A 115,421-nucleotide genomic window follows, 5' to 3' on the forward strand; every position below is an offset into this window, starting at 1 on the left:
GGACTGATGCTGAAGCTGAAAGTCCAATACTTTGGCCACCTGATGCAAAGAACTGACTCACTGGAAAACATCCTGATGCTGGGAAAGATTGAAGGCAGGAGGAGAAGGGGACAACAGAGGATGAGACGGTTGGATGGCATCACTGACTCAACGGACATGAGTTTGAGTGAACTCCGGGAGTTGGGTGATGGGCAGGGAGGCCTGGTGTGCTGCAGTCCATGGGTTTAAAAAGAGTCAGACACGACTGAACGTTGAACTGAAGCGATGACTAAAAACGATTTATTCTGAATACAGAAGAATAGTTCCAACATTTGAAAATCAATTTATCTATCAACATCAACAGACTAAAGATGGAAATATCATATATCAATCAAACAGAGGACTAGAGAACTTCCTCAACTTAACAAAGAACATCTATTAAAAAAAAAAACTATACCTAACATCACATGTAATAGTGAGAAACTGGATGCTTTCTCTCAAAGATTAGAAACAAGACAAGGATGTGCCCACTCACTGTTACTATTCAATGTCATACTGGAAGTGCTAGCTAATGCAGTAAGATTAGATAAGGAAGTAATAGATATACAGATTGGAAGGAAGAAATAAAACTGTTTTGTTTGCAGATGACACGGTTGTCTAAGTAGAAAATCTCAAAGAAACTACAAAAAACCTCCTGGAATTAATAGCAATTAGAGAAAGATCATAGGATGTAAGGTTAATATACAAAAGTTAATTGTCTTCCTAAATACCAGCAATAAACACTTGGAATTTGAAATTAAAAATACAAGACCATAGACTTCCCTGGTGGTCCAGTGGTTATGAATCCACCTGCCCAGGCAGGGGACATGGGTTCAATCCCTGGTCCAAGAAGATCCCACAAGCCACAGAGCAACTATGCCAGTGTGCCACAACTACTGAAGCCTGAGTGCCTGGAGCCTATGCTTTGCAACAAGAGAAGCCACTGCAGTGAGAAGCCCAAGCATCACAACTGGTGAGTAGCCCCCACTTGCTGCAACTAGAGAACCTGTGTGAAGCAATGAAGATCCAGCAGAGCCAAATAATGAATAAAAATTTTTTAAAAGTTTATATAAAAAGGCAAAAGACGATAACTAACCACCATACTGAGGAAGAACTAAGTCAGGGGACTGATACCAACCAAATGTAAGCCTTACTATACAGTAATCAAGGTAGATCAGTCCTGGGTGTTCTTTGGAAGAAATGATGCTGAAGCTGAAACTCCAGTACTTTGGCCACCTCATGTGAAGACTTGACTCATCGGAAAAGACTCTGTTGCTGGGAGGGATTGGGGGCAGGAGGAGAAGGGGACAACACAGGATGAGATGGCTGGATGGCATCACCGACTTGATGGACATGAGTTTGAGTGAACTCCGGGAGTTGGTGATGGACAGTGAGGCCTGGTGTGCTGCAATTCATGGGGTCGCAAAGAGTCGGACACAACTGAGCGACTGAACTGAACTGAACCATACTGAGGAAAGATTACATGAATAAATAGGGAACCCAGACATAGACCCACACAAATGTAGTCAACTGACCTTTGGCAAAGGAGCAAGGGCAATTCAATGGAGGAAGGACAGTCTTTTCAACAAATGGTGCTGGAACCATCCATAGGCAAAAGAAAAAAAATCTAAACATACAACTTACATTTTTCACAAAAACTAATTCATCTTAGACTAAATGTAAATCATGAAACTAAATAACTTCTTAAATACAACAGGAGCAAACTACATGACTTTGGGCTTGGTGATGAGTTTGTAGATATAACATAAAAAGCATGATCTACGGAAAAATATTGGTAAACTATACTTTTATTTATTTTTGGCTACACTGGGTCTTCCTGTTGCCCAGGCTTTTCTCTAGCTGGGGCGAGCGGGGGCTGCTCTCCAGTTGCAGTGTGTAGGCTTCTCGTTGCAGTGGCCTCTCCTGTTGCTGAACGTGGGCTCCAGGGCACACAGGCTTCCGTAGGTGCAGCGTAAGGGCTCGGCAGTTGCGGGTCCCTGGGCTCTAGAGCACAGGCTCAATAGTTGGGGTGCGTGGGCTTAGTTGCTCCACAGCATGTAGGATCTTCCCAGACCAGGGACTGAACCAATGAATCCCCAGGGGGATTCTTTACCAGTGAGCTACCAGGGAAGCCCAAAATTGGTAAACTGGATTTTATTAAAATTAAAAACTTCTGCTCAGTAAAAGTCATTGTGAGAAGAAGAGACAAACCACAAAATTGGAGAAACACATATCTGATAAGAATCTGTATCTAAAATATACAAAGAACTCTTGGAACTCAACAATGTGAATGAAAAATTCAATAAAAACAAGGAGAAAGATTTAAATGATAGATACACAGATGACAAATAAACACATGAAATAATGCAGAGACCAGATGTCATTAGGGGATTTAAAATTAAAACAATAATGAACTATCACTAATACCTAATAGAATAGCCAAAATAAAAAAAAACTTAAAATACCAAAAGCTGGTGAAGACGAGGAACAACAAGAAACATCCATTGCGGTGGAAATGTAAAATGGTAAACCCATTTGGGACACAGTTTGGAAATTTCTTACAAAACTAGACATTATCTTCCCATACAACCCAGCAATCACGCTCCTAGGCATTTACGAATTGATTTGAAAACTCATGTCCATACAAACACCTGTACACAAAGATTTATAGCAATTTTATTCATAATCATCAAAAACGTGAAGCAATCAAGATGTCCTTTATACACCCATGATATGGAATATTAGTCAGCAATAAAAAATGATCTATCAAAGCCATACAGTGACATGGAGGAATCTTAAATGAATATTGGTAAGTGAGAGAAGCCAGTCTGGAAAGTCTACACACTGCATGGCCCTAAGTTTAATCTACTTTGGGAAAGGCAGAACTGTAGAGACAGGAACAAGACTGGTGGTTGGCAAGGGCTGTGGGGTAAGAGAGAGAGAAGAGTAGATAAAACAGAGGGCATTTTAAGGGTGGTGGAACTGTTCTGTGTGAAACTGTAGGGGTGGACACATGTCAGTATATACTTGTCAAAACCCACAGGACTATACAACACGCAGAATGAACCTTAATATAAACTACTAACTATAGTTGATAATAATGTATTGACATTGGTTCATTAATCATAACAAATGTATCATGCTAATGCGAGATGCTACTAATAGGGGAAACTGGGAGGGGTGAGGGTGTGGGCCGAAGCGGGCATATGGAACTCTGTGTAATATCTGCTCAATTTTTCTGTAACCCTAACTCTATACTAAAAAATAAAATCTATTATTCTAAAGTAAATAGACTAAAAGCAAAGAGAGTAGAAGAAATAACTTTTTTGGTTCTAATTATAAAGGTAATACATATGCCTTTATATCATATGAGTGATATCAAACAAAATAATATATGGAAAGTACAAAATTTTATTATATTATACTCGCCTACTCTTCTTGACCTTAACATAGTTTTAGGTACAAAGAAACAAGATTGTTTGTAAGCAACAAAACATATTTCATTAAAAATCATCCACTGAGATTAAATGCCTTCTTAGAAATACCATGTTGACTATCTTTTTACGGTTTTTACAATGTACGTTTTCCAATGTTTTGGTCTTACTGCTCTTCCTTAATGAAAATATCTATGACACTTTGGGATGTGAACAAATCATCTTATGTCTTCCACCTCCACAAGCAAGTAATGATGCTTTCACCCCTAGTCTTCATGTTGAAATTTACTGGCATGATTTAGCTCCGTAGATTTGGACGGAAATGCAGGTCTGACATGTAACATCAACATCAGGACTAAAAGTCCCAGGACTACAAACCACTGCAGAGGAAAATACAATGGAACAGATATTATAATTTCAGTTAAGGGTATTTTATACCAATAATACAAATTGCCATCAATGTCACACCACTGACATTCTATATCTATGTTCTACTACCAGTAATGTTCAACCAATTAAACTGTGGAAGATTATTTATGAGTTGTTTTTTTTTCTTGGCTCTGCTGAGCAGGTTGTAGGATCTTAGTTCCCCAACCACGGATTAAACTCGGAGCCATGGCAGTGAAAGTGGAGTCCTAACCACTGGACTGTCAGGGAACTCCCTGTTTATGAGTTTTAAATATTGTTATCTGGTGATCTTAGGTAACACTGTAAAAGAAAGTTAGAATCTTAGCTACTTTTTCCTTTAGTAGCATCTTCCAATAACTTGTGCATTGCTCCATTTATGAGTTCCTATTTCTTGTTTTCTAGTTCCTATTTCTAATTTCCCAGCAGGGCCATTTTGTTTCCTTTCATAGTACAGTACCTCAAGTCAGAATGCTATAGAGATATTTTGTAATACAAAAGATTATACTAGGCAGAATTAATATCCATGAAGATAACTATGTTTAGAAATTTGGGCTTCGAATTTTTACTTCCCTTTAACTAAATACCTTTCTTTGGTAAGAAAATCACTATAAATATTCAATTCAATTATGCTAAGAGAATTCTGACTATATAACTTAAATAACTAGATATGTATATTTTATAATTACCACAACAGGTAGCGCAATTGCTGTGTAGACCTTCATTTTTTCCAAAGCCTGGACGACAGCTATCCATACGTACTATCTGAAAACTGTGATCCACAAAATGCATGGCTGGTAGAGTTTTATTTAGATCATGGTTGAAAATATATGCTTGGCTCCGGAAAAATTCTTCTATTCGATTTCTTGCCTAAGATTAACACCAGAGAGAAGTACAATTACTAAACTGTGAACCAAATTTCTTCTCCTATATCAGAGGCAATGAAACGTAATACAAGCATGGCACTGCTTTACACAACAGATGAATTCCTGAAAAGTTGCATGTTAATACCAAAATTAGTTTAGCCTGAACTTATCAATTATTGTCAGTTTTTATGTACAACAGTTAAGAAGAATTAAAATGAGGTTAAAAAGCACTTGTTTTGAATTATTTGCAGCATGTCTATCCCATATGTAGATAACTGGGAGTTGATTGTTTCTGACTCCAAAGAGCCACACAAGATGGAAACCAAAACTTTAATTAGCATTACAGACTAATGGTGTAAATTTTATTTTTTGAGCACAGGGCTTAAATAGTAACTAATAATAACCCATAAACCATGCACAATGTTAAGGGTATGGGCTTAAGGACTAGAGGAGGAGAATGAAGGTATTTTTTTAGACTATGTCCTGAGCCTGAAATAAGGCAGAGGAGAGAGCAACTATCATGATCAATAAAGACACAGTTTTGGAAAAACCAATTGTTTTAACCTAGAATGACATGATTATAAGGCTGTTCATTATTTATTTATTTTTATAAGGCTGTTCATTTTTTTGAAATTATTTATTTTTGGCTGTGCTGGGTCCTCATTGCTGGGCAGTCTTTTCTCCAGCTGCAGAGAGTGGGGGCCACTCTCTAGTTGCAGTGCATGGGTTTCTCATTGTGGTGGCTTGTCTTGTTGCGGTGCTTGGGCTCAAGGGCGCAGGGCCTTCAGTAGTGGCAGCACGTGAGCTAAATAGTTGCGGCTCCTAAGCTCTAGAGCACAGGCTCAGTAATTGTGGTGCAGAGGCCTCAGTTCAGTTCAGTTCAGTTTGTCACTCAGTCATGTCCGACTCTTTGCGACCCCATGAATCGCAGCACGCCAGGCCTCCCTGTCCATCACCAACTCCCGGAGTTCACTCAAACTCACGTCCATCGAGTTGCTGATGCCATTCAGCCATCTCATCCTCTGTCGTCCCCTTCTCCTCCTGCCCTCAATCCCTCCTAGCATCAGAGTCTTTTCCAATGAGTTAACTCTTCGCATGAGGTGGCCAAAGTACTGGAGTTTCAGCTTTAGCATCATTCCTTCCAAAGAACACCCAGGACTGATCTCCTTTAGAATGGACTGGTTGGATCTCCTTGAAGTCCATGGGACTCTCAAGAGTCTTCTCCAACACCACAGTTCAAAAGCATCAATTCTCCAGCGCTCAGCTTTCTTCACAGTCCAACTCTCACATCCATACATGACCACAGGAAAAACCATAGCCTTGACTAGATGAACCTTTGTTGGCAAAGTAATGTCTCTGCTTTTCAATATGCTATTTAGGTTGGTCACAACTTTCCTTCCAAGGAGTAAGCGTCTTTTAATTTCATGGCTGCAGTCACTATCTGCAGTGATTTTGGAGCCCCAAAAAATAAAGTCTCTGTTTCAATTGTTTGCCATTTACTTGCTGTGAAGTGATGGGACCAGATGCCATGATCTTAGTTTTCTGAATGTTGAGTTTTAAGCCAACTTTTTCACTCTTCTCTTTCACTTTCATTAAGAGGCTCTTTAGTTCTTCTTTGCTTTCTGCCGTAAGGCTGGTGTCATCTGCATATCTGAGGTTATTGATATTTTTCCTGCAATCTTGATTCCAGCTTGAGCTTCTTCCAGCCCAGCGTTTCTCATGATGTACTCTGCATATAAGTTAAATAAGCAGGGTGACAATACACAGCCTTGACGTACTCCTTTTCCTATTTGGAACCAGTCTGTTGTTCCATGTCCAGTTCTAACTGTTGCTTCCTGACCTGCATACAGGTTTCTCAAGAGACAGGTCAGGTAGTCTGGTATGCCCATCTCTTTCAGAATCCATAGCATGTGGAGTCTTCCTGGATCAGGGATCAAACCTGTGTCTCCTGTATTGGCAGGTGAATTCTTTACCATTGAGCCACCAAGGAAGCCCTGTAAAGCTGTTTTTCAAGCTGCTGCTTGGTTACATTTGGAGAACAAAGACCAGTGATCCATCCTTCTTCTATCATAAGAAAAATACATAATATTAACCTGGGGAGTTATATAATATTCCAAACATACTATTCCAAGACAAAACATTTTAAAATAGCTAAGACTCTCACAATCTCAGTTTATAAAACTGAAACTAATATCAGTAATATTTCATGCTTAAGTTTTTAAACAGCTTTGTTTACTATTCAGATACTTTCCCCCTACACTGAAATTCTCACCTGGAGGATATTATGATTAGTGGTATCTTCACAGTCAGTAGACTCATTGCATGTACCTTTCCACCCTGGTGCAAAAGGATTAACTGGAGGGGGGAAAAATGACATCTTCACAAAACAATTCCAAAAAGTTCCAAACATTCCAAGAACGTTCCAAATGCTGAATTCAGTATACATGTGTGCATGTGTTTAATCTATGTAATCCTAGAAAGGTGCACAATTTGAATACTTTATACATTATGATTTCACTCCATCTGGGGGCTAATGGAGGTAACTACAAGGCTTTAAAATGAATAGAAATAAATTTGGTTTGGTTTCCCCCTTTTGTCAAGTTCTCAATTTAAAATTCTATAAGAAGTTATAACTTAAATATTAGCTGCATAGTTAAAGGCCATATTTATAAAATGCTATTGACTTCTCAAAAATAGGCAACAATATATATCATGCTGCTAAGTCACTGCAGTCGTGTCCGACTCTGCGAGACCCCATAGACGGCAGCCCACCAGGCTCCCCGTCCCTGGGATTCTCCAGGCAAGAACACTGGAGTGGTCGCTATTTCCTTCTCCAATGCAGGAAAGTGAAAAGTGAAAGTGAAGTCACTCAGTTGTGTCCGACTCTTAGCGACTCAATGGACTACAGCCTACCAGGCTCCTCTGTCCATGGGATTTTTCCAGGCAAGAGTACTGGAGTGGGGTGCCATTGGCTTTTCCTGATATATCATAGTTGAAGGCAAATAATTAATGTGTTAATTTTTAAAACCACAATCAGGCTAAGGACAACAGTAGATTTTAGTGCTTAACAAGCATTTAAAGCCTACTACTTATTTCTCATACTAATATGGTAATTAATTCTGTAATAAGATTAAACTCATGAATTTAAAGAAATATTAAAATTTTTTACCTTGAAAGGCTATAAATAGCTCATGAATGAGGCCATGTTTTGGAACTTTAACAAAATGGCATTTATATGATGGTTCTATGATATGGCATGACAAATCAAAGATTAAATTATCCAAGATTTTCTTCAGGACTCGAAAAAGCAGATCATTATATTTTCCTACACAAGATTTTGTGGTAAAACGTACAGCCATCTGATATGAATAGTCAGGTTCCCGATAGGCTTTAAAAAAAAAAAAGATGAGAATAAAACAATTGTGCCTAGCATCAATTTCCAAATAACATGTAATATTAAATACCATCAATCTTACAAACCACCAAAGAAGCTTAATTTATCTAATCAAATGTTTTAAGGGCTTCTCAGGTGGCACAGCGCAGGAGTGGCCAATGTGGGAGACGCAAGTAGATGCAGGTTCGATCCCTGGGTAAGGAAGATTCCCCTGAAGAAGGAAATGGCAACCCACTCCAGTATTCTTGCCTGGAGAATCCCATGGACAGAGGAGCCTGGCAGGCTACAGTCGATGGGATCTCCAAGAGTCAGACATGACTGAGCAACTGAGCACAAAATGTTTTAACAATTTGTCCTCATGAAGAGATGTAAAACTAATGACTTTAACGAAAAAAGTTATTTTGTCTGATACATTATATACTCAGTACAAGAGAAGATATAGCTTCTGTGGGTGCCCTATATATGTAAGTTAAAAGTATCAAGAAAAAAATAAGATTTTGGTGGGGAGAGTCTTAGTTTACAGAAGTATCATTGGTGTCAGCAGTATCCAGGGAAAAGGATCATTAATTTGCTTTTATGGAATTAAACATCAATTTTTAAATTACCTAGCAAAACTGTGATAATGCTGATTGTGCCTGCATACCTAGACAGTGAGAAGTGGGAGGCTGAAAGAGGATTATTTAGGACACACTATTTTGATGTCAATTTGAGGTTCCTTGGTCAGACACATTTCAGTTCAGTTCAGTCACTCAGTTGTGTCCGACTCTTTGTGACCCTATGAATCGCAGCACACCAGGCCTCTTTGTCCATCACCAACTCCTGGAGTCTACCCAAACCCATGTCCATTGAGTCGGTGATACCATCCAAACATCTCATCCTCTGTTGTCCCCTTCTCCTTCTGCCCTCAATCTTTCCCAGCATCAGGGTCTTTTCAAATGAGTCAGCTCTTCACATCAGGTGGCCAAAGTATTGGAGTTTCAGCTTCAACATCAGTCCTTCCAATGAACACCCAGGACTGATCTGCTTTAGGATGGACTGGTTGGATCTCCTTGCAGTCCAAGGGACTCTCAAGAGTCTTCTCCAACACCACAGTTCAAGAGCATCAATTCTTCAGTGCTTAGCCTTCTTTATAGTGCAACTTTCATATCCATACATGACCAATGGGAAAACCATAGCCTTGACTAGACGGACCTTTGTTGACAAAGTAATGTCTCTGCTTTATAATATGTTGTCTAAGTTGGTCATAAGTTTCCTTCCAAGAAGTAAGTGTCTTTTAATTTCATGGCTGCAATCACCAACTGCAGTGACTTTGGAGCCCTCAAAAATAAAGTCAGCCACTGTTTCCCCATCTATTTGCCATGAAGTGATGGGACTGGATGCCATGATCTTAGTTTTCTGAATGTTGGGCTTTAGCCAACTTTTTCACTCTCCTCTTTCATCAAGAGGCTCTTCAGTTCTTCTTCACTTTTTGCCATAAGGGTGGTGTCATCTGCATATCTGAGGTTATTGATATTTCTCCCGGCAACCTTGATTCCATCTTGTGCTTCCTCCAGCCCAGCGTTTCTCATGATGTACTCTGCATATAAGTTAAATAAGCAGGGTGACAATACACAGCCTTAACATACTCCTTTTCCTATTTGGAACCAGCCACATTTAAAATACTCTATAAGCCATACCGATTATATATAACAGACTCATTTACACTAAATGAAGAAACCATATACTTAATTCTGATCCAAACTAAATGTATAAGTTAAAATGTGCTTATATTCTTACCAAAGATCATAAAGTCATATCTCTGCTTTACTATCTTTTCTTCTTGAGTTTCTGCTTTGATAGTCTTATAAGAAAAACTGCATGTATAAAGTCCAGACAAAGGCTCCAGAAAGTCTTTCACCGTCAGCTTTCCTGTATTAGTTATATTTATTCTATTACTTCCTAAACAGAAAGAGTAAATGAGTTTGTTATCTAACATGTAACAATTCAAACACTATTTAGTAAACTTGGGGTTACTAATACATATGAAGACTTATAAATTAACGGACAATTTTAACTTCAAGAATTCAACAAAGTCTTAATTCTGCTGTATTACTCCATGGAAAACCACATGATAAGTACACTTTTGAAATATATTTTGGTTTTCTTTAATTCAATTCTTGGCATCTAATTTCAATTGATTTATACCAGTAATTCAGTAAATGAGATTATAGTACCTTATAGTATGATGCAATTTCACATAAGATAGAAATTAATAATCCTTACATTCTAAGACACCCTTCTAACATCATGAAAAATTACAAATTAGTTACCTCATTTCCTATCACAGATGCTGCAAAGATAAATTTTAGGTTCTATAAAAACTTCTGAACTAATAAGGCTTTGGGAGGAAAGGTACAAAAATTATTGCTTCAGTTTTATGAATAAGGAGAAAATAAGGCACAGACCAGGTTATGACTGTCTAAATACTGAGTAAGTGAAATGTCAGTATTTTAAGTTACAACTTTTTCATTCTCATAAATAATAGTGCTTTTCTAAAAAAAGGTTTGCATCATTAAAAAAAGAAGATATTAAAATCAAATAACTTACCTGATAATTGCTTTTCATTAGGCCCAACCCATAAATATGTGGGGTCCACTGTTTCTTTTTCGGCACGTTTAAAGTCCATACAGACAAGGACTGGGCTGTTGTGATGTAATTTTACATATACTTTCACTATGACAAATAAAACAGTATATAACTACATTATATAGCAAAATTTAAATTAATAAACACACTTCCTACCATTTTGTCCCAAAGTTACTTTGATTAGTTCTCTTTGGATTTCACGGTTTTAAAAATCAGCATATCATTATAACATGTGGAAAACTAAAGTCCTTTTTACTTCTCATAGACTTTTAAAACTCTAGACTGCCAGAAAGTCATTATTTTTTTTTCTGTGATAATATAGTGTTTATAAAAGTGTACATAATACATTTTAATGTACAGATTCAGAAGAACGAGAATCAAAAAATTTTGAAGCGTTGGTAGAATCAACTTAAAGATGAGAAAAGAATCTTTTTGCTTGTAAAACTATTTTAAAGATGATCATTATCATCCCCAAGGCAAATGTGATATTTAGCTCCTAACAAGGAACAATAATTCAGTCTATGTGGGACACATAAGGAAGATTTTCTGCAATTCCTACTCTATCTCGGATTTGATGGAAGCAGCAACAATGTGCTTTGAACAATACTGCCCCACAAGATACTAATTATAAAGCCTGCTGAACACCGGGCTCTGAACCTATAAAGAAGATACTGTACCACAATTCGGCGGTGGCACGGAGCGGGAGGGGCTCCAAAAACGGAGCAATTCCAAATCTAACCAATGCTACGAACCGGCCCAAAGTCATCTAAAGTTAGCTGTGTGACTAATTTTCCTTGGGGAGAGTGTGAAAGTTTTATCACAGTGACAAATGACATTTAAGCTGAGCCGGAAATGATGTGTAGGAGTTCTAGTTAATGAAGGGATAAGGACATTCCAAACAGAGGGACTTCCAGCCCTGGAAATCACTCCTCTGAGCTGGTCTCGCAGGTTGCAAAGCAGCAGGGACATTCTGAAGAGAGGTGGTATCAGAGAAAGAGCTATAAATTGAATCTTAGCTCCTCACGAGCCGTGCTTCTTTAGGCGAGATTCTTCTTTACGCAACTGAGGCGCAGTGGCGTTGCTGTAAGGATGAAACAACCTCCAGGAAGTGCAGAGCACACAGTAGACGTTCTATACATTTTTGCTCCATTTCCTTGCTCGGGAAAAACCTCAGCAGAGCCACGGGGCCCCCGGCTCTTCGGATGGACTCTGCGAGTGAAGAGGTCCTCATTACCTGGGTGTCCCGGCTTGCCATAAATGAAGCCTTTCTCAGTGCGTTCGGAATTACGCTGCCATCCAACTGCGGAGGAAAAAAAAAAAAAACGAGAACCCACTGACCAAGTGGAAGCGGAGCCGGAGCTCAGACTGGGGCGGGGCGGGGCGAAGCTGGGAGGCTGGACCGGGAAGCTGCGGGAAGCCTGGGGGCCGGGCGGGAGGAGCCCCACCTCCTGTGAGGTACCAGAGCACCGCGGAGAGTAGGACCCACGCTCGCATCACGACTCAGGGGCTAGCGTCGCGGGAGGGTTAGGCGTCGAGGGGCGGGCTCCTTCCTACCTCAGCCCCAGCGCCACGCCTCCCCATCTCTCCTCCACCGAGCGGAGCAAACCGCCAGGGTCCGCTCCCTCTACCGTGCGTAGCTACAAAGGGAGCGGACGCGGAGGAGAGCGCGAGAGTGCTCCGCGGCCTGTCGCGCGCGGATGGGGCTGGGGGCGGGGCGTGTGTAGAGGGCAGGGCCTTGGCAGGTGCACAGGAGACGAGCGCCCCGCCCCTCGCGCGCACGCGGTCGCTGTCATGCGGATGCTTCCGGTGCTTCGCGCCTCCAACCTGGCGCCATTTTCCCGCGCTCTTGTTCGCTTCGTTCTCTGGGCAATCGGTGAGAGAAGAAAAGCCTTGGCGTTTTAGTCATTTCCTTAGTCTAGAAGCTGAAGAAATCGATGAGAGGAACACGGTGGGCGCCATGGGATAGGGCGGATAGGGGATGAGATTACATTAGGATCTGAGGAAGGAGAAGCTTCCACTTCACAGGAAGCAGAGAGCCCCGCGTGCGAATTCCCTATGCCTTTCTTATGAATTGTCTGGAACTGTGTGCATAATCCTTTTCAAATTCCTAACTCCCAGTTTTCACCCACCTGTGTTCTAACCCACAGAATGAAGAACCTGAAGAAGTAGTGCACCAACAAGGCGTCTCCAGGGCTTTGCACTCTAGAGGAACGTTTAACCTTCATTGTCAACTTCCAGCATCATACGATGTTGAGAGACTCCACTTGCAAATGTATCCGGGGTTGTGAAGTAAGCCTGCTTTAACAAAAACAAAAACACAAGCCCAGTTGAAAGGCAAGATCTCCAGATGCTTTTTTTGCAGGGTGGATGCTCAGTCAAGATCAGCGAGCTCCAAAAGAGACCAGGCCAGTGTCTTTCATGGTTCCTTCTTGGCTACTCATTTAGTGGCCTGGAAAGCCCTGTGTATTGTCTGTTTCTTAGCAGCGGGACACCCTCAGTCGTGGTTTTGAGTAGGCTGGTGGGTAGAGAGCCCAAGGTTCAGACAGGGTGCAGAATGATTATTTGGGGTGAGATCAAGAGTTTTCAGTTTTATTTCCTTTGAGCCGAGTCAGTACTTGGACTATCTCAGATGGTCCAGGAGCAGCCTTTGTCAGTGATTTCAGTTTTAGTCACTGTTAATTTTACTACATAGCATAAGCCATGAAATGTGATTCGGTGAGTCAGATCCACCCTTGTCAGTTACCGTGTCTAGATTCATGGTTTAGTTTCAACTGTTCCCTTATTAAAGTAATGATAATGAAGACAAATTTAGGCATTATCTCTGATTCCCTGGAAGTTTATCATTAAACCCACAGCATTTTATTAGCTTCCCAATTATAAGTAATTGATCCTTGTAAACCCTTGGGTGATCAACTTTGAATACTGTAAGAAGAGACTTAACCAAATGAGTATTGATTTGTTCAAAGAATCCATCTACTGTTTTAAAACAAACTTTTAATTTTAGAATAGTTTTACATTTACAGAAAAATCGCGAAGATAGTACCGAGTTCTCATGTATGCCCACCTATTTCCTTATAATTAACATCTTACATTTGTTATGATACTTTTCTCACAAGTAATGACCAATATTGATACCTTATTAAATAGAGTCCATACTTGATTCAGATTTCCTTGGTTTTTACCTAATGGCCTTTTTCTGCTCCAGGATCCCAGTCAGGATCCCTTGTTACATTTAGTCATCAAGTCTCTTTAGCGGTGACAGTTTCTCAGACATTTCTTGGTTTTGATGACCTTGACAGTTAATGGGTTTTGAGATGACATTGACTTGATCTGAACTGGTCAGGCTCTTTGCAGAATGCCTCTAGGTTAGACTGGAGCTTAACCAGTCTAGGTTAACCCTCTAGGTTAGGGTTAATGGATGGAAGGCTATGGAGGTGAAGTACCATATTCAAATATATATCGAGGGCACATACTGTCACATGCCTTATATCACTGTTGTTGTTAACTTGATCACCTGCCTGAGGTAGTGTTTGTCTGGTTTCTGTCATATAAAGTTACTCTCTTTCCTGTACCTTTTCATACTGTAATCTTTGGAAGGATGTCACTATGTGAATACCATTCTTTAAAAAAAAAAAACACCTTTTTTGGGGGGTGGGGTGCTTTGTGTGGCTTGTGGGATCTCAGTTCCCTGACCAGGGATCGAACCCAGGCCATGGCAGTGAAAGCTTGGAATCCTAATCACTAGGCCACTAGAAACACCCATAAGTGAATCGCACACTTAAGGAGTGGGGATTTATGCTCTACCTTCTTGAGGGTGAAATAACTGCATGAATTATTTTACCCACTTACTTTTTATCTATCCCCTTAAGTATCACGTTTTTGAGTCTGAAATACTCAATACTGAGCTAATTATTCACAGAGTAGTAACACATTCCATTGATAAGTATAAAGAACATTGTAATGGAAGCTAAACACCTTCTAAAACTTTTAATAACCAAATAACTATTCATCCTTACACCATCCCTGTGAAATTTTACAGTTCCTCTTCTGCTACTTTTGATGTGCTATTTTTGCCTTTAGAAACTAACAAACAACAAATTTCCCCTTTCGATACTAAAATTAGACCTAGTGTTTAGAGTATTTCTCTGAAATTGTTATTATCCTGTAGAACTCCATCCCATACAAGTTATAGAGATGCTGTCATGGTGCCATAATCGTAAAACAAAGCCATTACAAGTTATTAACTCATTTAAAAATTATATACTATATCTATATATATGTCTCCTATACCAAGGCGTATTTAAAATAAACTAAAATTCATAAAATTACAATATGTATTCTTTAACTGGATAAGAATGGGTTTACTCTGGTATGGCCTTCTGATGCATGAACGCCCAACCTTAAGTCTCAAATATACTTGTATATACCAACCACATACATTTCTAACAAAGGCAAAATGGTCTTTTTGAGAATCATTTACATGTTTAACATACTGGGTAACTTTAAGAGGACTCACCTGAACAATGTCCCTTCAACCTTAGTGTGAAGAAAAATTCTGTTTTTTAAAAATTATGTGTTCACCTCCCCTTCCCTCTCCCTATAGTCAAATGTGTGCTTGATCTCTATAATGTGGGAAGGATGTTGGGAAAAGATGTTCACTCTGTGTACAACTAACATCTTTGAGTCAATTTTACTGTCTTTAGTGTATCTTCCCCTTACCACCCTAATCTCTTAGCACTGATACATTATATATGTATTTTTGTAAGCTGTCTCAGATCCTATTTGGAAGAAGGTAAGGTAGTAGAAAATAAATACACATAAATACAATGTGTAGTGTTTTGTGAGTGGTGGGAAATAAACCAAGCAGTTTCCAAAAGGGAAAATAAAGTGAGAATATTGCTTCCAAAATTGAAAAAGTTGAGTTGATGAAAGTGCCAACACTCTTTGGAACTGTCTTAGCACTTCCTGAAAACTTGAACCAAGAACTTTTATTATGTGAGATGAAAAGTTGAGGAAGAAAAACGTATTACATTTAATAGAGTGCTCATTGATGGCATTCATGGCTATCATCCCTGAATCTAGACCAAAAGTTCCAGATTTTGCTCAAGACAAACCTCTTTGAACTTAGATTTGCAAGAAAGCAATCCAGATCCTCCCTCCCTCCATGTGATATTACTCTCTTATCCATTATCCTTCTAAAATAGACATTTGGAGACAATTTACTGCCTTGCCATTTCCTTCCTATTGGGGTTCTCGGCTTTGACATTCAAAAGGCGGCTGGAGGCGCGGTAGATACCTCGGCGGGGAACGTCCTTTAAAGCCGCCGCCAGCCAGCGCCGCTATAACCCCGCGCACAGTCCGATCGCCGGCTCCTGCCCCTTTCAATCTGCGCCGACTCAGCGGCCGGATCCCGGGGACTCCCCGCGCTGGGAATCTCCCGCCAGCTGCGCGCTGAGTCCCGGCGACGGCAGGAGCACGTGGAGCGGCTGGGTAGCCAGAGCGGCAGCTCCAGCCCAGCCCGGCGGCGAGATGGAAGGTGAGCCTCCAGCCTGCTTCTTTTCTAAGGGGTCTTTGAAATGCTCAACCGGTGCACGCAGCAGAGAGAGTTCCTTCTGAATCTCGGTTTTGCTTCTATTTATTTCTTTTGTCAAAAGTAAATTTGAAAAAAGTAAATTTCAGAGGGCAAAGCGTGTCGGTTTTCATACATCTCTCATTTGCTACCTGCCCCCCCCACCCCCCACCTAACTTTGGACAGTGATAATTTCTCCGCAGTTTTACCTCTTAGGGTTTGTCAGGGGTCAACTCTGATTCTGCAGAGGAGGAGTACTTATGGGGTGTCCCTGAAATGGCAGCAAACCTAAGGTGGAATAACTAATCCTTTTGAATGATTTTTTCGTCCATGGCTTCAATGTCCATTGGAATTGGGCTAACCTGAGTGACTTCTTTAGGATGAAAAGTGACTTTTTTTTACCCTCTAAGGGTAAATGCTGTCATATGGGAAGGTAAATTTTTAAGTAATGGCATTTGTGCTTCCCTTGGTACTCAATCTTCTAATAACTTATTTACTCAAAGCAAAAAATCAAGCTCACATGAAAAGTTTCATTTGAATTAGTTTTTAAAGTCATTAACCTATCCTCACTTCCCCTCAAATTTTCAGTATTATTGGGATATATATACTTCCTTGGGATAACTAAAGTTTCACAGTATTATTTTAAACTTTTCAACAGTCTTCTCAACAAGTGTTTCTAAAACCTTGAAAATGGCAGGTGCATCTCAAGTTGGAGAAAATCAGAAAATAGAAAATCAGAATTTGTGAGAAATGTATTCATTCTATTAGTAAATGAGATACTGACACCTAATTAAAATGTTAACTTGATAAATAATTATCAATAGCCTGGATATTTTCTTCATAATGATTGAAGGCTCTCTTATTACCAGTATACCTTGATCTTTGGCCGCTTTAGGTCTAGGGTCTATGAAGTTATTAAAACTTGATTGAATATGTCAGGACACAAAATAAATTTTGTTTCATGTATAATTGAGCACAGTACTGTGATTGTAAATCTTTAATTTACACATGGGTATGTTTATAATTTTAAACTTGGGACTTGGCACTTATACGTGTTTTTTTCCCTCTAAGTAGAGCGCCAAATGATGCACAGTACATATTTAGTATTCTGTAAAAAAAAATTTAATGATCATTATTGAAAAATATTTTAAGGGTTTTCTCTTATGAAAAACTTTTTGCTTTAAATCAAGGTTTAAAAGTAAATCTAAAAATTTACACTTTGAATATTTTTAAAATGGTTTATGATGTGTAATTTTTATCATGTAAAGATTTCATTGGCCAACAACAGAAAAAAATTAGGTTGTTGTACACTAGAAAAAATAATTTAAAAAACACTCAGGCTTTAATTATTTCATATGAATTCCTGAGTTTATTTTTGTGAAGTGATAGATCAATACTCCAACACTGTTTTTTCCTAGTCTTAATCATTATCATTTCATTCTCAAGAATAACATATGAATGAGTGTAAGACAGTGGAAACTGGGATGTTTCTCTATAAATGTTAATACTCCTGAATTCATTTATTTAATGTGAAATAAAGAAATTATTAACTAAATAGCATAATTCAGGATATTAAAGCCCTAACAGTGACTTTTTGATAAGCTGAATAAAAAGGGAATGAAAACTTGTGTAGAATTTTATTTGGAATGTACAGGCTATAAATGGAAAGAGAATACAGAATTGAATCACTAGGTGAGTTTAGATGAGTAGATTATATTCATAATCCGTGCAGATGGATGTTATATGGTATGCTTGATGCAAATATTTCACACTTAAATAAAAAACTAAGATTAACAGAAAGCTTAGTGATGTGAATTTGGCTATTCTAACATCACATCCTTGAGGATCAGAGTATTTGGTGTAATAAAATATCTGGTTTATTATAGCCACTCAAGATTGGCTAATCTGGCCCATGTGTTTGATATTTAAATAAAATACTTTTATACTATTTTGATATTTTGGTCCCAGTTTAGAATTTGACCTATAGTGTATACCTGTCATGTCTTGGCACTGTAAGCATACTTGATGAAGTACTTTTATTTTCTGCCTAATTTGGGGGCCAGATTAATATGCTACGGTTTATTGTGAAATGTGAAACTATATAGTCGATATTTCTTCAAAATATAAAATCTTTTTAAAAAGTTATTCATTTTTCATTCATCACCAGACATTTATTGAGAATTTCTGTGTGTGAAGATGTCAGATGAAATAAGCTTTTGAAATAGAAAGTTTGTCATATAAAGATGAAGAGTTAATGCATGTAATAAATTGAGAACTAGAATTGTTTTCTTTTCTCCCAATTTGTGATCCTGAATATTTTCTACACAGAGATTCTTTATGTTACTGAATTTTGTTATTTGTGCTGTAATAATATCCCTTCTGTCTGATGGTTGAGAAATGGGTAGTTCACAAATTTTACAGGTATTGGCATATTTCTTATTTAATATAAAACCTTTGGGATTTCCCTGGTGGTCTGATGGTTAAGAATCCCACTTCCAATGCAGGTGATGCAGGTTCGATCCCAGGTCTGGGAATGAAGATCCCACATGCCATGAGAAAAGCTCATGTGCCACAACTGAGACCCAGTACAGCTAAATAAATAAATATTTTTAAAAACCTTTTTTATTTCAACATTATTGGGAAGAAATCTTTCTAAGAGTATTTGTTACACAGACCCCTTATAAGTGAGGTCCACAAGAGAAAACTTTATCTTAGGGACCCAGATTCAGTATTCAGACTATCAGGTACTATATTGTTCTGTAGTATATTCTCATGGGGTTTTTGAACTGTGCAAAGCTGAATGCCCCTACACTAAATATTCCCAGGTTATTGTGTAGTTTTTGTCTCCTTCTTGATGTCAGCTTCCCACCACATGGCTTTTGTGGTAGCCATTTTTTTTCATTTCTAGCTTCCTTTCTCTGTTCTGGATGGATGATATTTACATAGATACAGCCTCCAGATGGTGGTTTACTAGCCCTCCGTTATGAACATGTGAAGGTTGAACTGATAAAATTCAAAGGAACAAAAGCCACAGAAAGGTCACGGGGTCCTGGTAGAACATAATTTTAGAAAATTTCTGGTTGTGTTTCCTGCAATCTAATATGCTGTTTCATATTTCCATGTCTTTGCTAAAATTTTCATCCCATTCTTTACCTTGTTATGCCTACTCATCTTTTCATGCATTATCACCATGAAGGACCTCCTTCTCATGACTTTTCCTGGTGCTTTCTGGTGGTCATTCTATTCAGTCCCTCACCTCCATCCACCTGGGCTAAGGGCCTTTCCTTACTATGCATACTTCTCCCAATTATATTGAAATTATTTACCGATTTAAGTGTTTATTCCCCCACTGGTCTTTAAGCTTCTGAAGGCAGAAACTATGTCTTATTTTTGTATACTCAGTGCAAAGAGCAGTTCCTGGTTCATAAAAGATCCTCAGAGTTTGTTGCATTAAAGTTTCAAAATGGTGCCCAAAAAGGACTTCCCTGGTGATGGTCCAGTGGTTAAGACTTTGCCTTTCAGTACAGGGGTGCAGGTTCGATCCCTGGTCAGGGAGCTAACATCCCATATGCCTCACAGTCAAAAAACCAAAACATGAATCAGAAGCATTATTGTAACAAATCTAATAAAGAATTTAAGAAAAGGGTCCACATAAAAAAACTTGGAAAAAATGGTGCTAAAAGTCATTTTCAATATCTTTATTATGATACCTTTTATTATTCTTTGTGAATAAGGGATTGGTGCTAGCAATTCCTTGTTAGAACTCAGAAAAATTTTTAAATATTTAAAATGGTATAACAGAAAGGAAAACTTAGAAAACAAAAATGTTATTGATTTTTTGACTAGCATATTACTTAATGCTAAACCTTACCTTTTTAACTTTACATGAGCAGATTTCAGGATGACATATTAGTCCATTAAAACATGGATCAAATATGAGGGGAAATTTACTTTCTCAGTCAGTAAGATGCATGAATGGTATCATAAAATTATCATACATTTTCCTGGTGATACCTTTTTAATACGTTGTTAAAAGTTTGTCATCAGTGTATGTATTTACACTTATGACTAAAAGATTATCGGTAGGTCTTTTATCAGATAACCAGTATGAATTGGCTCCTAACTCAAGCTGTGGTTCTGGACCATGTGTGAAAAAGGAGTGATTAACACAGAAGCTGCCTGTAGTAAATACCCAATAAATGCTTTTTGAATGTGTTAAACATACATTAGTTATTGCAGAAAAAGATTCTAAACATCACAAGAACATGGAGTAGGCTGCTATTAAGCCTTTTGAAAATACAACTCTCCCATTAACTGGCACATTCATAATAATTAGAAATCATAAGGATGACTCTAAGGCCTTTGAATCACTTTTTTAAAAAAGACGAAATGAAACAATGATTATATTTCTATTATAGGGGTATTATTTGAAAAGTGGTATATATATATATATATATATATATAAAACTATTAATTATTATTGCTGTAAAATCTGTCAAAATAATCCCTAATGATCCTGAATGAGATAATTTTTTCAGCCTTAATTGAAATCTACTTTTGCATCCAGAATTAAAGTTCTTAGAGTACAAAGTGATGTAGAGTAAATCAATATAATTTGGAGTCAATACCATATTATATTGGACATGTAGCCCATCTAGAAGACAGAAAAAACTAAATGTTTAATAATAGATATGAAACAGAATAAAAGCATTTATTAAGCAGTGCTTTTTATGCATCAAAAATTCAAAAGCGGCTTACCTCCTGACTTATTATATCAATGGAATTGGCAACATATCACAAATTGTATTTATTAGCAACTGTTCTTAGAGATAACATTTTTGGCACATCAGGTTATTTGTGGGTTTATAAAGAAAACTTTTTAAAATAAGAGAAATGGAAAACATTTCAATAGCATCACTGATTAAGCAGTGCAAAACTGTATTTTTTACTCTTAACTCTTAATTATTTAAAGATTATTTAACTAGATTTCTTGCATATTTTGGTCACTAGTACACCTGTTGCCCCGTCTAAACTGTCAGATTCCAAAGTGTAGGGATCTTTTTATCACCAGTGATAACGAGTACCCAGCCTAGTCCCTAGCACATAGTAGGACTGCAGTCATTTATTGAATAAATCAACTAATAAATTGCCTGTGTTTGGTCATTTGACTATTTGTTCAACTTTTATGGTAAAGATAGTAAAGAAAATAGTGACATGAAAGCTAGTTAATTTTGCTGTTTAATTTGTCAGAGGTGCTATTAAAAGTTTGATAGAAGAGCTTTGAATGTTGGCTGAATTCAACGGGATGAATACTGTTATTTTTTTCTGATCCAATACTGGCTTAACTTTGGGCAAAATAACATAGTGAAATCTAATCCTTGGCTTTGCTACATTTTTTTGCACTGTTTCAGCAAGCCACAATAAACTATTTCTTCACAACAAATGTTTTGCTTTTTAAAGTTGAGAATACCATATTTTACTTCATTTGATTTCTCTATCACACCACAATCAATTTTTTGCAAAGTATTATCTGTTTTAGAGACTGTTAACATAGCAGAATATTTAGAACATCAGAGCAATTTTATATGAGCAAATATGCACAGGAAAAAAATTCCAGTGTACAACCACGATCTTATGTCACATTTATAAATTTTTAATATTTTCAAAGAGCTGGTTAAAAAGTTTTATTTTGAGGTCCAAATATAAATTTTATAGGGATAATCTTCAATGCATTAATATTTGGTAAATGATACACATGAAAGTCAAATCGAGCCTCTGATATACATTTGTGCTACTGTCTACACTATGCACAAGTGTATAACAAATGATCTTCAATTGCAGAGATAAAGGCAGATGATGGCAAAAATGATTAGTTGTTAAATATTACAAAAACCGTTTTTTCAGAGTGGAGCTTTTATATTTTACATCAGCTATGATATAACTCCACATTCATAAAAAGTTGATTATTGAGCATGCTCATTTTTTATCCACAGAATATTTTTTTTCTATGCATATGTGCTCATGTAAAGTTATTTAGGTAAGGATATCACTATAGGGACCACTGCTAGATCTACTTAGCTATTGACCCTTTGCCTCTACCACAGATCAGCAACTGGCAGTCTTTTAGGAAGCTGTTTCCTATTCTAGGTTGGAATCTCTTGCTTTTCTGAAACTTAGTAATATTTTATGTCCTCTAATGACTACTAGAACCTAACTGTATTTTATGCATAAAGTATTCTTGCATGGTTTTAATGCAATCTAAATTGTTTAAGAATAAAACTGCTGTCTACTGGATTGGCCAAAAAGTTTGTCTGGGTTCCTTTTGACCAACCCAATAAATCAAAGGAAGATGATTTTTTCTTTAGTTTGGAGCCAAGACTTTTGCCATTATTGATGCAAGTTATATCTTGCGTATTTTGTCTCTTGCATTCATGATGATCCTATAAACACATCTGACTACCTTCTTATTATAATTTACTAGTATATTTACATATTAAAACATTTTTTTAATTTATTTCACATTTATGTTACAGTTAGGTTTTTATTTTTAGAAAACTTCAATGTGTGGATAGGTTATATTTAATTTATGATGGTGTGTGTGTATGTTAGTCATTCAGTTGCGTCCGACTCTTTGTTACCCCATGGACTGTAGCCTGCCAGGCTGCTGTGTCCATGGAATTCTCTAGGCAAGAATACTGGAGTGGGTTGTCGTTCCCTTCTCCAGGGGATCTTCTCAACCCAGGGGTCAACCTGGGGTAAAGAGGTATTATAAAATACTTTTTCTAAAAGAGGGGGGCACTTAGTCTTGATAAGGTTGAGAACTCCTCTAAGTTTATAATACTGCAAGAGACCAGCAAATCTGAATAAGATGGTGTGTACAAAAATCACCTTGCATTCTACTAGAAGTAAAGTTAGGATCCAGCACATGTTCAGTTTAATTCATAATTCATTTACAAAGATCCTTTAGACACCTGTTAATCTAAGTATGGTGTGTGGACCAGTACCACTAGCAACATCTGGGACATGTTACAGATGCAGAATCTCAGGCCAGACATGCTGAATCAAAATCTGCATTTTAATGAGATTTCTAGGGCATTCTTGTGCACACTAAAATGTGATAAACATGGCCCACAGTTTGAAAAGTATTAGTGAAACATCACTTTCGTAGCATATACTGGGTTAGTGGTAGATCATCTTTATATCTTTCAGTTCAGTTCAGTTCAGTCGCTCAGTCGTGTCCGACTCTGCAACCCCATGAACCGCAGCACCCCAGGCCTCCCTATCCATCGCCAACTCCCGGAGTTTACCCGAACTCATGTCCATTGAGTCGGTGATACCATCTCATCCTGAGCGACTGAACCGTCTCATCCTCTGTCATCCACTTTTCCTCCTGCCCTCAATCTTTCCCAACATCAGGGCCTTTTCAAATGAGTCAGCTCTTCACATCCGGTGGCCAAAGTATTGGAGTTTCAGCTTCAACATCAGTCCTTCGAATGAATACCCAGGACTGATCTGCTTTAGGATGGACTGGTTGGATCTCCTTGCAGTCCAAGGGACTCTCAGGAATCTTCTCCAACAGCACAGTTCAAAAGCATCAATTCCTTCAGCTTTCTTTATAGTCCAACTCTCATATCCATACATGACCACTGGAAAAACCATAGCCTTGACTAGACAGACCTTTGTTGACAAAGTAATGTCTCTGCTTTTTAATATGCTGTCTAGGTTGGTCATAATTTTTGTTCCAAGGAGTAAGTGTCTTAATTTCATGACTGCAGACACCATCTTCAGTGACTTTGGAGCCCCCCTAAATAAAGTCAGCCACTGTTTCCCCATCTATTTCCCATGAAGTGATGGGACCAGATGCCATGTTCTTAGTTTTCTGAATGTTGAGCTTTAAGCCAACTTTTTCACTCTCCTCTTTCACTCTCATCAAGAGACTCTTTAGTTTTTCTTCACTTTCTGCCATAAGGGTGGTGTCATCTGCATATCTGAGGTCATTGATATTTCTCCTGGCAATCTTGATTCCAGCTTGTGCTTCCTCCAGCCCAGTGTTTCTCATGATGTACTCTGCATATAAGTTAAATAAGCAGGGTAACAATATATAGCCCTGACGTACTCCTTTTCCTATTTGGAACCAGTCTGTTGTTCCATGTCCAGTTCTAACTGTTGCTTCCTGACCTGCATATAGGTTTCTCAAGAGGCAGGTCAGGTGGTCTGGTATTCCCATTGTTTTAGAATATATTTTTATTGTTTATATGCTGGTTTTAAAAGAGAGCTGAGCAATGAAAGTTTTTATAACATTTGATTTTGACTTACCTTGTAATATAACATTTATATTAATAGCAATGTAATTCAAAAGTCAGAAATCTTGATTCATTCATTCTTCATTCAAAAACTGTTCACTGACTGTTATGTGTCTTGTATGCAAAATATTGGCAATACAATGGTGAAGAAGACAACAGTGCTTTTGCCCGCTTGGAATTTACAGTCCTGGGTGTTCTTTGGAAGGACTGATGCTAAAGCTGAAACGCGAATACTTTGGCCACCTCACGCATTGACTCATTGGAAAAGACTCTGATGCTGGGAGGGATTGGGGGCAGGAGGAGAAAGGGACGACAGAGGATGAGATGGCTGGATGGCATCACCGACTCGATGGACGTGAGTTTGAGTGAACTCCAGGAGTTGGTGATGGACAGGGAGGCCTGGCGTGCTGCGATTTATGGGGCCGCAAAGAGTCAGACACGACTGAGCGACTGAACTGATCTGAGGAAGGTAGGCTCCCAAACAATAAATCCCCATTGAAAAGATTTGAGTTATTTGAAGGGTTATAAAAGAACAGTGCTAAAAGGAAGAATAATGGTCAGGGCAGGGTTGGTGCACCTCTCCTCTGAATAAAAAGTCTGGCTAGAGATAGAAATTTGGTCATCCTCAGCACATAGATGATCTTTAGCGCCATGAGAATGATTGGGGCCACCTATTGTGAGAAGAGGGCTCGGGATCAAGCCCTGAGAAGCATCCTACTTAGGTGGTCATGTAGAGGGGGAGGGGCTCACATAAGAGAAACAGCATGGCGAGACAAGTAAAAAAACCAACAGAGTGTGGTGTAACGGAATTCAGGGGAGAGAGTGAACAGCTATGTTCACTGTTGCTGGAAAGTCAAGTAAAGTGAGGACAAATAGTGTGGGCTGGTTTTGGGCAACGTAAAACTTGCTAGTGACCTTAACAAAAGTGGTTTTTGTAGAGTGGGGATGGAAACCAGACCGAAATGATTAAAGCAGGAACGGGAATAGAAGTAGAATCACTGGGTACAGGTCATATTCTCTAGAAGTTTAGCTAGCAGAGAAATAAGTGGAGCTATTGCTGGAGAGAAGCATAGATGTGGATCAAGAGATTTTGTTTGTTTGTTTTTGTTTTCCAAAGATGAATGACACAAATTATCTGTAGCCTAAGCTTAGTGAAAAAAGAAAAAAAATCAAAGATCAAAATTGAAACAAATCTTGAAATCTCAATCCTCAGGAAAATTTGATTGGAGAATTAGCTATCACTGAAAATATCTCCATATTTAGGTGGTACATAACATGTAAATAAATTTCCTCACCATAAGAATTTTTACATGGTGCCCATTCAGAGGATGCTTGGCATGGATATAGTCCATAAAGACTATAGAAAACTTATGAAAATCCCCCAAAATTCAAATTTTTTTTAAAAGAGAGAAGATACTGCTATAATTGCATTTTTAAGGTTTGGGCTTTTTTTTTTTTTGGCTGAACTGTGTGGCTTGCAAGATCTTAGTTCTCTGACCAGGGATTGAACCCAGAACCTCAACAGTGACAGTGCCAAGCCCTAACCACTGGACCTCCAGGAACTCCTTTGGTGTTTTAGATATTAATGGCACCCCACTCCAGTATTCTTGCCTGGAAAATCCCATGGACGGAGGAGCCTGGTAGGCTGCAGTCCATGGGGCCGCTAAGAATCGGGCATGACTGAGCGACTTCACTTTCACTTTTCACTTTCATGCATTGGAGAAGGAAATGGCAACCCACTCCAGTATTCTTGCCTGGAAAATCCCTTGGACGGAGGCGCCTGGTGGGCTGCCATCTATGGGGTCGCGCAGAGTCAGACACGACTGAAGCGACTTAGCAGCAGCAGCAGCAGCAGTGTTCAATAGATTTATTTTTAATTAAGGAATAGTTTATACAATGAGGTATATGTTTCTTACATATACAGGTTGATTAATTTTTATCTATATGCATTCCTTCAGAGTCAAGATAGGAAACATTTTATACCAGAAACGTAGCATTTAAATCAATTATACTTCAGTAAAATAAAATTTAGAAAAAGATACGGGACATTTGCATCACTCCAGAAGATTCCCTTTGTGCCCATTTACAAAACCTCCCTTTACACCAGGTAAAAAGGTGGCACTAGTGGTAAAGAACCCTCCTGCCAATGCAGGAGACATAAGTGAGATGGGTTTAATCTCTGGGTCAGAAAGATCCCCGGAAGGAGGGCATGGCAACCCAGTTCAGTATTCTTGCCTGGAGAATCCCCATGGATAGAGGAGCCTCATGGGCTACAGTCCGTAGGATTGCAAAAAATCAGACATGACTGAAGTGATGGAGCATGCACACCAAGTAAAGCACTATTCAGACTTCTGTAACCATAGGTCAGTTTTCTTGTTCTTGAATTCTGCATAAATCATACAGTAGGTACTTTTTAGGCATCTGGTTTCTTTTACTCAACATACCTTTGAGATTCATCCACATTGTTATATTTATTAATAGTTCATTCTTTTTTATTACTGAGTAGTATGAATATACAACTTGTTTATTCATTGTACTGTTGATGGACATTTGATTTGTTTCCATTGTTTATCTATATGATGAATATTCTTGTACATGTCTTTTGATGGACATATACATTAATTTCTCTTGGATATATATCCAGGACTAGTGTTTCTAGGTCATAGTGTGGGTGTGTTCTTAGGTCTGATGCATACTGCCAAACAGTTTCTGAAGTGGTTGGACTTTCACCCTCTCACTGGTGATCCCCAGTTGTTCCACATCTTGTCAACACTTACTGTTGTCAGTCTTTTAAATTTTAGCTATTCTGGTGGGTGTGTAGTGGTATTTCATTGTGGTTTTAATTTGTATTTTCCTGATGAATAATGATGTTGAGTACCTTTTTGTATGTTTATTGGCTATTTACATATTCTTCTTCTTGAAGTGCCATAAGTCTTCTGTACATTTTTAAAAAATTGGATTGTTTATATGTTTCTTATTGATTTTATAGGCATTTAATATTTAGAAGCATGAACTTCATCAGATGTGTATTGCAAATATTTTCTCTGGATCTGTAACTTGCTTATTTATTTTCTTAATCTATTTGATAAACAGAATTCTTAATTTTAATGAAGACAAAGTTATCTTTTTTTTTTTCCTTTTGGGATTAAGTCTTTGCCTATCCAAGGCCATGAAAATACTCTCCTATAATTTCTTCTAGAAATTTGGTTGTTTTAGCTTCACATTTAAGTCTGTCACCCATCTTCAATTGATATTTTGTGTTTAACTTCAGTTATTTTATAACCAACTAGGCATTTTACAGGTACAAAATGAAAATCTTACTTGTAATATGTTGGATTCAGTCATTTTAGCACAGACAATTTTTAAAAGTATCAGTGGCATGAAATGCTCATTCTTCCTTTTCTCTCTGCATGTTTGTTGGCACGTGATACCCATGGTAAAATATAAGTATATTTTTCTACAACTTTATAGTAACTGACCTTTCAGGGAAAAAAACACTAGATATTGAATTTGCTGTTTAAGATCTGTGCCCTGCAGTCTATAATTTCTTCACATTTAATCCAGGGAAAATGGAATATTTTGTTTAAAAAAAAAGAGGGTAACATGGGCTGTATTGATCTGATGTTCTTAGAGAAGTATTCTTGATGTCTCTTAACCTTTACTTTGGTCCAAAGAGGAAGGAAAGGAAGGATTTCATGGTTGGAGAGACTATTCTCATTTTAAGGCATGCCCCTTCCTTTTTAATATCTTCCTTTCCTCTCACTTGAGGTATTTGAAATTAATTGGGTCTAAAATGTCTTCTAGTTCTGACCTTCTTCCAAGATTTATAATCTATGTAGGAAAACACCTTAAAACATTATTTAAATTCTTTGAGACAAAGGTTGAAACTCAAGAGAGGAATCCTGCTTCTCTTCATAATGTGCCACTGACATTGTACCTTTGAACAATTACATGACTTTATATTTTTTGTCATTCTTTTGTCTTAAATTTTTTTGTAAAATGAGAAGAATAATAAATGCCATTGTACCTGTTTATTTTCCAGAGATGCTATGAGATAATATGAAGTCTCATTTGCACTCATGGGCTAAGTGCTTGATGCCACATTTTTGGAGGACCATAGGCAAACAAAACCAGGTTCAGAAGAAAGCTCTCACCATGGTTAGGGAACTGAGTGGTAGCATTTGTGTAATAATTTATTCTGGATGTTCCCAGAAGGCTGAACTAGGACCTGAAATGGACAGTTCAGGAAATTTTGAGTTCCACTGTATTTAAGGAGGAACTTTTTAAACCATTAGAATTTTTCTGAAAAGGAAAAGTATAACTTCTGTATTCTTGGAAGTGTCTAAGCAGAGACTTCATAATCCAAATAGTTGGATATTGGAGAAAATTCAAATATCAAGTGGCAGGGAAAGAAGAGATAAGGTAGGTAAGATATCTACTTCAATTCCAACGTTTCTAATTTCATTGATTATAAGGATCGTTTTGTAGTCAGTGACTCAGTTTCCAAAGCTTTTTGTTAAAAAAGTAAAAATGGACATTTTAAATTTAAGAAAGAGGTATGGGGATAGAGAAATCAGTTTATTGTTATGAAGGTAAAGGGAAATGCTGACGTTCAAAGACAACTTTCTGGCTGCTGTCAGGCACCAGTGCTGAGGACAGCTGCAAAGTCAGTGCAGGGCTCTTCTGAGATTGACATTTTGCTCTCCTTTAGCTTGTACGCTATGCTGGAAAGACAGACCAGCAAGTGGAAATCTCATCTCTGAAATGAAGAACAGAATTATATTAGCTGGTATTCTTTTTTTTTTAACTTCTGTTTTGTATTGGAGCATAGCCAATTAACAGTGTTGTGATAGTTTCAAGTGAACATTGGAGGGACTCAGCCATACATATACTTGTATCCATTCTCCCGCAAAGTCCCACCCCACCAGGTTGCCATGTAACATTGAGCAGAGTTCCATGTTTATTAGCGGATATCCTTTACTGAATGATAATTACTTAAAGTAACAAAATGAAAACGAGTTTGTAATCATTCGAATTAAAAATATGGTTGCATGTTTTGTTGCTAATGTAAATATTTGATTTTGTTCATAGATAGTATATTATTCACGTGTGATTTTTTATGAAATCTCAATTAACCAGATCCTTAACATTTTCAGCTTTAAATTTTATTTGTAATCTACCCCTTTTCATTTTGTAGCACATAAAATGCTAGAATCTCAGAGAAAAATCTTGGTATATTTAACAAAAATTCTAACTCATGAAATTTTTTAAACAGCATCTTTGTCAAAGAGAGAATCTGAAGGAGTAAAAACAAATTTGAAATTGTCATCTCTCAGCAAGCATATGATGAGACTTGTTTTCACTTCTGGTAGCAACCCACGCCAGTGTTCTTGCCTGGAGGATCCCAGGGATGGCGGAGCCTGGTGGGCTGCTATCTATGGGGTCGCACAGAGTCGGACACGACTGAAGCGACTTAGCAGCAGCAGCAGCAGCAGAAAACAATTTGAGATTGCTAATAAAGCTTTGAATATGTAGAGTGCTTGGAAAACTACAAAAGAAATAACCTTTAACTTTAACAGTCCAATATATTTGTGAACTGTATCAGTTACAGAAGCTATGTATTTTTTATAAGATTTATTGTTTATGTTGTCTTTGTCTGGTTTTGGTATCAGGGTGATGGTGGCCTTGTACAATGAGTTTGGAAGTGTTCCTTTCTCTGCAATTTTTTAAAAGAGTTTTAGAAGGATAGGCATTAGCTCTTCTCTAAATGTTTGATAGAATTCTGCTATGAAGCCATCTGGTCCTGGGCTTTTGCTTTTGGGGAGATTTTTTATCACAGCTTCAATTTCAGTACTTGCAATTGGGTTGTTCATAATTTCTATTTATTCTTCACCCAGTCTTGGAAGATTGAACTTTTCTAAGACTCTGTCCATAAGATTTATTGTTTAAGAGGTAAAATGTCATTGGAAAACATAGTACAACACCAGTGTCAATGGAAAACAGTAATTATTTAATTTAAAAATATATCAGGAGATTATTTAGTTATGGCAAGAGCAGGAGGGAAATTGATATACATATGAGTGTTAAGTAAGGATTGTAATTTTGGCTTTTAAACGAGGTAAGAAAAATGATTTTATCTAATGATACAAAAATTCTAATGTACATGCTGAGTTTATTTTGTATACACATATATAAGTATTTTAATTTTGGTTGCACTGGGTCTCCATTGCTTTTGCTCAGCTATCTCTGCTATGGTGAGTGGGGGACTACTCTTGGTTGTGGTGCGTGGGCTTCTCATTGTGGTGGCTTCTCTTGTTGCGGAGCACAAGCTCAGTAGTTGTGGCTCATGGGCCCTAGAGTGTGGGTTCAGTAGTTGTGCCACATGGACTTAGTTGCTCCACACGACGTGGAATCTTCCCAGACCAGGGATTTAACCCATGTCCTCTGAATTGACAGGCAGATTGTTTTTCCAGTGTGCCACCCGGGAAGCCCCATATAGGTACATTTAGAAATATTTTATCTGGATGTTTGGCATCATGTGGGTTTTCTTTTTTAACCCTTCAAAGAGTCACGTTTATTTTTTAATCAGTGAAATTTATAAAGTTCTTTATATGAAGATGCTGTCTATATCCTTTACCTTTTTGATGACTGCATTAATAGAAAGTGCTTTCCCCTGAAATTCCAGTTGCAGGAGTTTAGAAAACACTGATAGAAGATGATCATTGTTAAGCTGTTTCCTAGTATAATTTCCTTAGAATTTTCATTGATTTAACTTTTATACGTGGTTTCTTTCCTGACCCAAAGTTTTAATGTTTGCTTTAAATAACTTTGCAGTTAGCAGTATCCCAAGCGGCAACAAGACATTCTAAAATCTAGAGCTGTGCTCTTCAGTAGAACTTTCTATGGGAATGGAAATATTCTTTATCTATGTTCTCCAATATGAAAGACCCTTAGCTACATGTTCTGTTGAATACTGGAAATGTGGTTGGGTAACTGAGAAACTAAATTTTTAACTTTAATTAAATTTAAACTCAAATTGGCACATGTGGCTAGTGGCTATTGTATTGGACAGTGCAGTATTAGTGTTAGTATTAATAATAGATTTGACCAGGTCTTGACAAACTTTTTCTAAAAGGTCACCAGATAGTGAATGTTTTTTGGCTTTGCAAGTCATATAGTCTCTTGCAAGTACTCTACTCTGCTCTTGGAATACAGAAGCAGCTGTAGACAACATGGATTTAGCTGTGCTCCATTAAAACTTTGTTTATGAACACTGATGTTAGAATTCCACACAATTTTCAAGTTGCATGAAATGAATCTTTCTGATTTTTTTCAACCATTAAAAAATGTAAACTCATTCTTAGTTCACAAGTCATACAAGAACAGGTGAAAGCTGTAGTTTGTAGAACCTTGACTTAGAGTATTTATAAGTAGCAAAGATAGAGATGTAAAAGTTCATGTATTAATTCAACAAATACTTATTGAGTGGCTGTCACAATGGGTACTATTTTGAGAGCTGAAAATATAGCAAAAAGCAATAAAAATTACAGCCAACATCCATGTTTTCATTAAGTTTACATTCTGGTGGGGTGGGGAGGAGACATTTTAAAAGTGAACAAATAGGGACTTCCCTGGTGGTCCAGTGGCTAAGACTCTGTGCTCCCAATGCAAGGGGCCTGGGTTCCATCCCTGGTCAGGGAACGAGATCCCACCTGCCACAACTGTGAGTTCACATGTCATAACTAAAGAGCCTGCGTGCTGCAATGAAGATCAAAGGTTCTGCATGTCACAGCTAAGAGCTGGCACAGCCAAATCAATAAATACTTTTTAAAAAATGAATAAATATACATCAGGTGGTGAAAATGAAGAAATTGTATGAAGAAAATTTTATAAAGTAAGAGAAAAAAGTGACGATGAAGGATGATATCTTATTATAGAGTAGTTAGGTAAAGCTGGTTTTATAAGGTTACTTTTGAGCACACACCTGAATGAAGAAAGGAGGTAGGGCAGGTGGCTATCTGAGGGAAGAGCATTTTGGTCAGAGGGACGAGTAAAACCAAAAGTCCTGAGGCAGGAACATGCTTTACCCAGTTCAAGTAATAGGAGAGGTAGAAAACTGACAGGAATGCTATCTCAACAGAATTAATCCACTTTGGAATTTTCCATCATTTGCACCATATGTATTAATATCAGTAAAGGGAATTAATATTTTTGTCAAAAGAAGCATAGGGACCTTTCCTTCTTAGCTTTCTTTTTTTTTTTTTGGAAAATAGTTTAAAACTATGTTGACTGCCAACACATTAAAAATACCCAAATGGACCCCACCATGGAAATTTTTGAGTCTTTTTTGAACTGAAGTATGAAGGAATGACAAAATTATCCATTAAAAACTGTAAAACTTTTGCTGCACTTATAAATATTTAATAGGTTTCTGGTCTTCAGGTGGGAATTCCTTTATCATCTATTCACTACTAGACTTCACATTTTTATAAAGATGTTTACATTCAAGAGGGGAAAATACACTTCAGTCTCCTTTGTTCCTGTATTTTAAGTATTTTTTAGCACCTAAGAAGAGCATCCATATAGCCTGATTATAGATGGTTTTCTTTTCTTTTTGGCTGTGCCACAGCAGATGGGATCTTAGTTCCCTGACCAGGGATTGAACCTGTGTCCCCTGCAGTGGAAACGTGAGTCTTAACCACTGGACTTCCAGGGAAGTCATAGATGGTTTAAATGTCTCCTTCAAACTTTGAATACTCGGATAGTCAGATCTCCTTTTTTTCTTGGAAACTATACTCAGTTCCTTCTGGTGTTATACGCCGCACAAAGGCTGCTTGAAAAAATATTGAGAGCTATTTAAATGTCATTGTCAGAGAGTTTAAGAGGCTCAGGGGACTAGGACCTTTTTTCTTTAGGTCACCAAATCAAAAGCCATCTTGCTCTGTAATAACTAAAATGTGTTTTCACATGAAGATTGTTCGTGTGAAACTTTTGAGCTACTTTTCTTTCTTTTTGTTTTTTGTTCAGAATCCCTTTAGTGTGCAGTTAAAAGTTTCACAGTTAGCTGAAAAAAAAAAAAAAAGCTTTTAAAAAACTCCCACTATCAAACTTACAGAAAAGTTGCAATACAGTACAAAAAAACTTTTTTTTTTCCGGAAATTTTGAGAGTAAGTTGCTGACATAAAGCCCTATCCACCCTTGACTACTTTAGTGTGTGTTCTACCTTCTCCTACATAACCAGGAAACAACTATCAAAACCAGGAAATTAACACTGGGACATTACTACAATTTAATCCTCAGACCCCACTCAGATTTCTCCAGTAGCTTCTTTAATGCCCTTTACCTCAGGAGAATTCAGCTCAGAATCACGTATGCATTTAGTTGTCACGTCTCTTCCCTGTCCTTCAGTCTGGAATAGTTCTTCAGTTGGTCATGACTGTGACACTTTTGAGAATTACAAGCCAGTTATTTTGTAAATTATCCCTCAATTAGAGTTAGTTTTCTCATGGTTAGATTTAGATTGTGCATGTCTGGCAGGTATATTACAGAAGTGAAGCTGTGTTCTTTTCATTATCAGTGGACACATAATTTTCATTTGTCCCATTACTGATAATGATCACTTTACTCAGTACAGTGGTGTCTACAAGGTTCTTCACTATGTAGTTTCTCTTTTTATCTTTGTAATAATATTTTGAGAAGAAGCATTTTGCAACTATGTAAATTTTCCATTTGTTACTGGACTTTACATTTATCAACTACTTATTAATGTCAATATGGACTCATGAATTTATGCTTTTTAATAGGTTGTAATCCAATACTATCATTATAACTTTTATGCTCCCTTGTCTCAGATTTGGCCAGTGGGAACCCCTTCAAAATAATTTCCATATCCTTTTAATATATGCTCTTGTTTCTGTGAGCACTTCCTTGCTTTCTGGCACAACAAAATGTTCCAGACTCATCTGTACTTTCCCTCCCCCAGTGCTGGAGTCAGCCATTTCTCCAAGGAATATGGTTTCTATAAGTTGAGAATGATACTTAGAAGTTAATATCCGTATCCTGAAAGCTGTTGTGATGTCACTGCTCCCAGGGGCTCTCAGTGGACAGAGCTAGAGACCAGGTGTGTTATACCATACATATACACACATTTCCATCTATATTTTGTATCAGTTTATGTATAGTCAAAGCCATGTGTTCCTGCCAGTACTTCCATTTCCAATATAGGACCACAGGTTTCCATATTTATAACTCCCTTCTCTGACAGAGAAAAACCTGGGTCTCATTATCCTTATTATGTTTTTCTTACTTAATCAATCCTCCTTTGTATAAACAGTCATCCACTGCCACTGCCATTTCCTCTTCAGTGAAGATTCTTACCTTGCCTCATTTGGTTTCTGACATCCTGTACTGCAGGCACTCACCTACGTGGATACCCTTTTCTATTAGGGTCTGATGGGCTTCCCAGATAGCTCAACTGGTAAAAATATCTACCTGCAATGCAGGAAACCTGGTTCAAATCCTGGGTCGGGAAGATCCCCTGACGAAGGGATAGGCTAACCGTTCCAGTATTCTTGGGCTTCTCTGGTGGCTCAGACGGTAAAGAATCCACCTACAATGCAGGAGACCTGGGTTGGAAAGATCCACTAGAGGAGGGCATGGCAGTCCACTCCAGTATTCTTGCCTGGAGAATCCCCATGGACAGAAGAGCCTGGTGGGCTACAGTCCATGGGGTCGCAAAGAGTCAATTGAGCAACTAAGCACAGCACAGATCCCAGTGCAAAGCTGCCCTTAATATGTGGATGCCCTCTTCAACCCAATCAAGTTCTGACACTTTGCCTTGGATACTCCCAAACATAGAAACTCTCCTCACTCCATTTGGGCTCTTTGGTGCCCCCACTGTCCCTATGTGGGTGCTTTGCTAACCCTGTCTACTCCCTGAAATGAGAGCACCCCCAGGCATAAATGGCCTCTTCTCTATGCTCAGGCTCTGACTCCTCATGCTAGGCCATCTCTTACTTGGGTACGTTCTTCATCACTCCAGCCCAGGTGATTCTCCTGCCCTTCTCGTCCTGCTTAGGCTCTGACTTGCCAATCTGTCTGCCCTTCATGTAGAATCCCTCCTCATCTCATGCTAAATGTGCATCCCACACAGGCACACTTTTCATATTGGTTGGTCTCCAACAGCCTACCCTGGCCTGTCCCTATTCCTTGTATGGACGTTTCTTTCACCCATCTTGGGTTTTAACACTGCATATTAGGCTGCCCCTTTGCTTATTTTACAAAAGGCTTCCCTGGTGGCTCAGATGGTAAAGAATCTGTCTTCAGTGCAAGAAACCTGGGTTCAGTCCCTGGCTAGAAAGATCCCCTGGAGTAGGAAATGGCAACCCAGTCCAGTATTCTTGCTTGAAGAATCCCATAGACACAGGAGCCTAGTGAGCTATAGTCCATGGGGTCGTAAAGAGTCGGCCATGACTGACTGACTGACTAATGCTTGTTTATTTTAAAAATATTTGTATTTTTCCTGCACTTAAGCTTTGTTGCTAACATCTAATGGGTGGTGTGTTAAACTTTTAATATTAGGATAGAATGTAAATGCAGTGACTGTATTTTTCAAAACAAAAATTAAAATATGTCTGAAATACAGATTATTTGAAATTAGTGGTATCTAGAGCAGTTATGGGTATATGATCACCATTGAAATAAAGAACAAATGGAGAGTTTCAATTTCTAGTAGTAGAGGAGGTTGGTCCCATTGAACCAACCTTCCAGCAGATAATAATTATAATTCTGGACAAAATATGAAAAATCTTTTACCTGCAGGCATTGGAAAATAACCAAAACCAACCTGTTTTTAAGGCTGTTTTGCTCAAAGGCAGGTCCCAGTTTTAGCATCTGGGTGACCAAAACTTGAATAGATAATCCACAGTTTTACTGGCTTAAAAAACCATAGCAATCACAAGCAATCATAGGAAGCAAAGGGGGAAATCCTAGAGTGGAGAGGGTAGAGAGGGCCTTTTGTGTATAAATGCTCTAGCTGGACCAAATCTTTAGCTACTCCTTGAACTATACTTGTATGAGTCACACCCTGAGCAGTCCATCTGAGGTGAAAGTAACTGAACAGAGATTTATGCTTCTGCAAGAGTACCAGTTTGTGCCAGTTTTCCTAAGGCTGTGAAAGTGCTGTAGTCTTGGAAAACCTTCAATCCCAGGTATACTGGGACAATTGATTACCCTAGATGCTTCCCACCACAAATGAAACAGAATATGAGTTTAACTACATGCTTTAAAAAGTAAAGTAAACAAAGAAAATCTCCTATATCCTTCAAAGGAACATAACAAACTCCAGAAATTCTGTAACGTATCTTTATAATTTTCAGGGTACAATCCAGAATTATTAGGTTATTTGAATAAGCAGGAAAATGTGACCCATACTCAAGAGAAAAGGAAATCATAGGTGACTAACCCCAAAATGATATAGATATTAGAATTGGAGGACAAGCCTCTTAAACAAGTATAATAATTATACTCAGATGCAAAGGAAAATGTGCTTGTAATGAATTAACAAATAGGAAATCTAGCAGAGAGACTGTGTAGTGCGCTCAGTCACGCAATCATGTCCGACTTTTTGTGACCCCATGGACTGTAGCCCACCAGGCTTCTCTGTCCATGGGATTCTCCAGGCAAGAATACTGGAGTGGGTTGCCATTTCCTACCCCAGAGAGAGACTATAGAAAAGATGAAAATAGAATTCTAGAACTAAAAATTACAGTATCTGAAATAGAAAACTCACTGAATAGGCTTGATAGTACATTAAGATGACAGAAGAAAGGATAATGAACTTGAAGATTGATTAATGAAAGTATTCAATCTGAGCAACAGAGAAAAGAACTTTAAGGGGAAAAGAACAGGACCTCAGGAAAATGTAGGAATATGAAAAAATCTAATGTAGATGACGTCCTTGAAGAAAAAGGGCAAAAGAATGGAGGAGAAAAAGAATTTGAAGAAATAATAGCTGAAAAATTACCAGGTTTAGTGAAAAACACAATTTTACAGGTAAGGAGTTTGGTGGACCCATGTGAGATAAATGCAGATAAAATCACACCTAGGCATATAGTAGTTAAACTGCTAAAAACTAAGGAGAAAATCTTGAAAGCATTCAGAGAAAAAGAATATATAAAGGAAAACAGTGATAGAAAATATTCTTCTCATCAGAAACAATAGAGGATAAGGAGATAGTGGAATGCCATCTTTAAAGTGACAGAAGAAAACTGTCAGCCCATAATTCTATGTCAAGTAAAAATATCCTTTAAATTTTAAGGCAAAATAAAGATATTTCCAAATAAATGGAAAGTTGAGAAAAGCTGTCATTCATACAGTTGCACTAGTAGATATGCTGAAGAAAGATCTGTAGACTGAAACAAGACAATACCAGATAGGAACTCGGGTCTTTATAAAAAAATAAAAATACCAGAATAAATGCAGAATAGTAATTTTTTCCTCTTAATCACTTTAAAATATAATTTTGGCATGGATTCTTTTTATTCTCCTTGAGACACTTTTTAGGAAGGATGTAGAGAATAGTCCTGCTCTGGAGAGGAAATCGGCAACTAAATCTTCCAAAGTGGTATCCTTATTAAATTTAGAATGCTCAAATCTGAAAAAAATTTACTCTAAAAAGCTAATATTTATAATCCTTTTCGTTTCAGATATAAAACCAAATGTGGAACTGAAAAGCACTCAAGAGCAGTCTGTGCCCACAGGTAACAACATCATATCTTTCCTCTCTAAAAATATACCTTTACTGAATAGTTCAAATGAAGGGGAATATTCTGATTGCAATATACATGCTATGGAAATGGGTTGTGGAAAAAATGAAGTCGTGTCTTCCTGATACAAAAATAATGCATCCGTTTAGATCATATAAGTTATCTGACATCACAGAGCCAAACCACCCCACCCAATGTTTTTTTATTTTTTCACTGTTGTTTTTTTTTTTTTCTTAAAAAAAATTTTCAGCTGACTCATTTGAATTAAGACAGCTTTTGTTGAACAATATCATAGCTTATAAAACTTGTGCTTTTCACTCAGGAACAGTGGTCAGTAAACTTTATTTGTAAAGGGCCAGAGAGTAAATATTTTAGACTTTGTGGGCCGTATATGGTCTCTGTTGTATATTCTTCTTTATATTTTTTACAATCTTTAAAACTGTAAAACCATTCCTACTTCCTGGGTCTATATATTAATAAAAATAGGCCATGGCTAAATTTGGCCCTAGGCCATGGTTTGCTGACCCTTGCTCCAGAATAAACTATATACACTTAAAATAATCTATTTCCTAAAAATAAATTCTGTGTTTCTCTATTGATATACTCACTTTGTTTGAATCAAAGCTTTTGCTATATTACAAAATTTACCACACAGGTGTCTTTATTTTACTCTGAGTTGTAACCTTATGTTTTAATTGAACATGTACCTCATATCAGTTGTTCATATACAGGGCTCTGTGAATCTATCATTTCAGGCTTGAGAAAAGAAAACTATTGTTTAGAGCAGTGTCTTAGTGTCTAAGAGTATATGATATGCAGAAATGAGAAACTTCACCTGAATCCATGACGACTGCATTTTCAGGACCTCTTCGTCATGTATCTTGTGTGATACGTTTCCATTTTACTCCTATATTCCAGTAAAATGTCCTGTTCTCCGTGTTCAGTCATGCTTGCAGCAGAAAGGAAGCCACTGCAGTTTCCGTCACCTCTCCTGTTTCAGCTCCTTAGTGCTGCAGGGTTCAGTGTTTTTGACTGTTTGTTGCATGTAATAGGTTCTCAGCAAATATTTTATTGACTCTTGGGAAGGAGTTTGATGGCAAGTGGGTCTTTTCTGTTCATTTCTTTTGTTATCATTTTTTTTTTATTAAGCTACCATGCTTATATGTGAAAAAATTCTAGCTATGTCATGCCTTCTTCCTTACTTCTAGTATTTTCGATATTTATTGTAAAAAATTGTGTCTTTGTTAAACTTAATTATTAGCAAGTTTGTTGTTTATTTAACCATGCTTTTTATCATATCTACTGCCTTTTACTTAGAAACTCCCATAGCACTTTGTATTTCCCTTAATCTCTTGTCCGAGTCTACATTTTAGACTTATCTCTTGTCTGAATCTTGCATTGTATTTGTGGGTTTGTTTTATCTACATCTGTAAATTATCAGCTCTTTGAATACAGAAATTATGACCTATTCATATCTGTAGCCTTGTCAACATTTAGTAAATGTTTGAAGAAATAAAAGAATTTGGGGGCTAGTATGCTTTCCACAAAATCATATTTATAATGTGAACAGAAAGGGAAAATAGAATTTGGTGTTCAGAAGCTTATAGGCTTCCTCTCGGGAAAGCATCTTTCCCAAATTGAATTTTGCCAGTAGTCTCAGGCTCAATATTTCTCATCACTATATGTTAATATTCTTGGTCTTAACATCTTACTGAATATCCTGAAATACACCAAAGGAGAGAGAATTTCTATCCAGAAGGAACTTGAGTGGAATTTAAGGTGAAAGAACTATTCAAGAAAATGATGTCTAATTGAAAGGCAAATAAACCTTGGACATATTTCTAAAATTTCACATATATCTTGCTTGGGTGTATGTGAAAGGATATTGTCTATCACTTAGGGATTGGATAAAGCTGAAACAGGTTTATAAAAATCCTTTCAAATTACTTCATAGTTAAAATTCTTTTTATCTCCTAGAAGGTTCAGAGCTTTTGAATGACTACGATTTAACCAAAGCTCATGAAACAGAAAATGTGGATGGTACAGAAGGCCCAGCCAATGAGGATGAAGACATAGGAGGTGAGCCATAGTATACAGACCAGAACTAAAGAGACGGTTGGGGCTCAGTATGGAGAAGAAATCAGGAAAACTTATATATGTGGATTGAGTTGGGAGGAATTCAGTTTTATTCACTTTACAAATATTTGCATTTAATAATTTGCTGTAGGATATCAGCAGATTTTGAGAATTTAAGTGTTCAAGCTATAATAACTTCATAAAAAATTTTTTAAATTACTTTTATTGGGGTATAACAGCAAAAGAGACACAGATGTAAAAAACAGGCTTTTAGACTCTGTGGGAGAGGCGAAGGTGGGATGATTTGAGAGAATAGCATTGAAACATGTATATTATCATATGTGAAATAGATTGCCAGTCTAGGTTTGATGAATGAGACAGGGTGCTCAGGGCTGGTGCACTGGGATGACCCTGAGGGATGGGATGGGGAGGGAGGTGGGAGGGAGGGTCAGGATGGGGAACACATATACACCCATGGCTGACTCATGTGAATGTATGGCAGAAACCACCACAATATTGTAAAGTATTAGCCTCCAATTAAAATAAATTAAAAAAAAAGAAAAAAAACCTTTTATTGGGGTATAGTTAATTTACAATGCTGTGTTAGTTTCTGCTGCTACTGCTGCTAAGTCGCTGCAGTCGTGTCCGACTCTGTGCTACCCCACAGACAGCAGCCCACCAGGCTCTCCCGTCCCTGGGATTCTCCAGGCAAGAACACTGGAGTGGGTTGCCATTTCCTTCTCCAGTGCATGAAAGTGAAAAGTGAAAGTGAAGTCGCTCAGTCATGTCCGACTCTTAGTGACCCCATAGACTGCAGCCTACCAGGCTCCTCCGTCCAGGGGATTTTCCAGGCAAGAGTACAGGAGTGGGGTGCCAAGTGTTAGTTTCTACTGTACAGAAAAGTGAATCAGTTAAATATAAATATATATCTACTCTTTTAGATTCTTTTCCCATATAAGTCATTACAGAGTATTTAGTAGAGTTCCGTGCGCTAACAGTAGGTTCTTATTAGTCATCTATTTTATATATATAGTAGTATGCATATGTAAATCTCAATCTCCCGGTTTATCCCTCCCCTCCTTCCCCCTCAGTAACCATAAGTTTGTTTTCTATGTTTGTGACTCTATTTCTGATTTGTAAATAAATTCACTTGTAACATTTTTAAAGATTCTACAATACGTGATATCATATGGTATTTGTCTTTGTATCTGACTTATTTCACTCAGTATGACAATCTCTAGGTCCATCCATGTTGTTGCAAATGGCATTATTTCATTCCTTTTTATGGCTGAGTAATATTCCATTGTATATATGCACCATATCTTCTTTATTCATTCATCTGTGATGGTCATTTAGCTTGCTTCCATGTCCTGACTATTGTAAATAGTGCTGCAATGAACATTGGGTTTCGTGTATCTTTACAATTTATGGTTTTCTCTGAGTATATGCCCAGGAATGAGATTGCTATATCATATGGTAACTATATTTTTTGTTTTTTTGAGGAACTTTCATACTCTTTTCCGTAGTGACTGTACCAATTTATATTCCCACCAATAGCATAAGAGGTATTCCTTTTTTCCACACTCTCTATAGCATTTATTGTTTGTAAGTTTTTTGATGATGGCCATTCTGACCAGTGTGAGGTGGTACCTTATTGTAGTTTTGATTTGTGTTTCTCTAATAATCAGTGATGTTGAGCATCTCTTCATGTGCTTTTTTGGTCATCTGTATGTCTTCTTTGGAGAAATGTCTATTTAGATCTTTAGCTCTTATTTTGATTCAATTGATTGCTTTTTTGATATTGAGCTGCATGAGCTATTTGTATATTTTGGAGATTAATCTCTTGTTGGTCACTTTGCAAATATTTTTTCCCATTCTGTTGGTTGTCTTTTCATATTTCATTTTTTAAAATAACATGTTTATTTTACTCTTTTCTGTTATTAAAGTAATACATATTCATGATAGAAAGTTTGTTTAGGATGTTTTCCACCAGTTCTCTAGATACCAACTGGGCATCCAACAATTCAATTCAATTCTTATGCTAATTTCTAGAATTATTACAAAACTCATAGAACTCAGCCACAAGACTGCCCTCACTCAGACTTCAGTTGAAAGTTCCAGGTCCCCAGGTTACCTGCCCTTCTGTCCAACTTGACTACAGATTTAGGATTTCCCACACCACCCTCCCTTCAGGTTTGATCGTTTGCTAGAATGACTCACAGAACTTAGGAAAACCCTTTACATACTATTACTGGTTTATCATAAAGAACGCAACTCAGGAATAGCCAAATGGAAGAGGTACATAGGGCAAGCTGTGGGGTGGGGAGTGCAAAACTTCCATGCCCTCTCTGGGCCAACCACACTCTCAGCAGCTTGATGTCATCACCAGACACTCTTTGAATCTTACGGTTCAAAAGTATTATAGAGCTCAATCTCCAGTTCCCCTCCTGGAGGTTGGTGCGTGACACTGTAAGTTCCAGTCCTCTAATCACTTGGTGTTTCAGGTGACCTAGGCTATTTAGGGGCTGCAAGCTAAGTTACTTCAGTAGCATAAACTCAGGTATTATTGAAAGGGGCCTGTTATGAATAACAAAAGACATTCTTATCACTCAGGGAATTCCAAGGGTTTTAGGAACTTCAAATAGATGGGGAAACAATGGAAACAGTGAGAGAGAATTTATTTTCGGGGGCTCCAAAATCACTACAGATGGTGATTGCAGCCATGAAATTAAAAGACGCTTGCTCCTTGAAAGAAAAGTTATGACAACCTAGACTGCCTATTAAAAAGCAGAGACATTACTTTGCCAACAAAGGTCCATCTAGTCAAAGCTATGGTTTTCCAGTAGTCATGTACAGATGTGAGAGTTGGACTATAAAGAAAGTTGAGCACCGAAGAACTGATGCTTTTGAACTGTGGTGCTGGAGAAGACTCTTGAGAGTCCCTTGGACAGCTAGGAGATCCAACCAACCCATCCTAAAGGAAATCAGTCCTGAATATTTATTAGAAGGACTGATGCTGAAGCTGAAATTCCAATACTTAGGCCACCTGATGGGAAGAACTGACTCATTTGGAAAGACCCTGATGCTGGGAAAGATTGAAGCTGGGAGGAGAAGGGGATGACAGAGGATGAGATGGTTGGATGGCATCACCGACTCAATGGACATGAGTTTGAGTAAACTCTGGGAGTTGGTGATGGACAGGGAGGCCCGGTGTGCTGCAGTCCAGGGGTCGCAAAGAGACAGACACGACTGAGTGACTTACTGAACTAGGAACTTCATACCAGGAACCTGGGACAGAGACCAAATGTATATTTTGTCTCTGACCACTAATCTCTTATAGCAAAAGCATCATATAAGTCAAAAGATACTGGTACATCACTAGAGTCACATTCAGTCATTAATTACTCTAGTCCATCATCATATCATATGAAAATGTCTTCAAGGGTGAGACCACTCAGATTTGTGTGCTTCCATTTGATCTTGTCAAGTTCCAAAGCCACAAGTAGTCTCAGCAATACATGGTTTCATCTTTTCAAGCATCTGGTGTAATTGAGCTAAAGTGAAAGTTGCTTAGTTGCGTCCGACTGTTTATGACCCCATGGTCTGTAGCCTGCCAGGCTCCTCTGTCCATGGAATTCTCCAGGCTAGAATACTGGAGTTACCTTCTCCAGGGGATCTTCCCAAACCAGGAGCTGAACCCTGCTGTCCCGCATTGCAGGTGGATTCTTTACTTTCTGAGCCACCAGGGAAGCCCATAATTGAGCTAAAAGATGGTATTATTCCCTTGCTCTGAGCCTCTGTTGAGATTGTAATATGATATTAGATTTCCTTCATTTGCATAGCCCATTGATTCATTCCTTTACCCTGAACTACTGTTCCTCCTTCTCTCCATTTATTTATACCTAAACTTTTCCACATTTGGAAGGAACTTTAGATTTAGCAACTGTGCTGTTCTAGATTTCAGGCAACATACTAGTGTAGTAAGTGCTTCCCCTTCAGTTCCTTTCTAGTCATATAGGGTAGAATTACTTAGCTACATAACCACTGGGCTATTTATTTTTACCACGGGGCAATAGCTACTTTCAAGTGTTAACCTTGATTTTGCCAAATAGAATGAAGGCACTACCTGCCCTGCCAGGCCTTTAGGAATCCTGACATAAAGGTGTAAAACTATAGTTACAATTTCTTGCCTGTTTCTGGCACTTGTAGTTGCATCCCTGGTCCTGTGACCACAGGGCATCAGATTGGAAAGGGAAAGTTGAGGTATATGGAGAAGAAAACAAAAAGTACGTTTATCATACCAGTGTCCTCTCTCCTTGGAAAGAATCATGTAGTCAGACCATTATTTTCCTCTCATGAAAAAAATTGCATAATCATACCAGCAGCCTCTCACCACCCTCTCTTCCCCAGAAAAACAGAGGAATCCATTTGTGGGAACAACGCTGCCTTAGCTCCTATTATGTTGTGTCTTTTTTTTTAATGTTTTAATTTATTAAAATTTTTTTGTTGTGGTAAAAGTCACATAATATAAAACATACTGTTTTAACCATATTTAATTATACAGTTGAGTGGCACCAAGTGCATTCACAATGTTGTGCAACTCTCACCATCATCCATCTCCTGAATTTTTTACCTTCCTAAATTGAGACTCTGTCCCCATTAAATACTAACTCCCCGTTCCCCATCCCCACTCTCTACCCCCAGCCTCTGACTCCATGAATTTGACTGTTCTAGGTGTCTTGTGTAGATGGAGTCAAACAGTATTTGTCTGCACCTGATGTATATTGGAATGCATTTTAAGGTCAACTTAAAATTTAATATATATCCTACAAACAGATTGTATCTTTTTTTTTTTTTACTGTTGAAAACACGTTAACCAAACCCTCATGCCTCCATCTCCCCCTGTTTTAAACAAGGAGTATTTCAAATGCTTGTTCCAATTTTCTATGAAACTTATTCCGAGAAGAATCTCTCTGACTATTCATTATTTGGCATTATGAGCTGTAAAGTGTGTTCCTTTCTCTGATAAAATGTGATTTGATGATCCAAATGTGTTCAATATCTTCTATTGCGATTCTTTTATAGTACTTGGACTCTGCTTCTATCACCAGGTAAGCAAAACTCAGTAGAGAGTCAATGTCTAGTCTGTCAAAACCCATTTGTAGCCCTGCTGGGGCTACTGACATTGGTTCAGTGTAATCCACCTACCAGCTATGTGTGGGGTCTTCCCCCTGAGGAATCCCCCCATAGCCATCTGCAGCCTCTGTTTCTCTTGTTGGCATACTGAACAGTTCTTGTTGGCATTTTGAGCCTCAAAGAGTGCAAAAGGAATATGTCCAAATTCAGCCCTCTGCACTACTTTGGTCCCCAAATGTCTACTCATTTCATGGACCCAGGTTGCCATCTCAAGCTAATATACCAGTATATAAACTGGATGACTGATCATCATCTAGTCTGGAAGGAGATTCTTCTGTTGAACGTCAACCTGTCCTGCTTTAATGTACTCTCCAGTTTCCATAGTGATTTCTGCAGGGTTCTACTCCATGTGGGCATCCCTTTAATAGGCCAGATTTCTATTGCCTTCTGCCTATCAATATGGCCAGGTCATTGACCATCACACATTAGTCAGGTAAAAACCAAAACATAGAGGCTTTCATTATTGTTCAATTCTTCCATCACTGCTAGGAAAGCAGCATGTAATTCATCCCACCAAACTGATTTGTTTTTACCTTCTTCAATCAGAAGATTGAAGAAGGTCTTTCAAATAGGATATTGGCCATTTACCTTAGACTGCCATCCATACATCAAGCAGACCTTTGTTGGTCAGTTAAGAGCTGTTTGGGCTTCCCAAGTGGTACCAGTGGTAAAGAATCTTATGATACAGGAGACATAAGAGACTTGGGTTCAGTCCCTGGGTCTGGAACATCTCCTGGAGTAGATATTGGCAACCCACTCCAGTATTCTTGCCTGGAAAATTCCTTGAACAGAAGAGCCTGGCGGGGGCTGCAAAGAGTCAGACACAACTGAGTGACTGAACATAAGAACTGTTTATAGGGGAAAGAGACTCACAGACATAGAGAATAAATTAATGGTTGCTGGGGTTGGGGCAGGGAGAGGATGCTGGGAAGGGATAGTTTGGGATGGACATGTATACTCTGCTATATTTAAAATGGATAACCAACAGGGACCTACTGTATAGCACATGGAACTCTGCTCAATGTTATGGGGCAGGTTGGATGGAAGGGGAGTTTGGGGGAGAATGGATACATGTATAAGTATGACTGAGTCCCTTCACTGTCCACCTATCACAACATTGTTAATTGGCTATACTCCAATAAAAAATAAAAAGCTTTAAAAAAAAAGAGAGAAGTTTATAGGGCACTGTCCAAGTGATGATAGAATCTGGCAGCTCCTTACACAGTTCCAAAGTCAGTCCTAATAGAAAAGAGGCTCCCTGCTTATATCTGCAGCTTGCATTCTCTTGTAGCATAATCCTGTGTAAGCCATTTCCATTTTCTTGTGGCACTCTTCTGGGCATTGCCCTCCTCATTAGAACATTTTTCTGATACCATCTAAGATACCATGGGTATTTCAGATACTGAGATTATTGTTTGTCCTGCAATCATTGGGGAAGTTTCAATTAATGTCTGATATAAGCCCACTACTTTCCCCTCAAGTAGAAATTCTCTATTCTGTCATCGCCATAGCTGTCACTAGGAAGCACTCCCAGGTTTTTGCCATAAGCCCCAGTCTGTGCTCCACATAGAACTATTGCATAGAGTTTGTCCACGCCAGTGCTCCAGCTTCTCTTCTACCCTGTGTGGACTTGGGCAATCTTATTCATCCTCATTTAGCATGTCCAATTAATATTACTTGAAGGATAGATTTTCATGCCTCCTGTTCTACAAAAGAGTTCCCTGGTCAGACACAGCAACCATTCCCATAATACATCCAGGTAAAAGAGTTGCAATCACTTAGGACATACCAGTTTTCCTCCAAACTTTCACCTTAATCCATTAACCCTTATATTCATTTTGTTTTTTTTTTTTTAATTGAAGTATAGTTGATTTACAATGTTCTGTTAGTTGCTGGTATACAGCAGAGTGATTCAGGTGTACATGTTGTTCAGTCGCCCAGTCATGTCCGACTCTTTGCAACTCCATGGACTGCAGCACGTTAGGCCTCTCTGTCCCTCACCACCTCCTGCCTAAGTTCATGTGCATTGCATTGGTGATGCCATACAGCCATCTCATCCTCTGACGCCCTCTTCTCCTTCTGCCCTGAATCTTTCCCAGCATCAGGGACTTTCCCAATGAGTCCACTGTAAATCGCATCAGATGACCAAAATACTGCAGTTTCAGCTTCAGCATCAGTCCTTCCAATAAGTATTCAGGGTTGATTTCCCTTAAGCTTAACTGGTTTGATCTTGCTGTCCATGGGACTCTCAGGAGTCTTCTCTAGCACCACGGTTTGAAGGCATCAATTCTCTGGTACTCCACCTTCCTTATGGTCCAGCTCTCACAACCGTACATGACCACTGGGAAGACCATAGCCTTGACAATAGGACCTTTGTCAACAGAGTAATGACTGTCTAGGTTTGTCATAGCTTTTTGTCAAGAAGCTAATGTCTTCTGATTTCATGGCTGCAGTCATCATCCTCAGTGATTTTAGAGCCTAAGAAGAGGACATTTGTCACTACTTCCATCTTTTCCCCCTCTATTTGCATGAAGTAATGGGGCTGGATACCATGATTTTAGTTTTCTTAATATTTAGTTTTAAGCTGGCTCTTTCACACTCCTCCTTCACCCTCATCAAGAGGCTCTTTAGTTCCTCTTCACTTTCTGCCATTAGAGTGGTATCATCTGCATATCTGAGGTTGTTGATGTTGCTCCCACCCATCTTGATTCCAGCTTTTAACTCATCTAGCTTGGCATTTCTCATGATGTGCTCAGCATATAGATTAAACAAATGGGTGACAGCAGACAGCCCTGTTGAACTCCTTTCTCAATCTTGAACCAATCAGTTATTCCATACAGGGTTCTAACTGTTGCTTCTTGACCCACATACAGGTTTCTCAGGAGACAGATAAGATGGACTGGTATTCAGTTTTGCATGTTTATCTATTTTATATATAGTAGTTTGTATCTGCTAATCCCAAATTCCTAATTTATTTCTCCCTCAGCTCCTTTCCCCTTTGGTAACCTATAAGTTTGTTTTCTAAGTCTATGAGTCTGTTTCCATTTCATAAATAAGTTCATTGTGTCATATGTTAGATTCCACATATAAGTGATATCATATGATATTTGTCTTTTCCTGTCTGACTTACTTCACTTAGTATGACAGTCTCTAGGTCTATCCATGTTACCTCAAATGGCATTATTTCATTCTGTTTTTTGTCTGAGGCTGGTGACTCAGTGGTAAAGAATCTGCCTGCCCTTCGATTCCTGGGTGGGGAGGATTCCCTGGAGAAGGATATTTAGGTTGCTTCAGTATCTTGGGTGTTGTAGATAGTGCTGCAGTGAACACTGGGCCACACGTATCTTTTTGAACTATAGTTTTGTCTGGATATATGCCCAGGAGTGGGATTGCTGGATTATATGACAACTCTATTTTTAGTTTTTTGAGGAACCTCCTTACTGTTTTCCATAGTAACTGCACCAATTTACGTTCCCACCAACAGTGTTGGAGGGTTCTCTTTTCTCCACACCCTCCCCAGCATTTATTATTTATAGACTTTTTCATTAAGGCCATTCTGATCAGTGTGAAGTGGAACCTCATTGTAATTTTGATATGCATTTCTCTAATAATTAGTGGATCTTTGTCAGCAAAGAGATGTCTCTACTTTCTAGTATGCTGTCTAGGTTTGTCATAGCTTTCCTTTCAAGGAGCAAGTGTCTTTTAATTTCATGGCTGCAATCACCATCTACAATGATTTTGGAGCCCAAGAAAATAAAATCTGCCACTGCTTCCACTTTTTCCCCTTCTATTTGCCATGAAGTGATGGGACAAGATGCCTTCATCCTAGTTTTTTGAATGTTGAGTTTTAAGCCAACTTTTTCTGCTCTCCTCTTTCACCCTCATTGAGAGGCTCTCTAGTTCCTCTTCACTTTTGGCCATTGGAGTGCTATCATCTACATGTCTGAGGTTGTTGATAGTTCTCTCAGCAATCTTGATTCCAACTTGTGCTTCATCCAGCCTGGCATTTCACATTATGTACTCTGTATATAAGTTAAATAAGCAAGGTGACAATATACAGCCTTGTCATACTCCTTTCCCAGTTTTGAACCAGTCAGTTCTCCCATATCTGATTCTGACTATTGCTTCATGACTCGCATACAGGTTTCTCAGGAGCCAGGTGAGGTGGTCTGGTATTCCCATCTCTTTAAGAATTTTCCACAGTTTTTTGTGATCCACACTGTCAGGGGCTTTAGTGTAGTCAATGAAGCAGAAGTAGATGTTTTTCTGTAATTCTTTTGCTTTTTCTATGATCCAACAGACGTTGGCAATTTAATCTCTGGTTCCTCTGCCTTTTCTAAATCCAGCTTGTACATTTGGAATTTCTTGGTTCATGAAGCCTAGCTTGAAGGATTTTGAGAATAACCTTGCTAGCATATGAAATGAGTGCAACTGTATGGTAGTTTGAACACTTTTTAGCATTGTTCTTCTTTGGGACTGGAATGAAAATTGACCTTTCCCAGTCCTGTGGCCACTGCTGAGTTTTCCAAATTTGCTGACATATTGAGTGTAGCACTTTAAGAGCATCATCTTTTAGGATTTGAAATAGCTCAGCTGGAGTTCCTAAGGCCCACTTGACTTCACACTCCAAAATGTCTGGGTCTAGATGAGTGATCACACCATTGTAGTTATCCAAGTTATTAAGACACTTTCTGTATAACTTTTCTGTGTATTCTTGCCACCTCTTCTTAATCTCTTCTGTTTCTGTTAGAGATAGCAAAGGACTTGGCCAGGAGCATGTTTTTCATATACAAACCAACCAAATCCTGAGTCTGTACCCCCCAACTACTATCTCCTTATCTAAATCTCATGAACTCAACTAATATTTCCCTTGCCTGAAATCAATCCAAGGCCAAGTACCAGACAACTAGAGACCACTTGTCACAAAGCCTGCTGTAATTATTCAAACCAACCAGTCCTTAACTGTTTATCCTGCCTGCCTTGCCTTTTCTCTGAAAGTCCAATGAAGGCTCTTAGCCTAGGATTTTCCTTGCTCTTTTCTGTATTCTGACTGGCACCGGCGCTTTCCCCTGTGGCCCTGTTTGTTATGTGGTGACCCCTTCTATGGATCATATGAATGTAATAAACTTCTTCCTTTCAGGCCTCATTCTCATCTCCTTCTGTGGCTGCAGTAACTTTACCATGCTATATACAACATGTGCATGCTTATGAGTTAGGAGATACATGGGCTCCAGGTTAGACATTTACAACTGGCGTCCTGTTTGCATTTCATGGGGCAGGAAGAAGTGGGCTTCAGGCTGGATACTTACAATTAGCCTCCTGTTTGCATTTCCTGAGACAAGAGATAGGTGGGCATTTAAATTGTTAAGGCATTTACAATCAGCCTCCTGTTTGCCCTCCAAAATGCAAGTAACAGAAGAAACAGGGTAAATAGCCAGTCTTCGTCTCTTGTAAAAACCTTAAAATAATAGGCATGGCAAGGACAAAGAGGGGCAAAACCCTGTTTGGGTGAAAGAGTAAAGGATCTCAGACCCCCCTGCCGCCCCCACACTTTGGGACAACGAAGACACTATACATGCGCAGAAAGGCTCCTTGGGGTCAAAAATCAGGGGTTAATGCCAAGCCATAATGAGTCTTGCTTTTCCAAGAAGCCTTCACTTCAAGATTCTTCTTGGCTAAGGGTGTTTGCACACCTCAGGGGAGAGTCCTGAGACAAATTAACTGGTGGGCTGGTGGGAGGGGACAAAAAAAGATGATTGGCCTAAGGGAAGACAAAGACCTGAAAAACTGCCCCCTTATAAAGAATTTAAACTTCCCAAAGGTGTGATTCTCTCTCTGAGTTCACCTGTGTGCCTTTCTGCATGTACTTTCCTTTTTAATAAACTTATTACTTTACTCTTCACCTTCTACCTCCTCACCTGAATTTGTTCTTGACTAGGCAGACAAAGACTAGGGACTCAGACCCTAACTGCTGACCCCTGTGGTCCAGTGGTTAGGACTCCCAGTCTGGGAAACTAAGACCTTGCTTCTAGCTGCTGCTTACTGCTACTTGCTGCAAGCTGCCACTTACTGCTGTATATGTTTGAAATCAATCAGAACACCCCCTTAACCAATAGCATTTACTATGACCTCGGTAATAGGCATATTCAGTGAGTGACTATCTTGGTTGTCATAAAGTCAGTGTCATCTGGCTTACATATGAAACATATCAGCTGCTTCATCTGGGTTGTTTTACTTGGCACTTACAGAGGGAGTTGGATGGTCCTCTTTCTCAGCGTAAGCAGACCTTATGGTGGCTTTTATCCAGTCCATCAAGCTGACCATTTCCTCATGGAAAACATGCTGTGTGTCTGGCTGGGTCTTAACCACCTGCAGTTGTTTCATAGTGAGCAGTGGGTCCTTTATCAACCCAGACATGCTCTTCCACTCTATAGCATTCAGAACTAAAGACAGTGCCCCTAAATTAGTCACTCTCACAATCTGTTTTACTAAAAGTTCTCCAGGAAACTGATGGTACTGATTCACAAAATAAGACAACTCTTTCACATTCTACCCCCTGGTTTCAGTAGTTTCTTGGTTTTGCCTTCCTACCACATGAAGTACCTTCTTAGAGGTACTCTCTGCCATTTCTGCATAGTTTTTCTTTTTAGGGGAAACTTTGAGCCTTGTATCTGAAGCAGAATCCAACTGAAATCTGAGCTTGATCAGTCCTCAAGGTCTGACCCAGAACTCTCTTCATTTCAGCTCTTGCCAATAACAGTGACCAAGGAATTATGCATTTCACTTTTTTCTTATCAGTTTGCATTTCTGCACATATCCAGTGAATCAGCTTCCTAAGAGTTGGACCCATCTCTGAATACTCTGGGTAATTTTACTTCTCCATTGCCATTGGAGAAGGCAATGGCACCCCACTCCAGTACTTTTGCCTAGAAAATCCCATGGACAGAGGGGCCTGGTAGGCTGCAGTCCATGGGGTTGCTAGAGTCGGACACGACTGAGCGACTTCACTTTCGCTTTTCACTTTCATGCATTGGAGAAGGAAATGGCAACCCACTCCAGTGTTCTTGCCTGGAGAATCCCAGGGATAGGGAAGCCTGGTGGGCTGCCATCTATGGGGTCGCACAGCGTCAGACATGACTGAAGCAACTTAGCAGTAGCAGCAATTTTACTTTATAGTAACTGATCCTAGCATAACTGCTGCTCTGTAACATGGGTGACCATGTGGCCAAGAATCAGAGGTTCTTCATTCCCCTCTTTTTCTTCCCAAACTATATGTTCTATGAACAAGGACTGTTCTAGCAAATCCCACTCCTGACACCTATTCTAGGATGTTTTCCAACACCAACAACTGATTCTCCAGACATCAATTCAATTCTGATACTAACTTCTGGAGTTAGCACAGAACCCACAGGTTAAGGGCTCAGTCCCACAAGACTACCCTCACTTCAAACACCAGTTGAAAGTACCAGGTCCCCAGGTTACCTGCACTTTTGTCCAATTTGACTACAGATTTAGGATTTCCCACAACTCTGCCCACCCCCACTCCCAGGTTTGATAATTTGCTAGAATGACTCAGAATTTAGGAAAGCACTTTACATATTATTACTGGTTTATCATAAAGGACACAACTCAGGAACAGCAAATGGAAGAGGTGCATAGGACAAGCTATGGGATGGGGGGTGGGGTGGGGTGCAAAGCTTCCATGCCCTCCCTGGGCATACCACCTTCTCAGCAGTTTGATGTCCTCACCAGATGCTCTCTGAATCTTACCGTTCAAAAGTATTTATAGAGCTCAATCTCCAGTTCCCTTTCTGGAGGTTGGTTGGTGGCACTGAAAATTCCAGTCCTCTAATCACTTGGTGTTTCTGGTGACCAACCCATCCTGAGGCTATCTGGGGGCTGCACCCCAAGTTACCTCAGTAGCACAAGTTCAGGTATGATTGAAAGGAGCTTGTTATGAATAGCAAAAGATGCTCCTATCACTCAGGAAATTTCAAGGGTTTTAGGAACTCTGAGTAAGGAATTGGGGACAAAGACTAAATGTATTTTTGTGTTTTACCACAGTTCAGAAAGTTCATAGAAATAGAAAAAAGAAAAATCGACTTCTGATCTACCACTCAAATATAGTCTGTATTAGCATATGAAATACTTCCAGACTGTTTTTGTGACTTTTGACCACTATATTTATGTTAGCATTGTAAGCATTTTGTATTAATATTTATGTTGATAAATATTATCAGTACTGCTTTGTGAATATCACTCACATCTCATCTTAATGACATTTCTTCAGAGAGACTTTCCTTGACAACCCAGTTATTTTAACACAGTAGCCTATTTTAATTCTCTGCGTGGCACTTTGCAATGGATAGTTTTGGAGTTTTATTTGTTTATTGTGTCTCTTTTTCCACCCTTCATGAGCTAGGATCTTGAGTTTTCTTTTTTGCTCTAGGTATTTGCAGTACCTAGAATAGTACTTGGGAGTAGATGTGCAGTAAACATTTGTTCGGTTAAAAATACACACACGCATACACACACACTTTTTCCTTAAAGGAAGAAAAGAAAAAGACAAAAATTGTTTCTCTGAATCATCTTCTTTTGTCTTAGCTTCTTAAGGCCCCAGAAATGAAGGTCTATATCTAAAACTTCTGAGACTCAAATCACAGCTTCAACTAACATTCCAGCTCTGCCTAACTATACATTAATTTGTACCAGTTCTTAACCACAGAGACTGAAAATTGCTGCCTGGCACAGGATGTGGTCATTTGTGCTGAGGAAAGGCATATGGTGTTCTACCAACTTTGTGCAACTTTCTGAAGGTGACAACCATGGAGTCACATTCAGAATAAGGCAAATGATAACCATGTCATTGGCTTGCATTTTTCCAAGTTAGGGTTTCTGAGGTCTGGTGGATAACACCATGAAGTCTAGGGTTGAAATGGCTATCCCTATACTACTTTCAGTCTGGGAATTTACAATTTATGTTAGAATATGCTCTGGGTTCAGAAGTAGCCTTTGAGTTTTATGTTTTCAGATAGTTGAGGGGAAAAGATTAAATACTGAAATGTAAAGAAGAAACCAAATAACTCTGTTCAACTACAGGAATTTAAAACAAATATTATTAAAAGCCATGTGGTGTAGCACTTCTCGAGGAGTCCATGCAACACTATTATGACCCTGATCAAGAAGTGCTTCTAAAGGTCATCTCCAACTGCTGTCATCTCCAGCTACATGTCAGTGGATTACTGGAATATCTGTCTATTTTTCTCACTTGTTAGGGGCCTGGGAGTGTCATGTGGTTCTTGGTAAAGACTAGAAGATATTATCAATCATTCTGAATAATTTGAGAAAGAGAAGAAACAGTTAAGTCCAATTTAGAAGTGAATAGGCTACCTTTAGCATTGAAAGATTAATTCATCATTTCATGATTAAGCAGACTACTGTACTGTAATGTAACATAATGCCGGCACTTGATCGGGGTCATATACCTTGGGAAAGATTGTTACCAGGTGTCTGCTTTTTGAAAAGATACCATATGATCAGTATATACAAATTATACATGCTAAAATATGAAATAACAGAATTGAAAAGTAACATTGCCTGAGAAAAGATATATAGTAATGAATCTTAATATATCGGTATATTAAGGCACTTCTGCCATATTCACCATGGGTTGAATACGCCCTCCTCCAGGGGATCTTCCTGACCCAGGGATTGAACCCAGGTGTCCCATATCACAGGCAGATTCTTTACTGTCTGAGCAACCAGGGAAGCCCCATATTTAGCGTCGAGAAACATTAAGACTAGAGTTAGGATTATATTTTTAAAGGGAATTAGGAGTACCTCCCTGATGGCCCAGTAGTTAAGACTCCAGACTTCCATTGCAGGAAGCATGGGTTCAATCAAGGAACTAAGATCCCGCATGGTAATAATGATTATTTTAAAAGTATGCTTTAGAGGATCTTAATTTATTTAAGTTTGTGGAAGTGTATTTTAATGTCCTCCGGAAAGTTTTAGACACTGAGACCAGACCAATCTTGGAATGTTTTAAATTCAGAATAATTGTAATCATGTTTAATGTACATATTTAAATGTGTCATGTGCCTCTTTCTAATTTTCCAACTCTTAGAAAATTATTTTATAGAAAAATTAGAAACACTTACTTTATTTTTCTCTTGTGGAAAGACCGACTAAATTTTTAGAGGGAAAAGGCTTTACCCAACTAGTATTGTTGTTTGAGAAACAAAATAAAATATTTGGGGAAAAAAACTTTTAAAAGGTGTAAACATTTAACTTATGTTTACTTGTTTCCCATACTTGTTTCCCTAGGCAATATTTTTTTTCTGTAAAGGGCCAGATAGTAAATATCTCAGACTTTGTGGGCAACACAGTTTTGCAGCTTCTCAACTCTGCTGTTGTAATGTAAAGCAACTGTAGCAGGTGCAGAATTGAATGTGCATGGCCTTCAAGAACTTTACTTATAAAGTCAGGCACTGAGTGGGTCAGATTTGGCCTGCAGGCCATAGTTTCTTGACTCTTGGCCTAGAGTATGCATGTATTGTGTGATAGCTTAAGAAAGCTATTGTTCTTGAAAGGAACAGGGTTCATGTAACCATACCAAAAAGGCATCAGTTGGGGTCTAACGGGATTATTTTTTGAATTTGAAAAATATACATCACTAACAGCTCTGTTTATCACACACATGTACTGTGGGTATAGCTTTATGCCACTACAGTTTATATAAGCCAGTTGGTCACAAATAAAACCATTTGTGGATTCAGTGTTGTGTCTACCACTCAGTTGGTTCCTCCTTTCTTCCTGAAAATGTAAATCTAGTAGACTGAAGCACTAGAGATATTTAAATCAATTCAAGTTTATTTCCTCCATGAGGCCTTCTTGTACTGTGCCAAGCCCCGCCTCCTCAAGTATGGTCTTAGAGTTGACGTTTGGGTGTGTGTTTAATTACTATTTATTTAAGCCTTATTGTACTCTATCTGGATTTGTTTGTGCATGACAAATTTTCACCCCATTACATTATAAACTTTTTGAGAAAAAAAACAACCCTCGTGGCCCACATTTACATCTTTTCAAAAATACTCATCTAGGAAGTGATATCGGAGAAGACAATGGCACCCCACTCCAGTACTCTTGCCTGGAAAATCCCATGGACGGAGGAGCCTGGAAGGCTGCAGTCCATGGGGTCACTGAGAGTTGGATGCGATTGAGCAACTTCACTTTCACATTTCACTTTGATGCATTGGAGAAGGAAATGGCAACCTACTCCAGTGTTCTTGCCTGGAGAATCCCAGGGATGAGGGAGCCTGGTGGGCTGCTGTCTATGCAGTCGCACAGAGTCGGACACGACTGAAGCGACTTAGCAGCAGCAGCAGCAGCAGGAAGTAATATAATCCACCTGAATTTTTGAAAAGATTGAGAGTTTTCCAGCCTAGTCATTGACTCCTGTGAACAATTTTTTCTCTTCTTAGTGGTAACCAACTCCAACTGTTGTCAGACTGATTTTTTTTTTTTTTACTTTGGAGTATGGCTGATTAACAAATAATGGTTGTGATAGTTTCAGGTGAACAGTGAGGGGACTCAGCTATACATATACATGTATCCATTCTCCCCTGAACTCCCCTGAGTCAAACTGATCTTGAGCAGTAAGAAATAACGAAGGGTTCCCCAGGTCTTTATTTTTGTTTAGCACCGGATGATTGCTGGGAGTATCATAGGAACTTCACTGAATACAGAGGATATTGGGACTTTCCTATTGGATTGAAAATGTCATTGAGATATTATAATGTCAAAAGTAGAAATTAAAGCAATCATAATATATCACAAGAGAAAATATTCTTATTGTTTGTATCTGGCCTGTGATCACAGAAGAATAAAATAAAGCCTCTGGAGATCAGGGTTAGAGGTAAAATGTGTTTTAATGGTGGTGTACCTAGGATATAACTAGGTAGAGACGACACATCAAATGGTGGGATGTCATCCCAGCAGGGCCCTGTGAAAAAGAAATACAGTTAAAGGAAGAATGTCTGACATAGAACCTCATAGCTTTTTGTTTCAGTCCTTCTTCCTCTGAAATTGAATCCCTACCCCTTGCCATTTCCCACTTAGAATAGTGAAGGGAAAATTCCATCATCTATATGTTTTGAGTTTTTGAATATGTGGATGGCATTGCTTTTCTTCTTTGAATAATTAGGGAATATAAATTTGGCTACCAGTACCCTGCATTTAATATACTACTGGCCTCCATTTTTCAGCGTTCCCCTAACAACCACCATCTCTTTCTACTTAGGCTAGCAGTTTGTTCTTGAGCTGCTACTGGGCAAAAAGTACACAGTGTATCTCAATATCCATCAGCTTCGGCTGTTTACTCTGCTTAAGTGGCACATTTACCCTTCGTATTAGTTTCCTAGGGCTTCTATAACAAATTACCACAAACCGGGTGGCTTAAACAGCAGAAATTTACTCTCTAATAGTTCTGGATGCTAGACGTTCCAAATGAAAGTGTTAGCACCACCATGGTCCCTCTAAAAGGCTCTAGAAAAGAATCCTTCCTTGCCTCTTTCTAGCTTCTGGTGACTCCCAGCAATCCTGGGTGTTGCTTGGCTTGTACCAGCACAACTCCAATTTAATCATCGCAGGGCCGTCTCTGAGTGTATTGGTGTGTGTCTTCCCTTCTACTTACAAGAACACTAGTCATTGGGTTAAAGGCCCATCCAGTGTGACCTCCTCTTAACTAATTACACCTATAATGACCCAGTTTCTAATAAAGTCACGTTCTGAAATTTCTGACAGACATGAACTTTGGGGGTACACTCTTCATCTTCAGAGTCTTTAGGACCAAATATTGGGTATACCTGGTTCTCGTTGTGAAATAGATTTCTTTTTAAATAATTATACAGTAATGATATGGCAGTCCACTCCAGTGTTCTTGCCTGGAGAATCCCAGAGACTGGGGAGCCTGTGGGCTGCCGTCTCTGGGCTCGCACAGAGTCGGACACGACTGATGCGACTTAGCAGCAGCAGCAATGATCAAGTAGTGTATTTATTTAATTATCCCTTTATGTAAGAGTTAGGATCGTGACTGATTCCATGAGAAAACTTGAATCTGATCATTTTTTGAAAGGCCTTAAATTTTCTCTGTGGTGATGCTATGCTTAGGTCAAAGATAAGAACTTAAGTTAGAAAGTTTGCTGAAAACAAATCATTCTCCTCCCCTTAGGAGCTAGAGCTCCCGTCCTCAGTAGTTTTCCATGTCAGAGTCTCAATATCTTTTGAGATGTACAACTTTTTCACACTCATGAGAAATACAAACTATTTTGATGCTTCTGAAAGAGGGAAAAAAAAAGACAAGCCACATTTGTGGCCTATGGATGCTAATTACTGCTACATTTAGATGTGTGAAGGAGGGGTCTATGGCTGGAGGGAGCTGGGAGAGACCGAGTCAGTCTCGCCTAGGTGCTCACTGAGGTTCCAGCGGTACTGCTCAGCACACGCAAGTACATGCTTCAAAAGGAAGTGCCGTTTTTTATCAAAATATTACATCTCTCAAGCCCAGATCAAGACCTGCTGCTCATGGGATGCAGGGGTTATCTTACAAAATCAGCAGTGCTTTGCTGCAGAAGTTCACTCACAGGGGATTTCTGTAAGTGCTCACAATGGGCAGAGAGGCTTCACGGCTCGTACTGTGTCAAACGGGTAAGTTCTGTTGGTGATAAAACCCAGACACCCCTCCCTGACTTTTTTTAAAACAAAAAACACCCCAGGATTCTTTTTTTTTTTTTTTCCTCACCAACCTCTGTGGCACAGTGAACCAAAAGGAAATTATAGGAAGATATTTGTCATTCACAGAAATGTACAGTTGTAATAATGGACAGAAAAATAGTCTGCCCACTGTCGTTAGTGGATTCTCCAAGACTCTTCCCCCTCCTTTGACTTCCCTTTAACTGTGGAACAATAATACTGGCGCCTCCTTGGAGTGGAGGCAAGAGGAGTGAAATGAAATGTAGATTCCAGTTCAGTTGGTTAGCAGTATGCATGAAACACCCATTTGTGCCCAGTAACTCGCCCAGCATCTGCTCTTGCCAAGGGAGTTCAGCTGCTCAAACTGAGTTTGGCACCAGGCGTGGTGACCGGGCCATTCTGTGCCCTGGTACATTGTGGTAACCACATGAATGCACCCTGCTGAGGGGTAAGAGGAGTCCCAGTGATGTGCCAGAGGCAGCTCATAACCGCTTGTTAAGTTTTTCAGTGAGCCGCTGACTTCATGTTGATGGCTTGAAATAGGCTATGATATTTATACCACTGACATCAGCAACTGCTATGAAGAAGCTCTGGCCCGCCCTGAGTGGGTTTTTAAGCATTTCCCAGCACACCACTGGACTAAGGACCGCATGAAACCCTGTGCTGGCTCACTAGGTCATCACTTTTCATAACTTGTCAAAGGGGCTTTTTTTTTTTGTAATTTGCACAAAGGCGAATAGTGTTGGAGAAGAGTATGTGAAATATCTCCACAGCATAGTAGGCAGGATCCAGAAATTTTGTCTTTAAGATATGGGGGTCACATTTTTACAGAGTTAATGAAATAATAGATTTTTTGGTAGATAGTATTAATATTACAAAAAGCACAAAGCAACAACAGTGAAGTTTAGACTAGACACTACTGGCCATATATTAAACTTTAAAAGTCTCAAGTAATCATGAAGCAGTTGCTTCCCTACCTAATCTCATAACATAAGAATTTTAGCTTGCTCCTGTCAGAAAAAGGAAGAGTGGACAGCTGCAGGCAATCGCTAGTCCTGTAATATTCAAATTGATGCATTGTGGCGGGATCTTACTGTACTTCATTGACCTCAAAGGGTTGATGACATGTCAAGGACAGTCTTTTTAGTCTCTTTCTCCTTTTATTCCAAGTGATCAATATTTATTGACAGTAAATGGTCAATATTTATCCATTTTTCTTTTTGCCTTTCCATCCAACTATTCATTTATCCATTCATCATCTGCACTGTCCCCTGCTGCTGCTGCTAAGTCGCTTTAGTCGTGTCCGATTCTGTGCGACCCCAGAGACGGCAGCCCACCAGGCTCCCCTGTCCCTGGGATTCTCCAGGCAAGAACACTGGAGTGGGTTGCCATTTCCTTCTCCAATGCGTGAAAGTGAAGTCGCTCAGTCGTGTCCGACTCCCAGCGACCCCATGGACTGCAGCCCACCAGGCTCCTCCATCCATGGGATTTTCCAGGCAAGAGTACTGGAGTGGGGTGCCATTGCCTTGCCAGTGCTCACTAAATAATTGTCAGTTGATTAAGTGAAGAAGAGCATGTGAGTACATTTTGGCCTTGAGGTCTTTTTCAGCAGTGTTCCCCAAACCAGGATATAGGGAGACATTCCAAGGGTTACATGGATGTGGATAATTTTAAGAGAATCAGTTTCTATGTCTTCATCTTCATCATGTTCTCTTTCCTGGAACTGATCTCCCCTACTAGGCTGCTGTCATTGAGGTTCTTCTTTCCCACCTCCCCTTTCACAGTGATCCTTCCTCACTTTATAGAAGAAAGGCACATCTCTCACCCATCCCAAATCTTAATTCTTTGCCCTAAAGTGTAAATACTTCCAAGAAGTGGGGAGGATGTGGTGGGATGGATTGGGAGATTGGGATTGACATATTTACATTACTATGTATAAAATAGATAACTAATGAAAACAGACTGTTTAGCTGAGGGAACTATACTCAGTGACCTAAACGGGAAGAAAATCCAAGGAAGAGGGGATATATGTATACATGTGATCGATTCACTTTGCTGTACAGCAGAAACTAACACAACATTGTAAAGCAACTATACTCCAATAAAAAAAATATATATATATGTATGTGTATACATATATTTCCAAGATATCAAACAAAGGGTCAAGAGATAATTCCTCTACTCAAACTTTCATAAATGCATGCCCCCTTCATTTCATTTAGAGATGCATCCCCAACATTTTACTTTTTATGTTTAATAATTATTGATCAAGATTTTTAACATACCTATATTATTTTCATCAATTTTATGCTAATAACTTTAATGATAACTCAGTCTCAAAGAAATTTTATTAACACATAACACTTCATGGTAATAAAAATATTTTATTTTTGTATATAGTTGTTTTTTCTTTTCTTTTTATAGTTGTTTTTGTTATAGAGACATATGATAGAATGAGCAATAGAAGACTCAAGCATAAACGAATAGCATAAAGATAAAACTCTATGGAAAAGGAAAATGGAAATAGAAGTTCAAGGAGAAATTTTCTGATTTTTTAAAGATTATTTATGTATTTTTAAGTTTATAAGGGAGTAAATCAAATCACTAATATTTTATATTCCATTACGCCCATTTGAAAGGGTGCAGTGAGTTTTAACCATCATTATTTACAATAAACAAACTGTGTTTTTGTTCTAAAAACTTTTAAATTATGATAAGTTATAGATGTCAACTTAATATCCACTTAATGTCCACTATATATCAAGGGTAAATATAATTTTTCAAAATTCTTTGAGACTATGCAAGCAAAAAATTGAAGACCAACTGCTATCATGTAAAACATATACAATGTAATATAAGGAGCCATCAATTTAAGACTGGACCTGATTAAAAGCCTAATATAGACTTGATACCTCAAGGTTTGAAAACCTCTTCAAAACTATATGAAATTTTGTTTATTGGTATGTGTATATTTTTCTATGTACAACATAGTTCTCACAGGTAGATCCACAACCTAGAAAAGATGAAAAATCCCTGACCAACATGTGTAAGGTCTTAAGGCTTCTTAACTTTGCTATTTTTTAATAGTTTATATAATGGTCTCTATGCTTTCAACATAAACAATTTTGGTTCATTCCTGTGTGTATAAAATAATACTGATATATACTAATTATGAAAATCATGAAATAGGCACAGTCCTCTTTCTTTCTTCATCACCAGTTTGAACCCTACCCTAGGGCAACCTTTTGATTATATTCCTTGCTGTTTCAAAAGCCTTTCCTTTTTTTTTTTTTAAGTTTTGATAGAGAATGTTGGAAATGCTTCATTCACAAAAAATGCCGAGTGGCAACTTGGAAAACAGGTTTTTAGAAGAATAGACATCATCTGCCCCTGACAATTCTGTTATGTGGTTTCTCCTAGCACTTAATATTCAGCAGTCTAGCAGTAGGTTGACATAGTATTCAGGCTTAGAGTTAGGAAAATTACTTTTGGAAGTGACTGACAACAAAGTAGTTTTAAAGCTTTGAATTTTCAAGTGTCACACACAGAGCAGATGAATGAAGATGTCAGAGCCAGGCCTAAAGGAGGACCTTGGTAATCCAGCCCTTGGTGTATAACCTTCAAACACCAATAAACAAGATTATCTGGATTTAACATGCGACCTTTCTCATTCTGACTGGTAGGTCCAGATGTTTTCTCATTCAGCTGCCTGGTTGAAATCTGCTTTTTAACCGACTGCAGTTGGATCTAGATCTGAGGCTGCAGAAATGACAGTCTTGAAAACTGTATTCTGCAGTGAATGATGCTGTCGAAACATTACATGTGGAACTCCACGGTTTAATAATTAAAAATAATTTGTGGCCTTACCCTTAATAGATTTGTTAATTATGTCAACTGAATAAGTAAAAACAGGATAGAGGTAGATGTTTCACTATATTAGTCAGTCTGGTGGCATTAAAAACGTTGAGAAGATTTGTTAGGACCAGGCTTTTCTGCACCTGCGTCTGCAGAAGCAGAAATCCCAGTCGTGCCTTTGTTACTCCTCAAGGAAGTTCATAGCAGCCCTGGAAAATATAGAAAGGGCTCTTTATTAACGTCTCTTAAGTCAGCCTAGGCTTCTGGCCATAACGCTCATCCACTTTAATGTACCTTTATTATCTTTCTTCGTTACTTGCAGTCCAGAACTGTTTCTGGCATTTTTATATGAACTCTTAACTCACCATGAACTTGATTTTCCGGTTCTTGTCCTTCAGGTTGTACTAGTTCTCTCTCTTAAGACTATATAGAAAAGATAGTTCTTTATTTTCTTCTTTTCTAATGGGAGAACTCAACTCTCACATTCCTGAGTGAATCCTCAAAGAGCTTCCCCATTTGCTTTATACCACTGCTAACGTGTAGGTCAGAGATAGCACTTATTAATCAAGTAATAGTCATAGCCTAGTAAAGCATACTCAACCATTAACAGAATAGAAAGTGAGACATAAAACCACATAAAAAGACATAAAAACACAAAATGTGACAAAGAACTAATATAGTTAGAAAGTCTGGATTTTTATGGATTTTAGTACAATTTAGAAAGCAAAAATCAATACTTAGGTATTATCTGAAGTAGTAGATAATAAAATAATTAAGTACTGTAGAAATGTCCTATGAGGCCAACTCTTACAGTTGCTTGTTTTAGCTTCTTTCCTACTACCAATTAGCAGATACGTCTTGTGTTTTTATACACAAGAATAAATACAGAATTTATTAAATTCTTTGAAAAGGGCATGAAATTAGTTGCACAAGAATAAAAGGAGTTAATGATAGTCTTATGAGGACTTCTCATGTTAGCTTAATCATTGCTCAAAAGCTACACTTGTCACGATGTTTCTTATAATAATTGGTGAATGAGCTGCTAAACTCTTCCCTCTTGAGAGAGTATTTATCAGTGTTGTTAGCTATTGTTGATTTTGTAAAAAATTCTTATAATTTTCTTTTAAAAAAAAAAAACAGCTATAGTGTGGTTATAATTTCCATACCTTTAACTGTCCAATTCAGTGATTTTTAGTAAATTTACAGAGTTGGGCAACCATGTTTTAGAACATTTCTGTCACCCTAAGAAAATTCCTTGTACCTGTTGGCAGTCAATTCCCATTCTTACTCCCAGCCCTCGGCAACAGCTAATTTGATTTTTGTCTCTATAGACTTAGCATTTCTAGACCTCTCAGATAAAAGGAATAATACAATATGTACTCTTCTGCTCTGCTGCTTTTACTTAACATAATGTTTTTAAGTGTATGTATGTTGTTGCATGTACCGTTACTTTGTTTCTGTTTATTTCTGAATAGTATTCTATTGTATTGATAAAGTACATTTTGTTTATTAGTTCACCATTTGATGGATACTCTGTTTCCATTTTTGTTTTGGCTTTTATGAGTAATCTTGCTATGAACATTTGTGTGCAAGTCTTTGTGTAGACATAGGTTTTCATTTCTTTTGGGTAGATACCTAAGAGTGGGGTCGCTGGATTATATGGTAAATCTATGTTTAATTTTGTAAGAAACAGTCTATATTAGTTATTGGTTGCAATATAACAAATTATCCCAAACCTTGGAAGCTTAACAGTACAGATTTATTATCTCAGGAACAGAGGCACAGCTTATCTTGTTCCTCTGCTTCATAATCTCAGATGCAGCAATTAAAGTGTTGACCTGGACTGCAGTCTCATCTGAAGGCTTGAGTAAGGAAGGATCAACTTCCAGATTCACTCGTGTGCTTGTCAGAATTCAGTTCCTTGAAGGTTTTTGGACTGAGGGCCTCCTTTTCCTCACTGTCATTTGGCCAGAAACTACCCTCAGTTCCTTGCCATGTGAGCTGTCTGGCTTACTTCATTAGAGAAGCTCGTGAGAAGCACCAGAGAGAGAAAGAGAGAGTAAGAGAATGAGAACAAGATGGAAGTCATATTCTTTTACAGTATAATAAAGGGAGTGGAGGCTTCTTTGGTGGCCCACTAGTTGGACTGCCTTCCAGTGCAGAGGGTGCAGGTTCGATCCCTGGTCAGGAAGCTAAGATCTCACCTGCCTTGCAGCCAAAAAACTAAAACATAAAACAGAAGGCATGTTGTAAATTCAATAAAGACTTTAAAAAATGGTCCACATCAAAAAAATCTAAAATAAACAGAAGTGATTTCCCATCACTTTTGCTGTGTTTTATTAATTAGAAGCACGTCACCTACATCCAACCCACGTGCAAGGCGAGATTACACAAGATATGCCTACTAGCAGTCAGGGATTATTGGGAACAGTTCCAGAAGGTTGCCTGTTATACTGACAAACTTTTTTTTTCCCCAAATGACTATACCATTTTTCATTTCCACCAACAGTGTACTAGGTAGGGTTCCATTTTCTCCATGCGTTTGCCAGCACTCACTATTATCTGTCTTTTTGATGCTAGCCATTCTTGTGAGTGTGAAGAGGTATCTTATTGTGGTTTTCATTTACATTTCCCTAATAACTAATGATGTTGAACATCTTTTCGTTTGCCTATTGTTCATTTGTGTAATTTCTTTGGTGAAATGTCAATTCAGATCTTTTCTACATTTTCAAATTGCGTTATTTGTCTCATTATTGAGTTGTAAGATATTTCCATTTATGAATCATGCTTTTGGTATCGAATGTAAGAAATCGATTCCAAGGTCACAAAGATATTATATGTCATCTAATATGCTTGGCCTTTATATACATTATTTTGCCTAATTTAATTACTGTAACTATCTTGTTAGGTGTAGATGTTATCTTCATTGCACAAATAAGAAAATTCACAGAAGTCAAGTGACTTGCTGAGATCACATGGCTACTTAGTACAACTTGAACCTAGATTCTGTGTTACTCTGAAGTTCATGCTCTTTCATCAGAACTTTGAAAAAAAAAAGACATTCAAATCTATTTTCAGTGGGCAGAATGAGAGTGAAATATGATATTGTCCTTTCTTTATGATTATTAGTACCCATTCTGGTGCTATTTGAATACTTTTATTAGAAACCTCTATTTGTGATCGTTGGAAGTTGCCTTTTGAAATAGAAAGGGGCTTGTACTCCAGTTTGTTGGCTGGATTCCGTCCTGGTTTTATTCTGCCAGGCAATATTCCGTCCACAGTTTGTGGTGGAGCTAGGATGCATTTCTTGCTTGCAGTCTTGAAGTGTGTCACTGGGCAGCTGTTAAGCAGTTATACTTTACCCTCAGGGACTAACATGTTCCAGTGACAAAATAGCTCATTCCCTTATGTGCTTGTAATGTACATTTACCTAGGACAAATCAGTACTGAGTTCCTTCCAATGTTTCTTAGTGCTCTAATTTCATCATTTGGAAAACAGAGAGAGGGGAATGGATGAGGCAGAGAGGAAGAAAAGTCCAAATAATGTGTAGCGGGTGGTAAATTTTATATTAATTTGTATATATTTTGTTTTAATTTAATGTTTAAAAAAGCAAGAATCTTCTCATTCTTAATCCTTATATTCATTTTTCTCTCTTTCAAGAATCCTCTATAACCTTTGTGTCTGGTTGGTATACCTTAAGTTAGAAATACAATTTATTGTTTTCCTCTGCCCTGGCCTAAGATACTAGCCTTAAGCAAAATTACAATCTGTGCAGTATTTTGGAAACATCTCCAGCCTTAATTTTGTACTCTAAGCAAATGACAAATAATTTTTCCTCCTTCCTTCCTTCTTGCCTTCTTTCTTTCCTTCCTTCTGTTCCTTTGGTAAATGGTTGCTAAACTTTGTACCCAGCAGAGTGCTAAATGTTGAGGGTGTAGACATTGACATCAAGGAGCTGCTACACAGAGAAGAAAATGGGAACTAACATAGGGGAGCAGATGTGGAAAGAAAGTACAGAAGAAAGGAACAGTGCATTAGACTGAATATGAAACAAACATAAAAAATCCAAGAGGTGGTTGGCAGTGTCTCTTGGTTTCAGCAGGCAGGATTGGCTGAAAATACAGATTTGGGAGTCATTAGCAAAAAAAGTTGGGTCAGGAGACTATGTAAAGTGAAAAAACCAAAAAGTTCAAGAAACAGACCCCTGGAGATCGTTCACACCTAGGAGACAGAAAAAGACAAGTAAACATGGAAAATAAACGAGGTAGAAAGAGAAGAAGGAATGAATAGAGTTCAGGGAAGAGGTTCAAGGAGCTGGGGCTGGTCAGTGGCAGCCTGCTCCAAAGAAGCGAAATAGGAGTGCCTGAAGCCAGACCACACTTGGCAAAGAAATCATCTAGAAAACCTATTATCACTGTGGGGCTTGGGGTTTTTCCTAATGTATCATGAGGAGAAACTTCATAGCACAGCTCATTTGCAGACTGTTGTAGACAAGCTAGGGGTGGTACAGCAAATGGACTGACTCCTTCCTTTCCATGTTGTGTGTAGCCGTTCAGTCGTGTCCAGCTCTTAGCGACACTGTGGACCATAGCCCGCCAGGCTCCTTTGTCTGTGGGATTCTCCAGGCAAGAATACCGGAGCGAGTTGCCATTTCCTTCTCCAGGGGATCTTCCTGACCCAGGGATGGAACCCTCTTCTCTTATGACTTTTTCCTTGGCTGGCCTTTTTATTATCATTAAATTGGTTCAGGCTGCCCAAGGAGTTCGTTCATTCATTCATTTTTTCATTCAATAAGTGAGTCCTCTGAAAGGTTCTAGGGACACGAATATTACTGAAACCTGGCTTCTGCCTTGATGATACTTCTAATCTGTATGGGAAATAAATAATAAATAAACATGTTAATGTTGTACAGTTAACATAACACACATATGTACTATGTATAACAAGAACTGCTTATGCTCTGAATATATTTAGAAGACATTTTCATTCCTTCTGTCACCCATGATCCTGAGTTTGGTGTTATGACAGGATATTTTTAACCAATTTAATTGTATTTGGACAACAATTTTTTAATTTTTCTAAGAATTATGTTTCTTTTTAATATTTATTTATTTATTTGGCTCAGTAGTTGCAGCACACAGGCTTAGTAGCCCTGAGGCATATCCTTAGTTCCCCAACCAGGGATCAAACCTGTGTCCCTTACATTGGAAGGCAGATTCTTAACCACTGGACCACCAGGGAAGTCCCTAAGAATTATGTTTTAATATACTTTAAATTTTTAGGATTAAGCTCTGTTCAGTTTTTAAAAAGGTAGAAAGATAAAAAGTGAATATTCTATACACAAGAAAATTGTGAATGAAAAGAAAGCTTTTTCTTCTGGATTTATAAATGAAATATCTACCAGATCCATACTTTAGTCTATCTCTAGTATGTTTAGGCAACATCTAAAACCTTAACCTCTTTAAATATATATTTTTTTCAATCATTATTTTTCAGTGGATGGCAGTTCTTTCTCAGAAATATAAATATAAAATAATAAACGCACAGTAGAGAAAGTTCATAGCTATAATGGACAGACATGAAAAAATGTACTTGTATACTTTTTTTATAGTTTAGAAGGAACTCCCACACATCATGTTTTTCAGCCCTCACAACAATTCAAGATAAAAAATTCACCTGGCTTGATGGTAGCTGAAGAACTTAGCCCAGCTGATCGGCTGTAAAACACCTATTTTAAAATTAGGAAAAAATTGGAGAATGTGAATCAGGCTAATAAGATAAAATACTGATATCAATAGTGTTGAGATAAGAGGTAGCAGTTTGGATGATATCTACTGCTGATATGTAGTGTGTTCTTGTTAAAAGTAATAAATCTCCTCTTGTTCTAATGGAGAAGCAAGAGTCGCACTGAAATTATTAAGCAAAATTATTTTTACTATTATGGCAATGAATGAGCTATTTGATAGTCAGATAATTAGACAAAGATTAATGTCTCTAGTAAAATCAAGGGTGGTTCCTTGCAACTGAAACTTTCTTCATGTTTTCATGCTAATGCTCTTGAATTTGAAGTGACATGATTTACTAATTACCAGTTTAGATTCTTTAAGGGCAAATTTAAAGTCTGATAAGAATATGTTTTAATGAGAACTTAAATCAAATATTATCCAAACTGCTACCTCTTATCTCATCACTATTGATATCAATATTTTATCTCTTCTTAGTCTGATTCATATTTACCAATTTTTTCCTAATTTTAAAATAGGTGTTTTAAAGTCATAAGATGCCTATCATTTTAAATTTTAAAGGAAGAGAAGGATAAAAACATAATGGATACTATATATCAATGACCAAAAGTTTTATTTTCATTGAAATTTTATTTTACTGGTTAGAAAATTCTCATATTCTCTACTTCTCAAAATATCATTGGTTTTTCTCCCTCCTCACTTTTCACATAAAAATGTAAATTAGAAAATGAAAATGACCCATAATTTCAGTGTTCTTGTTTGTACTACAAAGAAGCCATTGTGGGAAAGGAGTACAGACATTAATTTTATAAGGAAAACTGTTCTAGTTAATCTATTTTTGCTATATTGGGTGATAGCAACAAACTCTATAGACTAAATACCTACAGTACATGTATTTCCCATTTTGCTCTTTAGTGCTTCAAGCTTCTAAATCCTATTAACAGCTGTCAAAACCTGGTAAACTATTTAGATGCTTTCACAATTTGTTTAATTGGATAGTTAGAAAATGGCATGCTAGAAAAGCCCACCCCCCTTTTCTTTTAGCCTGGCTGAACATCTGTAGCATTAGGGCCTCATTATCTCTGAATTGGCATAGCAAATCAGTGGCATCATTAAAATGCCACATTAAGATGATTAAGCTTCTTTGTTATCCAGTTGACTTTTGCATGTGCCGAGGATTTCATGGTTATGACCCCCAATCCTTGTAAAACACTTAAACAACATCCCCTTTTGTGTCTTCCCTGTCTAAAGCTGCTATCTGGTTTTGTCCCTTCTCACAACATCTCTGGCAAACTAGAGGCTATTACTCCAAACTTTGTTCTTTGAGTTGGATTCTGAGATCTCGTAGTTCAGAGTGGAAATTCAGAACCCGCTTTTTACACTGGGAAGTTCATACTAAAAACATACTATCCAAGACATCCAAGTTGCCTCTTCTGTTTGCCATCTTTGATAGGTTCTTCTCTCCAACTGAGCATTTTATGTGCCTGTAAAAACAAACTGAGGCACAGTTGGCTGAGACTGCTATTGCCCCTGAAGGATTGAGATGTTGGATCCTTTCCAAGACCCATTGTTTTTGCAGTGTCTCAGGTGAAACCAAAAATGTCTGCTCTGGAGTGCAAGCCTTTCATGTGATAACCATCACCCCAGGAAATGAAACCATGTGCATCAGCCCCAGTGAGCCAAGCCTTTGTTCTCCTCAGCCTACAAAATTCTCTCTGGGGTGTGTGTGTGTGTGTGTGTGAGTGTGTGTCATCTTCCTAAGTGGCCTCCAGAACATAGACAAAGATGGGAGCAATTGCACCCCAGAGTAGCTCCTTTAGAAAGAAGTGCAACCTAATCTAATTTTCTATGGGTTAGATTCAATTTAGACATCTTTTTTCCCCCCTCTGGGAATGTTTAGCAATTACCTTTATCAGCAATTTGTGGTTTGGTGTGTTCTTTTCTCCACAAGCTCGATTATAAAAAATTTACTGAGGAGCCTTTAACATTTTTTATTGTGAAGTATATGATACATACAAAAAGGCAAATATATTTACATGTATAAAGAATAACAACAAGCATCCATGGACCCACCACCTGGCTTAAGAAATAAAATATTGCTAGTGCCTAAGAAGATTCTTGATAGTCTTTTAAGTGGCAATCGAAGTCATGTGTCTAGGAAACCTGATACATATAATAAGAGACTAGAATTTACAAAATTGAAATGGCAGATTATTCATATTACAAAAGGTCTGTTCACTGTACAAAAGACTTTGGGTTACTGTGGGGCTATTCCTCAAGTATATTCAAGTATTTATTGCCAGATCTTTAAGATTTTCGGCCTTTATTAACAGTTCAGGTGTTGCTAGTCACTGACAATTGAAAAATCAAGGAAAAATGAAGATAAACATCTCTGAATGTATAATATAAATCTGTGGAACAGTATTATTGATTTTATGTGTAGTGCTGTATGAAAACAGAAACAGGAGGATTTTTTGCTAGTTTAAAGTATCAAGGAAAACTTCACAGAAGAAATGGCATTTAAACAGCATCTGCAAGTTTGAATAGAATATTGATGTGGGGAAGGGCATTTTAGGTAAAGAAAAGACTGGAGAAGAGGCTTGGAAAGCTGCATTTAGTAAGATGACTACTGTGCTTCTCAAACTTTGATGTGTGTAAGAATCCTTGAGGATTTGTTGAAATGCACAATTGGATCCAGTAGGTCTGGGGTGAAGCCTAAGAGTCTGCATTCCTAATAAGCTCCTGGGAGGCATGCTGGAACTGTGGATCCAAGGACCTCACTTTGAATAGGCAAGATTTAGTCTAGAGAGAAGGGTGATTCAGGGAATCTAGTGAGATATGAGATGGTCAGATCAGCTCAGGGCAGGTTCTAGACAGGCCCCTGAATGTCTCACTAAGGAGTTTGGATCCTGTAAACAAAATGAAATCCTTGAAAGTTTCTGAACAAGGGTTTTAGTATACTACAGGCTGATTAATTCGATAATAGGATATAGTCTAAAAGAGAGGTCGTATCCGCTGTAGACCAGTTAGGAGGCTAACATAGTAGTAGATCCATGTTCTAAGTATTTACTTTGTATGTACTTTACACAGAGCGCTCTGTCATATTCTAGAGCAGCGGTTCTCAAACTCCATTGTGCATAAGATTTGCCTGGAAAGCATATTTTTAATGCATGTTTCCAGTCCTCACACCCTGAAGTTTTGGGACCCCTAAAATTTGTATTTTAAAATCCCACAACCTTCAAGCAGTGTCATAGGGAATACTGAGTTTAAAAAAAAAAAAACCTGTGTAACTTCTGACCTCAGATAGCTTATATGTCCATATGGGAGGTGAAGTGACTTTATAAGTAACTCAGAAAAAGAAGAAACGGATTATTTTGCAGCTGGGGGAACAGGGAAGGCATAATAGAGGAAAATGGCAAATTAATTTAGCCTTAAAAGATGTGTTGGATTTGGACCTTTGGCAGTTTTGGAGAAAGATCTTTTTGGCAGTGCAAATAATAAAAGGAAGAATATTCATAAGTTGTTTAGTTTCATTAAAGATACCTGAGTATTCCAAATCAACATTACAAAGATAGCTGGGGCCACATATTGAAAGGTCTTTTAAATTCTTTGTTTCTGAGTTTGCATTTCATGTTGTTGGCAGCAGAGACTATTGGAGAATTTGGACAGGCTCATGATGTGACCAGAGCTATCGTTTACATAAACCATCTGGTGGCAGAGCATAGGATGTGCTGGAAAGGAGAGAGAAAGAAGGCAGAGAGCACCATGTGGAGGCTACCACAATAGATCGTAAGGAGAGCAATCAGCGTTTGAGATTTGGGATAATGAGCATGCAAAATAGTGGGGAGGAGAAGCAGATTGGAGAGAGGGTGCAGAAATAGAACCAATGAGTGATTAAACGTGGGGACGCAGAAGAACGGGAGGAAAGATGGCTGTAAAGATTCTGACCTGAGTAACTGTGGAGATATGGAGGAGGCCTTTGGGAAAGGGACAGAAGGAGGGGAGAGAAACTGTACCTCAAGATATATATTCGGGGTGCTAGTTGAAGTCTTAAATGTGGAGAAAATTGCCATAGGGAAGGAGGTCTAGCCGGGAAGAAGAAAGAAGGATAGAGACAGCATTTAGGAGGCAAAACGGGGAAAGGAGGTAAAAGGAAGTAATCAGAAGGTAGGCTTCCCTGATAGCTCAGTTGGTAAAGAATCCACCTGCAATGCAGGAGACCCCAGTTCAGTTCCTGGATTGGGAAGATCAGCTGGAGAAGGGATAGGCTACCCACTCCAGTGTTCTTGTCTTCCTTTGTGGCTCAGCTGGTAAAGAATCTGCCCGCAATACGGGAGACCTGGGTTCCATCCCTGGGTTGGGAAGATCCCCTGGAGAAGGGAAAGGCCACCCACTCCAGTATTCTGGCCTGGAGTATTCTGGCCATACAGAATCTGGACTGTATGGTCCATGGGATTGCAAAGAGTCAGATCCGACTGAGCGACTTTCACACTCACTCACAGAAGGGGAGGAAAGAAGTTTCACTGAAGAAGTAGGAATACAGAAGAAGAAGGAGTAGTGGTCAACAGTATCAAGGGCTGCAGAGAAGTTGGGGAGAATGGCACACAAAAAAACCACTGGATTTAAGAATCATGAGTTTATTGAAGATCTTTAGGGGAGCAGATTCAGTGAATTAAGAAGACAGAATCCAGATTACAGGCAATTTTATATCAGTTTTGAGATTGTAGAGACAGTAAGCACAGGTTACTTTTGTATTAAATCTATCTAGAAAGGGAATGTTGAGAGAGTTTGGGTGTGATGGGATGAGAGGCTAAACTAAATTTCAAAGAGAATAGAAAAGAGGTGTTGGCATCTGGAGATCTTGAGAACATAGAATCTATAGGTCTTGGAGCCTGACTTGATGTGGAGATTGGATGGAAAAGTCGTCCAGTTTCAAGATTTGGAGAATGGAAAAAGGAAGATGCCATGTGTGACTCTAAAGACGTCATAGGGACTACACTGGTGGTCCAGTGGTTAGGACTCCGAGCTCCCAATAAATGCAGGATGCCCAGGTTCGATCCCTGGTCGGGGAACTAAGATCCTGAATGCTGCAGGTACAGATGGGAAAAAAAAGACATCAAGCATTAGAAGCAGTTTGGGGTTCAAAATGGTAAGTTTGATTTTAGTGTGTGCATGTGTTAAGTCGCTTCAGTTGTGTTTGACTCCTTGCAACCCTATGGACTGGGGCCTACCAGGCTCCTCTGTCCATGGGATTCTCCAGGCAAGAATACTGGAGTGGGTTGCCATGCCATCCTCCAGGGCATCTTCCCAATCCAGGGATTGAACCTGCATCTCTTATGTCTCCTGCATTGGCAGGTGGGTTATTTACCACTAGATATATTTATTAATGTTTTCAAGGGACACTAAGTAGAATGTCCCTCCCACTCCCTTTCCTCTGCTCCTACAAATTTTCCTCCCAAGGGTTGGAATGAATCTCTTAGTCCTTAGAGCAGACTAGTTTCTTTTCTGGTAGTTTTGGTGGACTATATTTGGAGACTAGGTGCTAAGCCTAATAATCTCTCAGTAATCCATTTTGTGTCTTATATACTAATGTGAATTAGTATTCAGCTTTGTTTATCTTCACATGGTGAAAAATAATGAATTGTTGATCCTCAGTAACCATGCAGAGAGGCCATCCAGATCTTTTATCTAAAACTGGTAAGACCCCAAGAGCAAATCAGGAACTCTCTTGGTCCAGTAAGTCCAAGGGACTGCCTCAATTTCCTGTTCATGTGCTTGGATTTGTTCCCTTAGAGTCCTGAGTCTCAAATACTGTCTTCCTTTTTCTACAGCTGAGTCCTCAAGAACAAAAGCCAAGGACTTGTTGTGAGCTAGGTCGGTGTAGTACTGAGTTCTAGGTCAAGCCCATTAAAACCAAAATCCTGAGAGAAGGAGCAACCTTCTTATGTCTTGTGTTTTCAGAAAGACTCAAAACATTGATCTTACCAGATTTTAATTATCATGGACCACAGAACAGCCTGAGTCTGTTCATATTAACATTTTATAACCCAAATGAAAAGGATCCATTTCTGCTGGCCTTTTCTATATGCTGTTTTTGGTTTTCAGTAGCTGAAGTTTTCCGTTGAGGTTGTTTTAAACGCCTACATGCAAACTGAAGAGCACTCAAGCTTTGGTGGGATATCACCCGCAGCTGGAGTGATGGAGGAGGAGGAGGGTACAAGCTTCAGGTGCATCCTTCTCTTTAAAAAAAATTTAAAAAGCAAAAACCACTTAAGGAAACTCATTCCATCTAAAAGCAGGCAAGATGTGTCCAAGGAAGAGGATGACTCGCTCTCCATGTAGGAAATAGATATCAATTCATATACAACCCAGATGCATAGGATGGGCCACTTTGAAACACACTGGATGTTTCCTGCAGCCCTCCATCTCTTCTAATCAAAGAGTAAAAGGTTATGAACCATGAACCGTGGTGAGAAGCAGTGGAACAGTGCCGCAGCAATGGCTCCTCTGTTGGTGGTTAGGCCCTGTCTTGCTCTGTTAAGCAAACACAGTTAATATAGATGAAAGGTAACCTTGATAGAAGTGAAAATTGAAACTTGAGTAGAAGGTAGCAAGCCAGGCACAGCTGCAGTTATACTTCCTCCTGTGTGGCAACAGGAGCAGCACTTACTGGTGTTGTTTGGAAGGGATGTCATTTTTTTAAATATCTTTTCTTCAGAGTGTTTTGGTCTTTAACATCTGCACCACTAAAGAGGGAGTGTGCAATGATATAAAGAGCAAATTAGACTCTATGTGTCAGAGTGCAAGGGCAAATCCAAGTTCAGTGTTCTAATTCCAGTTCATCAGCTATTAACTGGCTGTGTAACTGTGGGCTAGTCCCCAAAACATCTCTGTTCCCGGATTTCCTCATCTGAAAAACAAGGGTTGGATCAGATGATCTGTAAATTCTCTTCCAGCCCTGAAATCCCATTGACCTGTGATTCCCATGGAGCATTACAATTTCCAGTTTTTAAGAATGAATTTTTGTAAAAGTGAGCATTTATGCAGCATGTTTTATATATGAAAAATCCCTTATAAGTACTTATTATATTAGGCAAATATTTTAGGTTTTCTTAGTATCAGTACATAAATTTGCCTTCTTCATTTCTTATGTTCTTCAGCTTAAGAGTGTTGCAGCTCTTATTGAAATAGTACCTGATCAGCCAACTCACTTGGGCCAGCCACACCTCTCCTATCCAGCACTTTATTCTAGGGCTTTGAGTTTAGCCCTCCCTAACTTCGGTATTGGTTATTGGTGCTGTTCCCCTTGCTTAGGTTGAGCTGCATTTACCTGCGTCAATGAAAGTGACTCCTTAGAAGGTTATGTTAAAGGATTACTTCTCCTTTTATCTTTCTCAACAGTATTTCACTAGTACTGCCAGCTTCCTCTATGTTCAGCGTTGTCTCTTTATCAGTTCCAAGAGAGAGAGAGATAAGACTCATTTTAGCAGTTTGTATACATGGAAGGGGAAGAGGCAAGGCATGGCTTAAAATCAGGAAAAAAAAAACAACTTGTTAATTCTCAGTCTTAGTGGCTTAAATTGAGTGCAGTTGAAGAATTAAAATAGTATTTTCTTCTTGAAACCAAAGAGCACATCACCTTGCCTTGCAACTGCAGCCACCAAAAAAGGTACTAAATCTGAGAACCTTTCTTCTCCCCCAGTACTGGAGAAAAAGTGCTCAAAATGTTTTTTTCATAGTTGCTCTGAGCAGTCATAGCTAAAATCTGTTATCTCTAATTTTCTGAATGGCCTAAAATGCTGTCATCTATTTTGTGTGTGTTTGTGTGTGTGTGCACATGTGTCTGTGTTTTCCCCTGACTATGGCTCTGAATTCAAATAATCAGTGATCATCCTAATGGTGTTTTCTTGTTTTGTAGATGTACAATATTTTTAGCTTCATTTGGTATTTAATTATCAGTTGTGGGTCTCTGTTCTTTGAGCTGCTTTGATAGCTGCAAAAACAATCATTGTTCATTTCTTGCATTTTCCTCCCTGCAGATGATTCAATGAAAGTGAAAGATGAATACAGTGAAAGGGATGAGAATGTTTTAAAGCCAGAGCCCATGGGAAATGCAGAAGAGCCTGAAATTCCTTACAGCTATTCAAGAGAATATAATGAATATGAAAACATTAAGTTGGAGAGACACGTTGTCTCATATGATAGTAGCAGGCCAACCAGTGGCAAGATGAACTGTGATGTGTGTGGATTATCCTGCATTAGCTTCAATGTCTTAATGGTTCATAAGCGGAGCCATACTGGTAAATAGTCTATCCATTGTTCTGAAAACTGTCCTAATTCAACCACATAAGAAAAGGAGTGGTGTAATTTAGAACTTACTTTTGATTACTTTTCATTGATTTTTTATATGATTCTGATATCTCTCTCCCTCTCCGCATTTCCATTTACCTAGTGATTTTTATTCCTGCTTCACCATGCATTTGTCAAGCATATCACAAATGCTATGAATAAGACTGTAGAGATCACAGTGTTCTAGGTCAGCCAAATATTTTTCTTCAGTAACAAGTGGGAGTTAAATTGTGTGATATGCTTTTTGAGCATCTTGCATATATTTTGTGTAACTTTTAAAACAGCTGCTGCTAAGCTGCTAAGTCACTTCAGTTGTGTCCAACTCTGTGCGACCCCATAGACGGCAGCCCCCCAGGCTCCTCCGTCCCTCAGATTCTCCAGGCAAGAATTCTGGAGAAGGAAATGGCAACCCATTTAAAACAGCAGATCTCCTTATTGTATTGGGTTCAAATTTGGTAGATCAAAGGATTCAATTTTTATTAACAGTTTAAAAAATTTATTTTCAGACAACAAAAGGCACTCTATAGAGATGCATGCAAACTTAACACTCCCACCAAGCCCTATAGATTTCATCTAACATAGGATATGGAAACTTTAAAAAGCATTTCTTCAATTAAAAAAAAAGCATTTCTGGCTCTCTATACCTTATTAGGACTTCAGTCTGTGACTCTTTTTATAGATTGAGATTATTTAAAAGGAATGCTAAGTAATGCAAAAACTTAAGTCTAGAAAGCACTTCTAAAGCTACTCATTTTTTTTGCTCTGATCCAAGGCAAGGTGATACCTAGCCTTGCCAGATGAATGTTTTTTCTCTTCTAGAAGGAAGATTCCTTAAGTCAGTCCTAGGCTTCCCTTGAAATACAGCTCCCATCTGATCCCAGTATGAACAGAAACTATCTAAAAAATGAGCTTTTGCCATAGGCATCGAATCTGTGCATATGCTTCGCCAATTGCCAGGTGATCAGAAATCTCCTTTTTGTCCTTTTTAAAGGTGAACGCCCATTCCAGTGTAATCAGTGTGGGGCATCTTTTACTCAGAAAGGTAACCTCCTCCGCCACATTAAACTGCACACAGGGGAAAAACCTTTTAAGTGTCACCTCTGCAACTACGCATGCCAGAGAAGAGATGCACTCACAGGTCATCTTAGGACACATTCTGGTAAGTGAGAGCAATGAGCATTCCATATCTAGTAAATATGTCTTTCTCCGTGCCCATTGAGGAAACTAGAAAGAGTTAAGTATGGAGGTTTTAATCTGTCACTCCGGTTCTGAAGGGTTACAACAGCAGAGACCTCTAGGGCTAATTACACTTCCATTAAGACATTAATTGCTCTCCGTCTGGCTCAATGGGGATGAACATCTCCTTACCATCTTTGTACCCCTAGAGAACAACACAGTCAGACAGGAGAAGCCTACACTGTAAAAATGCTTTTTTAATTTTTGCAAAAACATTATAGCCATCAGTATTTTTATGGCAAACTTTATTAAAAGATTATTTTCCTAAAAATATACACACATACTATTCATTCAAAAGTCTGGATAAAGTAAATGATGTACAGTTTGTAAGTTGTATAAAACTGTAAACTGGGTATGAATATCTGTTGAGGGTAAATTTTGGCTAATTTGGGCTAATTTGGGGAGTTTGGGCCATTCTGGTCTAGATTTTCTTTTTTTTTAATAGATATAATTAAAAATACAACATTATATTCGTTTTAGGTGTATATGAGCTAAATTTCTTAAACCTAACTTTCTTCTTGATCACCCAATTTATTTTTAATCTCTAAAAGATGAGCAGCAATAAGAATTCATAAAAAGCTATGTTCTCTCTTGATGTTTTCACTCCTTATTTTAACCACATTAAACTAACATTTAGAATTTCCCTCCTAGAAAAATAAAACTGGGTTTATTTTCAAATTTGGGACCTCATGTTCTTGATGTTATCTGACAAAATTTTAATTGAAGGGGGAAAAAAGGGCTTGTTTTTATGTTAATCCACATTCTGCTTTGACTAAAACCCAGCCCTAAACCCGCAACTGGTCACAATTCAGAGACTAAGGATTAAACAAATCAGCCCCAAGAAAACCCACTGTGAGAGATGGTAAAGGGTAAAAGAAGGGTTTCTTTTACAGCTCATTGTTCAAAGTAATGAGTTAAGGCTGAGTTTGGTCCAAAAAATTAGAGTAGTTCTTTTCTATTGCTTTTTCCAGGTAAGATCCAACAACAGCAGTCATTTTTAAGATTCTAGAGGACCTCAATTTATGTAGAAACTTAACATTCCTAGCCCCAGAAAACCTGCATTTATTTTAATTTGTGATTCCATAAGGATCTTTCAGTGCTTTAAGCCCCAAAAGCTCTATTTTAAACAGAGCAAGAGGACTTGAAAAAAAAAAAAAATCTCAGTCCCTAAAATTCTGAAAAATTTCTGGTGTACATTTTATTGACAAGTCAGAAAGGTGAGCCCTGCACACAGAGTTGAAGTTATTGTTTATAACAGTAAGGCATTTGGAGGAGTTAGGAGATTAAAGGTGGCCTGTACTGTATGGTTGAACTTTTGAGGAAATTTTTGCTTTATCTTAGAAATTAAGATGAAGTCATTTTTTGAAATTTCTTCTTATTTCTATTATTCAAAATGATCCTCAGTTGGTTAGGTCAGTTTTTATTAATTGAGCCCAGACTTTGCTATAGCCACTGGGCAAAGATAAGCTACATTTATTGAAATAGGTCAATGCTCTAAAAAGACTTTTAGTGGCTAATACCTACAAATTGCAGCATTCTTTACTTACAGGCAGCTGGATGTCACAGAATACAGGATCTCTTCCTGCTTCATTCTTAAACCACACGAATCTCCTTGAAAAATAAAATGTTCCTTTTTGTATTTTTTTCCTGAAAAAGCAAGATTGGATTTGGAGCCAAAACACTGTGCTCCAGGATAGTGATTAAGTCTAAATCCTTTCATTTGTGGAAGGAACCTGTCCTTTCAAAGGGTACATGAGAATCAATCATAGGCCATAACCTTGTTTCAGTTTACTGAATTTAAAAGTAAAGTAGATGCACGAGTATCCAAGTACTCTGGCTTCGCTCAGCAGTCTCCTTCCTAGGGGACAGTTTTCACAGGGCCCCAATACACCGTTTGTTCTATAACCCCTGAGGGTCACTGAGTGCCCCTTGTGCTCTCCTTATAGTTGAGAAACCTTATAAATGTGAGTTTTGCGGAAGGAGTTACAAGCAGAGAAGTTCCCTTGAGGAGCACAAGGAGCGCTGCCGTACATTTCTTCAGAGCACTGACCTGGGTGAGACTGGTGAGTTCATGCAACACCTGTTCTGGACATATTTAGTGAGCACCTGCTGTTCTAGGTGGTAGGTTGCAATAGTAAACAAAATACAAAAAACCCTGCCCGCATGGAGTTTATATTCTCATTGGGAAAAACAGACTAGAAACAAAATGAAAAAGTAACATGCAGTTTTGTCTGATGTTTTGTAAGGGAGTAATTGCAATTGAGAAAAATAAAGCAGGTACTGGGGGCTGAAGGTGAGTTAGGAGAAACATCAGCTAACTGACCTTTTAACAGACTTAAAAGCATGAGGGGAGAGCCCTACAGATCACTAGGAAAAAGCAAGTGCAAAGGCCCTGGGGCTTGAATTCAAAGAAGTGTAAGTAGTCCTGTATGGCTGGAAGAAAGTGAGTAGTGGGACATGAGGCCAGAGAGGAAATAGGAAGCCAGATCTTATTAGGCCTTGTAGGCCATTGTAAAGATGTTGGCTTTTACTCTGCATAAAATTAAAAATCTTCAGAAGGTTTTGAACAGAGAGGTGACATGATTGGACTTCTCATTTGAAAAAAAAATCACTCTACGTGCTACCGAGAATAGGTTGTATTGGAGGCAAGGTTAGAAACTGGGGAGTCCAGTTAGGAGGCCATTGCAATAATTCAAGCAAAAGAAAATTGTCTTGGTAATTGTAGAGGTGGTGCAAAGTGTTCTAACTCTATATAGTATAAAGATAGAACCAGCAGGATTTCTTAACAGATTGATGTGCAGTGTGATGAAGAACGCAGTTGCCATTGACTGAAATGGCAAAGATTGAGGGTAGAGGCAGCTTGAGGGGTGGCTAGGGCAGAGTTCATTAAAACCACAAGGATTTTCTTTGCACAGGGCCTCCAAATCATGTACTTGTCCACTCATATGATTTATTGTGATGTTTATATTTGGCTCTGGGAATTTCATATTTTATTCCATGTTTTGAATTACATGCCTGGTGGCAATTGGTTGAAACACCAGATGTCTTTCCGTGTATCAGTTGTGGTTTTATTTCCTTTCATTCTTGAGTTGAAACGACCTGAAACCTTTTTGTGTAACATCCCTGCAGTTGTCCTTTGACCCATATAATTGACCATCAACCTGGTTGGGCTTCCTCACTGATAGCTCAGTTGGTAAAGAATCTGCCTGCAATGCAGAAGACCCCGGTTCAATTCCTGAGTCAGGAAGATCCCTCGGAGAAGGGATAGGCTACCCACTCCAGTATTCTTAGGCTTTCCTAGTGGTTCATACAGTAAAGAATCTGTCTGCAATGTGGGAGACCTGGGTTCGATCCCTGGGTTGGGAAGATCCCTTGGAGGAGGGCATGGCAACCCACTCCAGTGGAGAATTCCATGGACTGTATAGTCCATAGGGTTGCTGGATATGACTGAGCGACTTTCACTTCACTGGTTCTGCAGCTTGGATTGCCTGCTATTTTTATTTGGTTACTTGAACCAGTTGCTTAGAGTAGGTATAAATCTTCATGGGATTTGGTGTTTGATGGTAGTGGTTGCAATTGAATAGTTTGAAAATTTTAAAACAGAAACATTACAAAAATATGACAGAAATAATGTGAAACTCAGGAAAAACGGAGTGGAAATCTTGAGTAGTTTAACTGTATCCGTTTTGAGTGAAAGGAAACTTTTGTTTTAGATAAAGCCTATGTTATGGTGTTAGGAGCTGGCCAACTGAATTCCGTTGGTGTGCACTGCTTCTGCTTTTTATCCTGATGGCATGTTCAGTTTTATCAAGGAGTTGGATTTCCTCCTTATTTCTAAAGAGAAATGTTTACTCTTAAAAACCTAAAACTTGGATTTTGACATCTTTAAGCAACATGCTTAAGCTTAGTCAGGTAATACCTGGGCATCGTTACTTGAAGTTCCATATTTCAGACAATAGACAAAGCTCTTACTATGAGAAATTCTCAAGTTATGAAATTCTTATATTCCAAGTAGAATCATTAATATTTAAAGCAAGACAAATTAAAGAGAGCATCTGATCCCACCTCTTCATTTTAGAGTTGAGAATACTGAAACTCATCAGAAATTCAATGACTTGCTTAAAAATCAATAGAACTTTTGTTGTTTTCATGATTAGCTATTTTTTTATTTTCAAAGACATATTGGGACATAATTCACATATCATTAAATTCACCCTTTTAAAGTGTACAATTCAGTGGTTTTTAATGTATTCACAAAGTTATACAACCATCACCACTCTAATTTCATAATATTTTTGTCACTTCAAAAGAAACCCTGTACCCCTTATCAGTCACTCCTGTTCCCCTCTTCAGCCCCCATCAACCATTAATTTATTTTCTGTCTCTAAGAATTTGCCTATTCTGAACATGTCACATGAAGAGAATCATAAAATGTGTGGCCTTTTATATCTGCCTTCTTTCACTCAGCATAATGTTTTCAGGGTTCATCCATGTGGTAGCACTTCATTCCTTTTTATAGCTGAATAATATTCTATTACATGGATTCACTGCATTTTATCCATTCATTTATTAGTTAATGGGATTTAGTTTTTTTCTACTTTTGGAAAAATGGCTTAATTAGTTATGTATTTTTGAAGGTTATATATTATTTAGTTAGCAAAAGTAGAATAGCACACATACTAATTAATAGACACTTTCGTATGTATGTGTGTCTCGATTGTCCTGGAAGTAGGGGAAAACATGAGTAAAATATCCTGTATGAACAATAAGTTCAAAATTAGTGATTTTGAAGCAAGGTTACCACCTTACTTCCTATCCCCATGACCTTTTTAGGAATTTCAAATTAGAAAAGTGGCAGTAGAGGGGCTTCCATGGTGGCTCAGTGGTAAAGAATCTGCCTGCTGATGCAAGAGACACGGGTTCAAACTCTGATCTGGGAAGCTCCCACATGCCTCAGAGCAATTAACCCCATGTGCCACAACTATTGAGCCTGTGCTCTAGAGCCTGGGAGCCACAACTACTGAGCCCATGTGCCACGACCGCTAAAGCCCGCACATCCTAGAGCCTGTGCTCAAGAGAAGTCACTGCAACGAGGAGCCCACACACCACAACTAAGGACGAGTCCCTGCTCACCGTAACTAGAGAAAAGCCCAGGCGGCAGTGAAGACCCAACACAGCCAAACAGAAATAAATTAAATTAATTTTAAAAAGAAAAGTGTTCAAAGAATCTTTTTTTGTTATCTTCAGTGGTATAAAGTGATTCAGGAAATACTGAAATACAGAGGTTGAGTTAATTTGCATTTCATAGGTTGGTTTGATGAATGCATGCAAAACACTTAAAGTCTCAGCAAAAAAATAAAAGGCTAACTAAGTCAGCAAGTTTTGATTAAAAAAAAAAAACAAATATATTGTTATGGTGGTTTCAGGTTAGAAAATGTATAAAGTCACAGCTTAATCAAGAATGGTAAACACTGCATGCCATGTCTATCTTTGATATTTCAAATAGTTCTTATGATTTTTCCTAAAATCCAAAATATAAAGAATCTTTAATCGAACACAAGCCAATCCTTTGATTATTGTCACAGCTCCCTACATGGTTTCTATTGTTTCCTTCTTAGAATTGGGAGTCCAGGTCTGGACATAGTGTTCCATTTTGAACCTGACCAATATAGTATCACCAGTGGTACCTCTTATCCCTTCATCTCCAGGTGTTTTTCCTTTTTCTTTTCTTTTTGGTTGCATTGAGTTTTCATTGCCACACTTGGGCTTTCTCTAGTTGCAGTGAGCCGGGGCTACTCTTCGTTGCAACGCACAGGCTTCTCCTGGTGGTGGCTACTCTTGCTGTGGAGCACAGGCTCTAGGGTGTGCGGGCTTCGTAGCTGCAGCTCATGGGCTCAGTAGTTATGGCTTGTGGGTCTAGAGCTGGCTCAGTAGTTGTGGTGCACAGGCTTTAGTTGCTCCGCAGCATGTGAAATCTTCCCTGACCAGAGATCGAACCTGTGTCCCCTGCCTTGCCAGGTGGGTTCTCATCCACTGTACCATTGAGGAAATCCTACTACTAGCTTTTAAAGGGATGATGCTCTACTGTGGATGTGGCACTTATTCATCAAGTGTTGTTCAGTTGCTCTGCTGCTGCTAAGTCGCTTCAGTCGTATCCGACTCTGTGCGACCCCATAGACAGCAGCCCACCAGGCTTCCCTGTCCCTGGGATTCTCCAGGTAAGAACACTGGAGTGGGTTGCCATTTCCTTCTCCAATGCATGAAAGTGAAGAGTGAGAGTTAAGTCGCTCAGTCGTGTCTGACTCTTAGCGACCCCATGGACTGTAGCCCACCAGGCTCCTCCATCCATGGGATTTTCCAGGCAAGAGGTTCAGTTGCTCAGTCGTGTTCAACTCTTTGCGACCCCATGGACTGCAGCACATCAGGCCTCCTTGTCCCTCACCATCTCCTGGAGTTCTCCCAAGTTCTTATCCATTGAATCAGTGATGCTGTCCAACCATTCATCAAGTAAGTTGAAGTGTAGCCTACTGTGAGAGCTGAGCCTTGGGACAAACCTGCCCCAGTCAGGAATCAGGCCTTTATGGAAGCAGGACAAATGAAAAGACCTTGGATTGGAGACCAGTCTGCAAAAGAAGATCGTGTTGGACAACAAGACTCCTGCCTTTGCTGATCATTTTCGTTTGTTCTGATAGCATTCATTGCATTCTCCTGGACCAGGCTCTGTGTCAGAGCTATTTGTAAAGATGAGTGGAGGTTAAGCCCCTACCCTCAAAGAACTCAGTCCAACAAGGGACTGAGCACTGGATCTATTAATATAATATAAAGGTCTAACAGACACATGTAATGGTATTACTTCAGCTCAAGTTTCTATACCAGACATCATCAAGATACTCCCAATTCTGCTGTCTTAATGGAGTATATATGAAAAGAAGAATGAATATAGACGACCACAGATTTCATTTTCTCATTAGCTTGATCCTTATTCCAGAAAGGGACTAACAGCTGGTAGATTCATTTAGCCTCATTTCACACAAATTATGAATACTTGGAGCGGGACATATTTTTGTATGACAATGAGTTCTGGCAATAACAAGATTTTTAAAGTAATTGAGTAATTATATTTATTTATGAATCTAGAAGTCAAAACCTTTTATCTTCATCCTCATTGTTGTGGTTGAGATAATACAAGCATGAGAATTTCAGGAAAAAAATCCATACTTTTACCAAATAGCAGTCCAAAGAAGGAGCTTAAAATGTTTTAAATGTCTATTTTCCCAACAGATTATTCTTTTTAGAAAGTCAGTACTAACTCACAAGTAGTATTCATTGTACATGCTCAACAAGGCAACGGTTTTATGCAACTTTTTTGTTAGAACCTGGCTTGCTCTTTGATAGCAATCTCTTGTTAGACAATTCTTATTGCATAATATCACCCCTTTGTACTCTCCATCAGCTACTGGCTGACCACAGTATAGAAGAGACAGGAAGCAATGTCTCTTATTTGAGCTCCATTTAACACTTCAAGATCTAATGAAGGATTTTGAACAAAAACACAACAAATTATATAGTTAAATCTACAATCACTTTGAAATAGAAATGACATCATGCAACCAGTTAACTAAAAAACAGACGAACTATTAACACTTGTACAGAGATTAAAGACAGTAACGTATTCTATAATTTTGATTTAGGATGAGTTTGATTATTTTTCCAATATGTCATTAAAACCATTTTGCTAATGAAAATAGTTATCTCCCCTGTATACTAGTAGGCAAGTAACATGAAGGGGAACTGACCCAGAATTAGTCCTACTCCTACTATGCTCACTCATGAACCAAGTGTGCAAATTGTTCCTTGCCACCATCCCATATTCCCCACACCCACCCCTTGCAACATTAAACTGCCAAACACCACCCAGGAACGGATTTCCTATTTCGTCATTTAAACCCATTATCTTGTTCCCTCACTATCTTGCCAAACTGGTTTCCCTCTACTTAAATTCTGAGACATGATGTGGCAAGATAACACGTCTAGACTGTTTGTATAAATAGACAGTTGGGTCTTAAAGTTGAAGCAGAGGACCAAATTTCAAGTCCTTTTTTTTCCCTTTTCAGTCTACTGCTTGGACTCCTTGTAATCCCAAAGAGATTGTCTAGACTCAAAAGCAGTTCTTTGTGTTTTACAGTGTGCATCATTTAGTACAGCAGTTGTCCAATAACTGCAAGGCAGTAGACTGAAAGTTTGGGGGAAGAAAATGAGAGTATCAGTTCAGTTGCTCAGTCGTGTCCGACTCTTTGCGACCCCATGAATCGCAGCACACCAGGCCTCCCTGTCTATCACCAACTCCCGGAGTTCACTCAAACTCACGTCCATCGAGTCAGTGATGCCATCCAGCCATCTCATCCTCTGTCGTCCCCTTCTCCTCCTGCCCCCAATCCCTCCCAGCATCAGAGTCTTTTCCAGTGAGTCAACTCTTCGCATGAGGTGGAAAAGTACTGGAGTTTCAGCTTCAGCATCATTCCTTCCAAAAGTATACCCAGGACTGATTTCCTTTAGAATGGACAGGTTGGATCTCCTTGCAGTCCAAGGGACTCTCAAGAGTCTTCTCCAACACCACAGTTCAAAAGCGTCAATTCTTCGGTGCTCAGCTTTCTTCACAGTCCAACTCTCACATCCATACATGACGACTGGAAAAACCATAGCCTTGACTAGACGGACCTTTGTTGGCAAAGTAATGTCTCTGCTTTTGAATATGCTATCTAGGTTGGTCATAACTTTCCTTCCAAGCCATAATCAATTGAAACTGTAGCCTTTGCCTAACTTGCCAATTGGAAAACACAGTTAACTTAGTGAAGATTAACTTAATCTCTAGAGTATATGCACATATACACTGAGGATTGGCATCATGAAGCTGATATTTTGAGTGAATGGCCCTGCAGGAGGGTGTTGGTAGATGGCAGCCCTGTGGATTAGGAGTTTCAGGGACTACCCTGGTGGTCCAGTGGTTAAGAATCTGCCTTCTAATGCAGGGGGTGGGGGTTCAGTCCCTGGTTGAGGAGCTAAGATCCCACAGGCCTCTTGGTATGGCAAAAGAAAAGAAGATTAGTAGTTTCAGAGGACTCCTTTCAATCGAATCAGAGTTGTCGAGTATGGGGAAGTCTCCCCGTTTGCCTCAAATTATCTGTGTATCCATCAACACTCCAGAATTTTATCTTTTTAAATGTCAGGCATTTGGTCACTGATTTCCAGAGTATGATTTACCTGGAAATGACTGTCAAGACAAGCTTGGTGAGTAACCAGGGATAAAAGAAGATGTTATCTCTAAAGGTTGCCATTTAGTGACAGGCCCCAGTTATGTTATTCAGGTCATTGTATACCCGCTTTTGCATCCTCCCAGATATAGAATGTATAGAATATGTGTCTTCAGAAAGATGCTTGTGGTGATTGATGGTGACTTTGGTAAAATGTAGACAGGGACTCCTGAGAGCCAAACGGGAAAACCAAACTGACAGCACAATGCTTGCAGGAAGTCCTGGGACTGACAGATCTCCGGGTGATAATGGGGCCGTTAGAGGAGTGACTGAAAGACTAAAAGAGAGTAGTGGTAAGATGGGGAGAGAGTTTAAAATTCCCAAAGTACTGGTTTTCATTCTTATTTTACTATGAATCTTTTTGATAATTAATACATGGGGCAGGGGTGGGGTGGGGGAGGATCTTACCTAGATTTAATCCCCTCAAGGTTGCTGGAACCAAGTCAAAGCACAAACTGAGCTGCCTCTTCGACACTCCTAAGAAAAGCCTCCTTATAACAGCCTCAGGAGCTTACTTCAAATCCCAGGCCTTTGTCTTTCATCTCTCTGCTCTTGGGGCTCTGGGTAGTGCCACATCTGGTGGTGGTTTGTGTGAAAGGAAATAATATGTATAATAGTTTCCTGTTTGGTCATTTAAACCTATCCTTGTGCTGGACAGAATTTGACCCACTTCGCTCAGTAGCAGCGTCCTGTCACTAAAGAACCTGTTATTTACAGCGATCTGTCAGCTGAAGTCACAGTGCTTTACCACTAGCCCCAGAGCTGCCCAGCCCCCTTATTTTTATCCTTATCTTCATTTATACAAACAGTGTTATTATAGCTTAAACTGGAGGCTTGGATTTATTTCTTTAGAGGACAGAATTATTTTTGATAAGAAACAAAGTCTAGTAAATATGGTCATTGTTATCAATCTCTTCTCTTATTCATTTTTGGAGCCAGATTTCATTTTATTCTTGAACTTTATTCTTGAATTGAGTTTTATAATTTATCGTGTAATGACTGGCAAGGAGTTTTTAAAAAGCAAAGCCAAAAAGGTGCTAATAATAAAATGAAAACTATTTAATACTTTGAATTCTTTTTTTCTGATTTGGCTCTAAACTCTCACCCTGGCCATTCTTGACAGTCTTACCCTTGAGGTCTTTCTTCGTCTTTCATTTACTGCAGAGATGACCAGTTTTCTTCTCTCTGAGTGTGTCCATTTGTGGTTCTGAATGTCCCAGAGATCATGAAACAATTTCTGTATATTGTCGTTGTTCAGTCGCTCAGTCATGTCCGACTCTGTGACCCCAGCACACCAGACTTCCCTGTCCTTCACCATCTCCCTAGAATCTCTTCATACAATAAACTCTTTTAACTGCAGAATGAATACTGACAATTCCTAAATCTGTGTATATATTTGTGGGGGTGGGAAATTCCATTGTGCACTCATCACTTGCTTTTTACTCTGGTCCCTTAAACTGATTTCAGTTTCTTTTTCCTTAGAGACATTGGGAATGTATGGATACTTCATTTAGTTTGGACCTCCAGAAATGCTTATGATAAAACAGAGAGAAATGTTTGTAGCATCACACCGTGTTTGCTTAGGGCAGGGGTGTGCGTAACTATGACCCTCAGGCCAAATGCAGTCAGCAACCTCCTTGTGCACTTTAGGGCTGAACATTTATAAAGTGTAAGGAGAACCAAAGAGTATGGAACAGAGACTGCATGTGTCCCACAAAGTTTAAAATACTCTCTGACCCTTTATAGAAAAAGTTTACTGACCCCTACCTTGGACTAGCATCAAGTGTTAAAATGTAAAGCCTTGTGTTTAGAGCAGCTGGTGTCTCTTTGAACTTCAGATATAAACTCTTATTGGGTACTGTGTGCTGTACCAGACTAAATTATACTACATTTATTCCAGTTTGATTCTATGTTGGCACTATTTATATATTATTTCAGTGCTTCTCAATTCTTGCTGCATCTTAAAAATCATCTGGAAAGCTTTAAAAATACTGTTGCCTAGGCCCCTACACCAGAGGTCCTGATTTAACTGATCTGAAAGGGGACTGGGCATAAGTGTGTCTTATATGCTCTCCAGGTGATTCTAATATTCAGGCAGGTCTGAGAACTACAGACCTATACCACTTGAAGGTCTGTTTGTGGATTGACAATCAGACCATATTGTTAGTCAGTTTTTATTCATATTTTTCATTAGAAATATAATAAAGATCCATTATACAAATTGCTCTATAATTTCAAGACAGAAGTGTTGCTCAGGGAAATTTTAACTGAGACGGTTTTGAAATGTGAAGAGCATAAGAAACAGACAATGCCGCGACCAGAAAAATAGAATTTAAAAGATAGGAACTGAAAGGAGCATGCTGGAAAAAAAAGAAAAAGAAAAAGAAAAAACCACTCAGAATTTCAATACACAAATCACTGAGTAGATTTCTTGCTGTCTGGGTAAGTGTATCTATTTTCAAAAGTGCTATTAACATAAACAGAGCAGTAAATCTGGGGCACCATCCTTTTTTTTTTTTTTTTTCAAAGTTGTTAAGAAGAATTATATCAGTCTGCAGGTGTCACACGCAGTTACTCAGAATCAGAAAGAAGGCTGATCGGGGGTTAGAAGATCTCCATCTATCTATCTTTTTGCAACCAACCACGTCCAGGCTGTTTATTTAATACTTCCTCTTGCTAATGAAGGTACTGGTTGGGGATGGGTCGGGCTTTCCCATGTCAGCATAAGACTGCAAGATTTGAATGTGCCCTGGTGTTGGCTTCACTGACCACAGCAGGTACCCCAAGCAAGAATCTGAGCAGTAATAACAGGTAACAACAGCATCAGACCTCTGACAGTTTTCCTTCCAGTGTATTTCTTTTTCTCTCCATTTATCATCGTGTTCTTTTCCCTCTTCTTTTTTCATTTTTCCAAACCAGCAAGTGTGGAGGCAAGACACATCAAAGCAGAGATGGGAAGTGAAAGAGCTCTCGTTCTGGACAGATTAGCAAGCAATGTGGCAAAGCGAAAAAGCTCAATGCCTCAGAAATTCATTGGTAAGAATACAACCCTTTTTCCTGCTGTTGTTAGCAGATAGTTTGAATGAGATAACATAGGATGCTTGCTACCCAGGCCTTTCCTAGTTTAATCTCTGTTAAGATAATTGATTTTTCCATTTACAAGTTTTATTCTTCGGTATTCACTTTGATAACTAGAGCAAATAAAATAAAATATTTTTAACTAAAAAATCTTAACTACTAAAGAGAGGAGTATTTGGTATCCAGTATCTTAAATGAAGTTGGTATTAGAAATGCTGTTCCTTCCTCTTTATTTTGAATGACATATGTTGCATGAGAGAGTTTGTGCAATTTACACCAGTAAGATGTTCAAGATAGCATTTTTGTAATCTTTTGTAATTATATTTTACAAGTTGGTTCCCTTATCATGCTCAAACTTTTTTCAGGCTCTAAAATATATTGCTATATTTTCTTGAATTTGATTGAGAATTGGTTTTAAAAGAATGTGGTTGAGAATGCATAGATTTAAATAACAAGGTTTGATTTAGTCACTTGTCTTACTGGAGTTAATTTTTATACCATTGGTTTTCACATTGTCAAAAAACACAGCAAGAATGAGATGGCTAAGAAATAATTATGTCCGTTAAAGTGTTAGGACTGCCAAATGGCAGAAATATTTTGTTGAACTCTCCCAGATGTTTACATAAATGTGACTATGATATTTAAAATAGATTTGTATTTGTGGAGTAGGCAGCTGAATTGAATGTATCGGTTTTGCTATAAATTGAAAGTCAGTGATATTGAACAAAAATAGTTATCACACAAAAATAGACCTTTTTCAACACCAGTAATATTTTAGAAACCTGTCAGTTTGTTTTTCTAAAGCTGTTGCTACTATTGATTTTTTACTTCAGTTCTTTTGTGTTTATTCTTTTCAATAGCTTTTACAGATATCAAGTGCCTGCCTGGTTTTTTAATCTGATTAAATTTTATTCTGGTCTAGATAATTTTAAATTCTGGTCTAATTAGTTTTTTTAATTTTATGTGAATTATAGAGATATATTGAAGGAACCCATATATTCCAAAGCTATCCAGTTTGGTATTTATGCTTTTTTATTTTATGTTGATTGGCTGAGAAGTTTTTGTATCCTTTTAGTTACTGTAAGAATAAATCGTGTCAGACTAAAGTTGGTGCATTTCAGTTTAGAGAGACTCTTTCCTCATTACCAACTTCCCTCTCCTGGAGGGAAGTGTCAGGGGACATGCAGTGACTTCCATATGGAGTTTAGGCACAGTGGACCAATCATGACACCAAGATATTATATTAAAATATTGCTCATACATCTTTTGAGCTGTACTTATGTAAAGAGGTTCTGGCTGGAGTACAAAAGGAAGCTTGAATTATTATTCTGTGCCATGAGTATAATGTAATTTGGGGGATGTTTTGACTGTAGAAATGGCTGCAGCTGATGTAGGTGGAGGAATATGGGGACAAATGGGCAATAAAAAAATGTAAAATGACAATTTCAATCCACTTATGGTCAAGGCATGTTGGTCTAAGAGAATTAAAATATGAGAGAAGGTACTTAGTTCATATAATTTCCTTAAACCTGTCCTTGAACTAAACCCCTACTTAATAAGTTGCTTTGGTATTTTCATGGGTTTAAAAACACATGTTTCATATGTCCAAGTCCATGCCATTCTGCTTATTGCATCAGGGATCCATTCCATTTGTTTAAGACCATTATGACCAGAGGGTTTTCACTCTTCCATTTCCAGACTCAGGAGGGATGCTGATCTGGTAGGTACTGATTTCTCTCATCTTCTGAACCATCATGTTCTCTCTGCTGGCATCAGGAAACCCAGTCTAGTTAGCTCTTGATTTGAGCTGAGGTAGCAACTTCAGGACTTTGGGGCCCTGAATAGCTGGGGGAATTTTTTTGTTTCTTTTTGTAAATTGTGGTAATGTACAATAGGAAGAACACTGGATTAGGAGCCAGAAGACCAGGTTCTGATTCCAGTTCAGTCATTTCTTAAGTGTGTGTGTTTAGACAAATCACATAACCTTTCTGGGCCTCTGTTTACTCATCTGTGAAATGAATAGACTGAACAGGTGATGAAGTGATCCAGAAGGTCCCTCTCAGCTCCATCATTCTGTAAGTCTGTAAGATGAAGTATAAAAGCCAGCAATTATGAGCACCACTTTAAGTCAATATGTATAACTTAAGATAACTTTTTTTCTCAAGATTGTATAGATATGATATGTTATTATATGTTTGTTGTATGTTATAAACCATATCATATAATTTAGGGTGTTTTTTTCAGAAAGGTGTCATTTAACCTGAGTATCTATAAGACATCTACACTAGTTCAACATTTACATACTTTACTTAGTATATTACTACCGATTCATCCACTCTTTTTGTCCATTCATTTATCATGCAAATGTCTATAGAGCTCCTGCCATGTGTGTGATAGTCTGGTTCCTAGCACTGTTCTCATCTTCTAGCATTAGCTTATACCCTGAACCTTAAGAGATTTTTTTTTTAAATAAAACTCTCTGAATCACTTAACTTAATCAACTTTTTTGATAGAAAAGAATAATTTCAAAGGGGAACTAAAGGAACATTATGACACCATGCAGTATTCAGGATGTAGTGATGTAAGACTAGTGGAGCTAATATCTTCCCTCCCTCTTTTCTCTCCTCCATTTCCTCTCCAAGGCACCATTTTCTGAAAGGATTCAGCTGCCAGGGAAATGGCAATGGGTTAAATGTGAAGGAAGAATGAGTCACTCCCTTTAATCCTGGCTGATGGTTGCACAGCTCCCAGACCAGCCTTGACTTCTCTGACCTCTTGAACTGTGAGGGTAAAGGTGAAGATTATACCATCAGGTCAGCCTGTTACTTTCCTAACAGGCTTGAGATAATTACCCATAGAAAACATTTTCACCCATTAGAGGTGAACGGAGGAAGCAGGATGGATTGTATTGTCTAAATGCATTTAGAAACACAAAAACATGCCTCTGTTGAAGAGTAAGGACGAGAAAATCACCCAAAGAGGAGAAAAATGAATCACCTTTTTTTAAATTCCCCAAGAAATGTTGTATCACTTTCTATAAAATGGGAAATAAATTGACGCACATTCATTAGAAATCAGCATCTTTACATCATCAAAATAATTCTTCTTAGTTGTTCTTTCCAAAGGACAAGAGACCTTGCTTTTAGCACCTAACCCCCTTAGGGAGTGTCTTTTCTCTGAATCTTATTCAAGACTTGCTTGACTATACTTCTAACTAGGCCATCTTCAAATACTTGGCTCAAAATAGAGGCCAGATTTCTCTCCTGGAGGGAGGAGGAAAATGACTACATTTCTGCATATTTCTTTTTCTGATATTCATTCTTTCTCCAAAAACAGATGTGTTATTCAGACCAAAGTGGTTACCATAGCATCTCCCTATTTTTTTTAATTTCATGTATTACTTTATTAAAGGAAGTTTTCACGTTGAAAAGAACATGAAAAAAGATCTCACTCACCCCCGGTAAACATGTCGTGAGGTTTTGACACTTCAGCAAACACTGTCGGTTCTCCCTGTGAAGTAACTAATGAGAAATTGTCTGCTTTGGTTAACAGAGTGACAGGAAGCAGTTTTAATGCCTATTTCTAAAAGCAAAAAGTATCTTCTCCTGTCCCTTCCCAAAGGGCCAAAATCCCTAATCCTATAAGCCTCCAAAAGTCATGGCCTTTTTGAACTTGAAGGAATATTAGGATCCTGTAGGTGAAGTTTGTTCATTAAGGGAGGAAGGGGGATGGGAAAGATGGAGAGACGCAGCTCGTGGGTGACAGAGCAGGGCCAGAGCCTGGGTCTAGAATGTGCTGCAGTCCAAGGCCTTCCTTCCGCAGAAAGTCACCCAGAGCCGTACATGTCGTGTGTGCTACATGGGGGCTTTGAAAAGGGGAGGATCTCGTCACTGAAAGCTGGTGGAAGAAAAATTCTTGAAGGCCAGTCATTCTCTCTTAAGGGTGTGTTTTCTTGAGAAAAGAGCTGTGGTGACTCCATCAGGGCAGATGACAACCAAATAGCACTTCATGGTGACTCACAGAGGACAAAGGCTTCTGCAGCAACCGAACGTGGTCTCCAGCTCAGTTTTCCTCACTGCCACCCCCACAACTCTCTCTTTTCTCTCTCCTCCTTCCTGCTTCTTCTTCTGTGGCTTCCTACCCTCTGTTCTCCTCCTCCTGGAAGAGGTGTTAGCCACTTCAGTCTCACTTAGAGTGAGATCAGAGCCATCACCATCATCAGATATTCCATTTACCCTACTTACCTGCCCTTTTTTAGGGGGAGGATATGTGCTTGGAGTAAGAGTAAGTGATGATACACGTGGGAAATGGTATGAAGTATCAGCAGATACAGTTAAGTGATTTGAAGAAGCTTAAAGACTTAATGAAAACCCTGGTGTTTCACATTACCCTGTTGTGATGACTATCACATCAGAATTGTTATTTTTCTAATGTCAAAATCATTTCTCCTCCTCGTCAAAAAAAAAAAAATCTTTCAATGGCTTCTCATCAGAATAAAATCTAAACCACCCAGGCGTTCTGAGGCTTTCACAATCTGTCTCTAAGTTGTCTTTTCTAAATGTATCATTTCAGCCAACTAATCTTTTAATTCAGCCATAATGAACTACTCCCACTTCTGTGTTATCATTCTTTCCATGCTCACTGTCTGGAATGCCCTCCCTCCCATCTGCCCTAAACCTCCACGTGGTCTACATTCCCATACTGTCCTGAGTCCTCTCTCTGTCCTCCCCCTGCAATCCAGGCGGGTTTAACAGTCTGCTTTTCATGATATAACTGTCTCCACCACCATCACTTCCACCACCTCAGATTTCAAGCAGACTTTAGAGGAAGAATAAATTAATTATTTGTCCCATGTTATTTGGTATATTTGAGGTGTGGTATGTATTTTCCTCTCTCTGCTATCTTGGCTACTCTAAACTTTGTTCCACCACATAGTATTAAGGATACTAGTGTGTAATGAAATTGTGTACATGCTACATCTCCTGTTGGATTGCAACTAAGTTTGTATTCTTCAAAGCACCTAACATGGTATGAAGCTAACAACAATAATAATAATAGATCTACCACTTATTGAGTGCTCACATGTGCCAGTACTCTGTTAAGCACTTATGGACATCATGACAACTCTACGCATCTAGATCTTTATTGAATGCATGGTACTGGTCCATATAGAACAAAGCATAGTTGCTTTTCTATGCTTATGGGAACCATCCCAGCAGAGAATCCAGAGTCATTGCTGGTGGTGAGATTGAGACACGGGTAAGGTAGCAGCCAGGAAACAGTTAATGCTCAAACACTTACTGAAATACATGGGCCCTTGGATCACATCTCCATTTACCAGCTGAGCAACCTGTGCGAATTAGTCAACTTGTTTGTGCCTTAGGTCCTTCATCTGACTAAGAGATGATAATTCATCTTAGGTTAAATGAGACAATATGCTAAGTACCTGGGACGGCACTGGGTATATAGTAGGACTCAATAAATAGTAGCTATTCTTCTTAGTATTTACACATAAGGCCCAGTGCTTGGTACTGTGAAGTAGAGAAGTAAACAGGTTAGAGGGGTGGATCTTGTCCCTGGATGCCCAGGGCAGAAGTCTGAACCCACGTGCCCAGCTAAGGTCCCTTTTAGCTCTAGGCTGTGATTCTGTACTTTCAGGTTGGCACTTAGCAGCCAAAAACCATATGCCCTCACCACATTGCCACAACTCAGGATGGGCAGATGCTCAGTTCAGGGTTACCAAAAGCCTAGGCAGTAGGGATTGACACCTTTAAAAGGAATCACAGGTAGGGAACAGCCCCATGAGGCAGCCTGGGTTTCTAAACTTAGCACTTATTGTTGCCATTTGTATTCTCATTGGAAGAAAACCTCCACTTCAGCCCGAAGCTGCTCTCATTAATCACGCAGAGGTGTGGTTTGATTTTGACTAGAAGCTGGACTGGAGGCTCTGAGCAGGTTTGGGAGCAGTTACACTCTTGTGGTTTGACTAACCTTTTTTATGAGTGTGTTACTAAAGAAACGTGAGCTGCTGGCTTTTCAATTACTGTAGCTTACCCCTCCTGAGTTTCATACACATTGAGTCATCGTGTCTACAGGTGACTGATAATCATCTGCACTATTCAAGTTACCGTAACTCGGAGATGAGGGGATCTGATGAGGGCAGGTTGCGTGCACGTGAAGATCTGAGGCTCTCCCATCTTCTTAAAAATGAACAATGGTCTGCGTTAACCACAGAACTCAGTCACATATTTCCACATCCAGAGCTGATTTTCCTCTTGCTGTTTTGCCTTTTACAACCTTAGCACTCAGCTGTTTTCTGACATGTGCTGCAGGTGGTAGAGACTGTGAAATCGTTGGCCTAAGTAGGCAAAACAAACTCTTGGGAGAAAGAATAAAAGTAGAGTTTGGGATGTGCCTGCCCCATCTCGGAAACTTTTTGGAGCCTCTCTGATAGGCAAAAAGATAAGACTTCCAGAGAGTCCTGGTATTTGGAGGAACTGAGTAGAGTTAGCTCCACTGAAAAATCATCAGTAACGTTGAAAAGGCCAGGAAACCAAAGTTCATCATTTCTGTGTCACTTTCAGGGGAATGAATATTTGTGACTTAAGCCAGCTTTTGTATTCCAGTCTCATTCTTCCAAACAGCTCTGATCAGAGACACAGCCAGTCTGGCACTTGAAAGAAGAACTATTGATTACTTTGGCAAAGGTCTTCCTACTACTTATTGAGTAGTTAAGGCATGGTGATTTTCTTAACATATTTTTTCTCTGAGGTATTTGTCTGGAAGCTGTCAAGTTGGCCTTAAGGTAGTGGGGATGCAGGACAAATCGGTCTGATTAGGTCTTTTAGCAAGTCTTTCTGTCTCCAACTTCTCACTGTTCTGGTCTACCTTACACATTGCTGTTACATTAATATCCTTAAAATAACATTCTGACCGCAAGCCTCTCTTGTTCCAAAGCATTAGAGGTTTGCCGTTGTCCAGATCTAAGCCCGACTGTTGATTGTTCAGAGTGGGTATCGTTTGGTCCCACCATGTGTTACCTTTTTTCAACATTCCCCAAAATGGAGGCAAAAGGCTGGGAGGCTCACAGGGCATTTGAAAACCTTGATCTACATGGCTAGAAAATGATTTTCTTTTTAGTTCTCTTTGAATCTTCCCGATTATACCAAGAAGAAAGATTTTGACTTTATGTTAGTTGTCTTCAGCACTAATCGCACACTCGTAAACTCTATTTTTAGCAAAGAAAGAGGGGATCTTTGTCTACAGGTACTTACAGTATCTGATCAAACTTTAATAAATTGCTGTGTTTCATTGTCTTTATTTTTCATAGTTACCTTCTATTTGTGGCAAGTGACTCTGGTTTTCCATTTATGTTGGTGATATAAAGTTTCCTTAAAAAAACAAATTTCTTTTAGCAAAAAAGGAAAGAAAGAAAATACAAGCCGATTCAAACCAAAAAAAAAAACCCTAATGTCTACCAAGTGCTTTCAGTGTGCCAGGTACTGTTCTAAGCTCTTATTAATTAAAGTAGATACAATTATTATCCCCATTTTACATGAGGACACGGAGCCATAGACAGGTTAAGGAACTTAGCCAAGCTCACACCACTAGTAATGAGGAGGCAACATCAAATCCATCCATCTGACTCTAGAGCTCTTGCTCGCAGCCTCTGCACTGCCCAGGGCTGTTGCTGCTGCACAGTGTGGAGGGATAAGTGGAGTCTGAGAAATCCTTTATTCCATACTTCCTGATACTGCTGTATCCAGACTCTCTCATTCCTTCCTGCTCATAGCTTGGATGGTCCCTCGTGTCTGTCTTGATTCATGCTCCTGTCTCAATTAGGATTTCTCTTCTGCGTCTCTGAACATCTAAATCCAACCAGTTCATCAAGACCCTTCTCAAAATTTAGATTTTCCAAGAATACTTTCCCTTCCGAAAGTACTCCTGAAGTTTTTGTATTCCCTTAACATTTAAATAGATAGTTTGTACCAGACTGCCCTGCCTTTGCCTTATAATCCTTTATACAGAAGACATGTTCCCCCACCCCCGCTTAAATGCCTCAAACATGGCATTTAGAATATAAGCTTCTGTAGAGCAAGGCAGCCCTTTCTAAACTTTTAGCATTTATTTTTCCCCAGTTCCAACTATTCTCTCTCCCTAGGTTGGAGAGTCCTCAAGAACAGAAACTGGTTCTTTCAATCCTTTTTGTGTTTTTTCCTCCCTGAAGCCCTTACTGTGTGGCAGTGACAAGTTTTGGAACAAGCATAACATGCTTCGGAAATGTTAGGAAAGAGAGGTTTTCGTTTGCCAAATCTCTCAGAATCCAGTGTCTACAGAATGAAAAAGCATCAGGAGTGACCTCACTCCCAGCCCTTGACACGTCTTCCCCACTTTCTCGTGCCTCCACCAGCCACTCACCATCGAGCACGCCTGCCATCACTGCAGACCCAGCTTGTGCCTTCCCTGTGGCCAAAGAGCCTGTTTTCTAACAGAACACCCACACGCCCTGAAGGTGGCTAAACTCTGTTTTCAAAATTTCTCAGCAGTTTGACATGAGAAGTAGGAGAGGGTGACCACAAATAAATTTTTCAGTTAAGTGTGAGATAAGTCCTAATGATCACATATGTATCAATGACACATCTTTTCAAACAAAAGAAGAATAACACACTTTATGAGGACAAACATCACGATCTTTCATCAAGAGAGCCTTTCTAAAACTCCCTGCCTTTGAAGCGCTTTTATTTAAATCTCAGTCCATCTAATAACCGATGTGTTTCAGGAGTGGTAAGTTGGAGTTTTGGGGGCTGTTTTTTCTGCCTCTGCAGCTATTTAAAAAACTGCCGAAGTCAGAGCATCCCCACTTTTTGCAGCACATCCGGCCCCCTGGCTCCCTACTATTACAAGCAGAAAAGAACAAGCAAACTAAGAGTTCAGGAATGGACTGCATCTTCAGAGTTCACGAACAGTAGAGAGACAGAAGCCCCCACGCTCCTGACACTGGCAACTCCCCACCCCCTGCTAAGCCCCCTCCTGATGTTCTCCTGCTTCTTTTCTCCAGGGTTCCCCTCTGACATGAGCAGTGGAAACAACTCACATTGTAGCCTCAACTTAGTGACATCTCTGACTCCCTCTTGCCTGCTGGTTTCAGTTATTTTGACTGTCCAAACATGTGCTGTCAACCACTGTCCCTTGAGACTTCAGCACCGTGCAGGACCATTTCGCCTGGGCTGAGTGTTCTTAGGCAGGCAACTTGTCCTTCCTCATTTCTCAAGGACTCCAGAAAATCATTTTAAAAACTCTGTGCCTCTGTGCTGTTCCTTTTGTCACCGCTTCTTTCCCTTGTTGTAGGTGAGAAGCGCCACTGCTTTGATGTCAGCTATAATCCTAGCTACATGTACGAGAAGGAGAGTGAGATGATCCAGACCCGGATGATGGACCAGGCCATCAATAACGCCATCAGCTATCTCGGGGCCGAAGCCCTGCGCCCCTTGGTCCAGACGCCACCTGCTCCCACCTCAGAAATGGTCCCGGTTATCAGCAGCATGTACCCCATAGCCCTCACCCGCGCTGAGATGCCAAATGGTGCCCCCCAGGAGCTGGAAAAGAAGAACATCCACCTGCCAGAGAAGAGCCTGCCTTCTGAAAGAGGTCTATCCCCCACCAACAGTGGCCACGACTCCACGGACACTGACAGCAACCACGAGGAACGCCAGAATCACATCTATCAGCAAAACCCCATGGTCCCTCCTCGGGCCCGCAATGGGATGCCACTTCTGAAGGAGGGCCCCCGCTCTTATGAACTCCTCAAGCCCCCACCCATCTGCCCAAGAGACTCCATCAAAGTGATCAACAAAGAAGGGGAGGTGACGGATGTGTACCGGTGTGACCACTGCCGAGTCCTCTTCCTGGATTATGTGATGTTCACTATTCACATGGGTTGCCATGGCTTTCGTGACCCTTTTGAGTGTAACATGTGTGGATATCGAAGCCATGATCGTTATGAGTTCTCGTCTCATATAGCCAGAGGAGAACACAGAGCCATGCTGAAGTGAACACCCAGGCCCAGAGATGAGTGTCACCTGATCATTCCATATCATTTTTAAAAACTGATAATGCCTAACAAATCACTCTCAAACTCAGTTCCAAACCCCTTTCCACAACATTTTAGTGTCCAAAGGATCACGTTCACGTGGGCAGCAGAGAAATGCTGTCCCCATTCAGAAATCGTTTGCAGATATATCATGTTACTACTTTTGTGAAACCTGTGTTTTCCCATCAGGGAAATTTAAAAGCCAATGAATTTTATATTTAAAAGCCAATGAAATATTTGGTCATAATCTTTTGTAGCAATAGACAGGCGTTCTTTGGAGTCTATTGCCAATCAGAAGAGTCCCCTGGTTGTGCTGTGTGAGACATTGTTTTCTAAATACATTGGCCATTTGTGGAAAAGCCTCATAGTCCTATGCTCGGGTCCACAGAGAAGAACTGTTGACCAGCTAACCTTGCTGGGAAACCAGCCCATGTGCACTTCACACAAGTTTGAAGGGTTAGAATGTGAACTCTCCATCCCAAATTACAGTCGAACAGTAAGGAAAAGAACAGCCATAAAATAAGTTACCAAAAGCCCCTACTCTCCAAGCATCAGATCCACCTCTTATCACACAAGCGAAAAAACCCAAGTTTTCCGATGATACTTCCACTTCTACTTTTTATCCTCCCCTGTCCCATTAAAGCTGCTTTGGGTTAAACCATGCACAGAAGAAACTCTGTATCAGAAGAACCGGTGGTTTAAACATAGACTGTCTGTCATTGGAACTCCAGGAGGTTGTCTGCTTGGATGATGGCATCCTTTTCCTACGATGGAGATTGGCAGGCGTGGTTCTGAAGGGGGAGTGATTCAGCAGCATCACCAGGGATGGAGGGAGGGAGGAACAACCCACCCGGAAGTTTTTTATCTCCTTCGTGGAGTATTGGTGTACAAACCCAAAGCAAACCTGCCAATGACTTTTGAAAAAAAAAAAAATCACAAAAAAACAAAAACCAAAGAATCATACCAAAAGTATGACTTAGTCTCCCCCACCCCACAGGAAGGAATCAAGGCTAGACACCATGATCAGAGCTGAGCTTCAGAATGGGTGAGGAGAGAGCAGCTCTGCTGGCGGCTGTCCTCCATCAGGCGGGTTGGGGGCTCCAGCCCCCCCCACACATTTTAAATGGAGCTGTTGTATTCCACAGTTTCCTAAAAATTTGCTCTTGGTTCTGCAGATGTGTTGGCCGTCTTTCTCATTAATTATGGGAGACATGCTGTCAAGGAAAAGTGTTGTGATAATTGTAAAATTAGCAGTGGAATAGGGGTCACACAATCTGTTAGCTGAATTCCATGTTTGCCACTAATTAGCGGAATGACTTTGGGCAAATCACTTAACTCTTAAAACTAAGTTTCCTCAACCATAGAGTTAGGGGTTGGATTGGATTTTGATGTTCTCTGAAGGTCTTTTCCAGCTTTACATTTATGTGATTGTGTAGTAACCACAATTATTTCTTTTTGAGCCTCTTGGTGTATGGGTATTGAGCAGAAGAGTAAGTGTATGTGAATATATGTTCCACATTTCTTTGGTGTGAAAATGGTAGTGTTGTTAAGTTTTTCCTGTAACCACTGAGTTGTGAGTGTGAAGGGGAGGAACAAAAAACAGGAAGGCATCTTGATCTTGCCCCCGAGTGTGCGCACAGACTGGCGCCTGCGGCTGCTTACAGAGCCTTATTTTTCTCTCCTTTGAAAGTAACCGTGTTAGGAAAAATCAATGCTGCTTCCGGGGACCACTTCATGGAGCCTCTTTACAAATTAAGAGTCAGTTGTGTGAACATTTCTAGCAGAGGCAAGAATCCCCAGTTCCTGGTAGAACAGTGTTTTATGTATCTGCCTTGATATTTCGAAAGGGCTTTATGCATTAGGCTCAAACTCAATGCGTCTGTGTGCTGCCAGTAATTTAAATGTTCCACCTCAGACTGCACAAATGGCTTATCCTTCTTTGTAGCATGGCGTCTGTCTCAGGAAAAAAAGATTTTGTGAAATTCCATGGCAACAGTCCCAACATGTTTGGGATTTCAGCCAGAAGACTAGCTGGATTTCAGTGTGCGGGATCCTGAACATCCCTGTGTCTCTGTGATCCTAGACCCCAAGCCACACCAGGTTGCTTACACCCATTGTGAAAGAGGACCTGCTTGTTATATTTTTGAAATACCACACATCCTGTTGACTCTTTAGGGGACAAAAGGAAGAGAATTCGGAAGCAAGGATTAGCAGAAGAGAAAGCTAGGGAAGGCGAGTATTTCCACCAGATTAGTGGGAGAGTCTTTAGAGAAGACATCGTCTTCTGCACCTTAGGATAGTGAAACTAAAGCCCTTCCCACCAAGATGGGGACTCTGCAGCTATGACCCTGGTTGTCTCTGTGACTAATGGATTTTCTGAATGATTTCCATCGTTCTGAGGTCAGTTTTATGAGTGAGATGACCCCTCACACAGGCTGCACATTCATTGTTGCATTTTGAGCCTTGGATTGGGACATGTCAAGTCCAGAGAAAATGTGTATGTGGAAACTCCACATTCTTAAATCTTGAAATGGAACAGGGTGGAATGTAGCAGTTGCCACAACACAGGTAAACACTTCTGCAGACACTCCTTATCCTACTTACCCCTCTCCCTCGCTTGGGGTTGGGAAGGAGGTGAAGAACCTTAGCAAGATGCCTAGAGAGGAGGGCAGGTTAAGATTTACATCTGACCCTGCCTTACAGTGAGGTCTTCGTCAGCTTCTGACAACACAGTTCTTTTCTCAGCCAGAGTCCCTGTGACTGTGAGCTGTGTAGGTTTTCTCTCTCCTTCACTTTCCCCAATCCTCTTGTTAGCCAGGCCCCCACGGCACACCCAGGAGGCCGAAATCTGAGGAGCAACCAAACCTGTGAAAAATTCCCTTACAGCCAAGGTGGTAAGAGTGGAAAAGGAAGAGAGCTGTTCCCCAAACGTTCTTGATTGTTATTGGAAGTGTTGCCTGTGTTCCCTCCTTCAGTTCCCTGGTAGAAGTGTCTTCCCCCATTACACTCCACACCACCACCAGGAAAAAATGTTAATAAATCCACCAGTCTTTAGATTCCTTAAGTCAGTCTTCCAAGAAGATATTAACCTTGACACAGATAAGCTAGCTAATGTTATGCTTTGTTATCCATTCTAAGCTGTTCCTGACTCAGCTTCCAACTTTATCAGTGACAAAATGTCTCACCTTTTAAAGGCAAGGTTTATTTAACATTTTGCCAGACCCAGAAGTAAAATGACCTCAGATTTCTTTTGCAAAGAGAGATGTTTAAAAACACAACATTTTATTCAGTTGAAACACTGTGTTAGTAACAAATCTAGCATCAGCATAATGCTTTTTCCAAGGAGCTTCTGTATCACTTTTTATTCCCCTCCTCTGCTTTTTTTTCCCTCAGCTAAATGTGAGGTTTAGAATGTTTTTAGGGGGAAAAAGCAATACTTCTGATATATATCCTAGGACCGGCAGTAAGACTGCAGTGTAAATGTTAAATGTTTAGTGTTTGAAGTCCTGACTTTAAAGTGTACCCCACTATGAGTAGGTACGTTGGCCTCTAGTGGAGATTTGGAAACACTCAAGATTTGAGTCCTCGGAGTGTCCAGGCTCTTTGACAAAGAGAATTAGAAGTTTGAGCTCAAGAAGAGAAAAGAAAGGGGAGTGATGAAAAGTTTGCCCTAGAAAATGGACTCAGGCTGTGCAGGAGATAAGAGATACGCAGTGATCTTCCTCATCTTTTAAAAGAATTTTAAAGCTATTTTTGTGCTCAGACAGTACAGTTCAGAGACTCTCTATAGGCAGAGTTCAGGAAGCAGAATGATTGGGGATTTAAGTGCCTGTGAAAAGGACAATTTTGACCTAAAACCAAAAGCCAAACCTGGGCCATCCCAGGGAAAGGACTCGTCTCTAAGCCTAACCGACTGAAAAGGTCTGAGAATGATCAGTGACTGTGGACTTGGAAGAGCCTAGAAGAGAGGTCTAGACTTTCGACTTGTGTAGCTCCTAGCACAAGACTGTGCCTTTGTTGACCCAAGCTGTATATAGCCTGTCCCACACCGTGTCGTCAACATGAGAAACAGGTCTTTGCACTTTGAAGAAGCTGGATGCAAGTTTCCTCTGAATATTACAATAGTGAACTGTCATATGCTGATATTGAATTGTTATTTGAAACTGGAATGTTAATGTTTTGATTTTTAAAAATGTAAGGACATAACAATATCTACCTCCCAAGGATGTTGTGAGGTTTTATGTAATTTTGTCTATTAGGTAACATTACTTTGTTTTTTGGGGGGAAGGGGTGGATTATGTTGGGTGGCTGTAGATTTTCCACGTATTTCTGTATCTGGATTTAAAGACATGGAAAATATTCAAAAATCATACTAAGACCATGATAGAAATTCACTTGCTGTTAGAGGCAATTGATCCCGAACACACAGTTTGCATCATATTGTTTTAATGCCTAAGAGTAAAGAATATGCTGAACCTTAGAACCAATGGGTATGAACCACACGGTACAGAAACTTCATGATTTTGCTGTCAGATAAGTAGACTGGCTTTGCTCCCTCACCATCTTATGAGCCCTCCACCATTAATTCTCCCAGCGATTTAGTTCCCTCAAGTGGCCCTCACCATCCATCTCTCCATCAATCCCACTCTAGAAAGCCCAAGAGCAGTCCCATGATGTCACCCACCTTCTCCCAAGCCCAAGTCACACATCTGTGGGGCCTACTTCATTTTCTGTATGTGGGGGCAGCTTTGCTTCTTCCTCTCCTAAGAAGACTGAGAAGAGACCTTTTGACATGTTAGGAAAATGGGGCAGCCTTAAAAATGACTGATCCCATTGCCAGTGACTCATTTACACAAGGACTTTTCCAGGTTAGCAGACAAGGCCCTTTTCAGTGAGCCTGCTTCTGTGGGTTCACAGAAACCAAATTACTGTGGGTTGCAAAGAATTAGCAGGTCATTTGAAAAGCAGACATCCCTTTACCCAGACTGTGGTTTTGCATGCTCAAGTTCTCAGTCTGTAAGCTTTGGTGAGGGATCATTTTGGCTACTGGAAAAACCGTAGCTTATTTTTAATTTCTGGCTGCCAAAGCCACCACACGTGTGGTCTGTGGATGACCCTTGTCTGCAGAATGACGGGGTGGGGGAGGGGGCGGAGAAGGGAACGTGGTTTGGGGCTCAGGGCTGCCTTCCCACCAGGAGTGAGGGAGGGAGACCTTGCCGAGTGGTTTTGACACAGCCTGTGCTCACAGCACTCTCGTCTGGGTTTCTCAGAAATGCCCTCCCTGCCCAGCAGTGACCTTCCCTCTTGACCCTGGAGTCCGACCCGTTGGAGCACTGTAGCGCCCTACTCCTCTGTAAAGACTGTACAGGTTCAGCTTCTGAAATGTAGCAATGCTCACCTTGCCAGAACCCTAATGAGTGCATTCCCGCGTTGAAAACAACCCTGCTGATAGTTTTCAAAGTTTCTTTCTTATGTTTGATTTTTACATTGAAAAATGAAATAAAAAATACTGGTGTGTTTAATCCTCGCGCATGCCTGTCACTTGTTGTTGTTGTTGTCAGAAAATGGAATTCCTTCTGCCCCTAGGTATATTTTCTTAATCTAGCCCCTCTGGCTCTTTCTTAAAGTTCAGATACTTAGATAAGCAGAATTATCATTGAACTAAAACATCTTGCCTGATGTCTTGCTCAACCTGCCGCTGGTGTCCTGCTGCTGGCCCCGTGTGCCCATGGTGGGACTCTGGGTCCACTGGCCCTTAGTTCACTAAAGGGACCTGAGGAGGTTGGGGGCCTGGGCATGGCAAACAGACACACTGGGCATGGTGTCTCCCAGTTCCAAGACACGACCCCGCCCTCCCTTCCCAGCAGGGATCCTTCCTAAAGGATAGGCAACTCCTGATTTTTCCATCTCTGGGGTCTGAGAAACATCCACTCTGGGAAACTCAACTTGCAGTTGAACTCAGCCACCACATTGAGATGTAGTCTGTAGGTACTTGGAGGCCCAAGCTGGGTGCCGGTGGGGCTAACTCCTAGGAGAATGGTGCTGGGATCATGTGGCTCTCTTCCTGTCTTGATATCCTCTATTCTGTCTCAGAAAAGAGTCTGAGAGCTGGTCTGGCCTTCTGCTCAGCCTCACCCAGAGCACTGTTCCCTTCCTCTGGGGAAGAGGTGGGAGGAAGACGCTGCTGAAGGTCAGGACTAGCTATCATGGGGCCAGGTTGGTGGCAGCTTTCATGGCTCTGTGTTCAGCACCATCTCCCTCCCTTCAGCATCACCAGGCTGTCCTGAGGCTCTCCACCTGGTTTTCCAATCTGAACACTAAGGCCAGGGAGGGAAGAACAGCTTTGCAGCCTGCTTGTGTTTGGGAGCATTGAATACATTTAAAAATGGCCGCTCGGTAGCCTTGGAGAGGATGGTCTGCGGCCTTCCCCATCCTCACTCCCTTCCCAAAGCCGAAGCAGCTCAGAGAGAAGAGGAGGAGAAGGAGGCAGGGAGACTCCCCTTTGGCTGAGGAGCCAGCTGAGCAGTTGACTGGTGCTGGGGTTGGGGCTCCTTTCTTCCAGCCTGTGGATAGCTTCCTTTACTAATTCTTAGGAACTGAGTGGATGCTTTAGAGGCGGCGGGGTGGGCCTGGCCTTGGAGGCCACCCAACACCTGCACCCTCCCCCTCCCCCATCTCTCCACACAACCAGGCCATTCACCCTGGCTGCTGGCTGCTGCGGTGCAAGCCTCCACCTGCAGGCAACTGCCACCCCAGGGCAGGCAGAGGGCCAAGGACCTGGCTTCCTGGCCTCCCTCCCATCCCCTGGAATCCAGAGTCTGAGGAAGAGTTGGGGGCAAAGGGTGAGAGTCCTGGGAAGGCCAGGCCTGCTGAGGGCTGGCAGAGGAGCTCCTGCGGCAGGGCACACAAGGTCAGGCTGCAGAGCATTCCCAGTCAGACAGTTGTTTGCATAAAAGCCAAAAGCCACTGCACCTGGGGTGGGGAGGCCCTCTGGGGAGGTACTCCCTGGCTTGAGGGGAGAGGGGGAAGGAAGGTGTCATGGAAAGTCCCTGAAGGACACGGGGTGTTGAATTTGCTGCGGTTTTGTTTTTAACTCTGTCTTGACCTGTGAAGTAGGCAGCTGCCTCCCTTCCCCCCAAATAACAGACCTTCCCCCAGAATAACTGAACATACCCAAGGAAAGAGCCTGCAGTGGAAAGAATGGGGTTAGAGGGCCTGCGGGTGATGTCAAGCATCCCCCTTCCCCAGGACTAAGGGGGCAGGGAGCCCCAGAGCAGCCTTTTCCCATCACCTCGCCTTTCCCCTCAACCCCCCAGCGCCCCCCACCCCCGGGCCCAGAAGGGCTGCCTAGTCAAATAAACCACAGCTCTGGGGGTGGCTGGTGGATGGGAAGTAGGGGGGCAGATGCCGCCTCCTCCCCCAGGCTCATCCTTCCAGGGGTTCCATCCCCATGCCACCCCCACTGGAATCACATCCTCAGCACCTCCACCTCCCTCTCCTCACACACTGTGTGTGTGTGCCCACGATGGGGGAAAGCGGGAGAAAGCAGACCAAATCACTGAATCCAGCAGAGCTCTGAAGTCTCCAAAAAACAAACGCCGGCCTCATTAACTCCAGCTGAGTGTCCAGACTCCTGGGTTCCAACCTCAGCCCTGCCGCTCTCTGGGTCACCCTGGGCACTTTGGTTTCTCTCTCTGCGCCTAGATTCCACCCCCACCCTACCCCGCCCGGAGTCAGGGGTTTCTGAAGTTCTTTTCCAACAGACTCAGCCTGGCCTCAACCCCACTGCTCTAGCCAGGGCTTTCCCATTGTCCAGAAACAAGAATAGGAGAGAAACAGGGTTTTGTCCGCTCTTCCTTCTCTCCCCCAAAACTCAGGCACTGGGAGGGAGGTGGGGCGCTGGAGCCAGGAGACTGGAGGCCTAAGATTTTCCCAAGTGGTCACAGGAACCCGTTCTATAAAATTCCAACCCTGGCCCACAAGCTGGGGGTGGGGTGGGGACAGGGCAGTGGCATGGTGGGAGGCTCGGAATATGAGCAGAGAGGTTGGGTCTGAACCTCGGCCCTGCCCGCGCCGTCCTCTCTCAGGACCTTCTCTTAAATCCTCGTGGACCCAGACACCAGATTCCCGGGTTGGGGTTTCCTGGGAGAGGACAGCGAAGGCCGGGGTGGGGGCAGGGGGAAGGGGTGCGGTGCGAGGTGGGAGCTGAGGGGGGTGTGAGGGGAGGGGCAACTGCACTTCTGAGAAACAGCTCGGCGTCTCAGCAGCCCGCAGCCTAACCCCCTGCCTGCGGCTTCACAGCTCGCTCCTCCTGCCGCCCACGCCGCTCGGGGCCTCTCCGGGGGTCGGCAGCCCCCGCGGAGGCGGCGGCTGCTGGGGAGGAGCCGTAGCTCCGGGGACAGCGGAGTGGAACCCGTGGGGCGGGGTGGAAAATGGAGGAAGGCGTGGGTCGCGTGACACCCCAGAAGTAAAAACCCATCCTTTACTCGGGGTCCTGAGCGCTGGACCTCGGCAAGCCGTGTGTCCCCCGCCTCCTCCCCCAGCCCAGGTACTCTCCCATCACACCCCAAGCAGGATCCAGAAGTGAAACTGCTCAGGGTCACAGCCCAGCGCCGCCGCTGCGCCCCGCCCCGCCCTTCCGGGCACTGCAGCCTTGCAGGATCTCCCAGTGCTCGGGCGACTGCAAGGGAGGAAACTGGGGGAGGGGAAAGGGAAGTGCCCCACGGGGCAGTCTGCAAAGCGAGGCCTTCTCTCCTGGGGGTGCCCGCTCGTAACCACGAGTGGGAACCTCGAGAGGCGCGGACCTTAACTGCAGCCGAGGGACAGGCGCCTGCACTTCCCGCCACCGCCACTGGGTGTCACTGCAGCCGCGCGGCTGAGCCGGCTCGGAGCCGTCGGGAGGACCCGGCGCGGGTCCCAGGGAGCGGGCAGACCCGAGCCTGCCGCGCCCGCGGGGTCCTGCCTGGGCTTCGCCCCTAGAGGCCCCGTGGTGCTTGGATGCGGTGTTCAGACCTCCCTCCACCCACCCGATCTCTCAAGGCCTTCACCCAGCCCACCGACTCTCCATGAAGAGCAAACTAATAATCCCCTTGCTCCGCGACGGATGGGTTCATTGCTGGGGCGCCGCGCGAGCCTCCTGCTGCTGGCCCGGGAATAAAAGGCGCATCTTCGATGGCTTCGGCGGGGCCCGGTGAGCTGAAAGTCAGCCCTCCCCAACCCAGCGCGCCCCCTGGCAAGGCGGGCCGGCCTTTCCGCCGCAGAGGCGGAGGTGGCTCTCTGGAGCCAGACGCCCGCATTTCCGCGAGGGTTCGGCCCGTCGGGCGCCAGAGATCTAGAGGAGGCAGGGGAGAAGGGAGAAGGAAGGGCGGGCGGTGGGTGCAGATCACGTGTTGCGGAGCCAGAGCTACTGCTGGATGAGTCCCCGGATGACTCCTACTCACCCAGGCGCCCCTTCCCACCCCTAGCTCATCCCTTGGATGTTTGGGACAGACCAGCTTGGGAGAAGGTAACCAAAAGGTGGGAACCTGTATGGGACTGATCTGATCCATGTAAGAGGGCTGTGGGTGGTCCAAGGCTGGGAGAGAGGAGATACGCTGGAATCTTTTGGAAAACCGAGATAGGAATGCCCACTTCTACTCTGCTGTGGATCTAACTCAGGGCACCAGTTGGGCACTAGATGCAGAGGAACATGCCCATTGGCTGCAGGTTTGTGAGGTGTCGGTGGCCCATTCTGTCCCTGCCTACAGCTTCCCCTCAAACTCAAAGGTCACAGGGCCCAGCTCCACTACAGGGATCCCTAGAGGGACCCATGGGGTGGAAGGAGTAGCATTGACCTCCCACTGTTCCTCAGTCTCCCCCAAACCACCTCGAGGTAAACCCAATCCAAGTAAAAACAAACTGCTTACCATGAAAACACAGTTTTTGATAAACGGCCCTCCAGATGCCCAGCAAAGAAAAACTGGCCCCTTCAGTGGAACAGACCTGGGCTTGTAAGAGGACGCTAGAGGCCATCACAGCTCAACCCATATGCAGTTGAATTTCAGGCCTCATTAGGGCCTGGTACAGCACAACACTTCTCAGCCCAAGTGGTACCCCCACTTCCCAACACCCCTTCCTGTATAAAGATCATGGGGGACCCCTGGGGGCCAGCCTCAGCCCCCAGGGTCACCCACTCCCCTGAGGCCCTAGATTCCAGTCTTCAACACCCAACTTCCCTAAGATCCAGTTCCTCCTTCTCCCCACCCGCCCCCCAACTCCCCACCCCAGCTGGAAGCTCTGTGGGAAGAGACTACTGCACACCTCATACCCCAGCCCCAAAGCTGAGGTTCTGCCACTGACCCCTCACCCCACCCCACTGCTGGGCAAGTTGGACCAATCCCTGACCTCTCTGGGTCATCTTTTCTGCCTGCCAGACCAGATCAATGGTTCAGTCTTGAAAACTTTTTCTAAATACACCATGACGCCAAACTCCCAGATAGAAAGACAGTGCTCCCCCCAAAGCTCCCCAGCCTGCCCTAAAACCCCTACTGGAACCCTTGGACTCCCAGACACTGTTAGAAAAGTGCTCATGTAGCTGGTTCAGAAGAAAGGATCCTTCCCAGTGGCCTTGGACTCCCCTGCCTCTCTCTTTTCCTCCCTCCCTCCCTCCTCAATGTGCCTGGCACTGGAGCAAGAGGAACCAGCCAGGCAGGGCCACTGAGCCGAAGCTGACCCCTTAGGCCTGCACTGGGAGGTCCTCCACCCATGAACTTGGAGGCTGCCTACGTTTCATTGACCAGGGTGTCTGGGGAGCAGGGAGAGAATGAACTGGCCAGAGCTTTGTCTGTCTGGACGACCTTCCCAGAACATCCTAAGAGAGGTGGGCTCCCCTAGAATCCTGGGCATCTGTTCCCAGAGTCCAGAAAGTTGGCACCAGCCCTCTCTGACCTCCATACGTGAGCAGGCAGGGAGGCCCACCCTGTGGCCACACCCTCCCACAGGTCCAGGTGTACCCAGGACAGCTCTAGACCTTGGTGCCCAGCTCACAGCAGCCACACTAGCCCCAGGAGCTGGTGTCTATGATGTGTCCATGATGTGCAGCAGGCCTTTCAGGGCCAACCCGCTGCATAGGCCCCACATCACCCTCTCTCAGGGCCTGCGTCCTCTTCAGCAGGGGGAAATGTGGGGAATTTCCTTTCCTTTCCCACAGCTTTTTTCTGATTTCTGAAATGTTCTTTAAAAAGCACGTTTTTAAAGATAATCAAACCCAATAACTTAAAATTGAAAAGACATTATCTGAGGCTCTAGCCTGTACTTCCTCTACCTTCTTCCACCAGCCCAGATTTCCTTATAACCACAGGCCTCCGCTATCCGGCACGGCAGCTCTCCTTGGCAGTCCCTTCTGCTGTCTGGCCTCTGCGGGTCATGCTGCATCCTTGGAGCTGGGGAATCTTGCCCGAGTCCCTCTGTGACCTGAGGGTCCCTCGTCCCCCACACTGTCAACTGCTGGCTCTCCTCCAGCAAGCCAGCGATCTCAGCCAGTCACCAAGGACGTCCGGCTGCTGATTTCCAGTATCCAGCTCAAGGCTGAGCCAGCTACCTCCAAAGGCCCCCAGCAGCCCAGGTCCGTCAGAGGGGCCAGTACTGAGAAGAATAGGGACAGAGAACAAAGGACAAGGCAGGGAAGGACTGTGTTCACCACTTGTGAGATGGGCTGAGCCTGACCTCTGTCCCTAATTGTATCTATGACCTCAGGGGGCAGGGGGGACTCTCCTTGAACCTCAGTTTCCCATTTGTAAAATGGGAATGATATCTACCTCACATATTCCAACTAGCTGACTGACATAGAAAGGCTTGGTCTCCTGCCCTGTGCCTCAGGCAATGAGAGGTCACTGTGTGCTATCTTTATGCAGCCTAAATACCTGGACATGCTTAAGAGGGGACTCGGGGACTTCTCCGGTGGTCCAGGGTGAAGAATCCACCTTGCAATGCAGGGGACACAGGTTTGCTCCCTGGTTGGGGAACTAAGATCCCACGAGCTGTGAAGCAACTAAGCCTGCGCACCACTAGAAAGTCCATGCACTACAAGGAAAGATCTTGCGTGCTGCAACCCAGCCAAATAAATAAACTAAAAAAAAAAAAAGTGACTCATTCTAACCCTGTAACTCACCCCAGCCTGGACCCCTCGCACCCATACTTTGGAAGTTGGTGCTGGGCATCCATGGCCAGCACATAAGCCAGTACCAGCCAGCTCGAGCCCAAGGAGCAGCCACTGATGAGATGGTTCTGGGAACCATGGCAGGTGGCAGGTTGCACTGGTCCCTGGCTCCTCAGATCTTGCTAAAAAGAAACAAAATCTTCACCCCTCTCATTTCTGGACTGCAGTACTTTCTTCAGGGTAAATCCCCAGCAGGTTCCAGGCTGAGCATGGATGAAGCCTGTCTGCCCATCTCTGTCCGAAAGGCCTGACTCCCCGGCCTCTCCTCTCCTCAGGATTAGCCGAGGTTGGGGTGCTTCGGTCACAAGTGGCCACGCTGGGCCTGCCAAGTCTGGCCTGATGGCTGGTTGTGGTGGCTGGTCCTTCTCAAAGTCCCCCTAGGACAACACCACTTGCCAGCAGGAGGGCTGCAGAGAAGGAGGGGCTCTCCAGGGAGGATCCCCTACCGGCGGTTTAGGAATTCCACCTGGCAGTCAGGCAGTCGTGGGGGAAAAGAACAGCCAGGACCTGGCTCTCCCACTGTGATTTGGGGCCATTCTGAGGAGTCCGTTTCCTCACCTGCAAAATGGGATACCACGTCGTGCCCAACCAATTGAAAAGACAAAGCTTATACAAAATTAAAGAATGAATCGCATGTACTGATTCATTGTACCAATTCATTCATGTACCGAATCACATGTATGCTCAGTCATGTCCGACTCTTTTCGACCCCATGGACTGTAGCCTAACAGGCTCCTCTGTCCATGGGATTTTCCAGGCAAGAGTACTAAAGTGGGTTGCCATTTCCTTCTCCAGGGGTTCTTCCCGACCCAGGGATCAAACCCGGGTCTCCCGCATTGCAGGCAGACGCTTTACTCTCTTAAGCCACCAGGGAAGCGACCCCATGGACTATACAGTTCATGGAATTCTCCAGGCCAGGCTACTGGAGTGGGTAGCCTTTGCTTTCTCCAGGGGATCTTCCCAACCCAGGAATCGAACTGGGGTCTCCCACATTACAGGCGGATTCTTTACCAGCTGAGCCACAAGGGAAGCCCAAGAATACTGGAGTGGGTAGCCTATCCCTTCTCCAGCGGATCTTCCCAACCCAGAAATTGAACCGGGGTCTCCTGCATTGCAGGTGGATTCTTTACCAACTGAGCTATGAGGGAAACCCATCACCAAGTACCAATTACCCAGCTTCAAACAGTGTCAACGCAGTCATGACTATGCTCACACTCTCTCCCCTAACCTCTAGGTTATTTTAAAAACAAAGTTGAGAAGAGAACTTAGGCCAAGGGGTCCCTTCCAAGACTGCTGCTGCCAGTGCCGACCCACACCTCCACAGGAGACCCTCCAACACTAGTAGAATGCACTTTCTTAGAATCCGAAAGCTATAATGTGAGGAGCTCAAAGACCCTAGGAGGAGATTCAAATGCTGCTGCTGCTGCTGCTAAGTCACTTCAGTCGTGTCTGACTGTGCGACCCCATAGACGGCAGCCCACCAGGCTTCCCCGTCCCTGGGATTCTCCAGGCAAGAACACTGGAGTGGGTTGCCATATCCTTCTCCAATGCATGAAAGTGAAAAGTGAAAGTGAAGTCGCTCAGTCATGTCTGACTCTTAGCGACCCCATGGACTGCAGCCTACCAGGCTCCTCCGTCCGTGGGATTTTCCAGGCAGGACTATTGGAGTGGGGTGCCATTGCCTTCTCCAAGATTCAAATGAAGGAGCATCAAAGACCTTTGGCGAAAAACCTCAGCTGCACGTCTAAGCAGCATGAGTACCAACTACCAGCCATAGTAAATGAGACTGTTTTGGGTCTCCCAGTCTTTTCCAGTGGCCCAGTCAAGATCATACAAAGCAGAACTATCCAGTTAAGCCAGAAAATCATGAGAAACAATTTTTTAAGCCCCCCAAAACAAAGCTGAGGACCTCCTTGGTGGTCCAATGTTTAAGAATCTGCCTGCCAATGCAGGAGAATCGAGTTTGACCCCTGGTTCAGAAAGGTTCTACATGCCATGGGGTAATTGAGCCTGGGCGCCATAACTACTGAAGCCCACGAACCCTGGAGCCTGTGCTCTGCAAGCAGAGGAGCCACCACAGTAGGAAGTCCACGCGCCAAACTAGAGCAGCCACCACTCTCTGCAACTAGGGAAAGCCCGTGCACAGCAATGAAGACC

The 115,421-nt window shown here is 40.4% G+C and overlaps 3 protein-coding genes across 16 annotated transcripts; 2 read left to right on the forward strand and 1 right to left on the reverse strand.

Moving 5' to 3' along the window:
• Window positions 1–3,411: 3,411 nt before the first annotated feature.
• On the reverse strand, window positions 3,412–12,464 carry ZPBP2 (zona pellucida binding protein 2). 10 transcript variants are annotated; one of them, XM_086357858.1, is made up of 8 exons: window positions 12,188–12,464; window positions 11,977–12,042; window positions 10,704–10,829; window positions 9,894–10,055; window positions 7,893–8,111; window positions 6,996–7,078; window positions 4,620–4,727; window positions 3,412–3,832 (listed from the first exon to the last, which is right to left on the reverse strand). In XM_086357858.1, the coding sequence occupies exons 1-8, from the start codon at window positions 12,234–12,236 to the stop codon at window positions 3,719–3,721; spliced, it is 927 nt and encodes a 308-aa protein (XP_086213984.1). In that variant the 5' UTR covers window positions 12,237–12,464; the 3' UTR covers window positions 3,412–3,718. The 10 variants fall into 10 exon arrangements, 8 of the variants coding, with proteins under 8 accessions (XP_086213984.1, XP_086213983.1, XP_086213987.1 ...); XM_086357857.1 differs by having other exon boundaries at window positions 4,547–4,727; window positions 12,188–12,462; XM_086357861.1 differs by having other exon boundaries at window positions 12,297–12,456.
• Window positions 12,322–106,590, forward strand: IKZF3 (IKAROS family zinc finger 3). 5 transcript variants are annotated; one of them, XM_086357836.1, is made up of 9 exons: window positions 12,322–12,615; window positions 12,890–16,278; window positions 38,321–38,374; window positions 40,358–40,459; window positions 77,044–77,304; window positions 78,345–78,512; window positions 80,536–80,652; window positions 90,820–90,936; window positions 100,327–106,590. In XM_086357836.1, exons 2-9 carry the CDS (start codon window positions 16,272–16,274, stop codon window positions 101,028–101,030), a joined length of 1,530 nt encoding a protein of 509 aa, XP_086213962.1. In that variant the 5' UTR covers window positions 12,322–12,615; window positions 12,890–16,271; the 3' UTR covers window positions 101,031–106,590. The 5 variants fall into 5 exon arrangements, with proteins under 5 accessions (XP_086213962.1, XP_086213966.1, XP_086213963.1 ...); XM_086357837.1 differs by lacking the exons at window positions 12,322–12,615; window positions 12,890–16,278; window positions 38,321–38,374; window positions 40,358–40,459 and adding an exon at window positions 76,539–76,673; XM_086357840.1 differs by lacking the exons at window positions 12,322–12,615; window positions 77,044–77,304; window positions 78,345–78,512; window positions 80,536–80,652 and having other exon boundaries at window positions 15,989–16,278.
• A 3,402-nt stretch (window positions 106,591–109,992) lies between these two features.
• On the forward strand, window positions 109,993–114,070 carry LOC147351710 (uncharacterized). The gene is made up of 3 exons (XM_086357872.1): window positions 109,993–110,258; window positions 110,533–110,573; window positions 112,568–114,070. The coding sequence occupies exons 1-3, from the start codon at window positions 110,134–110,136 to the stop codon at window positions 112,762–112,764; spliced, it is 363 nt and encodes a 120-aa protein (XP_086213998.1). The 5' UTR covers window positions 109,993–110,133; the 3' UTR covers window positions 112,765–114,070.
• The last annotated feature ends 1,351 nt before the right edge of the window (window positions 114,071–115,421 follow it).

This window comes from Bos grunniens, chromosome 19, assembly GCF_055505025.1.
Source record: "Bos grunniens cultivar Pamir isolate PY7600 chromosome 19, Bosgru_T2T1.0, whole genome shotgun sequence".
NCBI classification, from domain to species: domain Eukaryota; kingdom Metazoa; phylum Chordata; class Mammalia; order Artiodactyla; family Bovidae; genus Bos; species Bos grunniens.

Coding starts and splice junctions, on each gene's coding strand:
- ZPBP2 (XM_086357857.1), bottom strand. CDS start 12,236: ATGCGAGCGTGGGTCCTACTCTCCGCGGTGCTCTGGTACCTCACAGGA. Junction 12,043..12,187: donor GCTCTGGTACCTCACAGGAG/GTGGGGCTCCTC, acceptor TTTCCTCCGCAG/TTGGATGGCAGCGTAATTCC. Junction 8,112..9,893: donor ATATGACTTTATGATCTTTG/GTAAGAATATAA, acceptor TTTTTTTTAAAG/CCTATCGGGAACCTGACTAT.
- IKZF3 (XM_086357836.1), top strand. Junction 40,460..77,043: donor TGAGGATGAAGACATAGGAG/GTGAGCCATAGT, acceptor TCCTCCCTGCAG/ATGATTCAATGAAAGTGAAA. Junction 90,937..100,326: donor AATGCCTCAGAAATTCATTG/GTAAGAATACAA, acceptor CCCTTGTTGTAG/GTGAGAAGCGCCACTGCTTT.
- LOC147351710 (XM_086357872.1), top strand. CDS start 110,134: ATGAAGAGCAAACTAATAATCCCCTTGCTCCGCGACGGATGGGTTCAT. Junction 110,259..110,532: donor GATGGCTTCGGCGGGGCCCG/GTGAGCTGAAAG, acceptor TCCCACCCCTAG/CTCATCCCTTGGATGTTTGG. Junction 110,574..112,567: donor ACAGACCAGCTTGGGAGAAG/GTAACCAAAAGG, acceptor GCTCTCCTCCAG/CAAGCCAGCGATCTCAGCCA.